A 125,926-nucleotide genomic window follows, 5' to 3' on the forward strand; every position below is an offset into this window, starting at 1 on the left:
ACACTATTAACATAACTGACATAAAAAGGCTGCCTTCTGGTTCTTGGTAACCATTTTCCTGTACCTATTCTGAATAAATTAATCCTCAATTTTATCATAAAACAATTGATCTGATTATATCTGATTTCATCTGAACAACACAGGTGATCAAATTACGACTCTCATAAAACCTCATAGTAATCTGGCCTTTTTTTTTGTTAATGTTCAATAGCCATTGATTCCTCCTGGTCTCCCAGGAGTTTTTGCTCCAGCCACGTCATTGTCATTCATCATCTCACTTTTTGTAGTGTAAACATCAAGTGTTAAGCCTGGTTTTGAGGTCCCTAAAGTCAAACTCTCAAATTGCTCAACCTTAAGGCACCCAACAGTTGAATAATTTGAATCTTCCCTGGGTATTCACGTATACATCTAAGTATCAGGAAGACAAATCTGTAATTCAGCAGAGTCTGACTGAATTTCTGCATTAATTTCAATTGGTACTAAGTCAGGGTTGATTTCACAAAATAAAATCAGCCAAGCATCTGGAGAATACTTATACTTTTTAGCAAGTACAGCCAAACCCCCTCATGGTAGGGGGACTGTATGTAGCATGGAAGATATCAGTGTCAGGGGTGTAGGTGACCGCTAAAAGGCTCTGACCAGCATCACCTGGGTCCTCACCACACCCACACCCTCTGCTCATTGGTCCAGAAGCCACATTTAAGCTCCTGCCAGGGCAGCCTGCCCTTCTCTAAACTATGCCAGAGGTATGCTTGTGCTCAGTCCTGTCTCCTGCTGGCCTGGATTGCTTGCTGGTCCTCCTGGATGAATTTAGACCTGTGCTGTAGGCAACTTGCCTCCTGTCCTGTTGCCTGATGGACCCTAGACTTGACTCAGTATCTTAACTTGCCTGGGACTGCTGATAGCGCCTGTCACTGTCACCAGCCTGGTAATGTTCAGATCCTGCAGGACTGCACCCTGGTCGGTGAGGACACTGCCCTTCCCTAAGCTGCCATCATTCCTGGCTCTTGCTGTTGCCTGACAGTCAGCTAGAAGACATGAAACTCCCACTTGTCTGGAGTTCATCTCAAGGGAAGACCTGAAATTGAAATGCAAAGTGTTAGTTGAATTAATGGAGTCTTATTAATTCAAATCAAGCTCTATCAATATCACATGACTTCCCTTTTCTCTCTAAAACCTGAACTTTTCCTTGAGGAGGTCACTTGTGTGGCAAAGCGCTTGGTCCAGGCTCTCTTGTAATGTAGAGAGGAGACTGACTGAGGACTGGGTTCTTGGAGGGGGCAGCACCATTGCTCCCCCGGAGGCTTTTTATTATCCTTCTTTCCATGAGCCAAGTCACATGTAGAAGTGCATAGGGCATGCATGTGTGTTATCCTGAGGTGAGATATCTACCCATCTTTCCCTCTGGAAAATTTGCAGGCTCATTTGTGCAGGTAACAGAATGACTGCTTGGGTCCCACTTTTTAAAAATAAAATGGTCTAAAATGCCAAAAGGAAATGCCCTCTGAAAAGAGTAGGAGACTGGTCTCTCAGAAACATTAAATTATGTGGAGTTTTTACCTCTCATAAAGGCAAGGTGTCCTGAGCCCAACTGAACTCCATTACCTCCCTGCTCTGGCTTTCCTGAGACCCCACCGAGGCTGATGGGTGAGGGCGGACCCCCGAAGTCTCCCCTCGACGTGGGGCCCAGCGCTGAGGGAAAACCAAGCCCCAGCGGAGAGACGCTGGGGTGCCGCCTTTAAGGTGAGCAACGCCGGGGGTGGCCAGCCCCACACGGCCCTCTCTCTCCCTCCCCCGCAGGGCGGGAAACGCTCCGCTCCCTCCCTCACCTCAGGGCGCGGGCGGCTCTCGCCGCTCCCCGCCTCGCGGCGGACCCCCGGGGCGGGGGGGACGCGGCGGCTCCCGCTCGACGCCTGCCCCGCTCTTCGCCGCTGCCAGCGCAGCCCCCTCGCCCGCCCGAGCTCCGCCCGCCCGCCGCCCCACCTCCCGCCCGGGTGCCGCCGGAGCCGACGCGCCGGGCAGCCCGGCGGGCGGGCGGGCGGCCGCCGCCGCACCATGAGCGCGGAGTGCAGCAGTTACCTCAACGCCGACAAGGTGCTGGTGAGCGGGTTCATCTGCCCGCGGACCGGCGGCGACGCCCGCGCCGTGTACTGCTGCGGCTTCCAGGACGTCAAGTACTGCTGCGATGACCCCCACAGCTTCTTCCCCTACGAGCATAGCTACATGTGGTGGCTCAGGTAGGGGAGCGGCGGCACCCACCCTGCCCCGGGCCCGGTCCCTCATGGCGGGCGGCGGGGTGGCTGCGGGCGGGCCAGGCTCGGCGGCCCCGCGGGGGCGGGAGATCCGAGTTCACCCGAGCTTGGTTCGTGTTTCTGAGGTACTTGTAGCCGGGCGCTCTCAGGCTGTCTCTGTCCCGCTGAGAGTACCGGTGGAGCTGCAGCTGCTGCCCTGAGGGACTTCTGCTTGCGCCAGGTTGGTTTCTGAAAGAAATAACTGGTGGTCTCTGTAAGGGAGCGCTGGGAAATGCTCGGTGCCTGTGTACAGAGCATCCAGAGCGTCCCTCCCTCCTCTCGGCGTGAGGGGAATGGCTGTTTTGGGGCCTGAGTAAGATCCTGCATGCATAAAGTTCCCAATGACTTCAGCCACTTTTCAGTGTGTCTAGTAAGACACTACGTAACTTTCCACTTGGAAGATGGTGGATGGACTTGGGCTCTCCTGGGTCAGCGCAGGGTTCACTTGGCTCCCACTGGATCTCCAGCAATGGCTCTTAGAGCTGCACACAGCCAGCAGGGCTGCTTTTTGTGCCCAGTTCCCCACAGGCTCTTCAGCATCCATGCCTGGCTCTGTCAGGGTGTTAGTACAGTTCTGCATCGTGCTTTCACCGTCTTTTTATGGACTTGTTATCCCTGATGTTGTCTAATCCCTTTCTGGACTTGCTTCTGCTCTCTGCTTCTGCACCCCTGGCGGCAGCAATCACTACCCGCTGTTTGATGATATATCCTTTTATCTGTTTTGTACTGTTTCCTACTAGTTTTCGGGAGTGCCCTCTAGTATTAGTATTGTGAGATTTGGTGAACAACAATTGTGTGTTCAGTTTATGCACAGTGTTTAAAATTTGGTAAGTGTTTGCATCAGTTCTCAGCTTTCACCACTCCAAATGGAACAGTCTTAGTCCTTTTGGATTGTCATTGAGGCAGAGGCTATTTCCCACTGATCATTTTAGTCGCACCTCATCTATACTGTTTTTCACTCCACAACGCTGCTTTTAGAGGTGCATAATCTGGAGCTGCGTGCTCAAGATGTGGGTACGGCAAGGTTTTACAATGGCAAAATGCTGCCTTCGGTCTTGCTCTCAAAAATCTGTCCTGTTGGTGGCCAATGTTTTGTTGATGTCTTTGGCTGCTGCTGCACATTGACTTTGTGATTTCAGTGAGCTGTCACTGATGACTCTCAAACTTTTCTTGAGTTCAGAACTGCCCAAGTTCGTTGTCATGTAAGCTTGGTTTTCTTTATTTATACATTACATTATGTATTATGTACACTGAAACTCATCTGCATCGCTTTTGCCTGCTCACTTATTTTTCTACAAATCTTCTGGCATTCTTTACCCTCGTAGTGTTGTATCACTTGTAGGGGCTTAGGATCATCAGAAACTCAGATTTCATTCTTCTCCAGGTTGTAGATGAAGACACTGAATAAAATCAGCATCAGCACTGATCTCTGTGCTATTTCCTTATATTGAAAAGGGACCACTCAGCTATATGCTTTGCTCTTTATTCTTTTAATCAGCCTTGAACTTATATCAGAATCTTTTCCCTAATCCTGTGTCAGTTCAGTCTTCCTAGTCCTACCTTCAGTGCGGGGCTTTGTCAAGGGCTTTTTGAAAAATCTGACTTTATCCACTGGGTTCCTTTATCCATCTGCTTATTGACACTTCATAGACTCCATCAGGTTAACAAGGCAGTATCTTCCCCTCCTAGTAATGCTGACTCTTTAATGAAAGATTTTATGTCAGGACGCAGCAAGTGCCAGCAGCTTCCTGAGGAGAGAGTGTGGTAATGAGGTGGATGGGGGTAGTGGCTTCACCATCAAAGGACCCGTCCCTCATATCCAGGTAAGGTGAGTGGAGCAAGCCTGGTCATCGTGGCTTGGGGATAATAGTCAGGGTCAGATGCAACCCAGACACACTCAGAGCCCTGACGTTGTGTTTAAACTACTGAAAAATTAAACTACTGAAAGATTAAGATAAAAAAGTTGTGCTCTTGCATCTGGATGAGATGTTGTAGTGAAGACGGTTAAAGCTTGATCTTTTCAGAAAGCACCTTAAAGAATTGAGTCCCATGAGAGGCTTTAATGAAGCACTCTGAAGGATCTTCCTTTACAGAGATTTTCTAGGGTCTGAAAAGTATGACTGCTTAGCCTCCACCTGGGTCAGATATTTGGGCCAAAACTTTGAAACTTCAGGATTTTTTCTTTTTTTTCTTTTTTTCACCCCCCTCCCCCCTTTGCGATGGCCCTAAGCTGCTAAAGGGATCCAAGTAAATTGCAACTTGTGGGATTTTGGTTGTGCTTAAATTCTGCCATAACTGTCTATACCCATCATAGATAAGAGATGAATAAATACACTTTACCTCTCTAAGCAAAGTTACTGAGTGGTTAGAATTGAAATTTTGGTTTTCCGAAGTGTTTTCTGGTTACAAATCAGACCACAATTTTTAGTTACTAACACACTGGAAACGCTACGGTATTGCAGCACTTTGTATATATTTGCACGTGATAGTTCCATTAGGAGTTTAAGGAAAACATAAAAATAACATTTTCTGGTCTCTCAGAATGTTTTTGTGATCACTGCCTTGCTTGTCTTTGTCTTGGACTGTCACTTTTATCAGTATGTAACAACCATATGTTAAAATAATCCTTCAAATGCTTCTTACAGCTTTTGAGGACACACTTTTAAGACTTGAAACCCTTAAGACTTAAAACTGTTTAAGAGTTAGCCAAACCAGCCAAGGTAAGTCAGGAGATCGAACGTACTGAGGAAGGGAAAGGAGTTGGAAGCTCCGATGGGGAAATTGTTGCAGGTTTTGCTTTACTCCAGAGCTTTAAGTTTCTCATCCTAAATCTTCGTTTGCTTGACTCCCCCGTTAATTTGATAGCGGTGACTGAATGCACTACCAAGTGGTTGGTGGTATGTCAGGATTTACTTCTGTTTGGTGACACACAAGGTAGAATTTCAGGAAGCTACTGCATATTTCTCCTGTGTTTTTCCTGCTGTGGGAGATGCGTTGCCAGACCACTTGGCAGTCAGCTCTGATGAAAGCAGTTCATAGAGAAACCAGCAGCCTAGGCAACCTGAAGCAATAGTCGCTTGCAGGCCTATGCTATTCTTTTTTTGCCAAATCACTACTGCCTGTACGATGTTTAGAGCTATACACTGGACTATCCCCTAGCAGCAGTATTTGAAAAGTGCATCCTAACACCTGCTGTACTGGGAGCTGCTGGACGATCATAAATAATTGACCATTGAACAACTCTGACACATTTCATACTTTGCCTTGAATTTATTATCTGTAATTAATATTATTTACTCGCTTATCCTTTTTTTTTTGCTGGTACTGAAAAATCAAATAGTATAGCATCTTTTTTTTTTTTTTGTTAGAGCAGCCTAGCTTCTTTTTCCACATTTCTTGTAAAACTGACCTCAGTAAAGAAGAGTGAGGGATGTGGGTTTTTTCTATCTTCTTACAGCAGTCAGGAGCCCACGGAACAAGAGAGAGAACATTAGTAAGAGGCAGGGGTGTACAAAATTCACCGGAAGGTTACGCAGCTTTTGAAACCACAAAACAAGATGCTATAAAACACCAGTGAGCAAAACATTGAACAGCTCACCCTTCAGAGACGTGTGCTGTGTGTGTACGTGCAGTCATCACGACATCTACTTTACCTCCAAAACTGAGTGGAAGGGGAGAAATGCTGACCGTGTAGTATTGGTAATGAACTGTGATGCAGTTAGGTTCAGTCAGCACTCTTTTGTTTTCTCGTTGTTTCAAAATATCTTTGAATTATTTTTGTCACTGTTCAATTAGGTTTTATTTTGCAAATTGAATGGCTTCTTTCAGTATCAAACAGAATTACAGTATCCATTCCAAATCCATTCCTTTTATAAGTTTCATGTAATATTACATTTTTGATTAAAACTCGGGCAGGCCAAGTATAGATTTTATTAAAAATGCTTTATTAACTAATACCCGTAGAACCATGCTGTAGCTAAGCTTTGCTTAGCTGTACAGATCTCTAGGAGTCTGTTTTGGCTTTCCAAAGTAGCAAGTCTTTTTTCTTGTATGCCCATTCTTCCAGTCTTCTGGGAATATTTATCTGTTTGCTTTGCAAATCCTACGTACAACACGTCACTGCAGCAATGGCATTAGGAACATTTGATTCACTCAGATGCAGATGACTCATGAGCTTCCTTTTAATTTATCGGTGGACATACTGCATCTGCTTAGCCAATATTTAAATTTTTCCTAGCTGTTGTTGGTGTGGACGGACTAATTTTATGGACTAAAAATAACTGTAGGTGGATGATGCTGAGCTTCCTCTGACAGAAATGTCGATGACCCACTAATCAGCTCTCTAGACAGCAGCATGGGGAGCCCTGGGGAGTCTGATGATGGAGCAGAGCCTCTCTGCTCTGTAGAGCCTGTGGCTGTGCAGAGATGTGTGGCAAGTGTGTATGTGTCACTTGGTGTAATAGCAGTAGGAGCATCAGTGAAATGGGTGGTATAGCTGTACCTTTACTGTATGTAGAAAGTAACTTGGGAGAGTTTTGCGTTGGTTTTTTTTTGGTCTGTGGTCTTTCTTCGCTATGAGGGTAGTGAGACACTGGAACAGGTTGCCCAGAGAAGCTGTGGATGCCCCATCCCTGGAGGTGTTCAAGGCCAGGCTGGATGGGGCCTTGAGCAACCTGGTCTAGTGGGATGCATCCCTGCCCAGAGCAGGGGGTTGGAACTAGATGATCTTTAAGGTCCCTTCCAACCCAAACCATTTCATGATCTTCTATCAAAGTTAGCATTGCTTGTGTTGCCTTTATTGCCGTTTTTATGCTAGATCATCATTTTGGGGGTGGGTAGGTTGTTAATGCAGAGGTTTTTGCTTAGTAATGAGGCCACAGCTGTGAGCAAGAGTGACTTTTATTTTGCCTGTTTAATATCTCTGCTGTCGGAAGACTGATCTTGAAGACACACCCTGAGGCCTGTAGACTTTAATGATAGCAGACGTGGACTTTAAACACCTAGTATTTCAGGTAAAGATAAGAAGATGGCAAAATGTTTTTAGCAACAGCTTTTCTAGATGGATATGCAGCACCACAGTAGTTGTTGTAGAATGTAGGGGACATGCTGAAGGGCTGTCTTTATTTTCAGAGGAGGTTGATCATTAAAATGATCAATGGTCATAGTTACTTTGGTGTTTTGCTTCTGATAACCATTTTCACTATAAAAAAAGAAAGAAAAGATTGTGCTCTGGTTAAGACACTTCAGAGTTCAGAGCTGTGGAAGGCATGCTAAATTCCTCTGAATTAATTCAATAAATTAAGAAACAACCCCCTACCCCCAAAATTTAACCCAAAATTAACTTTAAAGAAATTAATTTTACATTCCAAGAGGGTTGATGGCTTCAGCACATTGAGAAAAATCTGGTGTTGAAACATTATGTTTAAAAAGAGTATATACAAACAGAATCTTATTTTCTGATTGATTTAGGAAGTGCGATCCAGGGTTTGGTTTTCTGATGCTGATCTCCATGTTTTGGATGAGATCTTTTCATATGGCTGCTGGAGCATGAAAAGCATTTTTAGTGGCAATAACCTATAAGTTGTAGGAAATACTAGAGAGTTCCCTAGGAACTGCTTTTCTTACCTTTGCCATTTGTAACTCACAAAGCATCTCTCACAAGTTATGGGAATGAAGATGCATTGTGCTGTACAATACACAACTGTACTGTTAATGTCACATTCTACAACTCATGGAGGAGAGCTACAACCAAGAAGTAATATATAGCCAAATAGAAAAAAATATAGTCATTAATATGTACTTGATCTATTTAGTTTTAGGACAGCTGATTCTGCTTAATGTTTGGGTAATGGTGAGCAACCTCTTTTGTCCCGCACTGCAGACTGTTATTTAAAAGGAATCTTAAAATAGGGCTAATACTGTCATGACAAAAAAGCACAAATACCTTTTTCTGAAAAGCCTTTGGGTTTTTATTACATCCTCAAATAGATTCAGCTGTGGAGATCATTCTTAGCTTGATGGCTGCTGACCTCAGCCCCTGTAGTGTATTTCTTCTGTTTTGTTCATTTGGGTCAAGGTGTTCCAAGTGAAAATGCAAAAATGGTGCTAGAACCCAGATGAGACCTCTGACTGTAAGGACATAATCAAATTCCATATTAAGCAGAGTATTGCTTGCCTGTAAGTTTTGTTTGAGACAAAAAATAAGGACAAATTTGCTTAATACATGCATATACAAACAAACATATAAGGACACTCTAGTTCATGCAGATGATAAATACCATGAAAAATCTTCATCAGGGCAAAGCTATTCTTTCCAGAACCAATCATTTTGCTGATAACGAATTATTTTAGTTGTGTGTGTGACACTAAATGTTGCACAAACTTCATTAGTGGGTCTGAGTGGTAACTAATGAGAACTGCATCTTAAAGTCATACCGATATCTGCTGTTCTCATCTTGCTGATCTTAAGAGTTTCTCCCATAGACATGTCTGTCTACTGGTGTTATGGGAGCTTGTAGAGAAGCTTTGCAGTAGCTTGAATGTAAAATTCATAAAAACATCCCGAGGCACAATTCTTCTCATTTTTCTGCAAGGCCACAGTAGAAGTGACTTCTCACTGATAGCGGTGATACATAAAGGTATTTTTATCACTAGAGGATGGGTTTGTAGAATTTAAGATGTTCATCTCTCTTCTGTCCTTTCTACATCTGTCAAAACTGTAAATGCACCAGAGCAGTAATAGTAGGATTCTTGATCCTTGGACTCTCTTCATCTATGACCAAAAGGCCACTGTTTAATTTCACCAGAAGTCAGTGTCTTTGGCTTGGGCTGTAGAACAGAGGACTGGAACACTGAAGGCACCAAATGTCCCAGGAGAGGATAGCAAATGATAGCTAGACTGTATTGCAATCAGTTCTTTATTTCATCGTGACAATTTTGTATTAGGAAAAGACTTGAAAAGAAGGGCGGAAATAAGGAAACTACTAAAGAGGTTTCTGTGTATATACATACACTGTCTCACCAAATGTCTATGGAAGCAGTATAAAGTAGTATCTATCCTGCAGAAGTAGTTTCTTGATAAAATCTAAATAAACTGCTGTATGTTTGGCCTCCTGAAAATTCAGTGCCTCCTCCTATGATGCCTTTGATATTGTGTATAAATTAATTCATCTTTAGTTTTCCTTTTACCCTGAAAAAGATCATGGAAGAACGTCTCCAATCTTGATTAGAGATTTATTACATTAACACAAACCACAACAGCGATAGCAATACTCCACCCTGCTCTACAGAGCTGCTAACAGAATTGAATAACATGGCTTGCATGTTTTATAGCCCATTTTTTATGGGCATGTCATCCTTGGGGGAAGTCTGACAAACATACTTTTTTTCAGACTGAAAAATATAGCTTTAATAGTCGTGGTGTTTGAGGAAAAAGGAGTTTGCATGGGCTGCCTGGAGCTCTGGAATCCCTCTTTGTGTGTACATGTGATATTTATGTGATAGTAAGCTTATCTGGGAATATGTACTGCATTGGATCTCACTGATGCCAGTTACTGTGTGAAGTTATTTTTGATTTTCATAAACACAGTTTTAATCAGACTCAGGAGTAGTATGCATAGGTAACATGAAACGTCACCGAGGGCCAGATGTTCAGCTGCTGTGTGATGACATTGACCCTGCTGAGGGCAGTGAAATAATTCCAGTTTATGCAACTTAAGTATTGAGCTCTAAACTTTTGTGTACAGTAAAAATATACACTCACTCTCCTACCTGAGTACAGATAACCTCCGGACATCATCCTGACCATTGTTTTAATGGGCGTTCCAGGCTGTTTATACACTGAATTTCTTTGTTTTTCTCTCTTCCTAGCGTTGGAGCACTCGTGGGACTGTCGATAGCAGCAGTGGTCCTCTTTGCTTTTATCATCACTGTGTGTGTTCTCTGTTATTTGTTCATCAGCACGAAGCCACGCAGCAAACTGGATACTGGTTTAAGCTTACAGATGGCAGGTAAGACCAGTTGTTATTGACAAACATTATCTCCTGCAGAGGAAAAGCCTTATTCTGTCTTTAAATGGATGCGGAGGAATCCAACAGTGTGTATTTTCTTTCTGATGGGGACCTCAAGATATAGTCAAGCTATCTTGCTGTTTTACTTTCTGAATGAAATCTGTGCCAAACGAAAAAATTTAACACAAACTCAATATATTTATTTAGTAGTAGAAAAAGCGTAAAACTTCTCAATACTGAGTAATGGTGCAACAAAAAGTCCCTTTATCAAGAAGAGGCTTAATCAGTTAGTTGCTCTGGATTTCCTGTTAAGAGTACATAAACATATAGTAGTGATTTAATTCTAGGAATAAGAATATCAAAAGAGATTTTAAGTGTATTTTCTCGTGACAGGGAGAGGGCATTCTTTTTTTCTTTCTTCCTAACATAGGATCCAGTCTTTGAAATCTAAGACTCTGCTTCAGTCCCAGGAGTCCATACTTTCGTGCCCAAACTGTATCAGTGGATGCCTGCAGGAACAGTGCATGTAGCCAGCGCTAGCACACTGGCGTGGAAAAACCTGTGGCTGCTGCTCTATTTCACTACACTTGTGAAATCTGACTGCAAGTTTTGATGGTGGGATGGGGTGTGATAAATTTCGCCCTTTGTTTTGGACTTCATAAAATGTTTAAATGTGGCTTTAGTAGTTCATCAGTAAAGGTGCAGGAAGTTATTTAGGCCTTGGAAGTTCAGCAAGTTCAAAAAGGGGAATAATTCTCAGGAAAAAGTCCCCTCACCTGAAATTTTTTCTTTTTTTTTTTTTTTACTAGTTTTTAAAATGCTTCCATACCTGCATGGCAATAAATGACCAATGAGTTACTGTAATTATAGCCTATTATAAATCAGTACGCCCCCTCCTGAGTGTCTGGTTAACACAGTCCACTTCATATCAAACTTCCTATGTCTTGTTTTGTTCTACAGAGAATGCAGGTTTTGGTCTAAAAGCAGTTTATTGGGCTGTCAGGCAATGCAGACTCTCCTTTTGGAGCCACATGAGCGGAGCAAGCTGCTGAAGTGAAAGTCACACGTTCAGCAAACTGCTACTAATCTGCGAATTGAAAACTTCACACCTGTCCTGGAGAGAGGGAGTGGAAATAAGACCTGCTACCTAGAAAGGCCTAAATAAAATCTTGGGTGGGATTAACAAAATGCCTAGTGATCTTTTACAAGATGGTTGTGTTCTAATTATAAATTGGCATTATGCTTTTGAACGTGTTGCCATATAACTTCTTCCCTCAGGTTTTCCTGATACAGCATCAGCTCTTAATCCATTGCCAGGACAGCAGTGCTGGTTTTTTCTCATGCTTTGTATTTTTGTGCCAGACCTGTTTGGCATATGGGGAGCTGGGAAGGAGGCAGGTGCTGTTGCACCGCTGCTGCCAAGTGATTCCATCTTTCTCTGCAGACTCGAACCCTGCTGCAAAACCACATCCTGCTTTGGCATTAGAAATCTTTCCTCCCTTCCTATTGTAAGGTGAACAGCATCCCAAGATCCCCTACTGATGGCCCAGTGTTCACATAGGCATCCTGTCTCGCGATTCCAGGTCTTAAGATTCCAGGAAGCTGAGAGATCTTTGGTTTTTCCTAACCATCTCCTGTGCTGTTTTGAGCTTTATTCAGACTGCATTACTTTGTATTTAAACACTGTTTTGACTTTGCTTTCATCCTGTGTTTTTCACTTTTATTATTCTGCTTCTTAGGGTGCTTTGAATGACAATGATTTCACATCTAAATTCTGATAGCTTTAGCTGTTGATGAGGTGGACTGCCAGAAATTGAAAGCCAGTTACTTTGCCAAGGTTGAGATCTTTGAAAATGTTGGAGGATTTCATTGCCAAGCCTGAGTGCTTATCTTCATCGTACTAGGGTTTCTTTTGCATGGAAGTCATGCAAGGTGTGAGTATCTTATGAGATGGCTGGTTAGCTGCTTTCAGGCCTGAGGAACATTAAGAGCAGCCTCTCCTGCTTTTTCAGTTCTTCTGAGATTTGAGCATAATCATGTATAGGCAATAAAAATTAATTACAAAAAATTAAAACAGTTTTTAGAAGCTTCAGAAAATTTTAGGCCTGAGGACTGAGTTTTTACTGTGAACTCAGTTCAGCCCTGCTTTTTCTGAACTAGTGTAATCTTGTCTTGAGGTGAAGGCTGTGTCACACATTAGGTGGTGTGCAACGTCTGTACCCCTGGAGCATTCAGAGAGCACTCATTTATGAAAGCAATATTTTTTATTATATTCAGTTTCACCCGTGGTATATCAGCTCAGTTGGAGTTTTGTATTTCATTAAACATACAATTGATTATTGTATGCCTTTCCTCCCGCCTGTAATAGTCAAAGTTGGTCATTGTTCTGTGGGCTCATCCAAGATCTCCTAAATATAGAAGTGGAATTGTTGAATGTTTACAGAAATAATTGCAAGATCAATCAGAAATCTAACAATAAACTGGATGTGTGCCCTTTGTTAAAGTTTCTGATTCTGCAAAAGGCAGATCAGCTGGAATTTGCCTCTATTTAGCCTTGAAGAAATGGTCTGCGATAGCATCAATACAGATATTACATACGGGGTTCCTGAGTTAGTGAAGCCTGCTGTTAGCCCTTGCAAAAATTAACATTTTAATCTGAGAACTGAATTTTAGGAAAAATGAGCTCAGTCACTGATGTAGATCAGGAGTAACTACTTAAATGTTAATGGAATTATACCGATAGAAACTGTTGTTACTAATTCCTATTTGTAGTATCATATTGTAGAGTGCAGGGTAGATCCTTTATATGCAAGACAGTGTGTACCGCCAAAATAGTTTAGAGTCTAGTTTCTTATCAGATCTAATATTTCTCAATGAAAAGCAGCAATGTACTTTATTTACCTTTTTCAACGAAATCCTCCCCTTTGACAGCCAGAATCTCAGCTCTTTATACATTGCTTTCGTATTGTTTGCACTCTGCTTCAAAATGCAAGGTTCACCTAGGATTCGGAGTGTGGGTTAATGGTCTGCCTTACTGAAGCATCCAAGAGCTTCATAGTTTTTCCTCTATTTATCCTTACAGCTACCTTTCTGAAATAGGGGGATGCTATTAACCCCATCTTACAAGGAGCAGCACTGCAGGGAAGTGTCTTTTTTTTTTTTAATGCTTTGTGTGTCAGTCTAGACATTAATGTTCAGTGGAATTTTGAAAGGACATCACTCACCAGAAGACCTTTGTCCTTTTGCTTATGATGTCTCTAAAAACATGGCTCTAAGACTAGCTTGACACAGGAATTCTGTGGTACAGAGAACTGAACCATGCTTTTTGAGACTAAGGTGAGTATTCAGCTCATTGGAGCATACTTAGCATAGTGAACTTGCTTTTTGATCATACATGTTGCTCAGTAAGCTCTGTTTGAGAGAAAGGATTTTTCACTGAACTCATTGTAGGTGGTTCTGTTTCTCCCATGTGAAGGCTGGACACCTACAAAAGTGTTTCTTCTTGGTAAATGAAGGCCCCAAAGAAATCCAAGCCCCAAGAATACAAATGATACAGATTTTCCCAAGATGAAAGGGAATTTGGTCATATGCTTTGTTCTCCTTCTAACCATAAAACTTCTCTTTGTGCAAAAGCTTTGAGAACTTGCGGCCTTGCAAATTACTCAGAAGTGCTGGGGAAAATGTACTTTAATAGAAGAGATTAATTTTTTGTTCTTACAAAGCAGTGACAACTCAGCTTGAAAAATAGCCAGATGGCCTTCCTGTCCCTATTTCTCTCCTTAATTAAAGGTTCATCAAGGGACACTATTCAAATATACAAATTATTAGATATTTTTGATGAAAAAGCACCAAATGCTCACACTTTCTCCTCCTTAGCTCAGCAAAATTACCTGATTCTATTGGTTCTGAAACCAAATAGCTGCTGTCTGAATTCAGAGACACTGTGCTTGGTTGTTGGAGTATGCATTGATAGCTTTGCTTTCTAGGTTTATCCATAATTTCCACTATATGGTCTTTCTGCAACTAGCCTGTTATGCTACTTTTCCCCTGTTAGGCTACTTTTCTCTTTGGCAGCCATCTGCCTCAGATATTCATATATGGGAAAAATCATCCAAATGGGCTCAACTATATAAAAAAAAACCCACAGATTTTCCTTTTAGGAAATGAAGAAATTTCCTATTTTGGAGCTGGAAATTCAAATTTAGTGGAAAGGATAACATTAGCTCAAAGTTACATCACTAGGAAGGATTAAATTTGGAAATGTTTAAATTGGACTACTTCGCTTTTAAATTTCCCAGACTTTCTTGTAGCAGTGAGTTTTTTGACGTTCATTAAGAGTCACGTATTTTTACTGCAAAGATACTCATAGATGCTGTAAACTGTTTTAGATATGAAATCTAGACACCCTGGAAACAGGGTGCCTTCCTCTATAACTGATAAGGAATTTTTTTTTTTACTTTTGGAGTTTCTGAAATAGGGGGATGCTATTTTTTTGATCACAGCTAAAATAACTCACTGAAAAGACTTGATTTCAACTAAGATCTTAGCTTAAATATTATTGTACAGATATTTTGACATGACAAACTATCAAATCCCATTTTGATATTTTGAAACCAAACTGCAGGTTTTTCAATTCAAACAATAACATGCAACTTTCAAAACATTTCAAAACAAAAAAATTCCTTTGCCCAATTTGCTTTGTTTCAATTTTTGTAACTGAAAATGTTAGAATCTCGACTTTTCATTCCTATTGGATATAGGGAACCTTTTTTAATCCCTTCCCCACACACTTCCTTGGACAGAAGTATCCTGCCCAGTTATGCTTTGCTTTTTTTTTCTCTTTTTCTCTGTGTTGGCCCAAGCACTGGGAAGGTGGAAAAAGAGGTCTAGAGGCTAATGGGAAATACAGGGAAACTCGGTTTGGGAGGAAGACTGATGAGCTCCATAAGGTGTCTTAGGTGCGAAGATGGAGCAAGGAGATGTTTTAGAGCCAGTAGATAAAGGAGAAATCGCAACTGAAAAGGATCTGGGTGTGCCTAGGAGCATGTGGAAGAGGTAGGGGGCTAATGGGGTTGAGAGCAGCAGAGCAGGGAGGACACGATGCTGATGCCGGAGGGGATGGAGAAGCTCCTGAGAGGGCCAGGGAGTGGGACAATGGCCATGGGTGGGCTGGAGAGCAAAGGCGGGGTGCATGGGGAGAGATATGAAGAGGGAGCCTTGCAGATGGGAAGCATGCATAAGGTGGGAACAACCAGAGACTTAGGGCAGAGAAGAGAGATAGGAGGGACTCAAAGTAAGAACTGAGGTGGCTGTTTGTGGAGACGGGGACTAGCATGGGAAGCATAATAGCAGAAAATTATGACTGGAAACAATGAGGAAAGCAGGAAGGGAATGAAACCGTGACTATAAGGTAAGAAAGAAAAGAGAGGAAGTTGAAAGTGTGGTCAGAAAAGTCTTTCCTTCTAGAGCTTTGCTTTCTCTGCTGTCAGCAGGTATCAGTGAAGACCACTGGCAGAGTATTTCTCACTTCTTGACAGTGACCCACAGCAGACTGCTTTTGCTTTGGTTGTTCTGATCAGTTGGGCAAACTCAAGTTGTCTGCACTGAATCTAAAGATTCCAGCTCTTCTGCACCGAGCAGGTGTCTGTGTCAGTTACCTTGTGGAATTTTAATGAACTATGTATTTTAACTGCTCTGGAAAACAATATTCAAATACTACTAAGTTTCAAAACCAAGCACTCAAAAGATGGGAGATGCCAGAACTTAAGATTTTGTGGGCAACTGGTGAAATGCCTAACTAAAAATTGCTTTATTTGTTTCTGTCATCCCTTCAGTCTTTCTGAAAAACCAGGATGACACTTCTTTCATGCAAAGGAGTATTGCGAGCCTCCCCCCATGCAGCGCTTTGGAAAGTGCAGTGAAGGCAATAGTGACTGATCATGTTTGGAGAGGAGTGAAAGTTTGAAATTTCTGATCTCTATTCTTGAATATGGGATATTTTCTGCTGTTTCTTTTAGGAGACTCTCTGATTTCCTGCTATAAGTCCTACTTCTATCACAGTGCTGCTGCCTTAAACTGCTTTTCATCTTATGTTTATTCTTTCTTAACACAAGTTAATAATAGGCTCAGGAATGGAAAGTGGAATGGCTGTGGTCCATCCCATCTGCTAAAGGTTGTACAGGAAGATTCCAGGAACTGGTTTTTTTAGTGCAGCAGGCACATCTATGTATTACTACTTGCAACTAAAAGAAGAATAATGCTGTCAGTTTTACTAAAAATGCTTTTGTTTTACAGACAGTGAGACTAGAGGGAGTTCAGTATGTTGAAAAACAGAGGCACTGGATGGATTCTACCAATGCTGTAACAAAAACAGGTACAGTGAGAACACTTCTTTTTATCTTGCTCTGTTGCATTTGTGTACCCTCAGCTCTGTTTTATATCTGGTGATGCAGATATGATAAGCATTTTTCAAAATGCTATGATTCTTTTTGTGGGTTTTTAGCTTTCTGACAAGTACTAGTGAACTGTCTCTGTTTGATCTACTTAGGCGTTGCTCTGATGCTATCCTTGCACAGGGAAGTATCTGCAGAGACTTGAACAGAGTCCTTCCGCAGAGAAATCTCTTGATTTATTTGTACATGAATATTCCTTCATGGTTGTGTGCCAGAGAAGATTACATTCCCCTTATGCTGTCTTTGTCCTTTCCCTGATGCTGTCCAGGATAAACCAGAGCTTACTAAGGAGGCAGCCATTGTAATTACCGTTCAAAACAAATTCTTTAGCAATGAACTGCTAGAAAGGCTCCTGTGTGACAAAGGGCAGTGAAGTATCTGGTGGGTAGTTTAGTCATATTCTGCTTCTTGGGGATGCTACCTACGAGTGCTGAGTCAAGTGTGATAGAGAACTGAAGAAGGTTATCTTGCAAGAAGTGAAGTTTATATGCTGACTTGATTTTTATGCTGAAATTGTGTTTAAAGGTCAAACTGCCTATGGCACAGACCATGCAAAATAATATTTAAAATATATGCTGTTACAGATGCATTGTACTTCAGACTTAAGAGGAATTTATGAATAATGCAAAAGACTTCAGATGGCACGAAACATGCATTTTACTTTCTGCAGGGGGTGAAAGCTCATGGTTAAACAGCCACAGAATGTGAGAATAGCCATAGATCAGCAATGTCTGTCACAGGAAAAAAAAAAAAGTGGGGCTGTTGGCTCAGCAGTTCTTCTTAGAAGAGCAGGAAAGTAAACGTGTCAGAGTTCCCTGCTTCATGTATTTTCTCTTATACCCTTAAAAAAAAGCCATTGTGCATCATAAGAGCAAATGCGTCTGTCTCAGAACTTTGTATTATCAGCATAACAGGTTGGTTTGGGCTGCTTGTCCTCAAATACTTAAGCGTAACAAAACTCATTTTGAAACTCTTAACCACCTCCACACATTATTTTTTTTTCTGCTGTTGCAAATGAAGTGGCTTGTGGGAGAAAAACACCATGGGAAGACTAAAAAGGATCCCACAGTCAGAAAAGCCGTCTGTAGTGAGAAAATCCAAAAATATCTGTGGCAGGTGTTAAATACTGAGATGAGACCTCAGTATATGTCTGTGAATGTGGCGTTGCTTTCTGAAGGCCACGAATCTCATTTCCACGTGCTTCGGTTTGCCTGCTTTCCACCGGGTTATAGAGGCTAATGTTTATGGAGTGCCCTGAAGTGTAGCTGGCTAACCACTAAGCATTTTTTGTGGATGAATTATCCAATTTTTTTGTTGGCAAAATGAGGCTGGCATTATCATGAAGACTCAAAATACTTGAGACCTCTTTTTGGGCTAAAACCAGGAAACCTATAGCTTGTGAGCCTTTTTGCTTCCAGATGCAGAATGGAGCAGCTGGGAACTTTATGTGAAAATGGAAAGGGAGGGAGGCAAGGATCTTTTTTGAACTTCAACAGATAATCTCGTTAAGTGTTGGTAGAAATTCCAGGTCTCTAATTCTTTTTTGCCCTCTGCTTTTCATGCTGTCTACTTGTTGCAGATTTCATGCCCTCACCTGCTATGGGGAACCACTTTGCAGTACAGTTGGTAAGCCAGAGAGTCCATCAGTGGCTGTAAACCTTTCACTGCTGTGAGAAAGCTACACGTAGCAATTAGATTTGATTTAGTATGCATACTTCCTCTGCCAAATTCACTGGGTTTTAATTAGGAACAGGACCCCCTATGCCCTTGCAACTGATGTAGTTCAGCATACAATTCAAGCTTGTTTGCATGCTCTGTTTCAGCAAGAGGGCAAACACAACTCTTAGCATTAAAAAGGGAAAGGGGAGGACTTAGGCAGCTGGAGGCATTGCTTCTAATTATTAAACAATCAAGTTGCGCACAAGAGAAATCTGACACAAATTTCATGAAGACAAATCATGACAAGTCTAATTTCTCTCTTTGTCAAGGTAATTTTTCTTGTCAGATAAATAGGAACAAGTGGCTGTGACTTACAGGTCTTTATGAAAATGCAGTAGAAGCAAAGTTTTCAGTGTCTCATTCTCAAACACATTTTTGGAGGGAAGGATGTCTGGGTATTCTGTCCCAGTTGAGTAGTAAGAGCTTGGCTGGAGTAAAAAGTATATGTATAAAATTTATGGATGACACCACCCTGGGAAGGGTTGCAAAACTCTGGGGGATAAAACTGCCTTTCAGAATCATCTCAGTGCCCTGGAGAAATGGTCTGAAATCAAAAAGGTGAAATATGATAAAGATAAAAGCAAAGTACTGTACTTAAAAATGAGAAATAAATCCTCAAATATCCCTAAGGGAGGATAACAGACTAAGTGATGTGGGGAAAAACATATCTGGGGATTTACAGTATGCCATAAACAGACTATTGATGTTCTGGGCTCTTCTTTTAGTCTGACATACTAAAGAGGGGAACTGTATATAGGATGTAAGGTAATAATTTGCTCCAGTTAGTGCTGGCAGTACCTCTGTTTCAGTAATGCTTTTAGTTGGTGATACGCTGGAGAAAACTGAGAAAATTATGAAGATTTTGGAACGGCATGACAGGCTTAAGCTGGCGTAAGTCTAGAAAAGAGAAGATGAGTGACAGTGTTCAGTCATGTAAAATAGAGGACAGTGATTATTTTCCATGTCTGTGGCAGGCAGGGTAAGTAATGTGCTGAATTTCGCATTGAAGTAGATCCAGATTTAGTAATATCTTCCAAACTGTAAGGGTAGGAGCAGTACTGCACCAGGCAATAATGCAATTTATGGGGCTTTCTTCCAAGGGCATCTTGAACAGGTTAGACTCACGCTTGTCAAAAGTGTGATAGACGAAGGGTCTCTACAGCCTTAGCATGTTGGGGGTCTGCGTCTTAGCCCCAGGCATCCCTTAGGCCATGCCAGCAGCCCCTGTCATTGTCGCCAGTGGCACAGGATTATATTCTTAATTGATGGCTTCCTTCACATGAAATCAAACTGTTCAGCACCTAAGGCTAATATTGTGCCTTGTTAGAGTCCAGCCTTACTGTGTTGCCATCTATCCGTGCTCCTTCAAAGTGTAACTACAAAGTCGTGTTGTGTTTCATGGGTTTTGGTAGACTGTGCTCAGGTCTGGGAAGAAAAGTCTCAAATTGCTCTGAGTAGAGACAGTTTTGGGTGCTGTGCCTAGTCTGGAGAAAAAGTGATGGCCACAATAGGAACATCTGATCTCCTTTCTAATCTGGTATTTAATCAGAAATGCTGTGTGTGGGGATAGGATAGAATAGAACAGACTGTTTCAGTTGGAAGGGACCTACAACAATCATCTAGTCCAACTGCCTGATCAATTCAGGGCTGACCACAAGCTAAAGAAAACTATTAATGGTATTGTCCAAATGCCTCTTAAATATTGACAGACTTGGAGCATTGACTGCTTCTCTAGGAAGCCTGTTCCAGTGTTTGACCACCCTCTTGGTAAAGAAATGCTTCCTAATGTCCAGTCTAAACCTCCCTTTGTGCAGCTTTTATCCATTCCCACATGTCCTATCACTGGATGCCAGGGAGAAGAGATCAGCACCTCCCTCTCCACGTGCCCTCCTCAGGAAGCTGTAGAGAGCAACGAGGTCGCCCCTCAGCCTCCTTTTCTCCAAACTAAACAAGCCCAAAGTTCTTATCCGCTCCTCATAGGACATTCCTTCCAGCCCTTTCACCAGCTTTGTTGCCCTCTGGACACATTTCGGTATCTTAATATCCTTCTTAAATTGTGGGGCCCAGAACTGCACACAGTACTGAAGGTGAGGCCGCACCAAGGCTTAACAGGTTGCCCAGAGAAGCTGTGGCTGCCCCATCCCTGGAGGGGTTCAAGGCCAGGCTGGATGGGGCTTTGAGCAGCCTGGTCTGGTGGGAGGTGTCCCTGCTCATGGCAGGGGGATTGGAACTAGATGATCTTTAAGGTCCCTTCCAACCCGAACCATTCTGTGATGCTAAATACAGCAGGATAGTCGCCTCTCTTGACCAGCTGGTTATGCTGTATTTAATGCACCCCAGGATGCAATTTGCCCTCTTGGCTGCCAGGGCACACTGCTGACTCATAGTGAGCTGTTGTCAACCAGATGGCAGTACTGCGGGAGGGTACAAATCTAAGTTTGTATGTATGTCTCATATGTTTTGATTTAAGTTGGTCAGGAATATATAACCATCCTCAGAGCCTTACCAGAAGAAAATCTAGAATCTACAAAAATATCACTGATAACTCAGATACGCGTCATTCCTCTCAATGAACCAGAATTGAAGTGATGTTCTTTGCTGGTTAGGATGCTCTTTGCTGCTAGTTGCCATCTGCCATGAAATCCAAGATTTCATGCTTCAGAACTTCTGTCAGTAGCTGAATTAGCTTAGATTTTCTGTCCAGACTTCAGTACATGTCCATTGTTTTTTGCATATAGAGACAAACATCTGCTTCTAAACCCAGCTGTACTAACAACTGTTGTGCTTCACGTTAGAAGCAATCCTGTTTTAATGAGCAGTAGAGTAATTTCTTTGTATAGAAATACTTCAAGTGTAGTTTGAAATATATTTTGGTATCCTTTGGGATTAAAGGCACACATTGTGAGTGTGTCTATCATTAAAAAAAAATGAAACGTGCAGTTTTAATGTAGATATTAGTGGTGCATTTTCCAGGAGGTACTGCATAGAAGTGAATGATCTGTCTTTATCTGCTAAACCATTTTTGTTTTGTTTTAGCACCATTGTGCCTTGACCCTTTATCACGTCCAAGGTGAAATCCTCATTTGCACAGCAGAGCAACAGCAGATCTGCCCATCCACATACATCCCCAGAGGAGGCATTTAGTGTTTCATAGCTGTAGTGATGCCCTTCAGAGGTGTAATTCTTCACATGATAAAGATTAGGAATATAATGAGATGCTTGGAAAGAAGTAATCCCAGTGAAATGGATTGAGCTGTATGGTTTGCTCTGGATTTGTTTGTAGGATCTCCTTAACTCTGCTGTGCAGCAGAGGAAAAAAATATCTTCCCCTGTTCAGTCTAATCCTTAATTGTGTTTGGTATTTTGCAGATACAGAGCTGCATCCTTCACAAGCCCCCACCGAAACAAGCTGTTGACAAAGCCAAGTGGCTTCAACACATTTCCTGAGCCACAAGGATGAACTGTGACTGTGAGCCCCAAGAACCAGACTCACTCTTACAGAGGTGTTTCCTGGCTAATACAGACGCTGTTGATAACCAGAGGCCCATCTGAAGCTGTGCCAGTATTACGTATTTGTGTATGGTTACTGTATTGAGACGTAGAGTATTTTGAGTTGCACATACCGGCTACTGCTGCTCGTCATTTTTGTGCAAATTGTTGTCTTTACCCTGTGCAGTTCCAATGAGATAACACAGTTGTCAAGCAGAGCAGAATTTGGCACACCATGTTGACCGAGCTTTATTTTGAGCTTTCCCTGTGTGCCATCTAATGTTTTGTCTTCATGCCATGAATATGGTTGTCTTTAGCCAAATGTGATTGTTCAGTGCACAAACATGTGAATGCAGTACCTCAATAAAATCTGGCATTTGTGTTGTATTTTTCTTACTTTATCATTTCCCTCCATCTTTGTTTCCTCAGAAGATTCTCACAGATCTTAAAATTAATTTGATGGGAGAATTTTCCAACAAAGTGAAGTTAGTAAAAAGTGGATTTTTGTAGGGAAGTTTTGATTTCAATAGCTGTTTTCATAGGGAACAGTGAACACTGAAATTAATTGAAATAAACATCCACAAATGTTTTGCAGATTCTACATCAAAATATGTTGAAATATTTATTTTGAAGCAAACTTTAAAAATTTTCCAGTAGCATTCCAGGTTGGAGCACTAATTTGTGAGGTGTTGAACTTCCTTCAGGTAACTAAAGAGCCCTAATCTCATGTTTCATTTCCCCAAAAATCTTAGGAACAACCAACATAGTCTTAACTGTCATATTTCAGATTTCAAGTCTTTCAAGCTTTCAGGCTCCAAATTGGGAACATAAATGATAATGAATTTTTTTTTGTCTTTTGAGGGTTCTTTAAGATCAGTCATGAAAAGAATTTCTAAAATATTTAACCATGCTGTTTATGTGAAGGCAGTGGACAGATTATATTTCCCATTTGCACATAAAGCCTAAAATACTTCCCTACCATGTCAGTTTTGTCTCTGGTTATACTTCATCTTTTTAAGACCAGATCCTTGTCTGCTGTTTGGGAGTGACATCTTTCTGCATCATAGTACTTGAAATTCAAAACCCTCCAAGTGCTTCCAATCTAAGCTACTCTTAAGTCACATTACTTGTGTGAAATAATACACCAGTGCCTCTGAAAGAGAGAGTGAATGTGTAGAACTGTTTGCATATATTCTCTCGCTAAACTGGCGTTTGCTACTGTGGACTTGTAGAAAATTAAAACCACAGTGGATGCATGAAGAAAATATTTTCATAACAGTAGAGCATAAACCTGATCTTCCAGTCTCGTAACTTTCTTGATTGGAAGTGTCAAAGAGGTAAAAGGGAAAAAGATTTATGATTTTTGCCATCTGGTTTCCTTTGAGGATCCCAGCCCTGAGATGCACGTTCTGGAAGTGTATGCTTCATTTTAAACCACCGATAGGAGACTTAAAGAACATGGAAAAAAAAAGAGGATTTAAATTATTTCAACTTCATACAAACTTGAACCAGCACTTCTGTAATTTTTAAATTTTAAAGTAATAAAAGATATTCTATTCTATTTTGAATCTTGCAGATAAAAATATCTTTGGTTTTCCTCTCTTGGGCAATTTCTAAGTATTTGGTTCCTCAAGTGAGGAGGTTATTTTTCCCTCAGATATTGGACTTCTTATTTGTTTTGAGTATCTTAAGATGCCAAAGTAACAGAAGAGTAAAACCAGAATGCAAAAAAATGTTTCCAGTTCGCCTACATCCAGTGCCTGTTTATGTTTTCTGGTGCTGTGTTAGGAAAATCCATTTCTTTGCCCTTTTAACGAGTTATTTTGTAATTGAGGGTTTCTAAATGTCACAAAAGAGTACCTCCCACGCTGGTTTGATTAGGGGATTCAGTACGCTGCCCTTAACAGCTTTCAAACATAATGTGCAGTTGCAATAAGGGTGGCTCCCTGTGCTTAATAGACATAATAAGGTTTAATGTACTTGTTAGGCATAGCCCTAATTTTTGCCCTGGGAACATTTTAGGCCTAAGGTGTTTAAATGACCATAGTAAAGCAAACTCAGGGCTGTTCTGCTACCATCAGCCATACAGAAGCTAATAAAACTCCCAGGAAGTTGCTAAGAGCGTTTTTTATTGTTTTTCAAAGTTGAGGAATTTTTCTAATCGTAAGGGCAAAATAAAAATGGGAGAAGAATTGTGTAATTGTGTGCAATAGGCCTCACGGGCTGTGGGGTATGGAAAGTGAGCTTTGAGTCTGTACGTTTACAGATACCAGCAGAGCAGGACAAGCAGCAGCCCCTGCTGGTTTCACTGGGACCAGGCTGGCTGGGTCCCACTGGTAGTTCTGGGACTGACTGTGCCTTTCTTTGGAGTCACGTTGGCAGAAGTGGCAGCTCACCCCAAAGTGGCCTGCCTTTCTCATCCCTACCGTTCTCTAGATATTTCAGTATTAATAACTGGCTATTCACTTGTAATCTTTAATCTGACTCTGGGTCTAAGTAGAAAATAGCAAATGAATGGTCCCACAACATCAATCAAGTCCCTAATGACTTTCATAATTAATCACCTTATTTAAGTATAATTTCTGAAAGCTTTGGCCTTTGCAATTTCTAAATTATGGAAGAAAGACCAAAGAAAATTCACAGTTTTACTGAATGAAAATAATGTCTCTTAATTGTTTCCCTAACATGACAAATGCAAGAGATCCTCAAGATTGTTCCATCCTTCAAGTTTTGGAAAACACGAGTCAGGAAAAGCATAAAGATTCAGCTACTTCCTAGGAATACAAATGAGAAACTTTTAAGTTTTCATCCGTTAGCTTGAAGCTCACAGAAATCCTGTCTCTCTTAATTTGAGGTAAGAAATTTAATATTTTGATTAATAGATGTAGAAGTGATTATACCTATAAGGTCAGAGGAGTGGTCAATTAGTAGGTGTCTATGGAAGATCTGCTTTTTCTTTTCTTAGCCATGTGTTTAGAAGTTTATAAAGTTGAGAAAACAATACAAATAGACTTCACATTTTAACAGATATTGAATGGTTGGATAAAGATCCATTAATACACTGCATTAAAAGCAGAGGATGAGAGAATTCTGCAATGGACAAGTTTTTGGAAAGTCAGTTCCACAGCCATATGAAGTTATTTCTGGTTCAAAAAAGAGATCTCTGCTACACTGAGAAATTGAAAAAAATTGAAAACCTGATCTGAACAACTGTCAACACCAGGGTCTGTCTGAGTTCCCAACCACCATTTATTTCTGGAGTAGATCTTTGGAAACGGGGTGCTGGTTTCTAGTGGTCAACACGATTATTGCACTTAGCTTCCCTTTTCTGTCATTCTGTTGATCCTTTGTGACTGCAAGAGTCTGTGGTCTACAGGTAGAGATAATTGGTTCATATATATATGTGTGTGTGTCTGTATAGCACATTTGTATAAAACGCCTTTGTATGGGAAGAATCTATCCATGTATCTGTGAGTCCATAAGTCTCTGACCAATGTACTAAAATTTACATTTTAGTTACATTATACACTTGCTACTTAAAAACATTTTTAGTCTTCTCCATTATTCCCATTCCTTTTCCAATCCGCATCCTTTAGAAAAACTGTTGAAGAGCCTCGCTTTATATACAGAAGAGTACATTTCGATGGCAACAGCAACACAAAGTGTCGGAACTGATTAGTGGAAACAGCGTAAGTACAAAGAGCTGCATATAAGCACCTTTTTTGCAGCTGACGTTTCAGGATACTCTAGCTGAAGAGTATCTTATGAAAGCACAGCTTCCCTTTCCCCCTTGCTAAAAAGAAGCTGGTGGCAATAGGGTGCGTGTGACCACTTTTGATGTTAAGGACCATGATTTTTTCTCTGCTCCATCAACTGTTCTGAGCATTACACCAGCTGGGCCAAGCAGTGTCACTTAGAGGTTTGGGGAGAAAATGGGTGGTTCAGGCTTCTGTTGGCCGTGGATGGACTCCTGCACAGGGGCATGGAGGTGTTGATGGGTCATCCTCCTGAGCCCTCATTCAGGCAAAGTCTGTATCAATTCCATAAGGGTGTGCAGAAGCAAGAGCCAGGGTTTGCCCCTGGAATTAGAAGGAAGCGGCAGGGTAGAGCAGACAGCTGGCTGGTGAATATTATATGTTGTCAATTCTCATGTTTACTGTGATAATCCGGATTCCACAGATAACATTGTGCAGTGACGCAGTCCTTTGCAATTATCTCTGCCCCTGTCTTCTCCCTCTTCTTTCACACAGTGTGTAGCAGATGGAAACCCTTCCGATGTTCATGTAAGGTCAAGAGAGTACCAAAATGGCTCTACAGATGGCTTTCAAATAGCCATGGGACTGGACTCCATCTGAGAAACCTTGTGGAAACAAGGCCCTGGGTCAGAACTGTCACTGCCCAAAATTGTGACTTACCCCAGGGAGAAGAGCGAGATATTACTCTTGTTCCTGATGAATGACTACTTGGTTCTGCAAACAAATATAAGGTAAGTACCTTTCTCATAATGAATGCACTGCAAAATGGAATCAGTATTTTTTCCTAAATGCATCAACCACAGAAATTTCAGTAAATTGAGTCTGCTCTTTTTACAATGCTGAATCAAAATGTCAAACCAGCACAACTCAATTATAGGAGAGGAAATAAAGCAACATGCTGAATACCAGCAAGTTATTTATGAAATACTTCAAATTGCCGATGCCATAACTACCTGTGGAAAATGAGAACGGACAAGGGCATAGATTCAGCTGTGGGAAGATTGACTCAGAGCCTCTTGTTTGCAAAGTTTTAGAATTCAGTTTTTCACTCCATAGGAGCTTTATAGACTGGTTGCACCCTTCAGTCTGTTACTGGTTTTGCTAAAAAGATTTTTAGGGGCAAAGAAGTGAGAGGAAGAAAGAATCAGAATTAATGCATTTGGATTTTAAAAAAGGTAAAGGAACTTGTTATTTTGTCAATGCAATATTGATTTGCATTTTGCCATTCTTAAAAAAGATCAGTCACCCCAAAATCCTTTCTACAGAGGAGACAGTATTGCAGTTGAATAACTTTTCTTTGCATTTTTAAGCAGAGAGAAGATGCTGAGAGATAAGGTGCAGTGACTTTAATGTCACATGAGGTTGTACCTGAGTGCTTCATATTGAATTAAAAGCCAGATATTTCCAGTTAGATAAATAGCTTTGTTTATGACAAAGGCAACAAATTCAGAATCTCTCCACAACTAATGGGAGACATTAAGTAACTCCAAGACATAGATGTAGTATTCATGCAATACATTGTTTTTAAATGTAATAATAACAGTTTGAGCCACCGTTGGGAAATCAATGACTAGTTATTGGCTCTAATGACTACATGTACAGATCACCTCTGAGTAATATGATTCTTCTAAAGGTCAAGTTATTTGATCCTGTAATTTGTGAATATTTTTTATTTTCTCCATTGCCATGGGAAGGCAGGGGCTGGGAAAGCAAAGGTCATGAGGTCTGGTTAAATCTTTGGAAGAGCTGGGTAAAGTAGTACATGTGTCCTGCAGACGCTTACCTCTGCACCTGAGGTTGAACGTACTGAGGCTGAGCACAGACTGGTGGTAAAACCGGTACAACAATATTGTGGCAGGACTGTGATTTTAAAGATATATATACTATCATGATATATCCATATCATGATACTAATGTCATGCTCCATTTGGGGCTGTTGATGTGGTTTGCCTTGGTCTTGCTGCTTTGGCTTTCATTCTTTCCTCTTCTCTCCCCAGGGCTGTACTGGTGCCCCATATGGCACCTCCACCCCAGCAGGAGAAGGGCTGGAGGCAAACAACGCTTTCCTTCTCTTCCCCATCACATCTTCCCCCATCACATCACATCTGCAAAGCAGCAGAGCAGAATTGTCTGCCTCATCCACAGCTGTTGGGTCTCAGGAGAGATGTGCGCTCAAAAAGGGAATCCCGTATGCTAAAAAGTAGCTCTGCAAGACGGAGAAGGTCCCAGTAAGTGCAGTGTCCCCCTGTGATAAGCTTTGGCGTTTATCATGGGTGATCCCAGGCCTCCAGTGGGATTGGCTAGGAAGAAAGAAGCAAAATAAGAAAGAAATCTACAGTGCTCTGAATTTCTACTGACATCTTCTTCAAAAGGTGTAATAGTGCTGCAGAATGTGGGAGCAGTGTAACAGTTGTTTGATACCCGCATCAATGAAAAATTCAGCCCAGTCGACCTGTCCACCATTCTGAGTGTGACAACCACAGGCCATGGCTGTGTTGATGACAATGGTGTGAGTCTGGCGGATGCACAGATGGAAAGGAAATGCCTGGTTTTGCGCTAGAACTGAGGGGAATAGATGTAACCACTACCAGGAGTACCCAGTTCTTATCCCACAGGAGCCAGACCATGAACTCAGCCCCTGTCAAGATAAGACCCACCCAAACTACTTTCTGGCAGCTCTTGAGTTTCAGTCGTGTCCTGGCAACATTTTCTCATTTTGGTTATACAGAGGAAAAATGTCAGAATTCACTCAGTGTGATTTTATAGCAGACAGAGTTTGTAAAATATGGTCTCTAATGTGTTAAGTGATTTCACTTTTCATTGACTAGATGGAGACCTGAGAGCACTCAGCCCTTTCCAGGATGGAGATCTAAAGAGCAGTCAGCATGAAGTAGTATGCTACCTCCTGCATAGCATTGTCTGTACTTAAGCTGCATTCATGCTGAGAAAATGTGGAGGTAATGCACCTAAGCCAACACATTAGGGATGTTCATTTTCTGTAAGAGACAAAAATGGCATGCACAAATTTCATTTGTCATCTCATTTCTTTCCAGGTAAGAAATCTGAGAGTTCAGTCTGAGAATGTGAAAACTTAATTCCTAAACTCCCCACCATATTTAATTGTCTAACATGCGATTTATTTTATCTGATGCAGAGTAAGTGCTCTTAATGCAGACCGAAGCATGTCTGTCCCTTTCAATAGCTGCAAACCTGGGACTGGAATAAATTGTTACTGTACACCCAATCCACTCTCAAAGCTTAACCTTCCACCTATGAGTAGTTAAACTACCACTTCAGATACAGAAGCCTTTCCCTCTCAGATGTGGATATGAATCCCAAACCTGCAGCACAGCCCTACCTCCAGTGTTAAGGCAATAAGTAGAAAGGATGAGACTATGAGGAAAATAAGTAGCTATAAAACTTCAAGTGACCAGGAGTCTGAGTGGTGTGACCTAGTGTTTGGCCAACTCAGATACACATGCTGCCTTGGCAGACCTTGGAGCTTGGAAGAATGAAGATATTTGGAAATGCATCCAGCCAGGAATAGCTTATAGAGAGGGAAAATGCTGGTACCTTGTATGTGGTAGATGATCACGGACTATTTTCAGATGTATTAACTGCATTTTTTGAAGATGGAGTGATCAGATCACTTGGGAGGCGGAGGGAGTCTAGGTCACTAATGGGAAAGTAGTGTGAAAGTTTGGATTAATTACTGACAGCAGTTTGGCCTGGGTGGGGGGAGGGAGGTGAAAGGAAGGGGCTGGCATTCGGGGACTGCAGGGGAAATCTCTAATTCTTACACCCTCTTCCCCTCTCATGAGAAGTGATTCACCATTGTCTCTTACTGTTCTTTCTTCTGTGTAGGGATTTAAAGTACCCAGTCAGTATGGAAAATACCTCTTACATAGATGTTATCTGCTCTGTGGAGAAAACCCAAAAATATCATAAAGTTTCAGCAAGTCTATGTCAGCCTTAATGGTGAGTAACATGCAAGTTATTTCCTTCAAGTTTTCATGAGTTTTTGGGTTTGAATTTTTGGCTCCGACTCTTCACTTTGCTGCTGATTAGCGTGTTAATGGGTGGCAGTTGGAGTAAAGATCCCTCCAATATGTCACAACTGGAGAGCTTGTGCCACTTGAGGAAAATAATGTTCCTTGCAGGTTATATTTCATATTTATCAGCTTGGCAACAGTAAGTGGTATGAGGAGCTGAAGAGTCCTCAGTGGTAGCAGTGACATTTCAATAAAGTAATTTTCTAACTTATTCAGAAGACCACAATATCTTAAATAATAAAAAAAGAAGTGGTAAGGTGGCTGCACTGAGCAGTTGCTCTGTACTCCGTAGTGTTAGACAGGGGATGTGGAATAATACTTCAACTCACCAGATAACTGTTAATTATGAGCCAGCCAAAAATAAAACCGTCACAAAACATGATGCTTTCTGCAGCTTCTTGCGTGACTTTTTGGAATAGCATGAGGAAGCATAAAATATCCCAGGACAGAGTATAATGAAAGTGCAGAACTTTGTTTCAGTGATATAACGGGACTAAATTAAATCTGGAAGTTATGCTTGGGGAATTCAAACACCCATAGAGGGACTTCACTGGCAGATCATTGGGCTGTATGTGAACAGTGCTCAGCATCCATTGCTAATCCCACACAGTAACATAGGGGAAAAGGAGAAGGGAAACAGAGCAGCGGCAAGCATGCACAGTAGGAAAGGATGGAGTTAAAAGGACTCTTTCTACAGCATATATCAGATAATAGAAAGCCTGTGGAAGGCATTGGTCTGTCTGATCATTTACACCAGGGATAAAATCTGTAAAATTGTGTTGATATGTCCTGTCAAGGACACTGGTCAATAGACAGCCAGGTCCGGATTTATCATAATCTGCAAAAAATTCTGTGGTTCAGGCTCGTTTGGGACAAAGTTGTGAGGTGCAATGTCAGGGGTACACCATCTGTTTTCTTGCGCTATTTGAAGAGCACGTAAAGAAAGAGGAAAAAAAGGACTAGGTGAAACAAAAAGATTCTCCACCCAGGGCTTATTGATCCAGAGGGGATGCAGATGTGCCATCATAGCAAAAGAATTCAGTGCAGGTTGCTTTATGTTATCCTTCTGCATCTGCCAAAGCTCACGCTATCGTACTCAGCAATGCTTGCATGGCAGTCACCCTTGTGACTTGCTTTTCATGGCAGATCACACGACAGCATGACACATTGTCAAGTGTTCACATCCAAATGTTCACACACTTCTATACTTTTTCTAGTGTCTAACGTGGCAACAGAAATGCGAGAAAAAGATTTTTGGGAAAGTTATTTTCAGCCTTACAGATTTCAAATTCTTCCTTGTTTCTGCCTCAGGAGGGAATAGTGTTTGCGTAGATTTCAAGTCTCACAGCATAAAATGATTCAGGGAAAAGTACTTGGAGTTTTGGCTTCTGGCTCATACCTCTCCTAACATTTACACTTTTCCAATTTGTTCTTCTCTTTCAGGAACACTATGTTCAGTACCTAAAACTCTAGGGTTTAAGTGGAAAATGTTAGACTAATCCCTAGTAATTTTCAGAATCTAAGCTCTTCTGAGTTTTTTTAAGGTTTTTAAGGTGAAACCAGTTTGGAATGTGAATATTTTAATTTTAATTAATATTTTAACAAATTTTTGGGAAACACGTAGGCTTTCCAGTTTAATGATTAGGAAGAATATGATCTCACAGTATCAAAGACACACAACAGCCTTTTATAGAACAAGTTTTTAGGAGGCAGGAATGCTGCACGTGCTTAGGAAAGGAACTGGAAGGGAACACCCAGAAGCACACATTTCTCTGGCAGTTAAGGAAAAAACTTAAAATACTGTTTAGCATAAATAGAGCCTGAGAATTAGATGAGTGCTTATCCATTATTTTGTGCTAATGAGGAGTATAAGTTTAAAAAGAATAGTATCTCTTAATAAAGCAAAAGTATCATTACAGTCATTGTTTCTTATTTTAGCATAAGGAAATACAGTAGTTTCATGGTGCAACTATATTATTGGAAGTAATTTAAATGTTCTTTTTTCTCTATAGAACGTAATTAATACATGTCAAATATACCAAGAATGTTGTTGGATCCTGTACTAATTTCATTTTCAAAACAGAAGAACTTTTGACATAGAAACCTTGAAACCCTGAGTAGCCACTAGCTCCCAGTCTTAGCAGTTTTGCAGAATATTGCTTGTTTACATTGAAGTGATAACTTCTCATCTCATGGTTTCTGCTGTGACTGCAGTTCCCAGGAGCTCTGAACATCATATTCTAAAGCCTGAGAATGCCCTTAGACAGGCCTATAAGCCTTTCTTAGACTTCTGCTGTCTGTATTGATTCTGTGCCCTTTCCCACACTTCAAAATCCTTTGCTCCATAAGGAGATGCTGAGCTTCATGGCTAATGGAAGTGCACAAGCCTCTCAGTGTGGAAAAAGAGCCCCAGCAGCACATGGCAGCTTGATACAATAGCTGTGGATGGGTAGTAAAGAAGAAAAGTACCCACGAGATGCATGTAGCTGGTATGTAACCAGGAACTTGACTGGACAGAGGGTTAGAGATGGTACGATGTGGGATTCAGGTAAATTCAGACTTTTGTGATATTGCTATTACAGTAGAAGGCATCTGGCTTTTCCTGGGGATTGCTTCTGCTTACTGCTTTGAGCTGCTTTGAGGGGAGGCAATTGATCTTCAGCTGCCCATGGCCCATAGCTGCAGGTTCCACCTTGTGTCTGTTGACTCCCTTTCTGCAGCGTACCTGCATCCCTGGCAGATGGTGTTTGTGAAGCTGAACAACTGGGGAATGATCAATAAGCAGGTCACTAGTACCAGAGATCAGGCAAAGCGGTGTAGTCAGAGAGAGCTGCTTGTCCCCAGACAGCAGCAGCACGCTCCAGCCACCCACAGCTTTGCTGCCTAGTGCGACAAGTGGAGAATTGAACCCTCACTGAATACATTCAGGTATTTTTCTCTTCTGTGTGCTGGGGCTGAACAAAATATTTAAGGACTACCAGGCAAGCATCACATGCCCCAGCCAAATTAATTTCCTTCTTTTTCCACTGCATTTTTCAGCAGCAAAAAGTAATGAGAAATACTGCTGGTATTTTCGACTACATCTATTCAGTCTTCCAGAACCGAATGGTTTACCTGGATGCTAGAGTACCAGAGCAAAAGCCTCCTCAGCCGTTAGTGCCCTGCGACCACCTACATTGGACTTCTGCTTCCATTGGGAGCTCCTGTAATATCTGTCAAACATGTTTAGAGTCTGTGTTTAAACTCCTAGGAAAATACACACTTGACTCTCTCTTGGACGATGCTGCGTGGCCCTGAGCCTCCCACTCTTCATTTGTGATTCAAGAGGGCTTTTGTCAGGTCACAGCTGTAAGCAGAAGGGGCCTGATGCTGCCCTCATATGCACAGGTGTAAGCTGGCCTTGGTTCTTTCAGAGCCCCTGGTATGCATGGCTCTAAACAATGTCAAAATTAAGCCTTGAGTCTTAAATAAATATTGTGATCCTTCTGAATTAGTCATTTTTCTGTCTTCTATGCCTTATTTTCTCAAACAACTCTTAGTAAATATTTAATTATTTGCACCGTCGGGACAGAATGTCCACTCTGTTGTGCTTGGTGCTACATAGTATCTTGCCCCATACTCTTTTCCCCAGCCCTTCCAGCATGTTAAAAGAGTAGACAGAGGAAGAACTGGGGTTTTTTTTATAGATCCACTGAGTTTGGATTTGGGGGCGAGAGGGAAAAAGGAGTTATCTCAAGTACTTTTATACAAAGGAAAATATTTTTGTCACCAATGCTCGATGCATCTACCACTTTTGAAGTACCAGAGTCCCATAATTTACAGGAAATGTAGAATTGCAGTAGTAATCTTTTAATTCAGAACTTCCTATTCATCCAAGGACATCCTAAGTACCTACTTGAAACTCAAAAGTCCTTAGTGATACATGTGAACATACAGAAGGAGAGGTCCACTGGGACACCTGCAGTATGTAGGTGTTTCAGTGCAATTGACTTTGGTGACATTAGCACCTAGATGCCTTGAGACACTCTTAGATGTTTACCTGTGTCCTTTTTTCTCAAACGCTTCTTCAAAAACTCATCTCTCTCAGTGATGGGATGGTGGGAAATCAGGGCAAGATAAAGCTCCTCTAGTGGCTTGAAAAATGGGATATGAACACTTTTAAAAGGTACTTTGATTGTTCTTCTGTGCCCCAGTCTCCACATTTCTGAACAGGAGTGAGTGATCCTACATATGCTGTAGAGGTAATGCTTAGTAGTCAAGTACGGTCTGTTCCAAAGTGCTTTGCTCCTGAACCCAGTCATGGTTGCTAAGTGACAACAATCTAATTGTCTCTCATAAATTTGACTAAGCCAAGCATTTAAAAGCAAGAAAGTGAAGTGCTAAGGACAATGCAGCTCTCCTGCTGTCCACATAACAAACTAGGTTTGGTACTAATCTGTTTTCTAGAGCAGACAAAGGTATTTGTTTGCTGTTCTTCTCCAGTAACTTTATTATTCCCAAGAGTATTCTAGAGAATTACATTAATTGCTATGGTAATCATAACAGGAAGCAATTACTTTCAGCAAATAACAATTACTTCACCTTACCAAATTTGTTTGTGACCACACCTGGCCTTATCCCAGATTTATAACAAATATCTTTCTGGAAACTACAAAAGAACAGATATTGCTTGCTCTTTGGTGGGGAGGTCTTGCAAATCAGCATGCTATGGCCTTTTCCCCTGCCAAACCCCAAGGACATAAACAGGTACTTAAAAATCTCATCATTTTTGTAAACATCTCATTCTATTGTCAGGGGTGGCTTAGGACTGCTTTTTATTTGTGATTGGTAGCTTGGTGTAGACAAAAATGCAAAATACCAGGACCTGGGAAAAGGCTTGATTCCATGTAAAAACTGGGACTGGCTTGGTTTTGCTTGAGATAGTCCACTATGTTGCTGTTACATTCGTGTCTAAGGACTTTAAAGAAGGTACCTATGTGAATATAGATTTAGGAGAAAATCTTAGTAGAAAATATTACAGGGCAAAACTGCTGTGTTAATATATGATTCTTCCTGTGCAAATCGATCAAATACTGTGGCATTAACAGTACTAAAATGTTACAGAATGCCTCACAGAGACATGAAACGATGTCTAAAGATCAAATTTTTTAAGTTAATACCATGTATAATAGCTTTCCCCTGTGTTCCTTTTGTTTTTTAAGCAAGACTTGTATTTTATCCGGTACTGCTTGATAAACTGCCTTTTTTTAATCCACTATGCCTGACCTAGATTGAGAATTTTCCTTGATAAACAATTACAACCGTGTTTGGCTATTCACAGCGCTATTCCTCAGCATCTCTAATACTCATTACACCTGGCTGAATGAGAAATCCCCAAACTACTGATTGCTAAGGTGCTGTGCTGTTCACATAAGTAAACCAGAAAACATTTTGTCCTTGTTTTGTACTAGGGAAGATGGATGGCATTTTCTGCTCTGTTTGTGCTCTCCAGTGCAAGACCAGAACTGGAAAATACCCAGGGGTACCGCTAGCAAGGGATGCTGTCCTCTAGTCAGGATGAAGCTGTAGATGGAGGATCGATAAGAATTGATGCCCTGTTTCTCACCGAGCTTCCACGTTCGGAAGTGTTCTTCGGGGACTCCAGAGAAGTACAATCCATAGCTGGAGGATGGAGTCAGGGCAGCAGGCTAAGAGAAAATGACAGGGAGCTCCCACTGAGTTGGCTCACTAAAACCTTCCACATGTACTTGGTAGCCCAGGTTCGGTTTGCCATGACACAAGTACATCCCAGATTCAAAAGCTGTGTTTCATCCCTGTGGCAACTGTATTTTCTCTGGAGAAAGAGCTCTACAGTGTTAAATAATGTTGATGTTTTTCACTGCTACTTATGTCTAATACAATGATTTATGGTCCTGGGCCTGGTAGCCAGACCAAGTACATTCCCCGTGGGTTGCTGGCTGAGAACATTTGCTGAGCCCTGAACAGCACAAACAGAGTATTACGGCCAGATTTGCTTTTAATCTCTGCATTGCTCTACGTGCCAGCAATTTGGAGGAATAACTGACATTACCTTGATATCTAATGGTCTGCCTACACATTTTTTATAAGCAGACATGATCTCACTCTGTGCTTGCTGGGAAAGTACCATCTCCAAACAATGTGTTAGCAAAGCCCTGACTCTGTGCTGATATCTGCATTTGCGCAGCTTCAGGACTGTGCTATCACAGCCGTATGGCTCACAGCCTGCCTGAAACACAGGCTGGGAGACATGAAAAGAGAGCTAGAGAAGAGAAAAGAAAGATGGACGAGTCTTAACAAAGTCGAAGTGAGGTTTATGAAACAGCCTGTAGCCTACTTCTCCACCAAACCATGTGAATTAAGCACTTTGCTGCATCTCTAGATACACAAATGTAATTAAAATCTTGCTTAATGTGAATTAATGTGATTGGAGTCAGAATTCATCTTGCTAGGTGATTTCTTTAAATGAAATATAACCTGATTATACATACCAATTATCAGAGAAACTGTATCATAACTCTCTCAGCACAATTCCAGAATACGATCCTAATTGGTGTTTTGGACAGTACAATGCTGCAAGTTTGGGCACCATGTGATTTTTAAGTGATACAAAAAGCGTGTGAACTGCCATTGTACGCATGTTGTTTTCCAATACCCATTTTTCAAATAGCAGGTCAGTTTTCCAGTTTGGTTTATGTGGCTCAGAAGAGTAAAGGATGAAAATAAAACAGCTTTTCCAACAAAGCCATGTAATTAAAACCTGACACTCAGCCACTAGAGAATTCCCCAGTGGCCAAATGAAAACTGAAGAGTGTTGAGGGATATTAGTGATGTGCTAAGTCATATCCGGCTCCCAAATTAGATACAATCAGAATTAGTTGAGGAAAAGAAAAAATACTTCATTCCATTCAAATTTTAAAAGATACTGCATTATTAGAGTGAGGTAAATTCATGGGGAATGTGAAGGACAGCTGGGAATGTGAATTAATTAATAATGTAGATCATGAAAAACAAAGCGTTCAACAAAATTGTAGGAATGTGGGTTTTTTTCCCTCTTCCCAGACAATTAACAAACCAGATCATCTCTGCATTTTACCACTGCTAAAAAAAGCTGATGAAGTCCCACTCTGATATTGCAAGAGAAGGCTTCCAGGTGTAAAGCCTGGGTACTGTCACTGCCTCATGCACACTTGCTACTGGCGATGGCTCTCTGGATACCTCCCTGAATACAGCAGGCTACCGGTTCTTGGTACCTAAATTCTCTAGGTTCGCTGGGATTGCTGATCACCATTGTGGACTTCATCACCACAATGAAATAAAGAACCTGAAGCACAGATGACGGGTAAGATGCTGTACCTAGTATTGCAGGGTTAGTCAGGCAGAAGGCTACTTTATTCCTGAATGTGTAAAATTAGGTCTCATTAACAGGATTTTATGCATCTGCCAGAATATGTAAAGGACCATGTGCAGTCTTCCTACGGGACTGAACCAGCATCATCCAAAGATAAAGCCTGAGCTGTTGCAAGTTATGCTAAAAATGTGACCATCTTTAATGTTGGGCGTAAAATTCTAATCCTCTAGGGGAAAGGCACAAGAAAGCTTACAGTACTGGATGGCTGGTGAGTTACATCCACAGGGACTAGCATCTGTCTATGATCCTTTCAGATTACCCAGAATCTTACTATAAGGAGAAGAAAGCATATCATTTCAGTAGCCAAACAGTATAAACAATAATGAAGTAAACTATCCTTTGAACAAGCCACCGATCCTCAATGTGTATATGTACATTTTGGGAATACGGGAATTTTAAAAATGCTTACTAAGTGTATATTGAAACTCCACAAAAATTATTTCGTCTTTATTTTATGCAATAAAAATGTAATTCACTTTTGCTATTGATATTCCCTGTTCAAGTGAATAAAAAATCAGCTTAGACTTTTAAAAATGATAGTATTAGCAAGAAGAACAATAGGCATCTTTCTTTTGGCACCATGGGAAAGCTGCAATAACCATTGCTTTAAAGAAAAGACATAAATGCCATTAATCTAAATTACCAGGGAGCAGATGAGGAGGCTAGCCAACAAATCATTTATTGTTATAAAATAAATGCTTCCTTTTATGCGTATGAGCATCGGTGATACTGGGATAGCTGAGGTCACATTAAGAAGCTTAAGAACCAGGTTCATTATTCCAGTTTCTTTAGCATGATCTCTGTGACTTTTAACTATTTCATCACGTCCGTGCGGTAACTTCATTATACAATCCTGTTCCCAGACTCTTCGGGGAACCCCCCTCTTAGCACTTTGCATTTGATGCTAGGCTTGCACCAGTCGCAGTACTTAGGAGCATGTCCTCCCTCCCAGCGCAGCCCACTGGTTTCTAGCACCGCTTACCTGCTGTGCTCCTCCCTGGTCTCAAAGCACGTTTGACTGTTTTTCACGTTAGTAACGAGGTTGGGTAAGATTATTACTAAAGGCTTTGCCATGGTTTGTCTCCCAGGAGCTTGCACAGATCCCAAGAAGAGAATTCTCTCTACAAGTGCTACACTGACAGTCTCCTGCTCAACCATGTTTGTCCATAGACTTGTTAATTCATTTTTTTGTAATCATTTTCCCGAGTTGGCCTGCTGGAGCTGTCAGCTTCAGTGGTCTTTTAATTCCCTGTAGTTCCTCTTGGAATACTTTCTAAATCACTCTGTTCACCGGGGAGCCAGTAAAACACTTGAGCAGTTTTGGCTGTCACTTCTCTCCAGCAGAGAACAGCACGGGCACACACAGACTCTGTCCCCGTCCCGGTGTGCTCCCCAGCTCCTTTTGCCTGCCTTCAGCTAGAAAGAAGTAAATACAAGTGAGAAAATAAGGTGGATCATACAACATCCTAGGTTAAAAAAAAACCAAACACAAACACAAAAACCAAACTAGGCTAATTTTAAGTTTATATGAGCAAAAAAACCACTCAACCATGCCCACCAACCCAAACCCTGCTGTACAACCAAAATAGTTGCAATACAGCAAATATGTGTAAAAGGCAGTGTCTCTCCCAGCATCAGGTGTGGGCTATAACATACGGCTTTCCGTTATGGATTCCTCTGAGACTCCTGCAAATTAATTGCACTTAACAACCACTGCTACAATTAGTCTCTTATTTTTAAAAGACTAGGGGTTTCCTCCTTCCTTGCATAATTGGTAGCAATGATGTTAATTGATAGGGCCTCCTTTCAGCTTGCGATTCTAGTTAAGGACTGCTATGGATTGTCGCATAAATAGGAGTAGGGTTTTGCGTATGTTTCTCTTATTAAAAGCAAAAGCCAGTCAAGGGAAAACCAGCCCAACACAAGTTTTACGGTGGCTCCCTGCAGTGTGGGCTGGTGGAACAGAAGATGTTTTTTCAAGGGCAAGGAATAGGCAAACGTAAACTTTTCAGCAGTGTGCCTGTGCACGATTCAGGATTCATTTCAAACATCAGAATTGCTGGATTTCCATCTTGAACCCTTGCAAAGGTTCATTTCAATCCAGCAGCAACCTCAGAGTGACCACCACCACATGCTTTGCAGGAAGGAGGTCAAAAAAACCCAGTAGTAGATGGCCAGGGAAGAATAATGATGCGCCAATGGGGAAAGGAAGTTTCTTTCATCTTCCTGGTTTTGTCCTGAAAGCAAGAATCTTGCTTACGTTTTGTAAAACCAAGCAGATGTTTTAAAAGCAAAGCAAAACAGATACAGCTGCAAAGGGTAGATTTGTCTCACCTTGTTTTAACTATTTAAAAATTAGCTGGTCTCAGCTATTCTTCTCACTTTGTTTTAACTATCTAAAAATTAGCTGGTTTCAGATATTTGTCCACACTCCCCCGTAGCCAATGGAAATAATAGAGAGTAACCAGCACTTGGCAATTCATCTTGGCCCAGGAGAGGTATTTCACCCTGTAGCAACATGTGTTCCTGCCATTTGCTGTTGGAAGGGACCCAGGTGGCTGCCTCGGAGCAGAGGCCTGCCTTTCGGATCTTTATAGGCAAGTGAGATGAATCCCAAACGGCAAGACTGCAACGAGCTTCCCATTAACAATAGGTAAAACACTGAAAAGCAAAGAGATGCATAAAGATTTTGTCCATCTCTCACAGTTCCCACAAATGTTTATGTAAGATATCAAATGCAGATCAAGCCACACTTTTCGACAAATAAACTGCATTGATCCTACATCACTGAAATCTGCAGAAAAACAAACAAGGAAACATCTGTCGGTACTGACACGAGTAAGCAAGGATCCGAAACTGGCCATAACTTTGCCTCATGATGCTCTCCTTGCTCCTACTGCTCTCCAACAAAGCCACCAGAGATTTGCACAGCGCTGGTACCTGGGTGCACCTCTGAGAGCAGCTGCAGGGGGAGGGCATTTAACATTTAAACCACCAGCAGTGTGTGACATCCTACCAGAGCTGTGGGATGGCATCACTGCGTGTTAGACTGTAATGAAAATCTGTCGTATAAGGAGGTGCCTCAGGCTCAGAAAGGTTGGAACGTTCACACAAACTGTAGATGGCTCTTTTAGTGGAATATGATCCAGGCATTGCATTGATTAAATGTTTTTTGACAAGTCTGACTGGAAGAAATGCACTGAACTGTTTAATTCATTACTGAAACACATACTAAAAAAAAGAAAACTAGTTAACGTACTAGGAACGTGAAAAGTCAAGACAAACTTGCTTTTTAAGAGTTGCTATTATCCTTTACCTGTGAAGCGTCTCTCTTCTTATCTGTAAATGTTCTGAACACCTCAGAAGTTTAGGCTGCTTTAAGGAGCGGTTCTGAAATGCAAAGAGCGTATAAAAAGCAATGTAATGGTCTGCTCGAAGAAAGAACATTTTGTCTTCTGACAGATCCTGACCATGTTGCTCAGACCTACCCTGCTAAGACTGCCTTTCAGCAGAACCGGCCTGCTTCACTGAGTTTCTTTTTCTATCTCTTATCCATGGCAAATGGAGATTTCATTTTATAAATGCACATAACACTTACTCTTCCATGCCATCTGCAGTTTTCACTGCTTCTCATTGGTGATTATTCCTCTTGAAAGGCGAAAGATGAGGCAAATTAATGGTCAGCATTCACCACGAATCCTTCCTCCTTTTCCTTTAGGATATTCCTGAAATGCAAATGATGAGAACAAGAAACGGTTCAATATTCTTTTTGACAGCTGTCTGTGTCAGTGTTAATTAGATTCCATCAGGTAGCCAGATACTCCTAGAGAGAAAATCTTTGTTATTAATAAACACATCTGGCTTGGGTTTTGTAGCACACGGTCTGGTAATATGACAGAATAAAAGCCTGGTAGCTGACGTGGGCTTTCTTCCCAGCCAGATTTGACTCTTGCATGTAAAATGCATTAAGTGAGTTTGTCTTTTCTGAAGGCTGAATTCTGACTTGAAGCACAACCTGTGGGGCAGATTCCCTTAGGTCGGAGACTGGATTTGAATGAGAAGGGGGAGGTCAGCATCCGCTGTCTAAATAGAGTTTATGCACGCTTACCTAAACTCTCAATTTGCCTTCAGTAATTCAAAATTGGAAGCATGCAAATTATTTTCTAAAGCCCCAGAATGAAAATGGGTTGCGGTTTTAACATAAAGGCAGCACTTCATGAACAAGGGCCGTCGCGTTGCGATGAAGTCTGTGCTAATGGAACAGGTTATCGCAGTAAAACCTTATTGCTGTGAAGGGCGTGTCTGCTTCTGCTTTGCAGTCCAGCATCTCCTCCTCCCAGATGATGCAATTCCATCATAATCCTAAATCCTGGCGTTGTGTAACAGGACAATTGCACGCGGGAGGGAGCGTTGGTGGTGTCAGTTTGAGGCAGAGCGCGGTTGGTGTGGCATTGCCCAGGGGACTCAAGGACGAGCAGACCTGGGAAGGCAGCTTGGCTGTTCTCAGCCCTTCTCTTCATTGGGAGAGAAGAAGGTACGCTTTCCACGTAGGACAGGAGATAAAACAGAGATACGGAGAAAGGAATCATGTAAGACATCTGTAGCAGATGTGGGAAACAAAACCAAATTTCCTGACTGCAAATGTGAAAAGCCCGTATTTCCCTTGGCACATTTTAATACAATTTACACTCTGAAGGGTATTTTTCTTCCTCCAGGATTCCAATAACTTGCACTCTGCCTCTTAAGGCTACTTACCCGCTGGTGCTGGCCTGGGGCAGGCAGGTTCTCAGCAGTTTGACTGCTCACAGCTGCTACCTGGCAGCTCCAGGGAGCCTTCTGAGGGGAGACAAAGCCAAACTTCTCCAAACTTAACCTCATTACAGAGATTTTCATACAGCCATGGTGCTGTAGCAGAGAGCTTGCCATTATTTCTTCTCAGCGGGGATGCAGGAGTTGCTGTGCTCTCTGAGATCAGTGCTTCATACGCTCCAGAGGTCTGGCTCTGAAAGCAGGTGGGATTATCTCCATCTAACAGGACTAACACAGAGAAGACAGTCCTGGGAGACTCAGAGGAAGTTATTGCCTTTTGGGAACCGATCTATGCCAGGAAGCACAGTCTTTTGCATCCCTGTCATGTTTCCCTTACCTAAGGTAATGACCATTCTTATTATCCGTGACAATGGACAAAAGGGACTTTTTGCTAGAGAGTGCTGTGCATGAGAAACGGTATTATTTAAAGCCTTCCTGGAGAGCCGGTGTATGCATGAACAGACACATGGCATTTCAAGCATTCTCTTACCGACACATCCTTCCTTCACGTTAACCACGATGCATGAGCTGTCCCATCTTGGCATGCCCAACGGGCAAACGTTTTTTTGCAAGACAAGCTCTTCACTGAGTTTCTGCAGGACCCAGAACCACAGGTCCAAGGTGAGTGAGAAGGAATCTTAGGCATTACTACGGTAATAATTACAATACTGTCACTCCGTAAAACAAGGCTTCAGTTTGGCCAACTGGAAGGCCAAATCCCTAAATTCCAGATGCTGTGAGAACTTGTTTTTCTTCCACTGTTTTTATTCTTTCCCTGGTTGCAGGCTTTTAATCGGTTTGTTTGGGAGATGGTCCTTGACAAACAAAACACCACAGAACTGGCACATCTCAACATCCTTCAGTGACAAGGTTTGCCGTTTTGCAAGTCATCCACTGCGGATTCAACCTGGGAGGAAGCAGCTTTAGCTGGAGGTGGGAAGACCGGGACAGGAGGGTGTTGTGATGTAGAGGGATGCAGGGAAGAACTGCTTGTGCAGAGGGCTCATCCACTCCAGCCTGCAGCTGTGGGGGAGGGTTAGTCCCTTGAGTAACGCCACTCTTAAATGGCTGTGGCATTTCCGTGGAAGGGTGCATCAACTCCCTATCTGCATAGGCAGGAGTAAAACTCACCTCCCCTCAACTGAAGGCCATGTCCAGCAGAATACTATCACGAAGTTGTTATTTCTGGAAAAGAAAAGCAAATCAGGTTTCATAGCCTGGTTGTAGTCCCATATGTGTTTTTAATTTCCCAAACTAGGGATTTTGATTGCAGGAACCTCTGCACAAAGTTCTCTTTTTCCCCTTGCACCTTTGGTGACATACCCAGCTGGACGCTGATGCACGGTTGAGCAGACAGCGGCCGTGATTACTGCCCTGCAACACTTTGATAAGAGAAGTGCGGCAATTTTCTATGTCGGACTGTGATGCGGTATAAAAAGCCTATTTCTGTTAGACTATTTCAGCTTAAGTACTTGTGCGCTGTTCATGCCAGCCTCAGCTAGAAAATAACGCCGTGCTGCATCATGAAAAATTTCTAAGTGAAGGCAAGCTGTTCCAAAAGCAAAACCCAGGGTATTCAGGGCAGATGTAAAAACACGGCCACCAGCTGTGCTTTGAGATGGACCAAAAGAAAAGACTTTGAGATGAACAAATGAGAAGTCCCAATGATATTGGGACTCATCTAAATTCCTGCACCGAAAAACCTGTGGAAATGGGGATTAGTCACTAAAGTAGTTGCAAAGATGGAGCCGGTTGCAAACCACAGGGCTGTGCAGCTCCTGCCCCAGCTGCAACGTGCTCCAGTTTAGCTCGAGCAGGGTGCACGGCTCTTCCTCGGCTGCTGCAGGGAGCAGGGGCTTCTGCTTGTGAATCGGACTGGGAGTTTTGCAGCTCAGAACAAAACTCCTCCAAGACAGAGCATGTGTTTAAGCTGACACAGATACTTCGCACTGCATCACCTTTGTGTGCTCCAATGTAAAACATTGCCAGTTTAGGATGCTGCATGTTACAGGTCCACGGTGAAGATGCAAATAATCACATGGTGGGCAGAACTTGGGGCAATGAAGGGTTATTTTTGTTGGTAATGAAAAAAACGGGAGGGAGGGAGTCAGCATTTAGGTGAAGGTGGGATAGAGAGAGCAGAGAGTGTTTTTTCCAGTGCAGGGGTCTCCCAGGCCTCCCCCTTTTGCGGGGAGCCATGGGGTGACGGGAGCCACGTGCAATGGGTGCTGTGAACTGTGGGGGCTGGTGTGGGCCTGGGACGTGGAGGGCTCACCCGACCGAACAGGGTCTGCCGCACCTCACCTCTGCTCCTCCATCCACAGCCACGATGCAATCCGCTGGGCGTCTTTTCTGGAATTTGTCTTTGTCCTGATTTTAATTTTTCTTTCTGTTTTTCCTCTTCCAGTGCGGGGTGTTCCCCAGCGCAGAGCTCTGGAGCAGAGCTGTCCCTCTGCTTCTCCATGGCTGTCTCCTCCCACAGCGGCTGCTCCTTAAACAGGAATCCAGCTGAGGCAGCAAGTAAGTTTTGCATTCTAAAATCTGAAAACCTCCTCAGTGATTCTTGGCAGATCTCATTTATTGCCTGGGTTTATTACTATATGTGTGGTTTCCAAAGCACAACTCGCATGGAAACATGCAGCATATTTAATTTGGACACATTCTCAGAGCTTCTTTGCTGCAAACAGAACTTGCTCAAATGAGTAAAGAAATACATTTAATTCTTTAAAACTTAGTGAGTTGTTTTGCCAGACACAGACATTACCCACAGCAAACATTTTTAATTAGCGGCTCTCTAGCAGTTATGTTGCCTTCCTCACTTGCCTTTCATTGAGGGCAGTTAATTTCTGTGATTATCTGGTCTACTTGGGATGTACATGATGTGCTAATGAAGACGGAGAGAACAATAATGATGCTTAGCACTTATACAGCACTTATTCCATTTTGCTGCATAAATATTAACTGATGAATCTTCACAAGGGCCCCAAGGAATAGATTAATACTATTATCTTTCTATTTAGGGAAATAGAAACAGAGAGGTGAAAGAAAATATGAAAAGGAAGCAGAAGTGCACAGATGCACTTTTCTAAGCTCTTTTTGTAGCATATGAAAGAGGTCTGTAGATGTTGTTTATAATTCTGCTTACAGTTTACATTTAGATGTAACAGGAATATTAAATCTTGCCTTCATCTGGCTTTACTGGGAACTTGACAGTTGAGAAGCAGAAACATCCTTAAAATCTAACTGAAAGGTGAGAAAGTTAAACCGTCAGGGAGGATTTTTCTTCCTAATGTTTTACTTCAATAGGCATTAGAGATAGTAAAGACTTGGAAACAGAATGAATAAAAATCACTTATCTCAGTTGGGCACCGCTTCCTTGCCATTCTGTTTTCTTCAGAAGTAATCATCCTGCTCCTCCATGCACAGCCGTGCTTCGGCACTGTCTGGGCTGCTTTTGTGTCTGGTGCAGGTCCCCACACCACATTCCCTGGATCTGTATTTTAAACCCAAACTGAGCAAGAAGAAAGGGACCTGGGTTTGGACAGATGGTAAGCGCTGGCTCTTCTATCATCCTCCCTTTGAAAAACGCTCCAGTACTTCTTTAGTGACGTTGAATGTATTTTGTCCCAAAGAGCAGAAATTAATCCCTTCAAAAATTAAGATACTTCATTCTCTGATAGCATTATTATCCTTGAAGAAACACAATACATTACATAAATGAAATTTTTTGCTTGTATTCCCTGAAAGATGCATTTGTCCTTTCAAAACAGAGACATTATGTTCTTAAAATCCATTTTTAATTGTGTCCTGGTTTGAGGTAAAACAGAACCAATTTTCTGATTTGTAATTTTACTTTTTAGCTGGGCCTCTTCCAACTGACTAAAGTCTGAAATTAACAGCATATTGTTCAGACACTGTTCACTCTCAGAGTGATAAGACCTGATTATACCAAGGAATGGTGCGCACAGAGGCTCTTGCTTAGACTTATTGCTATAACATCCAAGGTCAGCTCACTTCGCTGTTTGCCCCGTTAGAGGGTCGGAAGCGGAGAAGCGTAGAGGGGTCCCACCTGCAGGGAGGAGCAGACGGGACAGGTGACCCAAAACTGACCAACAGGGTATTCCAGTCCATCTGCTTCACACTCAGTATAAAAGCTGAGGGATCAAAGGGACAAGGCTGCTCTGGCTCGCCTTTTCTTCAGTGGCCGATGTCTGAGGAGGACCCTGTCTGTTCATCTGCCTTTGATCCTGATCTGAGCACTCCTGACTCTAGTTCCGGAATTCAGCTCCTGTTCCCTCGCTGACTCCAGTCTGGGACTTTCCCTGTGTCTGCTGGTGACGCGATCGTCATCCTGGGAGCTGGATACGGTTTTGTAGGTATTGTATACTTTTTAAAATTTTATTATTATTTCTTATTTCCTTATTTATTATTATTTTCATTAAAGTAGTTTAGTTTTTTTTTCTAAACTCGTAAATCTCCTTATCTCTTCCTCTCCTCTCTGAGGAGAGAGCCGGGGGAGGGCCATCTGTCGTTCTGATTGGCCAATCCGGCCAAAACCGCCACAAATTGAAAAGCCTTCCACTGCCTCCCTACAGGTGTGGATGTTTTCTGATTACAAAACTTTAGAGTGGCTATGTTTCCTGTTCAAGGGACAGCGAGATAAACTCACAGTAATGAAAGGGCTGAAGCAACGTTAGTCTCGGGGATTAAAACAGATGGGCTTATCTGGACTTCCATTGAGTTTGCAGAGAGTGAGCAAAAATTGACTTTAGATAGAGCATGTTCACTTAGATGCAGTGTTTTTATATACAGAGTATATAATGAAAAATGTGTTTCTATACTAGCGATGTCTACTCTGCAAATTGAGGTATGACTGTAACCATGTCAATTTGCCTCCTCTCTGTATGGAGAGTGGTGCTGCAGCATCTTGCAGATAGCACAGCTGCACTTGGGGACAGACATGCAGCAAAGATGTCACCAAAGCGGGTTTGCCAAGACAGCAACTACTGGTGGGTGAAAGGAGAGACGCTGCTAAGAGTTTTGAGGCAGTAATGCTAAAACTGGAAGTGCTTCAGGAGGGCAATGGAGGTAGGTAAGTTCTCAGAAGTACAAGTCCTCCCTCCTGGGCAGCTGCTTGCCGTGAGTGTCCCCATGTTGACACCACACGTGCCCCTGCTCTCAGGGACTGCCTGGAGCATGCCAAGCAGGAGAAACTTTGTGAGTCTTGGCCTTGCACAACAAGCCAGAGCTCGCCTCGCCGTTCTCCAGCTGCTTTGTCAGCACACTGGCGTAAGGGTGAGTCAAAGTACAGGGTTAAAAATTTCGTTGGTGTATAGGAACCAAAGCTAAAGACAGATTAAAGAAAACAAAGCACATCAGCTGTAGTTAGTTATCCCTGGTTTTAACAAGTTTTTCAGGATTTTCTTCCAAAGTACCACAAGCTATAAGGTAACTTGGAGTTGAGGGCAGATTCTAGTAACCATTTCCAAAGCTGGATGCGGTGCTGAGGACCCTGCCCTCTGCTGTGATCATCAGTCCGTGTTTGTACTCCGGGTTCATTGGAGTAGCTACCTGAGTGCAGAAGATTTTCCTCCCCAGAGTCTTTTCTCTGAGATATTAGCAAATGTACAAATATTATTTTGACATTGTAGGTAGACCTCCCTTCTTCAAGTCTTCCCTTGCATCCCTTAGTTAACACATTTCTTATCTTTTCTGGGCTGCCGTGATACTTTAGAGATCACGTATTATGAGAAACAGCGGTTGTGCTTACACCTTTGTAGAGTTGTGGCTTCCAGCTCATTGTGAACTTGAGAGCGAGCCTCTGCTGGCGATTTTGCTGCCTGAATTAGGTAAGTGCTTTTTCGCAGCTGATGTTCCTTTCTCCCCCACACTTCCTATTAGTCCTGTAGTCCTGCCGCCATTCAGGGTGCAAAATGCAATGTATGATCAGAGCCACTTTGGGAGTTCCTCCTACAGTAAGAAAATGTACCATTTTCTCATGTAGCTGTTGCAGATAAAGTTGCAGTTCACTTCTTTTAGTGGATTTTGCCATAGAAAAAGGCTCTATAATGAGCAGCAGTTTTGGGCGAGATGGCGACCATGCAAATCTGTGCTCACTGGCCTCCCAGAGCCAGGGTAGCGTGTGCCGGTTGTGGACTCCTGCGATGTCTGCTGGCTTCTTTGGTGGAGTTTTTGCTCACAACAGTTTAATGCTTTGTATTTTTTGGTTCCAGAAGGAAAACGGTGAAATTACTTGCAGTGACGTCCCAATAAATTTTCATTTCAGTAAGATAAATTGCCAGTGATCACAAGACAAAGAAGCTGTTAATGACTCACGCTATTTCTTTTGGGGTTTTTTGGGTTTTTTTGTGCAGGACACCTGCACAAAGTACTGCACTTAAAATTGTTCATTTGATCTGAACTGGCCCCATTCAGTCTCCTGGCAATCAGGGGAACCACAAACCCCATCGATGTAATTTTATTTTCTTAAGTGAGCAAATACAAGCACGTATGGTGTCAGTATGGTCAGATTGAGCCTCACTGCACCTTCTAGTCACCCTCAGCCACTCACAGGCAAAAGTCTTTCTAAATCTTTCTCTTCCTTGCAGCTCTCCCAGGTAGTTCTGGGGAAGGTGCCTCCCCAGCAGGGTCTGGTAATTGCCTGTAGGTTTCCAGGGGTCAGTAAAGGCGGGTGGTTGGGGCTGATCGGTTGGGGCTGATCTCTTGTATGAGCCCATCAGCTTTTGAGAGAGACGCTTAAGGCAGAGACTAAAACATGTTAAAAGCCAGCAAGTTGTCTCATCCCTTTGTTTTTTAATGGAGATTGCTCCCTCTAATATATACAAAGGTATTGATTTCTCTTTTGAGTCAATGACAAAATGCGTTTCTGCAGCTTTTCTTTTCTTTAGGCTGCGTTTGTTACTTGCATCAATAAATCATGATGTTGAGCTAAATGGAAACTATGGTCTGTTCCCCCTGGTGCTCCGACTGGGACCACCAGTTTGTTACATCCGAGGAGAGCAGCCGGGGGTGGGAGATGCTCCCTGGGAGCGTGGCTTTGCCTAGGAGGCCCAAAGCAAGGAGGTTAGGAGCCACAGAGATTCTGGCCATCCTTCCTAGTGCTTGCTGGGGCTACCAAGCTAGCGCTTGGGATTTTAAATTGGGATCCCTGAGACATGATGGATGAAGTGAATATTAATACAGTTATGCGTATGACCGGAGCCCTTCTGGGGAGGGTGATAAGGCAGCGCTGACCTGACACGGACAGCTCAAGAGTTTGAATGCAAAGAGGAAACGGCAGGGTGTGCAAATGGGATCTGGTGTTTTATCCCTTTGAAATCTAAGAGAACCGTGTCAGTGGAAGGGGTTTGAGGCCTTTTGCTGAATGAGGTGCTTGAAAGGAAATGGGCTGAGTCTTGGGTCAGACCAAGAGCCTTTCTACTGAGCTGGGGGGGTGGGTGAGTTCTCTTTTCACAAGGTCGTCACTGGGCTTCCTCTGATTTCTTTTGTCTGAAATGGGAGGTTTTCGGCTGAAAAAAAATATATATTAAGCTGTCTGGGCAGAGGACAATGTATTTTTCCCTATTCCATCTCATCAAACAAACCTTTAGAGGCACATTTACCAGATTAGGGCTGGAAAACCATCTCAGGCTGCTTAGTCAGATCAACAGCTTTGGCCTCTCGGCTGTGCTTCCCAGGGAGGTGACAGAGCAGGGCTGCCTGCGCCAGCAATGGGCGCTGCCACGGGCCCTCTCTTCTGCGGAACTGAACCACAGCCATTGGAGAGCATTCATTTTCAAATAAAAGTATTTTAAATAAAATCAGAATGTAGTGCACTTTATAGCACCTCTCCTAGGACAGAAACTGGGAGCAGCAAGCTTACACTATTTGCCTTTCCTCTAATTCCAGATATCAGTCAGCTGGCTGGGATTTCTGATGCAATCTTTGTACTGGCGTGAAAATAGCAGCGTATCGCATTGGTAAATCTCTTACCAATAAATAAATAAAGCAGTTAATTTCTAGCATGTTATTGCAATGATAGCACTAACAATAAAAATGAAGAGCAGTTACAGTTGAAAAATAAATCTGGGCCAATCCTTATCACTATTGTAAGAGGCTACTCTCATTTATTCTGTCTCTCTCTTTCATTGCAATGAATTGCATTTTTACTTTGACCCTTTGCTAGTTATCTTTGATGCTGAGGGATCATATCTTGTCTGCACTTCCCAGCGAGCTGAACGGACTGTTGTTCTTCACCTGGCTGGTACACAATGCCTTACTGTAGTCAACTTGAATTAAATAAACGCTTGAACCAAGTAGGACGTCCCTTGGACTGGCAGGACTTCTGCGTCTGTGCTGCTGGGTTGTTCTTGCTTGCTTGCATATTGTCCTTTTACTGCATTCATTCATTGTATTCGTGGTGCTTGAGGAAATCATGAGCTTTCTGCTGGAAATATCAGTAAACACAGGAAAAAATTGCCTGCAGCGATTTTGAAGCCTCCAGTAGAGGTTAGGCAGGAAAGATAGCTGTCAGATATGATAAAAACAGATGAATCTGCTTTGGGACAGAGAAATAGACTGCATAACTGCAGGGCCCCTTCTAGCTTAGTGTGCCCAGGTTTCTATATAGCACGTATGTTATTAATATGCATATTAGCGTCCCAGTGTGGTGCATTTTAATATCACTCATACTGCAATAAAATTTGATTTCCCCGGGAGAACATTCATACAAAATTACCTTGTGCCAGCTTCCAGAATGAAAAGAGCATGACTTTGGCATCTGAATACAGTGATGTTTTCATGACAGAAAACTGGAGAGCAGTGGCTGGTGTGGTGGGGAGCAGTGCCTGGTGCCAGCGTGCACTGCTGTGCCCTGAACAAGGCTGGGGCACGCTTGGAAGTGGTGCCTCCTGAGCAAACCGGGAAAAGCAGAGCCCCGGGTCGTGGGGTAATCAGAAAGGATTGGACCACTGGGAAACAGCTACATTTGCAAAACAGAGAGACGCTTTGCAGAAGTAAAATGGAGAGTTCAATTTGTTTAATAGGAAGATATGAGCTGCCACAATCTGGGCTGGTTGTCTCTTGATGGATCCACTCACTGGAACCCCCCAGCACTTCCATGCTCTTGGATTCAGGGCAGTTCTTTGGTTACGGCTCCTGGATGCCAAAGTGAAGAACTCTAACACTTCTTGTGCAGCGAGACCCTACAGGTTAACCTCTTTGGCCTCTGAAAAGAGAGGTTTCATCCCTCAAATCTTCCCAACAAGAAATGTAAAGAAGGTCCCGTGGGCTCAGCAAACCAACCTGCTAATCACCTTCCCTCTTGAACTAGGCGGGAATGGCACAAAGTTCTAGAAAATAGCTAGACCCTGAATGCAGCTCCTGCACCTATCCCTCCCATGTTCGTCCTCCCCAAGCTGCCTTCTCCATCCTCTGAGCCCTTCTGGCAGGCAAAGCCAGCAGCCCTGCTTACAAAGATGGGATTGTTCAGCGTGTGGACCAGGCATGTCCCTGAATTATCAGATGTGCTCATATTGTCATCTGGTACAGCCACAACAGAAAACAGGGGAAAACAAATATAAAAGCTGTATAGCCTTTCTGTATTTGTGACTTTTCCTCTTTTTCTCCCAATACAGATTAGTGGTGTTGGTATTTGCCTTCGCTGTGCCACACGATTTGGTGATTACAATAAACACAAGTCCTTACCAGGTTCCCAGCTACCTAGCATACAACTCTTCATCCACTCACCACATTTATTGCCTCGTTTTCTCAACTTTTGTCTGAGATCCGATGGTTTCTGTTCATCTGATGGACCGGTGTTCTTGCTTCCTCATCTGCCCTGTCATTAGACTGGTCTCCAGTTCCCATAGAGACTGCAAGCCTCACCTTGCCCTCTGAATCAGAGTCCCTTTGTTGCTTTTCATGACTGAAGAAGGACATTAGTTTGCTCCAGGCACCTAAGTGGAGAAACAGATGTATTCGATTCCCTCAGCACAACAGTAATTTAAATGAGAGTAGCCTCAGACTACGGAGGGACTACAGAGACCAGGTTGTTGTGCGAAGGTCACTGTGTGGCGGCTTTAATGAAACAGAATCTCATGGAGCACTTGATGGCAAATGAAGGCGGGACCTTGAGGTCTCGAGAGGAGACAAGGCTATTCGCATTCCTCTAATGCAAAAGCAGCAATGTCCTTAATACAGAAAGCCAGGAAGATTAAGAGACACTGATTATCGCTCCCAGGCATTAGCTGCGTCTGCTCTGACCTGCCCCTCCTGTTAGCGTGAGGCTGGCTGTGCATGTTACGCCTCATGGTCTGCTGCTGCTGCTGCATGTGGCTAAAAAATACCTCTGGCTGGAGCAGCCGAAGGTAGCACGTGCTACCTCCTGTGCAGGAGGGCAGAGAAACGAGCCCCAAACCTCACCCCCCGTTAGCACTTCTCTGACAAGGCAGTGGCCAGCAGAAATACAGAGATCTACTGGAGCAGCAGCCGGAAGGGAAGGGTGCAGCGGGGCAAAATCACGATGCAGTGGTTTCACCTGGAGCTGTTGCCTACCAGAAGCCTGTCCAGTTGTGTTCCCTGCGCCCCTGCAGGAACGAAAGAAAAACGGTGTTTTCATCCTGTTAGCTCTGAGTGCCCAAATGCCAACCATTAGAGGCCAGCGCTGGTAGCCAAGGGAACAGTCCTCCCACAGGAAAATAAGAAGAACAAAGCCGAACAGCATGCGGAGAGGACAGCACACAAAAGGCTCATCAGATCATGAGAACATCTGGGTTTTGTTGCGGGGTTAGGTTGGGATTTTTTTTAAATATAGATGTCTAAGCGCTCTAATCTTTTATCCATTCCGAGCGCTTAGACCACCTGCAATCTAAAGTGCTGGGGCACTCTGCAGCCATTAATGAGTTCTGGGAATGCTTCAAACAGCTATTGCAATCCCATTGAATAAATGCATAGCTGGGCCTGAACTAAAAAACTTGCTCAGTTTCCAAAAATCAGACCTCTGTGTGTGTGTGCGCGCACCAACCCGCTGGTTCAGCCCTGGCTACAGATAGAAAGTGAAGAAGCCTGTGAGGCAAGACCACCTTTCTGCCCCAGCCCTCACCTCCTCTGCCCCACAGGGGTTTAAACTCTGTGCAGGCCCTTATTTGATAAAGGCACATTAACAGCCATGTGTTGGTGCCGTAGGGGCGTATCGCTGCTGGGAGTTTCAACCCCTATGGATTGTAGAGGAATTAAGAGAGGAGATCTTGAACTTGTTTTTCTGTTTCAGGTTGTCCAGACACTTTGCAGATACCTGAGAGCTAATTTGATCTGATTTGGGATCAGACCTGATCTGAATGTGCCATGATCTGGATCTGGTTCCTTTGTTAAATTAGCAAAATAGGCTTTGGATTGCGATGATTTCCTTTAGGAACACACACACATGGGACCAAGCTCTGGAAGTCATCATCTGCTTAATTCCAGAGCTAATCAAGGTAGTCCAGCATCTATAAGGCGCCCTAGCAAGCTTTCTGTTACACAAAGTGTTACAGTAGTTCTTGCCGCACTCTGGAGACATCAGGGAAGAAAGCAGCTTGATGTGCTGCTTTCCTGCAATCAGGAGATGCTTCAAGGGCCAAATTGAACTACTTGCCTTTTTCTTTTACTGATTGAGCAATGAGAAAAAATAGAATTTGCTTTGAATTAATTAATCAGTTGAGCTCATTTTGTATAAGGACAGGTAAATTCTAGCTAGAAATAATTCCTCTGCTACGCAATTTATTCTGTCTCATTTTTGCTGTGAAGCCACCCTGCTTTTCAGACTCTCTAGTGTTTTGATCCTGCTTTTTCTTGAACAGCTCTGCTATCTTCATGGAGTGTTTGGGCCAAGATAAGTTACGCTCCAGCAAGTCCTTTAAAACAACCTCCCAGGTCCCAGCTGAGGGAAGCTGATGCTTCACGTTGCAGCAGAAAGTGCGCAGAGTCCCTTTGGTTTTAACCATATTCATAGGCTGAGCAGCATTGCACACAGCAATTTCTAGCAAGAAACAGCATTTATGTTTGTCACTTCTTAGTTTGAGCCTCCAAGCACAGAGTACTCAATCAATTCCTCTCCACACGTTCATCTGATCAATTTGCAGTGTCATGACAAAAGCAGAGAAGAAATATCCCATACCCCAGATTGCACAAGGACCTTTCTGAAAGAAAATTTTCCAGTATTAAGGTTCAATGCAATTAGTTTTCAAGGTTATATCTTGCTTCCCAGTCTCACAATATTTCTGATTCAGCCTAGCGAACAGGAACCGAATCAAAAAACTTTTGTTCTTTCATATTTAAACATCAAAAGATGTTACTAACTTTCTTTCTGCCACCTTATGGATGTCCCCAGGCAACGTTAATGCCTTTCAAGAGCACTAAGCGAAGCGTGAGCAGCCTCAGGCTTGCTGCTCTTCAGCAGTGTTAGCCGTAGGCTCCTGAGCAGCAGGCGTCTCCCCTTGCCTCTGTGTGCCGCTTCCCCAGGCTGTGTGCAGGACGCTGGCATCGCACGCTGGCAAAGGACCTCACCTTTGGCTCCCCAGAGGGCCACGTTTCCGCTGCTGCTTCTAAGTCATAAAACTTGTCCATAGTTTGGCTTGAAAGTTCTCACAGATTGTTGCAACTTACCCGTTTGTGGGATGACAGCAAGTATTCTGGCTCGGTACTAAAACATGCTGAGGGAAAATATTAATTGAAATCAAGCGGAGGTTATTTATTTATTCAAATCATAGATCAACAGCCTTGCTTGAAATTGTTCCCCAAAGATTATAATGGGGAAAATAGTATATATAAAATGTTCGCAGGATTCTGCTGTGGTATAAATATAGCCTTAGGTGGCAGATTGTAACTGTACAGTATCTAAGGCAAAGTCATCCTGCGTTTGAAAGGATGCTTTACATTCTTACCTAGAGATCCCCAGGGACGCATACAGGTACTGCATAAGAAAATACATTCTGACCATAGGCTTTAGTTTAACAAACATATAAGGATGGCGTTAGATAAGAAAGTTCATAGAGAATTACAATTGATCCGTAGGGATAACCTAGCTCCTACCATTTGTAGGACTATATTAAGTAGCTTTTAACTTGTGTTGCAGTTTAAACCATCAATGGATCAGCACTGTCACTATGGTGTGACAGCGTGATCTGGAAATGTCCACAGCCCGTTGTGGGAGCAATAAACAGAACAGTCGGCAAACATCACACTTATCACAGTTTCATGCTGTAATACACAGAAAACAGAAATTACAAAGCCAAGTACACTGCAGAGACATTTTGGCTAACTGTTAAATCGTGTGGGAAGTTTTTACTGTTTGCTATAACAAAACCTTTGTGCTGCTCCTCAAGAAACCATCCCTTGTATTGAATTAGTTCACACGTTCTGTGGCTTCTGTAACTATGTCAGTGCCTGGCATCCTCCGGTATCAGCCCCTGGGTTCTGAGGAACGTGTAAAACTCACAAAACCCAGCAGAATTTAGAATAAGCTTGGAGTTTCAAAAAGATCTAAAGCTTTTTTACCTCAATTTATACATAATCTCTCTGAGGGCCAGTGTCTGTCCATCATAAATACCATGGTGTGTGAGCTGCCCGTCTGAGGCAGGTTTGGGTCCCTGTGACAGCCAATGTCGCTCTGTCTCAGCCTACCTGACAAATAAGATATTACATATTTCATTGTACCAACTGCAGGACAAATAAGCCAAACAATGCCGTAGAGAAAACATTCCACTTAAAGCGGCACACAGAATAACTCCCCTGAAGGTAACACAGCAAGACTTCTTGCAGTCTTGACAGTGTCACAGCTTCTTGTTTTCTCTTCAGCAGTTATTAACAACACTTGTGATGAGGTGGCTATTGCATCTTTCTGGAATAACACTCCACAAATATTATCAGAATAACATTCAAAGGCCAGTTTCCCGTCGTCGCGTTTCTTGGCTTGTAAAGAATTGACAAGTCCTTGCCATGATAAACATTGTTTGGAGAGTAATCAGTTTGCGCCCTTACTGACATCGTGTGACCTGAAATAAGTCACTAGCCGTCAGTGCCTCATCCTCCTTTCCTGTACTGTAGAGATAACGCAGGTTTCCCTCTCAGGAGTTTGCAGGAAAGGTTGTTGCAAAGCAATGAGAGTTTCCTGGGCAGGAAGCTCTATAGGAACATGGCGGGCTTCCAGGCACAGGAGAGCTGGAAGGAAACCAGATCACTTCTTTTCAGTGTCTTTTGTGAGACAATGAAATGCTCAGACCAGGCCATTAAGCATCAAACGAGGATTGACAGAATAAGGAACTTCTAACATAAATTCAGGTTAGCCTCGTCTTCAAGTTACGAAATTACATCATGGCGAGTAAATTAACATTTTTCTTCAATGGCTTTCTTACCCAACTCCGTATGTAATGGCTCTATGAGCTGAAAAGCAACGCTCTTTTTCTGGTGATTCACGGGGTGAAGGGCGCTAGAATGCCGTGAGTGACAACTGCTGTATAAACATGACGGGTCTCATCTTCTTTCTTTCTTCTATTTTACCAGAAGCTTCTCAGTTGCTAAGAAAAACTCTCCAGGGTATGTTCAAAGCACCGTATTCCAGTTTTGCATAGGCAGAATGAGATCTTCTAGAGAACTCCTACTGTACTCATGAATTGGAGTGTGTGTGTGCATTACGATTATGCTGTTCACAAATCCCCATCTGAAATCACCGCTCCAAAGTGGCCTTAACTTTATAATTCCATATCACACAGATTTCTTACTAGTTGATCTAGGGGAAAAAAGGATTACAAATAAGGCTATATTACAAAACCATATTACCATATTTCAAACAAGACTGTAAAACAAAGTGTGTATGTAAGAAGTATAAAACACCATATTTGTAACAAGTGTACCATTGTTAATTGTAACTAGTATTAGAGTGGAGGCACTAACAACAAATTAGAAATATGTGATATAGCCTGAAATTAGCGTAATTAGTGGTTATTGTGTTTGCTTCAAGTACATATACTGAAAAATGAAAGAACTGGGAGGCTGCAGATATGGCATACAAAATTAGACGTTGAAAATTTGGCACAGAATTGATCGCTGAAGTCTTAAGAGTCTTGGAGAAATCTGTTTTGTGAGGATTCTGGGCCATGTTGTTGCTACAGCATCTGGAAAATCAGAGCAGGACAGTAGTGCTTGATACTGAAGTATGTACTAGGGACTTTGTACAAACCTGAATCTTAGATTGGGGGTGTCTGGCTTGGGCGTGTCGTTATGGGTGCACGCGAATGGCCTAATATCAGGACCTGAATTGAATCCTTGGGTGTTACCCCAGAACAAATTACTGCAATAATACAACTGGATATATTGCTTATTTTCTATTTGGTTTCTCGCTGTGCCATGGCTCCTTTTCCTCCCTCTGCCTTCTTGCTTCACCCCCAAAAATGGCCCAGCCCTGAGCAGAACTGTCTCAGCCTGACGTCTAGTGGATGAGATGCTGGGAAGTGCAAGGGAAGGAGGAATTCTTCCTTCTCCATCTTCCAAAGGAGGAGAAAAGCTACCTGGGAGGGTTGTTCTCTCTCCCATGATGAAGTGAAAAATTGCCAACAGAGTGAATTTCTTTCCATACTGACTAAGAAGTTTGTACTGTAAGAAGGAACACAGTATTATTTTGCTTTCTTGGTGTGGTGATTACACACACACAGTCTCCCAGACCATCCATCTGGGTGGGTTGAGTACACCTATAAGAACTACCTTCACACATACGTTGCAGAGAGGAGTTGTTACTGACAGCTGAATAAAAGGTAAGCAAGCTGCAAAACTGCTTTTATTACAATATAACACTGAAACAGAACCACCAGAACAAGTCTGTTTTTCTGTTTCTACAATGTCATGCGGCTTCTTTACCCGACAGCATCTTTTGTCCAGAATTAATCCAAACGACACTTAACAACACAACATGATGTGGCGCCAGTGATTTTACATCTCGGTACAAAGCCAGCACTCCACTGGCGACCTTCTCACAGCTGCAGGAAGCATCCTGCAGTGAATGCGTCATTTAAAGCCATGTATTCATAAGTCTAATTAATTACTTAAGAGTTGGCCACCATTCCTTCTGAAGTGTACTGCTACTTTCTTAAAGCAGGTCAGCTGTATGCTTAGATCAATACAAACAAATGAAAGAGAAAGCGGAGAGTGATTCAGGAGCTGTGAAGCTGAGATAAATTCCTTTATTTCTTAGACAATCCACTGATCCTGAAGAGATCAACAGGTCTCCCATATTTCCAAGTAGGCTATTATGAGCACATACCTATCACTTTTTATGACCTCGGAGGGTTTGGAGGAACAATTTTCTTCCCAAGAGGACATAAAATTTAGCCTTTGTAACACCAGGTAAAAAGAAAGAGCAGGAAGATACCGGCCTTTTGGTAATACCTTCATAATATCAGGGCAAGATGGTTATAAGCCAAGATTTGCAGTACAATTTTCACCTCTTAACAGATTTTGATTATGTCTCCTGAACATAATCTCTAGGTTGAGAATAGACTGCTACTAGGAGGGTCTGTAGTCTCCGCTATAGACTGCATTAACCACATATAATTTATAATATACTGAAATAAGACTGGCTGATCTTCATTTTTTTGATGCTTTGTCACTTTGTAGGGAAAATAGTCAAATAGGAGATGGCCTTACCCATCTAATGCATCTGTTCCAGCATCACCGGTATCTGGGTAAAAAGATGTAGGTGTGTCCAGAACAGGCAGCAAACTGTTCGGAGACAGTCTGAAAACACTTTAAGCTGTTTTTGATGGTGTTTTAGTGTAACAGAAGACCTTGCCTTAATTTGGGTTTGCCTTTTCAACCGCTGGTACAAAATTGGATGATACTTCATAAACTTATCAGTACTGACAGTTTTTATGAAAATACTTCATTTTATAATATTTAAACTCTGCGAGTCTCTGAGTTCTCAAGTGCTATGAAAAAAAGTCCCCGCAACATGCACTTTATATGTGGCTTGAATTATCTGCAATGTGTGTCACTGTTATTGAGGATGTTCCCGGGTGCCTGTTTGCTGTGTTGACTGGAAGTTCCCCGGGGGGATCACTGACAGTCATTAGTCCTGGTGGAATAAAGCCCGCTGTTGTGTGGCAGGTTCGTTTGGAACTGAGGATCTGAACAAGCCACTCGGAGGCAGTGAGCATTACAAACTCAAAAAAAAAATAAAAAAAAATCAGGGCTTAAAATGTCACCCAATTCTCCAATGCCTTGAGCCACCTGTAATTGCTTACTCTGTACACACGGCTTCCAAACTGTTTTATTACTAGACTGTTACACTCCGCAGAGGTAGCATTTACTTACCTTTCCCAAGTGAAGCAAATGCCCAGAATGCTACCTTGCAAAGAATCGGGCCAAGTGTGTTCCTCTAAAAGAGCTTTAATTTCTTGAACTGCCATAAAACATTAACTCTGTTAACAGAAAAATTAATCTTGCTTTTGTCACCGCTATTTTTTTTTTTCCAGGCTGCTGAAAACAAGAGCCATAGGCCTGACACCCACGGTATGCAGGAACGTTGTTCGTGTACTGCCATCTGCTGTTACAGTACAGCCCATTTCATCACTACGCTATTCTTCTGGGGTTTCCATTCCAGCAGCAAGCGTATCCCTTCCAAGAAGTCTGTTAAAAGCGCAATTAAGTTGGAAGAACTGCTTTAATTCATACATGCTCTGCCTGAGACAGCACGCAATGAGATTCTAAAAATTCTGCTTTCAATTGTGGCAATAGCCACATTTGTGTGGGTTTTAGTGTTGTTTTTTCTCCCACTTAATTTACTTCAATAGCAAGTTTGTATCTTTATTCAGATCATAGCCACAGCATTCACATTCTAAATCAGCAGTAAAATTACGGCAAAACACACACACATATCACAAGCTTCACACATATTTATACACACCAAAATTATCAAAGATCATGCGAGTGCATGAATACATTTACCTATACTGCCCTACTTATTTAGGCTGCTGTTTCAGAATATGTATGTTTAGTTACAGTTTGCATATGTAAGCACTATGGATTTGAGACCGAAATCTAAACAGTTAGGACCTTGTTCCCTACATCTGTATTATAAAAAACAAAACATAGCGTTTCAGAAGCTGGCAGGAAAGTAAACCAATTTGTGTGTAATTGAATAAGGGGTGATCACTGTGCGTGGGAGAGCAATCCTAAAGCAGTCAGGCACACGGGGCACTCAGATGCAAACTCAGTGACAAACCAGTTGGCGAGATGCTAAACAACATTCAGGCTAAAGGTATTTAAAACCTGCGTGCCTACCTTTCCTGAAAGGGAATCTCCCGTCTTGGATACTTACCTGTAATTCAGTGGATCTCGGGCAATTCCTAGCTCTCCTACTTATTTTCTCTATAAATCTGGGGCAGCTTTCTCAAGTGCTGCCCCTGTATCTCCTCTGCCCAACAGAGCTAATTAAGTTCCTTCCTCTCCTGCCCGTTTCAATTGCAAGATCTATAGGCAGAGATGTCTCTAGGTACACAACAGGCTCATTACTGTTTTGGGCTTGGCATCATCTGAACACGACTTAAATGTTTCTAGATCTCAGCTGACCAGGGAAGAGCTTCGTGCTTTCATGGCCTAAAGCAGCAGCATCCCCTGGACCTGGAAACATCACAGACAGCAAGAAGCACTGTGCACACGCAGCCAGAATGAACTTCTCACAGTTAACAAAGTTGACAGTACAAGCAAAGGACAATATTTCTGTGGCCAAAGAGAGCAAAATAAGCATGGTTTTAAAGTGGTAGTGGTGAGACTTAAACATCATGTGAAAGCAGATCAAAATCTGTGCTTGTTCCAGCAGGAAGTTAGCTCAGAAAATATGTGGGATTCACGACAGTCTCTGAAGAGACGTGACAGCAAGCTATGCAGTCTGAGCCCAGTACAGAATTACAGCTCCTGGCTACAAACATTTGCAGTGGAGAAAAAAAAAAGAAAAAAGGATGTTATGGACTAATTTCATACTTGAAACCACAGGAACAAAATTCCAAAAGGACAGTGTTGTTGTGTTCCTTAAAGAAGAGGAGGGATCTAAGCAATACACTTAAGAACTTGTGTATTTAAAACTATAGAAAGGCACAGCAGAGTTGGTCATGTTTGTTGCATCCACAGAAATACGTTTATTTGCATATGCATATTGCATACAGGATATTTATTTATTATGACTGAAAACTGTATGCTCACAATTTAAACAACAAGTTCACTTGCCATTTAAAACCGCAGTCTTAATAACTGCAACTGACAGTTTTACTCCCCAAACGTTAAAGAACTTGAGGCTTCTTTCTGTTCTTTATGCAGCTGTTTTGCCCTGTTTTTCAAATCCTCTGCCTTAGCATCATTCTTCTCAATGCCATCTCCCAGTTTGTACATTCGACTGGCATTGGCACAAGCCCATATGTGACCCAGCTCACACCCTTTCAGCGAGTACTTCAATGCGCGGTTCATGTCCTTAGGGACCCCAGGTGCTCCTTGGAGGTATATTACACTGAGGTTGAAGCAGCTTGGAGCAAAATTGCCATCACAGGCTTTTGTGTAATAGTCTCTAGCAACCACAGGGTCAGGTTTATCATCGTTTACTCTCCCATCGTGGGCCAACAGCCCAACGTTATGACACGCATTTACTGACTTCTTCCCACCTTTCTCACACGACTTCAAAAAAGATTTGTAGGCAGCTTTCAAGTCTGGGTCGAGTCCACCTGCCGGCCAAGAAACCAAAATATTACTGTAACGACATGGTTAACCAGGTGGGAGCTCTCTGCTTTGCAGCACGCTTCCCAGTGCTCTTTGGGAAACACAGCAGCCGTCACTTTAGAAGCTACAGTCAAAATTTAGGACTTCAGAGACACCGAATTGTCTCATTTACGAAGGTCTGGCTAATGTCTTCTAGTTAGGAAACTCTCCTACACCCTCCAGTAATCACAACTTATGCAGACCAGAAAAAAACCAACCAAACCAAAACCGCAAAACATTCTTTCCACTAATACATCTATGGATTTCTTAATAGCTTTCACTAGGCAAAGTATTCTTTTGTCAGTATTCCTATAGGTACACTAAGATTGTTCCTAGTTTTGAACTACAGTGAAAATATACTCCTTCCTAGCAATGTTATTTGGCAGAAAACTTGCTAGTTTAACTGCTTGCCGTTACTGTACCAGCACATAAATGTTGGGCAGACTTGGGGCCTACTTATGTGTCTGTAAGCAGTGCTACCAGTCTGTAAATTTATCTCTTCCTTACTTCCTCTAGAAAAATTAAACCCAAATTTTAAGAACAGGCCACACCGCAGCATTCAGCACTGGATATACTTACCATTTATACAGACATAACTATAAGGATAATACACGTGGTTAACCTAAAGTTGATTCTTCATAAGGAAGCAATTTAAGGTTTTCCACCCTTCCCCAGCTTTTATTATGCGACCATAAAAGGGACAGGTAGTTCCTCCTCCAAGGTCAGGAGGAAATGTCGGTGCTTGGCACCTTTGCAGAAGCAGGAGCTGTGTTTCACAGAATCACAGAATGGTTCGGGTTGGAAGGGACCTTAAAGACCGTCTCGTTCCACCCCCCTGCCACGGGCAGAGACACCTCCCACTGGACCAGGCTGCTCAAAGCTCCGTCCAACCTGGCCCTGAACCCCTCCAGGGTGGAAGTTTCCCCGCAGGCATGGCCGCCCTCCCTGCACACAGAGGAGTTGCCGGCAGGGCCCCCCCAGAGCGGCGTCCCCTGTGCTGCGGGGGCAGAGCCCCAGACACCCACCACGGGCGGGAGGGCTTCAGAGGAAACTGAGGGCACGGCGGCTGGACTGCCCACCCCGGCCCACCTTTGCCGATGGCCTGGTAGGCCCCCAGCTTGTAGCAGCTCTCGCCGTGCCCGTGTCCCTCGCAGTTGTCGCGCAGCACCCGCGCCGCCGCCACGAAGTCCTTCCTCACGGCGTCCAGGTAGTCGGCGAGGCGCTGGCAGCCTGCGAGCACCGGGGAAAGGGATGAGGCTCCTGCCGGGGAAGCTGACCCCTCAGCTCCCAGGGGGTCGCGGCGGGGCCGCTTACCGTCCGGGTCCTTCTCCTTGAAGCACTGGTAGCTATACTCGACGTGCAGGTTCTCCAGATAACTCCTCACCTCCTCCTCATCCTCGAAGTTGATGAGACCGGCCATGCCGGAGCTGACGGGGCCGCCGCGCAGCGCCGAGCGATCGATACGGCGCCTTCCGGGAGCGCCGAGCCATCGATGCCGGGACGCCATTTCCCGGTTCGCCGCCCCCTTCCCCCGGCGCCGCCGGCCTTTCCTCCGGCTCCAGTGCCCCCTTTCCCGGCACCACCGACCCTTCCTTCCCCCGGCTCCGCCACCGGCGCTGGGACCGGGCGGCAGAGGGGGCTCCGCGCTCGCCTGCGCTGCCTCATCGCTCCCTCTCAGGACCGCCAGAGACTGACAATTCACAAGTTTTAAGCAATAGTTCATTTTTAGTACTTTCCGGGTTTCGAGCCATTTCTGAGGTTCAGGACAATGAAATCCACAAGTTGCGGCGTTACGGCATGTGTGAATACAGTGTGCGTGGCCTAGCAGCCAGGGCGGCTTCACCAACTCCCCAAGTTGCTGCCTGCGTGTTTCTGTCGGGGGTTAACAGCTAAATAATTCTCGACTCAATTTTAGAAGGGGGGAGTTGCTGCTAGTGACTGTTGCCACCAATCGTCCCTTTTTGTGGTGCAACAAAAGATTTTGGAGGTGCTTCTTGAAGAGATGGAACCCTGCAAGTCCCCACAGGCAGTGACAGGGTTGTTGAAGACTGGCAAGCAATTAACACCGGACAGCAAACCCTATTTCTTGAGTTATGAATGAATTTAAGCCAGACGTGATATTAGGATACTTATACAAAATACGGCACACTATTCAATTCTAGCGGTTTTGAGCACAGGCTGAATTTCTTCTGAGAGCACAGCAGCGCATGAGAAATTTACATAACAAGTTGCTTAGAGTTAAAATGAATTTTGAAGAATACTTAAAGTAAAAATTAATTTCAAAGAATATTTGAGATTGCTTTGTCCCAAATTATTTCACCAACATAACGCTGGCTTTTTCAGCTTTTGGGATAAACAAAATCCAGCTAAAACCTGTGCATGGACTCCCATAGGAAGAAACCTGGTTGTGTATTAAATGGGTGGAGCTAACGGTGAGATCCGCTGCTGGTTGGACTGATGGCAGCACGTGCTGGACGTGCTGCCAAAATGCCAGTTATAATTTCTGTTAAAATATTTCCTTAAAACTTTTCAGACTTTTCAGTATTTGGGTTGGAGTTAACACACGTTGTCCACATGAAGCTAGAATCTTGTTTTCAAAATGTTATCAACCAAAAGCACTGACATGTCTGTAAGAAAGCAGGGAAGAAGATAAAGGTAGTTTGGCCCCTGCTGACTGCTATCTGAGAATTTTTGTGTCGAGTCCTCTGTTCTGGAGAAGGCCTTTGGGAGATTAACTGCTTTCCTACCAGCAATATTGTTTCTCTGAAAATCCAGCTTTGAAAAATTTCAGTTTGCACAGGCTCCATGGAAACTCTTTGTCAGTTTAAATCCCCAAAGAGCCTGTTGTTGCTGTGATTTTGTCTTCGCAGTCTGACACCGACGTTGAGTCAGTGACAACCCTACGGCCCCCTCCACACCAGGAGAGAAGGTTTCCTCCCTGCTGTGGGTCTGGAGTGCAGCGGGGCTGGCCAAGAACACGCACCCAGGGCAGGGGATCTGTCTGTCGCTTCAGAGCTTTCACCGTCTGTGCCCAGACAGGAGGAAGGAAGAGAGTTCCCATCATAAACCTGGATGGAATGAGGAAAAAGAAGGCAAAGACAAGACATCTGGTGATCTCAGATTGGAGTGAGTTTGTTAATAGGTATGGAAATATCTTAATAAAAATATGGAAATTTGTTAATAGGTATTGGGAGCCTGGAAGCTCCCAAAGACATTAGGAGGTGGAAGAAATGTGTAATGGGCTAAGAAGTACTAGCCCCTCACTAATCTAAGCTAATGTCTGTGTCCATAATTATGTAATACAAAATATAAATTATTTCTTCTAAACAGATTAGATTTTTAAGTGGTTAAATTCAGAACACGAGGACTTTGGATTCTGTTCTTGTCAGATCCTGAGCACGTCATTTATTTTCCCTATATCAACATCCTCATCTAAAGAATTGGGACTATAACTGACCTTTGTTATGTAGTCCCTAAACAGGCAAAACTGTGTTTGATAATATTTGTAGAATATTTTGTCATCTCGCAATGACAGAAACATAAATTATTTTAGCAATTGTTCCTTAATGTTTATTTATGTGTTTTGCAGGTTTGCAAACAACTATTATTCAAAGCTGCTGTATGTAGAACTGTCAATTCTTTAAAAGGTTTAACAGTAAGCTCTTTATAGTTTCGTTTTACTTGGACAAAGTAATTGTATCATTCTTTCCTTTGTATCCTGAAACAAAAAATAACCATGTCCTCTTTACCAACAATACATTATAGCACGTATTTGTTGGGAGACAGGTTTTCATCGCTACTGCTGTATTATTTTGTATAAAAGCTTATGGCAAAGCTCCTCCCCAACGTCGAAGCAGGTGGCAAAGCCTATTGTACCGGAGATTATTATTTGTATTACCAGAATAAACTCGTTTGGGCAGGAAACATTTAAAGTTCAGGGGTTGATCTGTGAGCGACAAGCATAAAGCTGACGTTGAACTCCTGCTTTTGAGAGATTACCCAAAGACAAGGAGCTGCCACAGAGCTGCTGCAGTCCTCAGCGGCCTTCGCGGGCTCCCAAATGAAAGCAAAGTAGGCGTCAGGGAAGGTCTCGCACACCTTGTTGAGTCACAGACCCTTCTCCAGACGCTTTACGTCCTTAAACCTGGATTTTAAGATTCCCACTCACCCGGGGAGCCGGCAGCCTGTGCCTGGCGCGGCGCCTTTTAGAGGGAGGCGGGCCCGGCGGCGCTTCCCGGCCGGCTGAGGCAGATTCACTTCCAGGTCAGGGGTTAAAAAACTGAGGGAAGGAAAAAAAAAAAAGAAAAGGAGCTAAGCTGCGGGACCCGGCTGGCTGGGCGCTCGCCTCCGGCAGCCAGCGCCGCGATGGTGAGTGAGCGCCGCGGGCCGGGGAGGCGCTGAAGGGGACGGGTGGGGGTGCGTGTGCGGGCTGCCCCCGCGGGCTGCCCCCGCCGCGGGGTGCGGGAGCCCGGCGGGGGGGAGCTGAGGTGAACCGCCGCCGCCCCGGGGGAAGGGGCCGTTATGGCGGCTGCCGCGCGTCCGGGCAGGTGAGGCCGTTGGGCGCGAGACGGGCGCTGGGCGCGCGCATCTCCCCCCACCCTCAGGCAGCCGCTGAGAGGCAAAGCCGGGAGCGCCCCGGCGGGGCGGCGGTGGCGGGTCTGTCCCCTCACGTACCCCCGAGGCGGCCCGGCAGCCCTCGCTGTTGTGTAACCGCTCCCCGTGATAGAAAAAGGCGATGGAGACCCGGCTGAGGGGAGGTTCAAGCTAGGGTCGGGTTGGGGGGGGGGGGCAGCGGCAGCCCTGCCCGGTGCGCCCCCGCATCTCCACAGCGCTGCGAGGGTGATGGCCGGCCTGCCCTCGCCGCCGCTGTCCGGCTCCTCTCACGGCAGCTTGTGGGGCCGGGGACCGTCTTCCTGCCGCAGGGGAGCGGGGGGCAGCCCGGCGGGCAGAGCTCCTCCACCGGCCGGCGTGAAGGGCAGGGCTGGACGGGACAGCCGTCCCTGCCTCCCCTCCTCGCCCCAGCCTGGGTGCAGTCCAAGCCTCAAACAGCACTTTTCCCACTGGGGCTTGTGTCCAGGGGCTGTCTGGAAAAAAGCCGTGCCACCAAAAGCACGGGTTGTGTGGTATGCGCGGTACGTGGGCCTTGCTGATGTGTGCAATGTGGAGCAGCGTGCTCTTAGGGCACCCAGCCGGCCAAAAGTGGCGGCGGAGAAACAGCCTTGCCCTGCTTAAAAGACAGGCCTGAGAGCACAACACATGGGTGCTGTTTTGATTGCTCCTCTGAGAGATGAGTGTGCATATTTGCCTTTACAGCATTTGCAGGAACTTCCTGGGTTATCTAGTCTCATCCCTTGTTATTAAAAGCCTAATTTTATTTAACCCCCTAATCAGTTTTTTTTATCTTTATTTTAAAAGTAGGAACTTTTTGCGCCTGCTGTTCTATTCAGTGGACTAGGGTAGAACGTAATTGTTTGATGTTTTGGAGATATGTACTGACATCTAAATTTATGGCAAAAATTCTAATTCATGGCATTTCTGTGCACATTTGTTGCTGTGCTGGCACTGTTCTTCAACTTAATAGCTTTTTTCCTTGTATAGTTTTTATTCACTGTGCTGTATTTATAGGCAGCGTTCATATCTCTCACCTTTTGATTGGCTAGGCTAAGAAAAGCTGGTTTTGTTTCCTATTCCCAATGTGCTTTTTGCCCCAGAGCATTCTAGTAGCTGTTAATGTTCAAGCTGAAGTGGTACAGGTACCTCTTAACATAAATAGCCCCATGAGATCTCCGAGTGTCTTGAAAATTACATAATACTTCCTTATTTTTGCTTGATGCTTCTCCCGATACCTTCTTTGGCTGCCTCACGTTGTTTTCTTGTGGTTAAGCAAACCATTCAGGTTCTTCTCTCCAGTCATTTCTAATTGATGAACTCATATCTGAAGTTCTTGGTATTAATCTTGAAATACATGGCCTCACTATGTCATTTTAATGTGGCGCTATTTAATTTTAGACCTCTCGTGATCTCTGCCAACCTTGTATCGCTTTAATCAGTATGTTCCGACTTGTTGTGCCAGAATAGTTAATGTTAAATTTGAGTTTTGAACATAATGTTTCCTTGAGTCTGGTTAATAAATTGCCTACATCTGTTTTATTTCATTTAATTTAAGCAGGATAATCATAAAGTTTCTTAATAATGTATATCACAGAACTGTTTATTTCTTACTGCCTTTCCTTTATTGGTGTTCAGAAGAATTTTGATGACCATTACTTGAGTTGCTATTTCTTGATGGTTTTAAGAATGTTTGTTTTAAGAAAGTAAGTAAAGTTTTGGGGCTGTGGAGAGGTAGAAAACAATTAGAAACACGGTATGTCCAACACCAAAGACCAAGGCTCTAAATTATCCCTTATTTCCTGCTAACTTTTTGAGAGAAATAGCTGCCACAACTGGAAAAGTCCCTTATCCTGTACCCCATCTCCTCCTTTGAGACTTTAGAGAGGAAAAAAAGCAGATGGGCCTGGCACAGAGAGACCTTACGCATTTGGATTTTGTCATACTGAGTCTGCAATAGGGTATAAAAATTAGGGAGAACATCAGAGAAGTGATTCTGTTAGAGCTGAAATTGGTATTTGACTTCCAATGTTTTATACTGGTTTATTGAGAGAGGAGGGGGAACCCCAAAAAGGTTTGATGGAAAAAAAGGTTTGATTTTTAAGGAATCTGGGACACACAGCCAGAAGGAACTGTATCTTTCAGGCTGGAGTTGGTAGTATCACAATACCTATAGTGAAAAAGACCCACACAGCAGTGAAATTTATTTTTTGTGCAAAGTTACGTTGCAGTTACTGATAGAAAACATTAGTTAAACCTGTGTCTTTTTTTAGTTATTGTTGTATAAGCAGGTGGTTGCATGGTGATGCTTCCCCAAAGGAAGAGGATTTTGTTTTGATGCTCAACACTCAGCCAGTTAATCTAGGCATAGTGTCGCGTTTAAGATTATCTAATTTATTCCAGGTACTTTAATACGTCCCCTGGTCTTGAGTCTGGCTGAGATGGAGTTAATTTTCCTCATAGCAGCCCTCATAGTGCTGTGCTCTGTATTGGTAGCTAGAAAGGTGTCGGCAACACACCAGTGTTTGGCTTCTGCTGAGCAGTGCAGCATCAAGGCTGGCCCTCCAACATTGCCCCCTTACCAGCAGGCTGGGAGGTGGGCACGATCTCAGGAGGGGACATAGCCAGGACAGCTGAACCAAACTGACCAAAGGGATGTTCCATACCATATGATGTCTGATCAGTAAAAGCTAAGAGAAAAGCGGAGGAGGCATTATTACATCTTTAGTATGGCGTTTGTCTTCTTGGAGCAACCACTACGCGTGCTGTAGCCCTACTTCTCGGGAAGTGGCTGGATGTTTCCTGATGATGGGAAGTAGAGAACAAATCTTTTGTTTTCTTTTGCTTCCATGCACAGCTTTTGCTTTATGAATTGCCTTTATCTTGACCCATGGGGTTTTTTTCCATCTTTTCTCCCCCCTCCCCCCTTCCCCCCTCCTGCTGAGGAGGTGAGTGATAGACCAGCTCGGTGGGCACCTGGTGTCCAGCCAAGGTCAACCCACTACATCCCCTAAGCTCTTTTTTCTTTTTAACTGCATTTTGAAATATAGGTTAAACATATTCTAGCAATACTTAAAGTTGAATCAAGGTGTTCTTAAAATAAAATGTGGAGGATAGTTTTCTTTGTGAGAACCTTTCCAACTGCACTGGTGTGTGAGCTATAAGCGGAACTGGGTAACATCATGTTGAAGCAGGTATTGCATTTCAGTCCACTGGTGTATTGGATTACTGTTAGATGTCAGTAGCCATGCAGTTTATTCCCCCCTCACCCTCCCGGACACTTTTTTTGTTTGTTTGCCTTGGTAATATTAAGCACTTATAAAGTTATCTTTTTAAAAAGAATTAATGGAAACAAGCCTTGAAAAGGCCATCTAAATTAAATTATTCTACATTTGTTACTATTCCATAAGCTAGTTGATTTTAATGTGTCACATTACTCTTATATTAATATGTGTTTTAGCTAATGAAGACACCCAGACTTGCGTCATGTAATACATAATTCAGTGTTTGGGGGAATTTATTTTCTGGCCACTGAATGAATTTGACAGAATGAAAGAAACCATGAGGTTACATGGAAATATCAGATAGTTAAGATGGCTATGAAAGTCAAATATATGTAATGAAAGTTCTACTGAAATATTGCTGAATGATCTTTATTAAATAAAAAAAAAAAAAAATCCCATGCTGTGGTTGACACACATTTACAGCATCTCAATAGAATATTACAGCCAGAAATTGAAATGAGCTGAAAACAAATGCCAGGTTTATTTTCAAGTTGACATTCAAAAGCATAGCTAGAGAGAGGAACCACTTAAATCGTAGCCTTGTAAGAGCTTAAATACAACCGAAGACTTTTACTATGAGGTCTTTAACTAGGCAGTATTCTCCTTAAGTAAAGATAAGTTGAGAAAAGGAATGCCGCTGGCTCACATAAAAGGTTTACAGGCTGTATTCAAGCTGTTCTATTTCAGTAGCAGACAGTCTAGGAAATTGTTTTTATGATGCTTGTCTAGGGACTTTATTAGATGTAGATAAAAATGTTTCACCTATCTGCCCAGGTTACCTCAGGAGCTTTCGTTAGGTGTGTTTCTTCAGCCTCGCAGCAAGTTGAAGAAACATTAAAAATGTCTCCTATAACTGGTATAAGTGGAGTTAATAAAAACGATATGGTGTTTTCCGCAAGTGTAATTGATCACTGCATGTAGATTTTGTTCCTTTATTGTATGGGGATGTCCTGTATGGACTTCTAAAGTGATTATTTAATACAAAAATTAAAACACTATCTCCAAATTGTAGATTGGGCAGTTAGAGGTACTGGTTGAAAAAATAGTTTTCTGAATCATATGCTAGCAGCCAATCTGCAAAGCTAAAAATTCTCATTGGAGTTTGTTCACTGACACATAAAAGTGTTTTAGCTTTTCTGGCAGAAATTATGGAACAGTGCCAGAAGGAGCGAAGACAGCCAGTGTTCCGTTTTCGTCACATTTAAGCATTGAACTAGAAGCACAAGATCTAATGGGAGATGAGGATGTCTTTGCTTCAGTGGGAATAATTTTCATATGCCTTTGAGTAAGGATTCTGATTTTTATTTGAATTGGCAGCTGTCATATAAGTCCTGTGCATGTGTAGTCGTTTCAGGTTAAAAAGAAAATTTTCCCCTTTCTTTCAAAAAATGTACTATTTTAAAATAATGAGTTGTTTTTATTCTCTTTAGAAGTATTTCAGGCATTGTTGCACACTATAAAGAAACAAAAGACGTTAACAGTTCCAAATTCTGTCCTTCCTTTTCATATCAGCTTAAGACTGAAAGCAGCCAAAATTGCTGTTTTCTGGTAATGTGAGCATGTCACATCACAAAATAACTCCTGCTTCTTCAACAATAAAATGTAGTAATCAAGCTTTAAAAAAAAAAATAATATATATATAATAAAATTAAGCACCTAGAGAAATCAAGTCAAAGGAGTTGAAAGTTACATGTCAAAAGCTGCTGAAAGAGCTTGTATTTGAATAATTTGGAGCCTCTTGTTCCCAAACCTGTACTTAAGTCTTCAAGAGCTATTAAACTGCAGTCTCTCATGGTTGTCAATACATGATTCATTAAAGATAAGCTCCATTCCATCTTTGCCCTAATGTGGTACCTCCCAATCTTCAAACATATGCACCTTATTTCGGAAGACTTATTTCTGTCACTTTCTTTATATTTCTTCTACATAACCTTTTATATGTTTCTGTACTTCTGTGATGAGCGTATTAGGCAAATGAAGCAACAGAAGAGACGTTAAATGAGCTAGGTAAGAAAGGTGAAATTATCCAGAACTTTCAGTATAAAAGGCAAGCTACAGTTTTTCCCTACAGATGAGATCTGGCAACAGTTGATGCTGTTATTTTCAAAGTTGTCTGGGGGAGTATGTACCAGTCACTCAGCCTTCTTTTGTGTAGGGCTGGGGATGATTCACAGTGCTGCAAGTCATTCTTTATGTTGATTAATCTGTGTGACTGAAAACAGTAGGCTATTATTAGATGTGGAATAAAAAAACCTTTGAGATTTTCGTATATCAATGTGCAGTCTCAGAACTCTGAAGGAAAAGTTCAGGTTTATTTTCTGCCTTGTCCTTTGGACCTAGGATTTCCAGGTGCTTAGCGTAAAAAGGAGAAAATTGGTATCTATAATCAGAAGGAATACTGTAATAGTTGTTACTTTATTGCTGCACAAAATTTGGAATTAAAATAGTTCTTTTTCAGTTTCCTTTTTTGATCTGAAGCTCTATCTGCCCTTTTCAGCGTCAAAAATTGCTCCTAACAACATGTGAAATTTAGCTGTTTCTAATGCAAGTTGGTAGTAGACTTCTAATGTGGGTTGACTTAAATGAAGGATTAAAAGAAATAGTTTAAATCAAGAAGCAAAATTTGATTTAAAAATCTTCTTTCAGTCTGTCTTGATTGATTAATTCTCAGTAGACTCCATAAATTCAAATGATCGTATTGGCAATTACTTTTCTTCCTCTGTGAACACAAGCAGACAACAACAGACCAGACTGGATGTGGTTCTGGGGGAGGAGGCTGCCCATTGCCAGTCATTGATTGTGTGACCTGACTCTGCATGGCTCTAAGGGAGACGTCTCCTTTTGTAATATTAGCCTGTTCCAATGAGAATCAAACTAAAAAAAAAAAAAGAATGATTTGCCTAAAACCAACATTATAGAGTAATGGAAGATTCATAGTCAGAGAATGATTTGACTAAATCTCCTTTATTTCATTGTGTTTTGCTTATGACAGGAGGAAGCTTCTCCTTATTCTTTACTTGATATATGTTTGAATTTCCTGACTGCCAACCTAGAGAAGTTTTGCACAGAAAGGCAAGATGGAACACTATGCTTGCAGGAGCCAGGAATGTTTCCTCAAGAAGTGGCGGATCGATTGCTGCAGACGATGGCATTTCATGGTAAAAACAATTATTTGTAGGACACCAGTGAAAATATTTTACTGGAATGTGACACTGCAGTTCTGGTGTATTTTCTAGTAGAATCTGCTGTTGCAGCTGTTAAAACTGTGTCCTTATTTTCTTAATAGAGAATTCCTGTTATTTTTGCTTTTCCACAGCTTCAGCTGAATGTTGCATTGCCCTATAGATAGTTCTAAGTAGAAAGTCTTGGGTTTACGATTTTAATTTGCTGGTCCTTTAAGTGAACATTCTTTAATAGATCTTCTTTTGATCACTTAAATAAAAAAAGATTTATTTGATTCTACTACTTCTAGCAGCACTCAAATATTTCAGTATCTCTTGCAGATCAGTTGATTTAATTTTCTTTACTGTGTGTTCTTGTGATTAAATTAGGAAGTAATCTTGTGATTTTAATTATAATAGTTTCTCATATCTTTTAGCACTTTTCTTGAAGTGGAATTATTCGCTCGAAAGCGGTCACTTTCAAGAGTGGTATAAACATCTGTGGAAACCACATTGTGGTGTTATGTTTTACATATTGGTCTATCATGTCTGCTGTCAGCACATCTTTGAGGAGAGGGCTGCCCTCTGGTTTGCTTGCATTAAGCATGACAAAGGAAAATGTTGTGTCAATAAAAGGTTCTTAGTATGAAAAGAGTGAATATATGGATTACCCTAGAGAAGAGGCAGGAGACCCATTCATGGAGATCCTGGAGACTTAAGAGATGAGACATGACACTAGAAAAATAACTATAAACAGACCAAGTGCCCAAGGTGCGGATTTGATTGGGTCTTACTGTGCAAATACTGGTGCTCTAGTTTTCTCAAGTTCTAGTCTTCTCCAGTTGTTCTAGTCAGATATAACAGAAGGAATGCTTCTAAAAAAAGGCAAACTCAAAAAAACTTTTCATCTTCAACATACATTACTTTCTAATAAGTAATTATTTAGAGTAATACCAAGAAATCAGATTCAATGAAACTGACCGGATACTTATTACCAGTGCTAGTAGTGATGAAGGCAGTTCCAGGCGCCGAAACATCACAAACACTGTGTTGGTGTGCAGGACGAAAGTGCATGCCAGATAAACAGGGTGTGGCTAAGGTAGGCCAGTGAGAGAGCCTGACTCGATCCTTAAATGGAAAGATGAGGAAAAATCAAGTAGTAATTTAGCAGTGCTTTAACCAAATTATCATTATTTATTGCATTTGGTTTTTCTGCTGAGTGCCAATTGTTTCACCCCATATTTTTGCGTTCCCTGCAAAAGAGGAATGCCCTGACTACTTGGTCAGAAATGCCTAAACTCTTTGCTCTTTAGAAAGCTCTGCAGATCTTAATATTAATTTGACTTCATCACAGAAGCAATTACTAGCTCGTGACTTAAATTCAAACTGTAGGGGCAGTGATGTTTTTATTCAAATATATTACATTTTCAGTTTCTTTTCTATGTTCAGTATGCTTGAAGAAAGGAGATAAAAAACAGGAGCGTTGAGATTTATAACCCTCTAGAGTGAAACTGGAAGGGCATGTTCTTCCTACTCCTGTTGTGTGCGTGCTTGTGCCACCATACCCTTCTCATATGGCATTCTATAAAGCAGTAATGCTTCTGTTGATAAGATACAAATAAGACATCTTGGTGTTTTCAGTGCATTTTGGATAATCCTGTGCCTGGAACTAAATGTATTATTTCAGTTAGGGTGTTGCCAGTATGCTGCAAGAAAAGACTACTTATGCAGTCTTCTTGCTACAGAGATAAAAGATAATAATCTCAGACATGATTGTTGTATTTCCTTTTTTCATTGCTGTCTTTCTTGCCTTCCCACCCTTTCCTTGTCCTCCTCTTTCTCCTCTTTGAATCACTTCTTAGGTTTCTTTCTCACATTCAGCTTGTTTCTGAGCAACACTTCTACCCTCTTCATGAGGGATATATAGAAGAACTTAATTAGCTTAGTTCAGTGTATTGATCCTAGGTATGAATTCAATCAAATGCTAAATTTTTCAATTGAGTTAAAGCAAGATGAGAATTGGTCATTGATTGCTGGTGCTATCTTGAAGTTAATGGAACTGTGACGGTGGAAGAGTAACTTCCAGAAACTTTGAAGTTCTGTTTTTAGCACAGTTCTAACCAGTTCAGTGAGAAAATGCAGACAGCAGTCTGAATGTTTCTGAATCATATCCATGTTTTATTTATTGCATGCTCCATGTTCTGAACCAAATAGGTAATGTGCATATACTACATCTTAATTTATCTGTCCTATTATTAAACCTGTAATTTTCCAAAAGTGAGATTGTAATCTTAAAAGTGGAATCTCAAATATAAAATTTTGGGATCAGTGACATAATGATCCAAGACAAATTACTTGGCAATTAATTATCTTTGTTAACACTTTGTACCCTTTGGATTACTGGAGTCAAACACTAATGCTGTTTTCCAACAGGGCTTCTGAATGATGGAACTGTGGGCATTTTCCGAGGAAACCAGATGCGTTTGAAACGAGCTTGTATCCGGAAAGCGAAAATCTCTGCTGTGGCTTTCCGGAAAGCATTCTGCCATCACAAGCTGGTAGAACTGGATGCTACTGGGGTGAATGCAGATATAACAATCACAGACATTATAAGTGGACTTGGCAGCAATAAATGGATCCAACAAAATCTGCAATGCCTTGTGCTGAACTCGTTAACTCTTTCTTTGGAAGACCCGTATGAGAGGTGCTTCAGCCAGTTGTCTGGGCTTCGTGCATTGAGTATTACCAATGTTCTGTTCTACAACGAGGACTTGGCAGATGTTGCTTCACTTCCCAGATTAGAAAGTCTGGATATATCAAACACCTCTGTCACTGACATAACAGCACTCCTCACTTGCAAAGACCGACTCAAGTCTTTGACCATGCACCACCTGAAATGCTTGAAAATGACCACAACCCAGATTCTGGATGTTATAAGAGAACTAAAATATCTAAATCACCTTGATATTTCAGATGACAAACAGTTCACATCAGACATTGCACTTCGTTTACTGGAACAGAAGGATATCTTGCCTAACCTTGTGTCTCTAGACATTTCTGGAAGAAAACATGTTACGGATAAAGCTGTAGAAGCGTTTATTCAGCAGCGGCCCACGATGCAGTTTGTAGGACTGCTAGCTACTGATGCCGGCTACTCGGAATTCCTAACAGGAGAAGGAAACCTAAAGGTTAAGTGGGGGAATTAATTTTACTGAAAAATTACAGTGTGCAGGGAAAATATAACTAATCATTTGTAACAAATGTATGCGGGTGTTTCAGAAGGAGGCTGTAGGTTCATTTTTTTAATGGTTAATTGTAATTACTGACTTTATGTCAAATTCGTACTTAATTCTGGCACAGAACCTGTGAAATTTACATAATGCCATTGTAAGAAGCATCTATTTTCTCTGCCTTTTCAGTGAGCCTTAGATCCTGATTTAACGTATCAGATCTAATAGTGTTGAACTTTGTCTAGTCTGCAGTCATTTACTAGAGTAATATTCTCTGCTTTCCAGCACAGTATCTAGTGTAAGGCAACAACATCTAAGAGGTGGAGGTACAATTTGCATAAGCTTTGAGCAATTCATGATAACACAGCAGATACAATAAAACTTAGTAGCTGAGCTGCAGTTGTATTCCATCACCACTTCTACTTTCTATTACAATATTTCTACCCACCTTGCAATGTCTGGTTGTCATGAACATGTAATGTAAATTACTTAGCTCCTTAGGATGAGAAGATGTTCGCTGCAGTGCATTTATTTATCTTTTAGTGCCAGACAGCAAGACATCGTTCCATGTTCTGTAGAATATGCATGCACTAACTGGAGAATGAGCCTATCCTGTCCCTGCTGCGAAGGGGTCAGAATTAAAGAAGAAAAAGAGATGTTTTAGACATGTCAGTTTCAGTGGTATATCATCTTTGACTCTTTGAGTTTTGTTTTCTACTGTGCCATGAGGATGATGGAAACTGCAGAGGGAATGAGGAAGAGTTTGCATAATGTGTCCAGAGTTTGCATAATGTTTCCATCGTTTAGTCTGCCTCCTGTGCAAATTGAGTTTTGCATTTCAGTTTTAAAATTATAGGCAAGTGAGGTAACACAGCTACACAATTTTATAATTTTTTTTTTTCCTGGAACTTTTGACAGTTGTTAATGGCCGAATCTCTTGAGTACTTAGTTGTCACAACTAATAGTGATGCGTATGAATGTTGAAATGCATTGTTGGAGAAACCAAATTCCTGTTTGATGTATGGCATCAGGAAATTATACCTCATGATTGGTATAAAATAATTCAATATAAATGTTGCTATTTAGAATACATGCTTTATACAAGTGCCTGTGCTATGAAAAGGCAGGAAGGAAGAAGGTTCTAGTAATGTGAAAATTGTGAAAATCATGATGGACTTGCAGCAGTGTAATTAGTAAAAAGCAGTTTGCATTTCTTTCTTTTTTTTTTTTTTTAAAAGATATAGCTGTCAAGAAGAGACTGTAGACAGCAATTGGGTTTTTTTGGCTCCCCTCCTACCCACCCTTTTTTTTTTTTTTTTGGTGACCTGAAATTCATTATTGGCTATACTGAAATATTCAGCTGCGTAGTCTAGATACTGCTAAATAATAAACAGGACACAGCACTCGTGGAGACAGTAGAAGTCTCTCCATATTGCAGTCCTGTGAAATTTGATTATAGAAATTCTTGAAAGATTAAACACTAGGCAGACATTATAGTTGAGAACTTGAAGCCAAGTGGAAATTCTTCATAGAGTGTATAATTGTCTGCAAAATATGTCAGTAAATATGATTGCACTGTTCTAATCAGTAGAGAATATAAAACAAAATCCAAGATGGTATCAGTTCTCTCAAGGCTCTAATATATTCCTGATCTAGAAAATTTCAAATAATTTGGTTCTATACAGTACAGGATGCCCAGAATGTGACACTTCAATCTAGGAACATTTGCTTTCCCTTATGTGACACATTAAGTAGAACAAGTTCTGCATGCTTTTCTAAGAATTTTAAAAAACGGTGATTGCAGCGATGATTCATTAAATAGCAGGACTGAGGAACAAACCATCTACAGTTATACAATTTACAGTTTTAAAGTAGATAAAATATTTAAATGGAAAATATAGCAGATTGGAAAGTAGAAAGATTTGCAGCTAGTTTCTGATTTAATATTCTGAACTTAAGCTCGTATTAGTCAACAGCTTGTAGTTTCTAATGTAGTCTTCACCTAACTCATTGTTTAGTTTTAACATGTATTTAAAGTCTGGTTTTAAGAATTACTTTGCAGAGAGCATGAGTTAGTCCTTTAATATGGTGCTGGAGAGCTATTGCTTTCCCATAGTTTATAGGAAATGTGATATAGACAAAGAATAGAAATCTTTTTTTATTGCCAGAGCTAGAACCCAAAGCCAAAAAATAACAGCCAAAATGCATCTTTATCAGTTTATCAGCTGCATTTGACAGAGCATTCAGTTACAAATAGTGCTTTTAGGCATTTGATGCATCATAAGCAGCTTTTGTTCGTTATGAAGTGCTACTTTTACTTAGTGGTTTCATACAGTTCTACTTAAAGACATGACTGAAGCCTAATTTTGGCTTATAATGTGGATTATTCTATATGAAGAATGTTTGAAGATTGTGTAGTTCTGGATTAATATGGTCAGATAAAGTAATCATTTGCTTACTGAAGGATTTGGCTAAAAGTATTACCACCTTTGAAACTGCAGCTTTGCACTTCTTAAGAACAAAATTTTTAAAGTAAAATGATGACATCTTGAACTAAAGCTTATTTCTTTATTCATAGGTGTCAGGAGAAGCAAATGAAACTCAGATTTCTGAAGCACTGAAGCGTTACAGTGAACGGGCCTTCTTTGTGAGAGAAGCACTCTTTCATTTATTTAGCCTGACACATGTAATGGAAAAAACAAAGCCTGAAATCTTAAAGGTAAAATAGTATAGTTTTGATGGCTGTCATGCATTGTTCCTTAAACTGAGCCCATCCCCTGAACCCTGGTATAAATTATTTTGTCAGCTTTTACATTTTTTGGTTGTGATTTTTAAGATTTAAATTTTAATGTTGGAGGAAAAAATTAACAACTATTTAAAGAATAGTGATGTAGAAGATGCCCTGTAGCATTTGATGTTAGGAAAAATGGATCTGGACTGACTTATAGTATCTAAATTTCGTAGCATCTAAATTAGTTTTTTCATGTAGTTTTGAGTATGTTATGAAATGTTCTTCAGATGCTGAATTCTGTCATTAGAACATATCTGTACTAGGTCAAATCAAATGTCTGTCTATTCCCCAAGTACAACAGTCCCTTCTGCTGATGCTAACAAAATAGTAATAGTAAGGAAGGCATTTGGTGATGTTTCTCTCCACGGTCACTTTCCAGTATGATAGCAAGTGATTAAATATCATCTGTGTTCTATATTGGGCTTTAACTTGGAAAATCCTAGAAACTTCCATCAGAAATTCATTCTAGGCATTGGCTTTCCATGTCTAGAACACCAGGAATGGTTTAATTTTTACTGTGATCATAAAAAGAGGCATCAGTAGGATAGATGATTTTTGTTTTTCCTATCCTCTTTGAAGTTAAACAAAGAACCTTTATTTTGTTGGCTTTAATATCAAAAAAACCTTGGCAATCGATAATCAACAAGAAAAACATTTTCTTGGGTGAGATCACAGTCAACGTACATAGTCAAAAACATAATTCAGGAAGAAGGTGTAAAAAGTATATCCTGACCTAGCAGTTTAGGATGACATCTGAAATGACTAGTCGCCAAATAACAAGCCACTACATTACCATTATACTGCAGAAACTCTGTCCTACGTAATTAATCTCTGAAAGAGTTTGGTAATTTTTATCCCAGTGTGTAGTGCAAACCTTAAATCACTCTAGGATTCTCTTGCATTCCACGTAGCATCTCCTTTGAAAGGCTGCTGCAACCAGTGCAAAAGGACTTGGAAAAATACAAAGCTTGTCAGCTTTGAATCACTGAGCAGAAGGAAATGTTCTTCCTAAGAATTAAAATCACACTAGATGGATTTTTCACTTAAGTAAAAGGGAGGCAGAAATTGGGTGCTGTGAGTCATTGTTGTGGCCTCAAGCAACAGTGGATTACTCTTGGGGTGTGTGCACAAACATGTAACGTACTAATGTGGGCAAAACTCTTGCATTTCAGCTTGTGGTTATTGGAATGAGAAATCACCCCCTGAACTTGCCCGTGCAGTTAGCAGCAAGTGCATGTGTCTTTAACCTAACCAAGCAAGATTTAGCAGCGGGTATGCCAGTGCGGCTTCTGGCCGATGTCACTCACTTGCTCCTGAAGGCCATGGAACACTTCCCAAATCATCAACAGGTAAGACAAAATTTCTTTATTTTTTTGGAGGATTCCCTGGCTTGTGGATTTTACAAAAAGTTTCTCCACATCTCATGACCTCATGGAAATATGTTTAATGATTCATGGCAAGAAAGTATTCTGAAATATATATATATATGTCTGATGAAGTAATTCTTTTTTATTTCTCATAGCTGCAAAAGAATTGCCTTCTTTCACTATGTAGTGACAGAATCCTTCAGGATGTTCCATTTAACAGGCAAGTTTTGGATGTCTGTTAAAATGAGTTGTAGCATTGCAGAATATTTTTCTTTGTCTGTTCTTTCAGAAGGTTTGTTTCTGGTCTCAGTTTTGGTCAGTTTAAATCGTTCCAGTGTGCTGAATTTGTCTGGCCTGTGTTATTTTGGGCCTGTAATTCACAGTTGAATATAGGTCTGGAAAAAATCTTTGGTATACAGGTATTTTTTACTTCACCTGGATGGGCCTAGCACTAATTGCATATAACGGAAGTCAGGATTTCTCTGTGGAACTGTGGGATTGCTTTTTGCAGAGGTTTCTGTACTTAAATGTTTTGCCCAAATGCTTTGAATTGTATTGGTCTGACGTTTCAGAAGATCGTGCCAAACTTTTCTTCCTTCTTTGGAAGCAATTCCTGTGCACTTTGATATATAATTAGAATTAAGAGACCCTAAGCAAACAGCTCAAAGCTGACTGAAGCTCATGAAATACCTGTAGTTTCACTGTGTATTTCTACTTTTTTTTGGTACGAGGCATACTTCTTCCAGTTTCTTTTGTCTTGCATGCATTTCTGTCTGTGTACGTTTTTATTTTAATAAGACTTATGGGACTTCTGAAAATGAGATTTATTTTTAACTTCCAGGTTTGAAGCAGCCAAACTTGTTATGCAGTGGCTGTGTAATCATGAAGATCAAAACATGCAAAGGATGGCTGTAGCCATAATTTCCATTCTTGCTGCAAAGGTACAAAATTTAAGCTTGGAGATGATAGGCTAATATTTCTAAAGTCTAAAAAAATGTTGATATGGTTTTATTTGTTTACAGCTTTCAACAGAGCAAACAGCTCAACTTGGTGCAGAGCTCTTCATTGTTAGGGTAAGTCACTTTCCTGATGGTCAAAAATACCACCCTCTTCAGTTACTTGTGCTAACAGTATTCCTTAAAGATATAAAATAAACATAAGTAGATAGAATTCTAAGAACACATTAGCCTGTATTCATTTGAAAGTTCTTTAGAAGCAAAAAGCCTAGAGAATTTGTCAGAGATAATAATCAGAGACAGTTGCAATGGGATATATTATAGAATCATAGAATTGTTAGGGTTCGAAGGGGCCTTAAAGATCATCTAGTTCCAACCCCCTGCCATGGGCAGGGACACCTCCCACTAGATCAGGTTGCTCAAAGCCCCATCCAGCCTGGCCTTAAAAACTTCCAGGGATGGGGCATCCACCACCCCTCTGGGCAACCTGTTCCAGTGTCTCACCACCCTCACAGTGAAGAACGTCTTCCTAACGTCCAGTCTGAATCGCCCCATCTCTAGTTTTAATCCATTCCCTCTAGTCCTACCGTTACCCGACATCCTAAAAAGTCCCTCACCAGCTTTCTTGTAGGCCCCCTTAAGATACTGGTAGGCCACTATAAGGTCTCCTTGGAGCCTTCTTTTCTCCAGACTGAACAACCCCAACTCTCTCAGTCTGCCCTCATAGGAGAGGTGCTCCAGCCCTCTGACCATCCTCGTGGCCCTTCTCTGGACACGTTCCAGCACGTCCATATCCTTCTTGTAGTAGGGGCTCCAGAACTGGGCGCGGTACTCCAGGTGGGGTCTCAGGAGAGTGGAGTAGAGGGGGAGAATCACCTCCCTCGACCTGCTGGCCACGCTTCTCCCGATGCAGCCCAGGATACGATCGGCTTTCTGGGCTGCAAGTGCACGCTGACGGCTCGTGTTGAGCCTCTCGTCCACCAGCACCCCCAAGTCCTTTTCTTTAGGGTTGCTCTCAAGCTAGTCACTGCCCAGCCTATATCGGTGCTTGGGATTGCCCCGACCCAGATGGAGGACCTTGTGCTTGGTCTTGTTGAACTTCATGAGGTTGGCATGGGCTCACCTCTCCAGCCTGTCAAGGTTCCTCTGGATGGCATCTCTTCCCTCTAGCGTGTCAGCCACCCCACACAGCTTGGTGTTGTCGGCAAACTTGCTGAGGGTGCACTCATATTATTACATTAGTATAGATGAAAAGAAGCCAAAGTCAAAAAACCTGACACAATTAATACAAAGTAAAATAGCAAGACATCTCTTGATTTGAAATCCATTGTATGACGTGAAAGATGCTGAAAAAGAGAATATTTGAAGTAAATGGTTAGTGCTATCAATGCTCACGTGGCGTCCAGATTTCTGCAGGTGGCTTTGTGCTATCTGTTGTAACACTACATGTGTAATTACGGTGAAAACAAAGGAATTCCTCTAGCAGGCAACCATGTTCAAAGGGGAGGCAAAAAGTTTAATAGCCATTTTATCTTGTATAGTTTGACCCTCAACATGTAGATCTTTGCGTATAAGTGATAGCTATGCATTACCCTAGTTGGTGCAGAAAGAAGCAGAGGAGCTAATACTTTTTTTTTATATATATATGCAATCACAACTGGGATTTTTTGATTCCTTTTTTCCAGCAACTTCTACAAATCGTTAAACAGAAAACAAATCAGAATCTTGTAGATACTACCCTCAAGTTCACATTGAGTGCACTTTGGAACCTCACTGATGAATCTCCAACAACGTGTCGGCACTTCATTGAAAATCAAGGGCTAGAACTTTTCATGAGAGTCTTAGAGGTGAGGAATACAGTTTTGGTCGTGGATTATCATCGTAGGTTAATAATTAACATCGTTTCAATAGCAAGCATAAATGGTTACCTATACTTTGTTTCTCTTTTCCACAGTCTTTTCCATCTGAATCATCCATCCAACAGAAGGTTCTTGGACTTCTGGTAAGATTAACAAAAAAGAAAAAAAGCCTGACATGTATACTTTTAAAAATTGATTTATTTTTTACCCCGTGTTAATCTGAAAACATGCCTAATAATCTTTATAGTATGCATTATTCACAATTGACATTGTTTTGCACTGTTTTACCAGTTCTCCAAAAGCACTAGTTATATTGAAATTGATAATTACAGTAAACAAAAAGAGCTTTTAAGAAAGGGCAGTCAGTGAGGCTTCAGATGAGTCCAAATGCAAAAAGTTGGTTGAAAATTGACAGGTGCATTGCTGAAGTTTACTGAAATTGAGTGTGTTTGAGAATGTTAAAACTAGCCTTTAATTTAGTGTAATCTGCATGCTAATGGCCTAAAATTACTTATGAGAAAACCTGTTTGTTTTGAGGCAAATTGCTGCATTAGACTGAAAAACTTTTCAAAAGCAGAAGTAGTATTTTGGCATCTGATGGTCAACTGGATATGTGAAGATCTCATCCTGGTGTTTATATATGTTTATTTGCAAAATGTAGTTCAAGTTTATATATTTATCTCCCTCATACTGTATTCTTTCTGTTGACATTTTCTCTTTTCCTTTTTTCCCCTTCTGCAGAATAACATAGCTGAAGTTAAAGAACTCCATTCTGAATTAATGTGGAAGGACTTTATAGACCACATCAGTAAATTACTGCACAGCGTGGAGGTGGAAGTTAGCTACTTTGCAGCAGGGATTATTGCTCATTTGATATCTCGAGGAGAGCAGGCCTGGACGTTAAGTCGCAGCCAGAGGACATCTCTCCTTGAACAGCTGGTACAGAAATGATGGTGAATTTTATCATACTCTTTTATATTTTTTCAATGTTTGTATTTAACAATGAGTGTTCTTGGTTCTGTATTTTGCAGCATTCTGCCATTTTGAATTGGCCAACCCCAGAATGTGAGATGGTGGCTTACAGGTAACCATTGTCTTGATTTAGACTTTGGAAAATAAACTGAACTAGATCTAAAACTTGTTCCCAAAGTGGAGTGAGCTGCTAAGTCAGACATAGTTTTGCCCAGTGGAAAATAATTTATTGGTTTAAAATATACAGCATGTTAATTTTTCTCTCTATGACCAAAGAAGGTTAGGGACTCCTGTGAAAGAAAAATGTAATGTTGTTCTGCCTGTTTTTCTATTAAAGGTATTCAGCTGCATGTTTAAAAGACGTGGGCACAAAGGTTAACCAGTAAGGTTATATTAGCTAGCACTAGGTTAGTACTATCTGTCCTAGATAAAGCAGCTTGAGGCCAAAAAGTACAATTGGATAATTACTGTCCATCTAATCCTTATAATTTTGACTGCCTACTCCTGTTTTTAAACAGTAGGAGGCATCCAAATGCTATGGTAAAAGCATACCACACAACCCCCGATATATATGATTTTTGCTAGTAATTGTCTTAAACATTAAAAGGCTCACCTACTGCATCTAAAACTCTAGCTTATCAAATGTCTCTCCTAGTTAAACCTGTAGCTGAATAAGTCGACAACACGTGATCTCTGAAGTAGTAATATCTTGTAGCAAAGTGAGTTGCTGATCATCTCCTCTTTTTTTTTTTTTAATAGGTCTTTCAATCCATTTTTTCCTCTACTTGGCTGTTTCATGACACCTGGTGTCCAATTATGGGCAGTGTGGGCCATGCAACATGTCTGCAGCAAAAACCGTATGTATTAAGATAAAATTACCTTTAAAATTTTTCTTTAGCATATTATTCACTAGCATGAAGCAGGACAATAAGAATTCCTAGAGTACGCGCTCCTAATCCTGTAGAGGAACTACATTTAGGCTTTGACTAAGTCGGTCGGGAAAACGGAGTAATAAAAGTTCTTTATATCCTTTTTATTTACTGGAATTTTACTGTTAAATGCACAGTATTCATTCCAAATGTGGCCATGTGTTAAGAACAACTACATTTTTGGCTTGCACCGGTGTTTTTATTCAGATATTTAAATATTAATAATGGGCAACATATTTCTTTTAAACTAAGAACAATGATTTTAGCAGGTAGTTCTCTTACTATCAGAACAGAAGTTTTAGGTAATCCTCATCTCTAGTTGCCTTTCTGCAATAACTTGCTGTGATGTGGAGGTCAGTTTCTTAATCTGTCTTTCCTATCTGCAAAATGAGAACACCAACATCTTGTTTATAAAATGATTTGAGAGCATGTGATGAAATGCACAGGTGTTGGGAAAGGAAATAAATCCCCTGAGCATGCCTAAATGTAAGACTGGGCAAACCTTCCTGGCTTTTATTGCTTGCTTCTCTTTTTTTTTTTTTGACATATATTTGTGTGATGTGAATCTGTGTATTGTCATTAACTTCTACCAGATATAAAGCAGCTTTACTCTAAAGTATTAAAAGTATTTTCTGTGCCATTTTTTTCATCTTCTTGACAGCAGTATGCGCTTGTTTATCCTTGTCCTGTTTTCACTGTTTCTACAGTGAAAAGACACCTATTCAGGACCAAACAATGACATGGCATAATATATAATTGTACATAAAGTACTGTTTTCATGTTCTTTATAGAGTTTGTAACTGTAATGAGACACTGTTCCCAGGGTACACTGTCAGAACAGCCCTACTTCAACATGGGAAAGTCCTCAGAGTTGTTTTACTGGTCAGAATCTGGATAACAGCTTTTGATTAAGACCCTGTAATTCTGTGTTAATGAAATTAAAGCAAGCTCTCTCCCCCTCTTTGTGCCTCAGCCCTGTTAACTTAGTATAGTCCTATTTGTTCTATTTATTTTTAGTGTGTATTTTGTGCTGCCCTAACCTCTGGGCTTTCAACGTGCCACAGAGGTTTGTATTGACAGTGAGTAACTGCTCTGTAGAATAGAGAGGCTGGAAATACTTGGATGGTGTACTTGTGATTTGAGATCAAGACAGTATTCCTGAAGTTTAGTTCTCATGGTAGTTAGTGCCAGAAGCTTCTGGACAAAGTTGCAGAGAAACCAAATGTCTGGTAGCAAATGTAATAACCTACTCTGAGGGGAAAAATGTTTTTAATTCTGAAATATGGAGATTTATTTTGGGGGAAAAGCTAAAGCTTTTGATGCTTGGCGCTAAGAAGGCCTTTTGTCTTGGAGAGGAGATGCATTTTGACCTCCTCTTTTAGATGAGGGTGAAAAGTAGTCTGGAATTAATGGGATTGATTTTTCTTGGTGGTTTTTTTTTTTTCCTCCTTTTGCTGTTTCTCTATATCATATCCACTCAATGAGCTCACAACTAAAATATTAGTAGCAGTGCAGTAAAGGTGATCCCCAGTGAAATGCTCGGTGTCAGCATTTAAACAACTGGTGTTGCTTCACTGCAATGAATGGTGAAATTGGGCACATCTGAGGTAATGCCCTCAGCATTGCATTACAGTCATCCTGACCTTTTTGTAACAACTTCTGAAGCTTGCGTGTCACATTAAACATAGGGCTCTCTTTATAAATGGTCCCTGCACATAACAACACTAGAGCTGATGTAGGTGTGCTTTCAACTCTTTAAAATTGATAATAAAATTATACTTTTCTTTCCACTTTTATCCCTGAAAAGGCATTCATACTGACTTAAAATTGACAGTGGCCTTTAACTAGTTGTATTTGGCAAACTGTTTTCAAAGCAACTAGTTCCTATTCACTCTACAAGCCTGTACAAATGATGTGATACATCTGATACCATTTTTGGTATGTGTTGTGTACTGAGGTTTTTGGTAAAGGTGATATTTTTACGTGAGTGCTCATAGATACTATAGCACTTTTGATTCCCATTTCTTAAAACTTATATATGTACACTTAACATGCATAGAGGAAGCGGGGGGAGAGAGAGAATACTGTGCATATTACAAGGCACTTTTCAGTCAGCTAAGACAGACATGAAAACAGACCTGATGACAACTGGAGTCCTGTCCAAACAACTCTGTTGTTCTGTTGTCACTTGTTTAAGTACAAATGTCTACAATGTAGACACCTTGCGGAGTGTCCTAAATGCTGCCTGGTCTAGGAGACGAAAGTGAGTTTGAATCAGTGTTTACAGTATCTGCTATGTTTACCCTAGATACAGGGGTTTTTTTTGTTGTTTTTTTAATTCCCTTTTTTAATCTTATTACAGCTGCCAGGTACTGCAGCATGTTAATTGAAGAAGGTGGTTTACAGCACTTATACAACATCAAGGAAAACGTCCAGACTGATCCACATGTCCAAAGGATTGCTATTGCCATCCTAGATAGTTTGGAAAAACATATTATGCGTCATGGGAGACCACCTCCATGTAGAAAACAGCAGCAAAGTAAACCAAACTGAAAGCTTCAGGTATAGGAATGTAAAATATTGTCTCTGTAATAATCCTTTCTGATGTGTGTGTAGTTGGAGTAACTTGTAATACAGTGGTCACCATTAAAGTGATTTGCCGATAATTGTGGTACCCAGAACCATGTACGGTAACCTTTGGTGAATGTCAACTTTAATGGCAACCGCATATGCAACTTGTAAAGGGTCAGTGCTTGCGCTGGTCATACCTGTAGGATTGTTGCTGGCTACAGAGAGATGGGACTTGTACAGATCAATATGCACATCTGAGGAAAAAAAAAAAAAAGACTACTTGTTTTGTGACTTCTGGGACAAAGTTATTACATACCTATGATTGCTGTTCATGACACTGTTTACCAGTTTGGTGTTTGAATAGAACTGTGTGTGGTTGTGAGATTCAACACTTTTACAGATTAAAACAAAAGTACATGCATGCAGGTTACAATGAGACTTGTAACTAAGGCGACCAAAAGGTCCGTTGTCTCATAACCCTTCTAAACACAAACGGGGTCTTCTGCTTCCTTTTCCTTTTGCCTACAAGCTGGGTTCTTTTGTTTTCCTTACTGCTAGAACAATGCCTTTTTGCAGTTCAGCTCTCCTGAGACCTCCCTACCCTCAGTAAGGTGGGGATCAGCATTGCGTCAGGGGAAGGGGAAACCTGCTCAAGTAAAGCAATAGAAACACGATTAAAAGGAGACACAATACTAAAAGGATGAACTAAGCTTGAGATTTTTAAACTTGATAACAAGAAGGGGGTTTTGTTGTTGTTTGACTGCTTTTGGTTGTGTGTGATATCTTTCTCTTGATCTTAGAATACTGATGGAGAAAGGAAAAGGCTCATTAGAGCAAAATACTGACTTGTCTTCATCATGAAGGGGATCGCATGTCTCAATAGGAGGCCCAGGATATTTGGTCACCTTATTTATAAGAGACTAATGATTGCTCTGTTGTTTTCTGTAAATATTCTGTCAGTATTGTGCAGTGAATTCTATTTCCAAATCATCACAGTGCAAAATATCACCCAATGTTCTATGTAAGCCCTGTGTCAATTGCATTGTTTTGTGGAGTGTGAAATTTTACATAAAGATGCGAACTGTAACAACTTCTTTCTTTCTTGGTTACCTGTGGGTTTCAAATGATATGTTGACTGAAACATATTGCACAGCATACAGATACCTGATAAAAATACAAGTGATGGAAGCAAACTGCATGTCTATTCAAATTCTGTTTAATTTCAGGTATTGTTTTTGTTTATCTGGTTAGGTGCCACATTTCCATGGCAACTGATTGATATTCAGAGGCTCTTCTGTAAATATATTGGTAACTAAGTTTAAAAAGAAAACTTATGTTTGGTAGCTTACTAGCAGGGATGGCTTCATGACTACCATATTTTACTATTTTTAACTCCTTCCCTCTCCCAACTCCCATCCTTTGAATAAAAACATCACCTCTAATCTTCAGTAATCTAGTTATTGTATATTTCAGCAACTTCAAAAGGTACTGATCACATAATTTAATCAATGTTGTGTAATTGCTTTTCGTACAAAGGTATAATTTGGCTGGCATCATTTTCATGTGTGTATCTGGCTATATACAGTTTTCTTGATTCGGAAAGAAATTTAAATTGGTTGTAGCTTTGAATTATTAAGGTGGTTTAAAAAATGGAAAATGGCCTGCAAGCCTTTACCCACCACCTTTCTGAGATGTCTGCTATGGGACTTCTGCTTCCTGTTACATGAAACGGAACACAAAACTTGTCACAATTGGTGTTAACAGAATGAATATAAATCAATTGCTACAAGACTTTAAAATAAAGATGACAACTCTCCTTACAGTACTGGTTTTTCCTAATAACAGGAGCACTTACTGAAACGGGGGGGGGGGGGGGTGATAAATCTGCTACTCCTTGCAGCACAAAATGAATGTGATACTGGCATCAGTCCAGGTGGTGAGTATGTCACTTCATGAAGTTCTGCAACCAGCAGAGAGATTGTAAATGATTTTCCATACCCTTCTTGTTTTGTTCCCACATGCTTCAGGCAAACAAACAGTGAGCGGAATTCTTTTAAGCTGAAAAGTATGAATACCTACAAGCTATAAATCTACTGAACTTACTTGCATGTGCTGGTTACAGAAAGGTTCTCTTCACATTCCTGTGCAGCTTCAGGAGTTCCTGCCAGGGTAGAGTAATTCTGGAAGCAACTCTTAAAGTTGTATTTCACCTGTGGCATTTGGCATCTCTTTTGTGAAGGCTGAAGATCCTGACTCAGCTTTACCTTTGCAGATCTTTACATAGGAAACTTGTATATGTATAAATCTGGAAAGGTTACCTCACCCATGGAATTGCTGGGTTAACTTTTGGCACAAGTGAAACTGGAGTTTGCTTTCAGGCTATTGGAGCATAAAGTGACACCCAGTTCCAATGTGGTAAGCTGCATTTTGCAACTGTATTTTGATAAAGTATTTACTAAAAATATATTTCTCTAACTATGTTAATTCACTTTTGCTTGAAAGCCCCAGTCTAGGGAAGTAAGAAGATGCAGAGCTAAATTGTGTGGCACATCTTAGTGCTGGAGAACCTCTAAGCAGAGGGAGGAAGAACCTTCAAATTCACCAGGCAACAGAGGAAAACAGGCGATGGGAGAGAGGTAACGTGCCTGAGGCATCTGGCAAAGACTGATACAGTGACCATACATATGTGCACATACAGGCCCTGCGTTTTCTCAAGCACGGATTACAAAGCAATGTAAGTTCAGGTGGCTGGAGTGATACCTCAGTGTTTTGCACCACTGACAACAGATCTGGGGTGAAACGCCATTGCTCTGTGTTAATAGTGCTCATTCTGCCTGATCAGTTGGAAGAGCACTGATAACAGGAAGCAAGGTTAGGAAGGTTTTCTTCCTTTGTAAGTTGACTTTTTCTTCAGAGTGATTTTTTTTTTTTATTTATTTCCTATCAATGTTTAGATGCAGCATGTTTTCTGCCTTTTTTTTTAATTTGCATATCATGAGCCAGAGCTTCTCCACACTCTGTTACTTGACATCTGTTTGAGAGGCACAACCACTGACTTAAGATGTAAGCACTTTAAAAAGATCATCTGCACAAAGTTAAATCTTTATTTGGGAATTCTTATAGCAAAATGATCCAGTGGAATATTCAGAAATGCAGTCCAAGGCAAGGAGCTAAGTCCTTGCAGTCATAGGAGCTAAGAATGCAGTCATAAAAATAATCCCAAGAAATCGGTGGGTACTCTTCAGTCCTCTACCTTCCAAAACTCAAGGGGAAGCTAGGAAGCATTATTTGCCGACAAACTGAGGTGGTCTTTTCTCCCTGAAGGCAGCCATCCCTTCCTGACGGTCTCTTGTGGGAATGTTCTATGTTTTTAAAAAAAAAAAAGGAATATTTTTCATTGACAAGTCTGATGTGTTTTTAAGTACTAATTTGGCAGTAGTGGTCTAAGACTAAGATTGCTTTTCTTTCAGTGATACACTACGTCTCACCTTCCACGTTTTGCAGTTCGGAAAATAAGGAGACTGGGTTGCAGTGTAAATCACAAGCAAAGCTTCTAAGACAAAGACCATAGACTGGAGAACTACACAGGAAAACAGTTTTCCATAAATTTAATATTTTACCATCTTAAAACACCCTGAGAGGCACCGCAGTTACGTTGTTCTGTTAGCTGAGAAAGGGACACACTCTCAAAACTCGTCAGAAAGACTGACTACAGGAGGCATCTGTTTTGTAATTTAACTTGTACTATAATTAACATGTTGTTGAAACTAAGAAATTACAATTCCTTCAGACAGAAAGGTATTTAAGGAAGGACTTTAGTCTCGGGCAGGTTATGGAGAGGCAACTATGCATGACACAACAGTTAATATTCCAAAACAGATACCTGGAACTGCACTCAAGTATCTTCTCAAAGCTTTGGATTTAGCTATTAAAGTGTTCCCTTACAGAGAGGAAAATACAAGAGGACACTGAATATCTGGCTTTAGAAAATATACAGTTGTTTCTTTCAGGAATGTATTCTGAAGGTAACCTACCTGGGCATAACACATCCCCTCAATCGCCATCCCCGACGCGATGTCAACCTGGGGATGAGAGGGAAGACGTGAGATTGTCTGAAGCGTAGCCCTCAAATCAATGAACATTCACTCGCAGTGAGTGACCTTCACTCTGGTATTAGAACTAGTGTTAGCATCTGTAGAAAAAAAATCCTGCCGCATTAATTTTGTCTTTAAAGAAAACCTTTAAATGGTTTTAAATGCCTTGTCTAAACAAGGATTATAACTTATCTGTTCTGAGCACTTTTACTGTAGTAATTTGTAAGAGCTGCCTGTCTGCTTCTTTTATCTCATTATTTAAAAAAAAAAAATAAAATTACCTCTATTCCTCTGTTTATCGCCAGTTTTCCCATTTTCACAGCAAATGGAGCCTTTATTAAAAAAACAAACAACAAACCCAATTCACAATAAACATTTAAAAATAATTAAAGTGACATTGGTTCATAATGGTGTAGTTATATCACTATCCTAGCTCCACATGACCTTTTAGTCTATAGAAATTTGCAGTAAGTTAGTATTTTTAAAAAAATTTGGTGTTATCTACGCCAAACAGATATATGTGATAGATATACATCTACATGAATAGATGTACACAGTGCAAGGTTTCAATGTGTCCTGCTGGTCTGCATAACCGCAGCTGGGAAGTAAAACTCTCCTCTGGGTTATGCAGCTGGACGTTAATGTCTGTTCCTTACAGAAATTGCATTCACAAAAGGGACAGAGTTAAGAGACTTAAACATCAGGAACCAAGACTTTAATATTTCATAGAAAGGAATTTCAATTGTTTGCTCTCTCTTAAGGGAAGCAGAAATGCCTTCTCTATGTCAACCACATGAATACTACACTTACCTGAGGAAGGATTTCTTTAGCCAAAGCTAATGCTCTCTGGTAAGCTGCATCCCCGTCGCTGTTTTGTGGCACTGCGTGATTTACTAATCCCATTAAGGCAGCTTGTTGTCCGTCAACCTGTCTACCCGTGAAAATGAGTTCCTTGGCCAGACCTATTCCAACACATCTGGGCAGGCGCTGGGTTCCACCTTACAACAACAGCAAAACCACCATTTTCAATTTCTGAGAAATGCCCAAAAAACCAGTAATATTTTGTCTCTTTATACAGCAAGAAGATTTGAAAACTACAGCGATTCACGTGTTTCTTTAATAACTACTAGCTGAATGTGTCAAGACTTTGCGAGGCATCTGAAAGGCTTCAGCATCCTTTTGAGTATTTTGATGAACAGCAAAAGGTGTAACGGTACTTTCCTCAATTCATAGCAAATCCGAGACAGGGCTTGGAACAGAAGTCTTGAGTCATAGATCTCTCGGGTCACTGTAAGATGCTACTTCTAATTTACATTCAATACACTTCAAGGGCTCTAATGGCAAAATGTTTACTGTACAGCTGAGAGAGTAAGAGACTGAAGATTTAATGATGGTTACCTGCTCCAGGAAGAAGCCCTCTTGTGGTCTCAATAAGGCCCATTTTAGCTGATGAAGCTATTTAAAAAAATAAATACAGGGTTTAGCTACTTCTCGATTTGTGTAACTACAAATTTTCCATACTGAACAGATTAAGAAAACAATAAGCTTTCAATACTCCCACTTCTCCAGGTGGCTAGAAAGTCTGAATACGACAGTGCTTAACCAATATCCATCTCAAGTCAGATGGGGGAAGTGTAGTACGGCTGCTTACCCCGAATGTAGCAATTTCATCTAGAAAAATGAACCTTGGCTCCACACTAGATGAAATGTAACAGATGGAATAACTGAAGAAGGAAGTCTTCAAGTCCAAACTGATTTAAGTAGGGAAGGTCCAATATTACATGATAATAACTATTTAATTCTACCAATAAATAGTTTTCTGAAGGAATCCTCATCTTGTCTAAAAACAGGCTTTACTTCTTAAGTAAGGAAACTGCTTTCCCAATAGTAACTAAATGTCACAATTTCTGGACAAATGCCTACTCATTTCCTGAACTGTGTTAGTTCCTCTCTTAACCTACTGGATTCCATTAACAGTCAGCTATCATGTGTGTAATTTCTCTTTAAAATATAGTCACCAATCACAAGAAGAATCCTATATTAAGCAACACACAAACCTGCTACTCGAAGGTCACAAGCTAATGCCAGTTCCAGTCCACCACCCAACGCGTAGCCATCTATTGCAGCAATTGTGGGTACAGGCAGGGCAGCTAGAGAAGAAAACACATTACATGGTTTTGTTGCAGAATTTCTGTTCCACTCACTTCTGGAATTTAAATGCTTAAATTCTAAAGCTTTTAGTAGTTCTCAAATTCAAAATTGCTCAATAAATCAGTTTCTTCTGCCACAAACTTTCTGACTGTCTCTAAGCAGTAGAAACTGACTTTTTCCACTTCTCCCTTTTGTGTGAACACTAAATATTCTTACACGCAAAGCAGCACTCAAATACAAAGCACTGTAACCCAAAACAGGAAGAATTGTCTCCTTGCAAGTTTACGATACGAATATTCAGCTGTTGCAGTTAAACAAACAAAACACAGACACTATTTCTAGTCACTGTTACAGGGATTAGCTTTTCTGGTGCTTTTGTTAGCCAAGGCTCCTGAACTTGGTCAACGCTGTTATCACCTCATAGTTGAGGAACCTGAAGTACCTGGAGATGAGCCGCTTGATAAGACACCTTTTTAAATACTGAGGGAGCTGGAAGCAGACTTCAGACGTGCGTTAGTTCTGTGCCATAACTACCCACCCCCAGACTGCTTCTGTGGTTTCTGGGAGAGGGTCATTCTCTTTACGCAGTTGTTTGTTCGTTTTTTAATTACAGCAATTCTGATTGGTATTTTAGTCAGATTTCACTTTGGTATTCCTCTCTAGCGAGAGCAGAATAATTCATAAATAGGCGAAGAAAATAAATTGCAGAAATCCATATTCCTTTTGCAAAAAAAAAAAAATAAAAATGGGGTGAGGGATTTGGAGGTACAAACCCTCTGACATTCCACAAATCCATTTAGCAAATCCATTCAGAGATCCAAATCCATGTTCTTGGGTCACTGACACATCACAAGTGCTTCCGAGCATGTATTGAAAGGCGGAGAACCACCGCAGCTCACTTTGTCTAGCATTGTCTCCCAGGGGTTATACAGAACTGTACACGGAATGCTTTGTTCCAGCAGGCACTTCTTATATGCGTGTGTGTGTGTGTGCGCTGCGCTTTGTCATGGAAAAGGCAGTCCTGAACTGCATCTTGTCCTTGGAGCAGCAGCAGGATCGTTGGTATTTCATTCTGATCAGATCTTTGTTTCAGGCATAAGCTGGAGCCATTTGGGCAGCTACTCCTAAATGGATAACCCACCAGCGCTAGCGTCCTTCCCCTCCTGCAGCATTTCTAAATGTCTCAGTACAGGCAGCCTACGACAAATTTCCCGACTGAGATAATCATTTACCTATCTCATCCATAAGATTCCTCAGCCTTTTAACAAAGTGTCCAACTTCTGCATCGTCCATCTTGGCACGTTCCTTTAAGTCTGCACCTAAACAGAGAAAAAGATTAGAATCCAGGAAAAGGGAAAAGGTATCCGAACTGTTTTCCCTCCTGTCCCTCTCAGAGGACAGACCATTTCAGAAGTCTTGAAAACAGTGTTCTGGGTAAATAAGGTCAGTGGCAGTTGGAGTGTGGACATTTGGGCTGGAGCAGTGGCTCAGGTGCTCCTCTGGGCCCTTCGAACAGATTTCACAGAGGAGCACAAATCACTGTATGTAAGGATGATAATCCATAAAACTGGAAAGCAAAGACTCCAATACCAGAGGTAGCTGTGCTTGAAGATGGTTATAAATGAACAACAAATAGTAGCACCACGCAGCCTCCATCACACACATCTCCATCGATGAAGCTGAGAGGCAGACAGGCAAATGACAAAACAATGTGTTTGTTATTTGCTACACAAAAGCCAGCCTGTTTTTCTTTTAGGAGGCATTTCCAACTGCTTTTCTGCACGATTTGCCCTAAGAGCCATCAAAATTTTTAACAATAGTTTGCAAGCCTTTGTTACTTACCAGCACAAAACACACCTTTCACCTCACTCTTGAACACCACCACACGAACCTTCTCATCAAAGCGGAGTTGTTCCAGAGCGCTGAACAGCTACGAGGGAGGCAATACAAACAAGAGAAGGAAAACTTGAAGCACATGGGTGTATGTATCTAAATTCTAGCAAGCTCCTAATCTATGATTAAAGTTTCTTTTTTTTTTTTCCCCTGCAGGTTCCAAAAGTTTCCTGAAAATCATATATGTGGAGCCAGCAGGATCCATCCATGGCAGCCTCTGAATGACACGTCTCCCCATCTCTTGTGTTCTGCCGTTCAGAGACGAACCTTTGCCGTACCTTAAACTCCCCCTTCCTGTCCAGGCACAAGCCAGACTTTCTCTACAACGTATCAACCTTGAAGAGATCATCTGCTAAGGTCTGACAGTAAGTATGCTTTTGTTGACATTACGCAATAAGGACATGAACCTGCATGTGAGTTAGCTAACTTCAGGAACTCCAGTATCTCTGTCCAGTCCGTGTCTGAACTTGCCGCAGTACAGACACATCACGATCTCTTTTTCTCCAGGCTAACCTGCTTGCCCCAATGCAGTCTCCCACTGACCTTCAGCAAGAGATTAAGTTTTCGTTTCAGATTCCCCGCAGCTATTCTTATTGCATTTAGTTATCGATCATGATTCCAAACACGTTTACAGGCCAGGCCCATACTCACTTCATTTACAAATACTTTTCCCAATGAATTTCTCGCGTGGGGTCGGTTCATTAGGATTTCAGCAATACCTTAGTAATAGGAGACAATTTCAGTTATACTTCATTTAATTCTCTGACACAGTAATTCAACTGGGAACAATATCTGCGTATGCTGCATCTTCTCTTTCCTGAAAATGCATCTAAGACAATCAGTTATTTTAAAAGTGGACGTGGTCGACCATGTCTATGAAACCCAGCTATGCAGGGCAACTGTAAAATCGAGTAGCACTGCAAATAATATAAATAAGCAGACTTTTAGAAAACGAACACGACATCCAAGAACGTATGTCTTAGAGTCACCGCAGAAATGGAAAAAAAAAACCCAAACCCCAAATGATCCACCTGTTTCAAACATTACTTCAGTTTTTATTATACAGTCTTACTGTGTTTGAGCATATTCCTTAATGAAGAAAACCATCCTCTTGGGACTGCTGTTTGCATGAGAATAGCACAGACCGGTCGCACCCAGCTCATGTCCCAGAACCGTTTTGAAATTGCAGCCCCATTCAATTTAAAGTTAATAAGCTCACCAGTGGAAAGGACTTCACTTAAAAGTTCCTAGGTCCAAGCAGAAAAACAAGACCGCAATGTCTACCTAGTTCTCCTTTGCACTTGTGTTTTGTAAATTATTATCCAATGGTTTCTGTATGTTTTGGAGAGGAAAAATCTCTCTCCTGTTTCCTTGGCTGGATTTCTGCTCAATTCCCCAGGCCTAAATATTGTAAGATGCTGCTGCTGCAGGTGCACAGACGCGCCGTGCCCCCGTCACACGTGGTGCCCCTGCCCTGCGAGGAGGTCTCTGGGTGTTCCTCTGCCAGTGAGCAGGCAGTAAAGAAGAGCTGTGTAACCAAGGAACAGAGACACAGGTAACAGCTGGCACCAGCAAACAACGGAAATTCACAATTCTGGTTACTACATTCACATACAGGTGAAGAGCAAAACTACCAGGAACTGTTTATAAGCTCTGGCGATCGTTACCTTTCCGCTGGCAACCAGCCAAAACTCAAATCACTTGGCGGCCCTTGTGCATAAACACGCACAGAGGTGCCCTGGGCCTGTCCTACCTGGAGACCAGAAAAATCTACCTTCTGCAAACCACGACGTCTCGCGTCGAGATCTCCTGCGTGCATAACTTTTTTTTTTTTTTAAATAAAAAGCAAGCCCCCATGCCATTTATTTGGCAGCTGTGTTCTTGGGGCCGGGGGGGGGGGGGAAGTATCAAGGCAAAACTTAAAGCAGAGAGACTGTAAGGAACCCGCCCCCTCCGGACTCTGCGGGGTCGCCCCTCACCCTTCAGGCCAGGAGGGCCCCGGGGGGGGTCCGGCGGGGACGGGGCGGTGCTGCGGGCACAGTCCAGGGCCGGCGGGGCCCGGCGGGGGCAAGGCGGGGGAGGGAACACCCCGGGCCCCGCTCACGCCAGGTCGGGACCTGCTGCGTTTTCACCAGGAATCGGTAAAACTCAGTAGATCAACATGCAGCACCCCAAAACCGGCTCTGACACCCGCTGGGCTCCGCGGACCCTTCGGGAACGAGCGCCGGGGCCTCACCCCCGTCCCCCCCGCCCCGGACCGAGGCGGGCCCCGCCGCACTCACCGCCGCTGTCCCCGCCGGCCGCGCCCACCAGCACCTCCGCGCCCCGCCGCGGGACGGCCGCTGGGGGCCCGCCGCCCCCCCAGCCCAGCAGCTGGCGGCCCGCCCGCCCCAACCGGATCATGGCGCCGCTCCCCGCCTGCCGCCGCCGCCGGGGACAGGCCTCCGGGGCCGGGCCTCCGGGGGGGAACGGTGCGGCGCTGCGCCTTTAAGAAAGAGGGGCGGTGCCGCGCCTCCCGCGCGCTCGCCCCGCCCCTTCGCTCCCCTGCCGCGCGCGCGCGACTGGGGGTCTTCGGCGTCGTCTCGGCCGGCGAGAAGCAGCGCGAGGAGGACGAGGGGGCACGCGCTCGCCCGCCATCATCATCATCATTATGCAGCGCCGGGTGTTCGTGGTGGGCGTCGGTATGACCAAGGTACGGGGCTCTCCGCCGCCGGCCCGCGCCCTCCCCGGCACTGCCGGCGCGCTGAGGCCGTACGAAACTCGTCGCCCCCGTGGGTCGAGGCTTCCCCTGGGGGTGCCTCTGAGGGGGGCGGCCTTGTGGGGGCCGTGCGCCTCCTCCCCGGCCGCTGTCTGAGGAGAGGCGTGCGGGGCCAGCCGGGCCCGCGGGTCAGGCCTGGGCGGCAGCGCCTCCGCGCAAAGTTCACCTTCCTTCGGTGTGTCGGGGGGAGTGGAGCCGCTCGCCAAGTCAAACGCTTTGGAGCTGCGTTGGGCAGGTCGATATAACAGAGTTGTAACGGCCAGAGCCGTTCTCCGAGTCACGGCCGCCTCTGGTCAAGGGCTCGTCCCCTCGCTGTGGGGGCCCAGGGAGAACGGGCGGCAGCAGAGCAGGTGCCCTGCAGAAACTCCCCCGGTGCCGTTCTGTACCTGGTCATTTGCTTGTCGACAGAGTTCCCGCAGCATGGAACAGTGTCAAAGAGGAGCAAAAGCTAGAGGAACGTTTTTTCATCCGGGTGGATGAAGCTTAAGATGACTTTGATGTTTGCCAGAGTAGTCAGAACAAAACCCCCGCTTTTTGAATAACTTTTTTTTTTTTTATGTTGCTGCGTGAGTATTTTTCTGGCATGTGATGATATTGGAGAGAAAATAAAAGGTAGAAGACTTCATTTTGTTAATTGTTTTTATTTTTGGTGATTTTTGGAAGAAGGTGATTTTTGGAAGTTATTGGACCTCACCTTATGCTCCTTTGCGATGTGCTGAAGGAACGAACAGTAGCGTGGAAGAAACGACTAAAGCTTGTCAGTTACCAGAGTGTGTCTTAAGCATTTTATTATGAAGTCTTTTAGGATTATATCCTTTCTCTTTTTTTAATCATAATGATGTAATGTCTGCTAAAAACTGGTATACCCTCTCAAAATAACAGTCCATGTTTCCAATGTGTGTAATTGTCAGTTCCACAGACCATACCTTTCTTTTTCAGAAGTTCAGTGTGATTGAGAAATTATCAATACTCTCTTTCCCTCTTTGTTAGCCCAAGTGACGTCAGTCACTCTGGCAGACTTTTACAATGATCAAATCACTGACTAATTTCTCTTAATACCTTCAGTATGAAGGTTCTCTCTCTAAATTACGGAGAGGAAGCACTACAGAAAGTACAGCTAAGTGTTGCGAAAGACTGGAGTTGGGGAGGTGAGCATAAGGAGGTAGCAAATTAGCTTTTGTATGCTAACAGTGAATGTCAAATAATTACTAGAACTGTAAGTAGTTAGTGTGAGGGTTTTTTATCAGTGACACTCTTGCATTTTTACATCATTAACGAAACCACGTGTATTTGTTGGTAGACTCTAATGAGTCATACTACAAAGGAAATAGAAATACCACCTCCACTCCAACGGTGAGGGGTAAGGCACAATATGATGTGTAACAAAGTGGAATAAGGCTTGGGAATAGGAGGCTTATGTACAACTAAGTTCCGTACAAAGAACAAGCATTTTCTTGTTACAAATAAGAGTATAACAAAATAAAGTGGAAGGAAAGTATTTGTCAAAGCCTTAGTGAAGGTTATGTCATGTATTGTTATGAATCAGTGAAGGTGGTAGTTATTCTCTGTCTCACCCACAGCCTTTGGACAGGGTTATTGTCCATTTCTATACAAGTCATGAATCTTCTTTAAGGCTGAGCATAAATGGTCTTCAGCTTCCATAAAACTGCACTATTTCCTGTTTTTAGACATTGTGGGGTCTGTCAGTAGCACTTGGGAACTGTTGAGATTTTGTGCATGCACTTTCTGGTCAATTGCATTGTTTGCATTATTTAAAACTGATCATTCACAACCTGTTTCTAAGTTAAATACACGCTTTTAAATATACCAATTTGAGCAAAAGAGGTATTATATCTCTGATTTGTTCTTGTGGTTTTGGTTTTTTTTCCTTTTCTTTTTTTCTTGTCAGTTTGCAAAGCCTAGTGAGAAGAGCATTGATTATCCTGACATGGCTAAGGAGGCAGGTAATTTAATAATAAAGATATTTATTATGTATATTATTTATATATTGTATATATTTTATATTTAATAATAAAGCATTTAGTTTGCTGAAACTTATTTTAATCTTTTTATTAAGTTATATAAGTATAATCTATTTATACAGTTAATCTTTTTATTATACATATGAAGGAACAGCTACTGTTCAGTAAATAGATACAGATAAAAAGCAAATCAGAAGCTGATAAAAAAGAATACTTTCAGAAAATCCATAACTGACCTGTTCAACTCACTGCCTTCTAGTACTGAAGTCAAGAAGATAGCTTAAAATTGAACCAGACACTTAAATAATTGCATACCTACCTGTATTATTCCAACATACTTTCATTGGGACAAACAACCTTTGTGCATGAGCACAGAATTGATTAGATGAATTTTTCGTGTTCAGAACTCAAAATACCGCAAAATTGTCCTTATGAGAATTAAGATGCAGGACTATATTAACCATTCACATCATGTAATAAGGAATTTGTATAGCACTCTCTCTTGTTTGTGAATGCATGAATCGTACATACTGCTCTAGGTTTGCTTGTTATGGGTGTGAGAGCTGGATGGTGGATTTTTTTTTTCCTTCAACTATTAAATTTTTTTTCAACTTTTAAACTTTTTTTAGGCCAGAAGGCTTTAGCTGATGCTGGGATTCCTTATTCAGCAGTGCAGCAGGCATGTGTGGGTTATGTTTATGGTAAGTAATGTCATTTGATTGGGATGTGACATATGTGATGTGCAGACATCTGTGTGGATAAAGTATGGGGATCCCATCAATTTCAAGTTAAAATATTTAATCGTGTCAGTTTGTAGAACTGTCTCAAGCTTTTAAAAAAATTACTAGTTTTAGTGATCCTAGATCTATGTGTGTTGCGCGGAGTTCCTGGGCACCAAAGCCAGCTCAGGTCAGGTCAGTGCTGCACTTGCAGGGCTTCTTGTAAGGCTCATCCTCCATTGGTTCAGGTGATTCCTGCTATAGTAATGCGCATAAAATGCAACTCAAATCATGGGTTACAACAGTTTAAAGGTATTGCCATTATAATGTCCACCCCTGGTCTCTTTGAGACAGGTTATAGGGTTTAACATTGCAATGAACTCCTCCCCTTGCTCCGAGCCTGGCTAGCAACAAGGGACTCCTGCTATAGTAATTCCCATAATATGCAACTCAAATCCTGGGTTACAACAATTTAAAGATATTGCCATTATAATCTCCACGCCTGGTCCCTTTGGGCCAGGTTATAGGGTTTAACATTGCAATGAACTCCTCCCCTTGCCCCTGCTCCAGCTTGGACTTATCCACAGACAACTGCAGTCCCCCTCTGTTGCAAGCGGAGCCTTATTTACGCGCCACAGTCTTTTCAGGGGTGTACCTGCTGCGGCACAGGCTCATCCACAGCCACAGTTGCTTTGAGGCGCACCTCTTCCAGCGTGGCCTTGTCCATGGGCCACAATGCCTTCAGAGGTGTACCTGCATTGGAAGAGTAGAAATGAGAAAATTTGTGGGTTGAGATAAAGGCAGTTGAGTAGGTAATTCATGGCAGTAACGGTTACTTGGGAAGGCAAATGGCATAACTCTAAACATTCCCTCCCCCTGCCCATCCCCCCCCCATCTTCCCCCAGATTTATAAACTGAGCATGATGTCGTATGGTATGGAATATCCCTTAGATCAGTTGGGGTCAGCTGTCCCGGCTGTGTCTCCTTCCAACTTCTTCTGCACACCCAGCGGACTCGCTGGTGGGGTGGGGTGAAAAGTAGAAAAGGCCTTGATGCTGCGTAAGCCCTGCTCGGCAATAACTAAAACATCCCTGTGTTATCAACACTGTTCAGCGCAAATCTGAAACATCGCCCCATATTAGCTGCTGTGAAGAAAATTAACTCTATCCCAGCCAAAATCAGCACAACCCTCAAGTGGATTTCTAGTTGACACCCTCAGGAGAAGCTTTTAACTTGCAGTCACTACTTATTGTAGTGAGAGGAGATGTGTTAAGTGACTGGTTTGAACCTTTTCCTGGCACTCCAATTCACAGATGCCTGGTGTATTTCCCAAAGCAGTCAAAATCAGATTTCTATTATGGGGAAATCTGTTTCCATTCCAAAGAGAGTTTTCCATCTGCTTTCTTCCTGTTTCTCGATTGATGACTGTATTATGGCAACTGATGGAGGGTCAGTCAGCTGTGATACCGGTAGCAGCTTCCAAGCCACGCCATTCCAAGATGTTTCTGTCCTGTCCAGTTACTTTCTGTGGATTCATGGCCTGTTATCACAGAAGCAGGATAAAATTCTGTTTCTAAAATCTGATGATTTTCATCTTTTTTCTAAGGTTCTTGTACAGTGGATACTTGAGAGGCATACTCAAGATGACAGTTCAAAAGTTCAAGTCTACAGTTTAAGTGGTATCATTGCACATACTTGGTGGCATTTCTTTTTGCTAGTAAAGTTTGAGATGTACCTTATTTTAATGTTGTGTCTCTGTATAAAGGTGACTCGACCTGTGGACAACGGGCTATCTATCATGGTTTGGGTTTAACTGGCATTCCTATTATTAACGTTAACAACAACTGTGCAACTGGATCAACTGCTTTGTTCATGGCCAGACAATTAGTAGAAGGAGGTGAGTTGTTGCGCTCTGGGACTGGGTGATACATATTCTCTATTTCTATAAATATAACTTGATTGAAGAATGGAACTAGTGAATGTGAGCACTCTGTGTTGAAAATGTCCTGTCCTCATAGGCAAAATTGTGTTTTTTGCCTCACTCAGCTGAAGAGATTGGTCAGTTGTATATACAAATGGAAGACCAAGCACGTAAAAGAGTAAGACTATCACTTTGAACTAGAGCACTATGTGTGCACCTAAGAGACTATGTCTGTGTTGCAGAAGATGGTGCATATGGATATAAATGTCCTTTTCTGTGTCATAAGCTGTATGAACATAGTAAGTAATAAGCCAGTTAATTCTTTTTTTCTGGAAGAATTGTTCAGAGCAGTGCAGAGCATGTTGCATTGTAGTAATGCAAGACACTAGACTCTGCAGGATGAAAAGGAGAGAAGAATCTGCTAAAAAACATAGGTTTGTTTTTTTTTTTTTAACTTGAAGTGAACACAAGTGTTCGACTAACGCACTTTTGGAAGGGAGGGGAAGAGAGCAACACCTTGTGACAGACTGTGTTTTGAACTGACGGAAGAGTGTTTCCGTAGTTCCTTTGTGGACTTCGATACTTTCTTGCACTTAAATGTTGTGTTTTTATAATGAAAACTGTAGTCACATTCTGTATGATTATTCTAGTATTTCTAGCAGAGAAATAAGTGCTTGGTTGTCTAAGATGATTGCTGCCAATCAGTTTAAAAATAAACCCAAACCCTGTAGTGATTTCCCAATTCTTCAGTATCAGTATGTTCGTGTCAGTACCATTCTCACCCCAATTTGACTCTCTTTCAAAAATGAAGAAGGGAGGAAGAGCAGGAGGTAGGTGTTACGTATATTTCTTGTAACTGAGTGGTTGTTAGTATATAATGTTATTTATAATTACGTTGCATTTTAAATAGCTACAAATTTTCTTTTAAGGTTTGGCGGACTGTGTTTTGGCACTTGGCTTTGAGAGGATGGCAAAAGGATCCCTTGCTTCAGGTGTAAGTGTCTGAAACACTTCCTATGTTTCATTGTATTCGTAGATGAAATACACCTCCTCGTTCTCTGAGTCATATTCTTGTAAACACCAGTTGCTTTAAGATGTTGCTGTAGATGATGACAAAATAAACCATTATTTTGAACCATGAAAACTTCTAATTAGTTACATGATTCTGATTGGAGCTATGATGTACAAATTTTGTATAGAATGTTTTAGAATTTATGTAGTATGTCATGCTTTTATTAATTTGCCAGTAATACGTTAAAGGCAGGATTAATAGGGAATAATGGAAATACCAGATAGAATATAGGAGCATTGAGCAATTGCAGTGTCTTTCCCAAAGTGACACAGCAAAGTGAAGAAAGAATCTGGGTCTTCTGGCTTTTGGTGCTTACGCAGTTGACCAGTTAACGCACTTTCCCAACAATTAAAGACTTTGGTAAACTTTTCTTTCTTGTCTCTTCTTTGTTTTTACTGGAGAAGTGTGGGGGTTTTTGTTTTGTATTTTGCCTTATGGCAAGTAATATTAGAGCCCATATGTGGTTTAACTACAGAACTGCCAAATTTGATAATATATGCAGAGATTTGTGTGAGAAACGTTAAATTTAGCAACTGATCGAAAAGAGTAGGAGTTATGTTTAACATGCTTTATGATATTGCATTTAAGCTTCATTGAAAATACTACTACAGTATTAATTTTATAACTTTGAACGATATTAACTGTAGGATTTTAAGATGACATAAAAAATACCTGAAGTCTTCTACTGAAAATACTAAATGTGATAGAATCACGTAGGAGTGATCCTCGCCATGAATCAGTGGAGTGATTATAATGTTAAGCATTTTCTGCTTATTTACTGTTCCTTACAGTTGAGAAGTTATGAATGCTTTGAAACGTCACTGAAGTGCAACGTACTGTCCAGTGGAACTGTTAAAATATCAGGAAACCCTCTATTTTGCTTGAAATCCATGGCACTTTCGTGATGACGTTGTGTTGAAAAAAAAAAAAAAAATTATAACTTTTTCTCTTCTTTTTAGTTTTCAGACAGAACTAATCCAATGGACAAACATTTGGAAATTATGATAAATAAATATGGTTTAGCAAGTGCTCCAGTAGCACCTCAGATGTTTGCAAATGCTGGCAAAGAACACATGGAGAAATATGGTATGTTAAAATACATTTTTTCATTGTCCTCTTTTACTGAAGTGATTTAAAAGATAGGATTTCATTTTGGAAAATTCAGTGGCCTTTCTTTTACTTAAGTACTACAACTGCAGCATCTACAGCTAACACATACAGGAATATATTTGGATAAAGAGCTATCTACAGAAAAGTTGGCGATGCGTAGGTAAACAAAACCATCAGGAGACATAATTAAGGCTGTGATACAGAGTGTCTGGTAATCATGCTAATAATACGGTTTGTGCCTCTGTAAGGTCTGGGCCATAACATTGCAAAACCTCCTGCATTTTTTCCTTGTGTCTTAGGATGGGTAGATGGGCTTCGGACTGAATTGTTTGACAAAAGCCTTCGGGTATTTGATTCAATATATAGTACTAGGCTGCTGCCACTGCTGTTTCCTACCCCCTCGCCAGATAAGGGAACTGGCTACCAAAAAAGGTAACAGGTTGGCCTGTTGAGCGTCTTTTATTTGCATGTAGTTTTAGACTAGTATATGGAAGACTTAGACTCCAGTATTTCATTACAGCTGTTTTGCACTGATAGGAAAATGAGAGTTCAAGTTCCAGTAATTTAATAATACCTCAAATAAAATGGACTTATTTTCGTTTCTTTTATGTTAGTAAGTGTTAAATATCCAGGTAGGATGTTCAACCTAAGTTGAGTCCTAAAGAAAGCCTTGATAACAATGAGTCTCTTGTAAAGATGCTTGTAAAGGTCAAATTCTTATGACACAATATTCAAAATGCTATGTTAGCACTGTTTGGGTAAACAAAGTATTTCAACACAGCTTTCTTTCCCCTTCCAGGGACAAATCCAGAATACTTTGCAAAAATTGCGTGGAAGAATCATAGCCATTCAACTAACAACCCGTGAGTAATGTACTCTACCTCTATATTGAATATACGTTGCTGTTACAAAATTCGTGCAAAACTGAGTATTATTTTTAGAAATACTTTGCAGAGTATGTTCCTTATTATGGAATGAGAATTATACCCAGCGTAAATTCTATATCCAGTTCCTTATGCTTTGTAAAAACAGCTCTGTAGCTGTCTAATAGTGTGATACTAGTAAGTCTGCTAAAGGTTGTGCTAAAACTAAGATCGCATCTGTGTATTTTTTGTAGGTATTCCCAGTTCCAAAAGGAGTACACATTAGATGAAGTTCTGCATTCTCGCAAAATTTTTGATTTCTTGACTGTCTTACAGTGTTGGTAAGGAGAGGACTTAGCATTGTGAAATAAATCTTGATGTTAAGACAAATATGGTAGGACATCTATTTAAATAAAGGTCTGTTTGCATGTAAATTAAAATTTACTGATTATTTTAAGTAAAACTTATAATAAATGAAACAGATGTGGAATATCTGTCTTGACCAAACGCTATCTAGATACGTGTTCACAGCATAATGCAGTAAGGTGAAATACGTTTTGTACTTTGGAGCTTTCACATCATTGTATTTCTCTTACCAATGTTCATCCATTGCTGTTAAGTGTTAATTCATCTCTTCAGCTTTTCTTATACGCTCCTGAAAGGCTTGTTATTAACAACACTTCTAGCCAAGTAGAAGCTTTGATTTTTTCCTAAATTGAAAAACTGTAATGCTATGTTTCTATTTTGATATCATAGTTTTCAAATGTCTGTTATAAATATTACTGAAAGTGTCCAGCAAACACTGATAGAGTTTAGTTTCAGTGGCATCAGCCGAAGAAAGTAGTTTTTTGTTTGTCCTTTTTTTTTTTTTTTTGGTTTGTATTAGAAGATAGTTCTATTGAAGATTGACCTTACTAATTCAGAATGATGACATCATTATTTTTCTTTCAATCAGTCCAACATCAAATGGTGCCGCAGCTGCAATTTTGGCTAGTGAGGCATTTGTGAAAAGGCATAAGTTGCAGCCAAAAGCTGTGGAAATTCTAGCCCAGGTGATGGCTACTGATTATCCAAGCACATTTGAAGAAAACAGTTGTATGAAGATGGTAGGTTTACAATTCTCTATTCCTTAAGGTTTTTTTTTTTAGTACCTGAAAGTCCTCATGATACTCTAGACACTTCCATGTCAGTAAGCCAGCAAATTATAGTTTGGGGTAAATGTAAAAGTAATTTCATTTGGGCAGGTGGAGTATGGTTGTAGAATAGAGTATGGTTGTAGAATAACGGTAAGAAATTTATAAACAGGCTATCAAAGACCTACTTTTTAATAAATTACTTAAAGGCTGCTTTTTAAACAACTTGAACAGCAAGGAAAAGATTTCTTTAATTTTTCTGTTTCTAAGAGTAAGGAAACAATTTAAACAATTTTACTTATTTCTGTGTAATACTGAAGCTGAAATAGCCTGTTGGGTATAATCTGGTAATTGCTTAAGTAGAATGAAGGGAGAGACCCGAACTACAAAATTTGGATCCTACTGCAAATTGACTAAAGCAATTGAATGTAAGTCAAACCATTAGAATACCCAAAAGTTTCTACTGTTCTATTTGGGTTTCAAATACAATTCTATTTAGATGGCTGATACAAAAATGTAGCAAGACGGTTTGAGGATTTGTTTCAAGGGTGTTGGTCTGAGTCATGCAAAGGAGCAATTTGGCTTGTGAGCAAGGTTGAGAAAATAGAGGATATTCCCCAGAAAAGTTTCCACGTGCCAAGAATGAGACTTAGAATATGTTCTTTCTTTCTATACAATTCATACTGTGTGAATATTAAACTCTGTGGTATGTGATGCATTAAAATAAATTAGAATGCTACCTCACTTACAGGATATATAGAAGCACATTTAAAATTAAGTGTAGAAATTAAATTGCTAGTTCTGTTTCTTTAATGATATTTTAACATACAGTTTCTTCTTGTTGCAGGTTGGCTATGATATGACTAAAAAAGCTGCTGAAAAATGTTTTGAAAAAGCAGGCCTAAAACCTACAGATGTTGATGTGATCGAACTTCATGACTGTTTCTCAGTTAATGAGTTCATTACCTATGAAGCTCTGGGACTCTGTCCAGAAGGTAATAGCGTCATTGGAGATCGTTGTTTTATTGAAGTGGAAAGCATTAAAAATATCTTTTTATCTGTTCATATAATTAGAACTTTGAGCTGTCTACTGGACAGATATTTGAAAATCCTATTAGCTAACCTCGTAAGAGGGAAAAGCAAGTTACCACTGTAGTAACATAAGTAAGACCTGTAAACTCTAGTATTAGCTTAACAAAAGAGTGTGCTACTGTGATTTATGAAGAAATAGAGAAGGCAAATTAAAGTGTTGGACAGCTACGTGAAATCATACAGCTAGCTTGTGCAGGGATGGTTCTTTTAAGTGAACAGAGCAAGGAAATCAAGGACTCTTCTGATCTTTTTCAGTATTACGCCCCTTTTTCAGGGCTACATACTGAACTACCCCAAGATTTCCCTCCATCTTTGTATTTCCTTGTAAGGAAATAAAAATCAGACAAGAATTGCCTATAGAGGGCTTTACCATGTTACTTATCTTTGATGGGACTTTTTTAAAATCTTGAAACATTGTTGTCTTTGAAGACACAGAGTTGTTGGCAAATTGTCAACATGCCACCTGGATAACAATGCACAATCTGTCCAGATTAGTTTAATTTCATCGAAGTGAGTGGATTTACAACAAGTTAAGTGGCAATGGAGTTTCGTTCTGCATATGTAAATCAAACTATTAAAATTTTCTACTGAAGTTTTTTGTTTGATTTCACATAAATAATGCATTGAACTGCTACTTCAGTATTTGATACATTTTAAACTCTAAATGTATTCTTGCTTTGCATAAATAATCATCTGATGTAATCTTTCTCTAATTTGTTTTTAACTAATTTTGAGAAAATACCATACTCTATCACTAGATGGTGTATTGTATTAAGTCTAAGCTTTCTCACTGAAACAGAGAAGTTCACAGATCTTTAGGAAGACTTTTTATGTGTTTGTAGGTCTTCAGATGCTTGCTTTTTACTGTCTTCTTTGCTGTGTTTTTATGCTATCTGCTAAAAATGGTAAATGTTTGACATTATTTAAGTAGGTACATTAACCTTTTTAGCTTCATTCCTTTAATTGAAGATACAGAAGAATCCTGATGGTACTTGTCTACTTGACCAATAAGTCTTGTGTATGTTAATTTAATAGTGCAATTCTCACCACCTTGCAGTCAGTCTGACCTTAGTAGTATGTGAAACCTATCTTGGAATGGTAGACTAATTAGACACAGAGATTAGTGAAACAGCATAAACCACATTGTGGATTTAGATGTGCAAGACTAAGCTGGTATTCTTATTTAATGGCAGAAGTAAGTTAAAAATACAGGAAATGTGGCAGATCTCTTTTAGACTTTAGTGTTAATAACATAGGCTGAAGGAGCTGGTACAAGAATCAAGGAGTAAGGGACCGGTCAAAAGGGAAAACTGTCTGCTAAAGGCATGGGAACTAATAGTCTGGAAAGCTAAGCAATCCCAAGCATTAGTCTTACGAGTGGTTTTATTTACTATCTTAATGTCTTAATGCAGCCCAGGGTACCTTTAGCCCTCTTTGTGGCAAGGGCTCCTGTTCAACTTGGTGTTCACCAGGACCTCCATGTCCTGGGGGTCACAAGTTATGACTAGCTCCTCTTTTACAAAAAGCATGATTATCACTGCAGTTTCATTAATAAAATAACGAACAGCTTCATTATATTGATTATATCATAATACTGTATATCAACAAAATAGTTCAACAGCAAATTTAAAAAAACTTTCGTATCAAACACTAGCCCTTCTACTTCTTTTCTGTGTTATGCTTTCTCCAGTGGTATAAGCAAGTCTCATTAATGTAGTTTGGCTAATTTCATTCTGCTCTTTGTAAAATTTGTGGTGTAGTATTTCCTAGGTTTTGACTGACATGCAGCATCTTCAGTAAGTGACAGTAGAATTGAAAAATCACTTAAAACCAAAAAAGGAACATTTTTCTTTTATAAATACTGTTTTACAGGAAGAGCATGTGACCTAATTGACAGAGGAGACAATACTTATGGAGGAAAATGGGTTATTAATCCTAGTGGTGGCTTGATTTCAAAGGGACATCCACTTGGTGCTACAGGTATGCAAAACCATTTCATTTAGTTGTGTGGGTTAGATAAGAGATACAGCTCTTGAGCAGGCAGATGCTTCCCACTTAACTTTGTCCATACAAAACATGAGGGCTTCATAAGATTAGAAGGAAGCTCTGGAGTTGATTCTGACTTCCAGCTCATGCAAGCATTAACGGTGTAGCATTGCTCAAACCAAAAGGCCTGGAGTGTGAATTTGATCATTAGCACTTATTTAATTTTATGGTGCTTTTTTTTTTTTCTGTTGTTATTAAAGCCATCTGCAAAACAGCTTAACTTTTTTTAAGTAATTGCTCAATAGTACAAGTTCTGCTGAATGTAGTTTGAATAACTATTTTCATATGTTGTCATCCTTTAAAATTCAGGTTTAGGAGATTTTTACAGCATCTGAATAGCATGTACCCTTGTTAGCTGGGTCAAAAGCTATTTCTGCTAAGCCTTAGATGTCAAAATATTCATCTGATGTTTACAACAGAAGCTCAGTTAGTCACTGTTTCCCAGCAACATAGGTTTTCCTTTTCTTTCTGTTTTGTTCTCTTTTTTGTTTGTTTGTTTTCTTTAAACTGCTACACTTACTTCCAAAATGACCTGGCTCTTTGATAAAATGTGTTTGGATTTGTGAAGATAATTCACCTTCCTTGTTTGGAAATGTGAGGTTGTCAGAAAACTGAGGAAACCTTGTAAAACAACAAACCTTAATCTAAACAGCTGTACCAGCTGGATAATCTGCATTTAGTGTAGGGGGGGAAGTATTAGGAAACTTTGGAGGAAACACATTGCAGGTAAATGAGACTGTGGGTTTCTGTAACAGGATGAGTATTATATTGCTAGGCTTGTGTTAAATTTTTGTCAGTTAGAGAGTGATAAATGTAGAGGCAATTACTGGTATTCGTGCCTCTCTCTATTGCCATGGGATGGGGGGAAGAATCATTAAATTGCAGAAAATGACAACAGACTGTCAGCTTAATTTCACTATAAAACAGTCTTGAGGCTAGCTGTGTGCTCATCGGAGGTCATGTAAGTCGTCTTAAATTTCCAAACCGTTCTAGGGCAGGTTGTGCCACGGTATGTGTTCTCTCCTTGGGGCTGGGAGAGTGTGAATGAAATCTGTTAATTCTCATCTGTGTCTGGGATTATAAAACTTCTTAATCATCCTCTTTGTGATGTTTCAATTGGCAGTGCATAAAATTCGGTCCATAAAATTCAGTACATAAAATGCAGATTCCTCCTCTGACTTGCCTGAAGTCCTGCATGGTTGTCAAGGGGAAGGGAGAGGAAGGGGTGGAGGTCTGTGGGTGGTGGAGGGAGGAGGAACTGTGTGTGTGTATGGTGGGAATGGGTCACAATTGCAGAAACAGGGGGAGACCAAGGGTAAGTGTGATCTGAAAACCAGGGCTGTAATGAAAAGGAATTCACTTTTCCTGGAGGCGAAGGACCTGGGGTGTTGGTTGACAGCCGGCTGAATATGAGCCAGCAGTGTGCCCAGGTGGCCAAGAAGGCCATCAGCAGCCTGGCCTGTGTCAGGAACAGTGTGGCCAGCAGGACTGGGGCAGTGATCATCCCCCCTCGGCACTGGTGAGGCCGCACCTTGAATATTGTGTCCAGTTTTGGGCCCCTCACTGCAAGAAAGACATTGAGGTGCTGGAGCGGGTCCAGAGAAGGGCAACGGAGCTGGTGAGGGGTCTGGAGCACAAGCCTTGTGAGGAGCGGCTGAGGGAGCTGGGGGTGTTCAGCCTGGAGAGAAGGGGGCTGAGGGGAGACCTTCTCGCTCTGTACAACTGCCCGAGAGGGGGGTGTAGAGAGGTGGGGGTCGGTCTCTTCTCCCAGGTAGTAACTGATAGGCCAAGAGGAAACGGCCTCAAGTTGGGCCAGGGGAAGTTTAGATTGGATATTAGGAAAAATTTCTTCACTGAAAGGGTTGTCAAGCGTTGGAACAGCCTGCCCAGGGAAGTGGTTTAGTCGCCATCCCTGGAGGTATATAAAAGCCATGTAGACGTGGTGCTGAGGGACACGGTTTAGTGGTGGCCAGTGTGAACGGTTGGATTCGATGATCTTTAAAGGTCTTTTCCAACCTAAACGATTCTATGATTCGTTTTGGGCCTCCCAAGAAAATACACTTCGGGATATCTCAGCTGTCAGTAATTAACTTTCTCAAATCCTGTTGCATGGATTCACTTAACATCTTCCCGGGGAAGGAGGTTTACGGAATGCGCCTGTCGGACGCGCCTTCTTTGCTTTCCCCAGCTGAGCTCTGTGCTCGATTTTTCAGGCCTGGCGCAGTGCGCCGAACTCTGCTGGCAGCTGCGCGGTCTGGCCGGGCGGAGGCAGGTCCCCGGGGCAAAGGTCGCGCTGCAGCACAACCTGGGCCTCGGCGGGGCCGTGGTGGTGACCCTCTACGGCATGGGCTTCCCCGGAGCCGCCAGGTGAGCGCCCCGCGGGGCCGGGGCCGCCCGCAGCGCCGGGGACAGGCGAGGCGGGCCCGTTCCGCTGCGTAATGAAGTGGTGGGGCAGCGGAGGGCCTGCCCTCTGCGTGCAGCTGGCCTCTTGAGGAGGAAGACACCGCTGCCCGCGCTGAAAGACCTTAGAAAATCGTCGCCTCGCAGACTGTCTCTCTGAAGGGCAAGAAATTGCACTGCTGAATGACAACGCGCGTTCAGCATTCGCATACAGCTCTTGGTTATACTGTCTTTGGAAACTTTCCCTGTGGGTTCAGTAGTGGTGTAAGCTAAGCTCACTTTGTGTTGACTGTGCTCCCATATCTTTGTCTTTCAAAATTTGGTTTTTTTTTTTAGAATTATTCTTTGCCTCTGAGCAAGGAAGACATTGCGCTGTAAACTAAAACTTGCTCAGCAGTTGGAACTGTTGTGTACCTACAGCACTGCAGGTGTATACAGAGATTATAGCTTAATCCTGATAAACAATATGTGCTGTGTGTTACAAGTTATTGAAAGGAGCAAACTGGTCCATAAAAATAGCTCGCATGATTTCCTGTAAGGAAAAGTCTAATGTTTGGAGGGAAAAAACCCAACAAAACAAAAACCCCCTTCCAAGAACAAAACATGGCACATTAAAATGAATTGAAACTGGGGACTCGCCAAAAACAGCAAGACATCCATGGGAATAGAGATACCCACTGCTTGCACTGCTAAAATTGTTACTTGGTTGGTTTCATGCAGAATTGCTTTCAGCTGTGTGTGTTACATGTGGTATTCTAAATACTCATTAGAATTCAGGGATGTCGCTCATCCAGTCCTGGCTAAAGAATTTGCACTTGAAATTGTAGTGTCCTTCAGAGTAAGAGGATAACCCTGTTATGAAGCTGACTTGCAATCTATGCTAGGAAGGACAGGAATTGAGAGAAAATACTTAAAATTTGCAAATACACCAGAATTTCAGGAGAGACTTTTTTAATACACAGTTCCCTTTGTATTTTCGCTTTCAACTTTTCTCAGAAACATTGAGCTACTCTTTGTGGGTATTATGGTTTTGGTTTTAAAGCTCGATGCCAGTGCTTTATATGTGCTCTAATAACCTGTGAACAGTAAAATTCATTATGTACTGGAATTACAGAAAAAATATTCTCCTCCCAAGTCATACTTCTAATGTCTGTTTTTGCTAGACCTGTTCTGTTCCTGGGAGGTGACAGTATAATCTGTGGAAGAGATAATGAGAGAAGCAATTGAACTTTGAAGGGTTGCAACAGTAACTTTTTGTAGTACAGTGTCAGAGGTGATAATCCTATCACTTCTGTAATCTGTAAGAGGTTAGACCATATGAGAAAATAGGTGTTATACAGGAAAAAATCATGTGTCTTCATGGATTGTCTTCAAACATGCTCGCAAAACTTGGTGGTGGGTGTTGGTACGCAGTTTTAAATTGGAGAGGAAAGACTGTTACAGGGAATATACTATTTTCCATTGCTTTGAACTTTGTCTTTAAAAATATTGTGATTTTATGTAACAGGGACTCTGTTGCTATTTTGTATACTGTTAACCTTGAGGTACTGCTAGAAGTAGTGCCTTTCTGTCAGGAAAAGCTTTACATGTATAGATGATATTTCTCCTGAAGAAAGAAGTCTGATTTACTACAGCTCACTTCACCTTCATTGGTATTGAGAATTTTTAAAATTCTTTTTTAGGTACAACTCAGACCAGAGAAGTCTTAGCAATACCAGTTACATCTTACCTTAGAGAAGCTTAAAAGCCTTTAGTTCTCCCAAAGGCTTTGTGTGCAAGAGGTACCTGACACAAGGAGTTGCACCAATGTATATCAGACTTTGGAATGAAACAGTGCGGCTAATCTGTTCAGACACCGCTTATGTAATTGAATGATGTTGTGTGTTGTGCAATTAAGGCAAAGGTGGTAGTGTTTCATGCTTGTGAAGATACTTCATGCCATTTTTTCTGCAGCAATGCATGTAGACTTAATCATTGGATTCAGATCTAGCCTGTAATTAGTGGCTTTCATAAGAGCTGCCAAGAATGTACATCAAGGTAAATGACAGCAGGACTTGATCCATTTTGGATTAGTCTTTGAAACAGTCTTGCTTTTTTTTTTTTTTTTTTTTGGCACTTACAAGTTTACATCTTGTTAGTACAGCCTTGGTTTATTAGCAAAATTGATGTGTCCTCTTCAGATGAGATAGTCCTTACTGTTGCTACCCTGGCATACATCTGTAGGGTAGTGTTAGTACCACACAAGTAGGTTCTAGCAACATTTCTTAAGCGATTCTGTCACTTCAACAATATCAAACCTGACCACAGTTTTGAACTCTGCTGCCAAGAGATGGTAATAATTGTAAACTTGTTTTTCCTGATGCTTGAATTGCCATTTCTTTGGACATCTCTATACTTACTTTGGCTCTGGGTGCCTCTGCAGAAACGAAGAATAAGGTTTCATGCTGCTGTCACACCATGCGGGGTGACATCTCTAGAGAATCAGGAATAATGCTTAGTACTTCTTGGGACAGTTAAGAGACCTGCATGAATTGGGAGGGAAAAGGGGATTTGTTTTGCCAAAAGAAAAAGGGTGGTATTTCTCTGAGATGGTGCATGTGCTGCTCTCTGTCTTCCCACAAGGTGTGGCAACAGTGTTTGCTGATTTATCTTAACAAGATTAGTGATTTACTTTCATTATAAAATTAGCGTCCTGTCCATACATGCAAAAACATCTAGATACTTGAAGTGATTGTAATTCATGCTGTCATGCCCATGAGAGAGTAAGCTTCACTTCACTATCATATAGTTGTCGGTATTGCTAAAGTGTTTCAGTGTGGCTGTTCTCGCTGGGGTTAGGTCTATTCATGATAATTTTAAGATGCTGAAAATGTGATTAAAGGTATGTAAATAAATGGGTTTTTCATTTCAGTACCGGCCGTATTGCGGCTGTGCCTCTCAGCGCAGCTGTTGATGGATTTAAGTCACATTTGGTCTTCAAGGAGATTGAAAAGAAGCTCCAAGAGGTATTTGACTACTACTTTTACCTACGACAGGATTTTAATTTATGACAGAATATGTGTGAAACCTGATGGGAATATAGTAGCATCAGTCACTTCCTCACTACCTCTCATTGAAACAGATGTTACAGCTTGGAATTTTGCTGTGTCAGAGATCTTTCTATGCTGGGCCATGATTTTAAATTACTTTTTTTCAGGCAGTTGCTACCTGCATAAGGGTATTTCAGTAAAGGCAAGTTTATATTGTATGTGAGGAGCTTGCTAACTAACACAAGAAACTTTAAGTTTGTGTTTGTTTCTTGTTTTGTAAGTGTGATTAGAAGAAGAAATCACATTTTATCATCTTGACTTACTTGATTTACATCAAGACAAGACTATTAAGAGAGTGGTAATTTTTCTTAGTTCATAGATTTTAATATAGATAGTCATATTTGTGGGTTTTGTTTTTTTTCTAAATGGTTGTTTAAATGAAGCCTAATAGGGGGAAACAGATATTTCTATGTTAGTAGAAAGGGTAAAGGTTTTTAAATTACTTTCTGTTTAACTCAAAATATTTTAAAATTATTTTGAAGTAAATGAATAATTTGCATATTACATGGTCATTACAGGACGGCGAGCAATTTGTCAAGAAAATTGGCGGAGTCTTTGCCTTCAAAATAAAAGATGGTCCTGGTGGGAAAGAAGCAACTTGGATAGTAGATGTGAAAAATGGTAAAGGCTCTGTGGCAGTTAATTCAGGTCAGTGCTATTTTATTATGTCATTGCAGAAAACACATAAAACTAATGAAAAGAATATAAATTCATATTCTGTTTAAGCTGTAGTGACCTGAGCAGAAGTGGTGTAGAGCTACCTTAATTTTAAACTTCCTATTACTGACACTTTTAATCCACGATGTTTTGGACCAAGAATGAAACATCTTCTACTCTGAATTCTGTCTAGGTAATTGCATGTTTGCTTAGAGACTCCAGACAGATCTGTCATATGACTCTTACAGGAATCAGAATTTTTAAAAAATAAAATAAAAAAAATTAAAACCTCAGGGGTTTTGTTGTTCTCACCTCTTAAAATTTGGGCCAGAAATGTAATTTGTAGCTGTTTCTTCAGTTGCTTTCTTGGAGACACTGGTAGGTGGAAAGCTGGTCTATCTTGTTAAGTTACTTCTCCTCTGCAGCTAATTAAGCAATAAAACTTGGCTAATTTCAATACTGCACCAGCTGACATCAAGTTCCATTTTAAAAAAGGCAGACCTAAATAAGACACAGATGGGGTGGTGGTGGGGAACCCCACAAAAGTATTGGAAACAAAGAATTTTTACCCTTGCCGTGAAAATATCTTGTCTCATATCTGAAGTCATGCATCCTAGTAATGTAAACAAAAACCCAAAGACAACAGTCTGTTCTCAGAATCTTGAATATTCATGAACCTGCATCATAAAGTGTTTAATTAAAAACGTGCCAGGGGAATTGATTTGGAATTCAAATTCCATTCATCTAAGTTAATACAAAAATAAAAGCACTGTTTTCTGTTTTATGGACAACATTTTATCAAAGAGTTAAGCTTAATAATAAGGTGAGTGTGGGAAAAGATGTGTGCAGTTTTTAGCCCTTTGTTATATATGTTAATATTTTTGTTAGAGCTTATTAAAATAATTTTTCAGTTTATTTCTGGTAAGAGGATCCGGAAAATGTCTGTATTTGAATGAATTCAAATGAGTGTTTTTAGAATGCACATGTTGTTCCCATTGAAGGAGAGGGCAGGAAATGCCTGAAATTTCAGTGATGAGTATCTTCAGAGTGTGTCACAGGGGAAAACACTTATTCTGAGTTGATCTCAATACTAGCGAATTTAACCTTGATAAAACTTAAGATGATAGTCAATGTTTGCAGTTAACATTCTGTCTGATTACAAGTAGATGATTATTTCTTTTCAAGGAATGAATTTGCTTCGCACCTTTCAGAAAGTTCCATCTTTCTTCACTGTTGGGGTGGTCTGTGCTACGAGGTGGCACAGATGGCTGTTGGGTGATCTCTTGCTGATATTTTTATAATGGCCCTTATTTGTACGTACTTCATGTACCCTTTTGCTAACCTGTACTATCAACAGACTCTTGACAGAATTGCAGCTTCTACTACTGTTTCATCTCATTTGGAATCTTCATAGTCAACTCTTATCTTACAGATAAGAAGGCAGATTGTACAATCACAATGGCTGACGCTGATCTGTTAGCTCTCATGACTGGCAAAATGAATCCTCAGACAGTAAGTATAGCAAAGATGAGATGATAAGAGGACTGACTCATTTGTTTTGAGTGTGTATAAGTTGAAATCATTTAAATAAACGCCCTCCACCAAAACTGCCATGGCTGATCTGAAAAATGACAATTCTTGACTTTCTCTGAACAAATTGGCCAAAGTAAGATTAATCAAGAAAAGACAGTTTCTGTTCTTCTGAAGTACGTATTATCTCAGACATCCTGTAGGTAATCCGAAAGGGGATATAATAGTGCTTGGTTTGCAGAGAAGAGGGGGAAACTAGTGTTTGTAGCATGACTTAAGAAAGGAGGAGTGTTGGCCCTCTGTTTGGAGGGCTTTACGCTCGCAGATGGCATTAGTGTAAGGAGTAATCTTGATGCTAAAAAAGAGAAATAGAGGTGAGCATCCACTGAATGCCTATGATAGGTTTTTTTTTTATTCCTCAGTGTGTCAAAAGCAGCGATAGTGTACAAGTAAACCAGACGTTTAAGTTAATTTTAAGTTGCTGTTCCATACTTCTAAATTTGAAATGCTCTGGGTAACGTTCTTTTAATTTTTTTAGTCTGGTGGTCACAGGGTAAATAAGAATTTTCAGAAGCTAAAGCGTGTCTAGGAGAAGTTTGAAGGTAAAGCACATTATAGAAATGTTGTAATGTACATGTAGGAAATTCAGAAGCAATTACAACTTTACACCTACAATTTGGATATTTTAGTGCATGCAGTTCATCCTTTTTACAAGGTCTGGAGGAAAAAACCCAAACCTTTAGCATGTCTGCTTCACAAACTAGACTTGTAAAATTGAATTTGTCAGTAACAAAGCCAGTCATAGCTGGGGAGAATTTGAGTAAGAAATCAGTTGCGGCATCTACTGTACACTGTTGCTTTATCATCTTCAATTGAAATAGTGAACTCTTATCCTGTGAGCTGGCATCACCAAACCATTGTGTGTTCTGCCCTGCCCCAGATCTGTCGTTACGATAATCCAAGAAAACAAGCAATACCAAGTTTATTCTCTTTAGGTATCACAAATATAATAAGCATGCAACTTCCTCAGATTACTGTTCTACCTTCCAGTGTCAGAAAATACTTTTGTTGATGAATGTAAGGTGTCTGCAAGAACTGTTGTAATTATAAAACTGCAGGCCAGGACCTGCACATACATAATAGCCCATAACTTTTGGGAGGGGTGCATTTGGGGTAATATATTGTATTGCATTTCATGTAATTTCTCTTTCTTTTTAGGCATTCTTTCAAGGCAAATTGAAGGTTTCTGGGAACATGGGCATGGCAATGAAACTTCAGAATCTACAACTTCAGCCAGGCAAAGCTAAACTTTGAGCTCATTAGAATAAACTGTCAGTACTTGATATTCTTGACAAAAAAGTAGAATGAAACTAGACATTATCCATAGTATGGCACAGGCTGGGTTTGATTGTACCTCTCTCACCTAAATTCTGTGGTTAGAGACCGTAATTCTCTTAATAAATTCCAGCAGTTTGTCTATGGCAAAGGTTTTCAGGCTAAGCTTGAGTCACTGACTCTTAAAAATGGTGTATGGTGGGTATTTGTGACAATTTTTGTTTTAATATCAAAAATTTTATAAAACTTTGAGTTGAGTGAGGCTGCTTACTGTTGTTCAGGTTAGCTGGGAAGAGAGTGAGGAAGGTTATAAATAGTTTGACGTATCAATTAAATGAGTTGCATCTTTTAAAAGCTGTAATATCAGGTCATACAAATGCTTTCAGACTTCCATTCTAACATTTGCTGCTGCTTAAATTAAAATGGTCTTGTAAAGGGGATCTCTAACACTTTTTTAGAACAGGCTTTAGGAATTTGCTATAAAATACTTTTCTTATTACTACTTTGGAATTAAAAAATAAAACATCCAGAAGTAGGAACTGGAACTTTGCTTTGAGATTCACAGGATTTGATAGTACTTCACCTTGGAAAAAAAATTAGGTTTGCCAGGGGAGCAGAGAGGGAGTATAACCAACATTTAACCTGTTTTCTCCTGAGAAAATCTGGTGTTGATCATTATGAAATTCTTATCAGTAATGTAAGAGCTTTAACTTCTGTTTTGGGAAAATGTATTCTGGTTGGAAGTTTAATAGAAAATTAAATATACTTTTCCTGTTCCTCTGTGTGTCGCTTCCTCAGATTTGTAAATGTGGATTTCATGTTAATGCACTGAATTGACTATTTTATACAGATTGTCATGAAGGGTTCCTGCAGTCCTTCATTTTTTTTCTCCTTAGTCATTGTCGTAGATACTCCATAAACTACATCTCAGTCCAGTACATACACCTCACATCCTCGCACGTGGGCCATGACTGAGGAACTTACCCATAAAATTTCACTTCCCTGTTTTAACTGAAATCATAATAAAAATAAGCTAATTCATTCTGCTGATCTTGTGTGAATGGTTAGCAAATTGCTGAGCAGTAAGAAGAGCTGTACTGAATCTGACCAAAAATCGATCTAGCCTGCTGTATTTTCTGAGCGTTCATACCCGTGGAGGAATATTAAGATGTCCCAAACATCTGTTTACCCAGAATAATTTCCTAACTGCCAGTGATTTTAATTTTTTTTTTCCAGCTTACAAATTTGAGCCAGAAGTGGTGTATCTGTATTTGAAGTCTTTGGTGGATAGTCTTTCATGAGCTTGTGCAGTCCCATTTTGAATCCTTGGCTGCTTTGTAGCTTGGGTCAAGAGTTTCTGTAGTTTACCTTCACGTCATGTGGAATTAAATGTCTTCCTTTTTATCTTACACATTGCAGTTTTATTTCATACCTCTTAGTACCTTTTTTGGGTTTTTGTGGGGTTTTTTGTTGTTGTTGGGGTTTTTTTGTGGGGTGTGTGTGTTTTGAGTTTTTTGCTGGAAGAAACAGTGAACAGCTTTGAAGCACTCCTGCTTTCTATAGTCTTGCCCTATCACCTTCAGAATTCACAGCTTAAAGATGACCTGCTATTTAATGGAGAGGCACTGGTCCTTTTGGCCCTCTGTGATCCTTCCTGTGTGCTGCATTCTGATTGTCCTATCTTAAAAAGTTTTCAAGATACAAAAGCATTTTCTGCTTTTATTTTTCTTTCCTTAGTTGCTTTTCTGATCACTGCTAGTTTTGAGCTGATGTTTTCTTAGATCTCTTAAAACTGAGTCGTCGTTTCTTTCATATTCTTTCATAAGTCAGTGCTTATTTCTGCACTGTGAAGCTGAAACTTTTTTAATTATTGCATATGCATTGCTTTACTTATACTGAATTTCAACTGTCTGTTTTACTGTCCAGGCAGTCAGTGTTCAGACCTGCCTGCAGCTTTTGTCCTCAGCCCTCATTTTTTAATATCTGAATGAATCAACTTTTAGCAGCCCACAGTTTGTCGTCTTTTCCAAGGCTTTAGTTTGGTATTGAATAGGACAGGTATGCCTTGCTCCACTGAAAACTTCTTAAAACACAACCTACTACATAACGAATCGTGTTTCCTCTTGTGTACTTGTTTATTGACTTACCCAAAGGATTGTAGTAGATAGGAGTCGTGCATCTCAAACGAAAGCAGTACTAGCTCTCTACAAAATAACATTTGCTAATGCAGCCACTGCTTTTTTTCCTAAATTCTTGCCATTTGGCTTGTGGGTTTAAAATAAAGGGGAATTACAGGATTGCAGCAGTAATTCTGTACTGAAAACAATTTGTTCCTCTAAACAGAGTTGCACATACACCCTTTCATTAGCAAGCTTTTTCCTCCTTTTGAATCACTGATGCCACCAGAAAAGCTTTGCATAGATGTCTCTTATGCAAGCTAAGAACCTGCCTTTTCCAAGAATTTTGAGCACAGATACAACATATTTTGGCCACTGTTGAATTAAAAAAGCAAACTAATTTGGAAGTGTGAACAAGCTAATGTGGATCATAGTAGTCCTTACCAGTGAACATTTAAGTAAGATGTGCTCGCCTGCACATTGAGATTGTTTTTGAGGGGGGGTAAACGGCACAGGAATATTAAACAAAAACAGTGCAAAATTAACTTTGGAGCTTGTTTGCAACCAAGAGAAAGAATATCCAAATCTGAGACTCTGAGCCTTCAGGGAAATCTCTAGGTTTGTACAGGCTCAGGACTTTCAGGTTTGGGCACTTGCAGATACAATGTCATTATAACAGAAAAATCCCAGGTTAAATGTAGGTGTTTAGTTCACTTATCAATTTTAGGTAGAGGGAGTAATGCAGAGGTTAGCACAGCCTACTTTCTCTGCTTGGAAGTAAGAGAATAGTCAATTTTCTGTTTCTCCTGCAGTATTTAAGAAGATGGAGTAAAGTACGAAGTTGTATATTTACCCCATCTAACAGACAGCATCTTATTTAGACATCTGTCTTGTGTTACTCCTTCACTTTCAGCACCTTCTTGCTGTCATAACTTGGCTGAGAATTTTTTAGATACGATATAATACTTTTTCTGATTTTCCTTTTTCTGTGAGTGAGGTGTGTGTGTGGGGGTCTCTTCTAAAAATCCTAGATACCTCATTTACATTCTGCATTCTTGGAATCTGATAACTTTGAATTAGACAGAATTAATTTGCCCTGTTCATGATGAGGAAGTAGGCAAAGCTCTGTGATACAGAGCAAATTTTGATGTTAAGTTTTGTTACTTATTTTTTGCATAACTCCCAGTTCACGTGAGAGGCAATTTCAGCTTTAGACGTTAAAATCCTCATGAGATGTTCTTCATGGACTCTGGTGAGTACCCTTTGCAGCTCTTAGTTGTTTGTGTTGGTTTTTTTTTTATTTTACCAGCTGTGATAAATGTTTTAATCATTTGACAGCTGGAGATCTGTCAGGTTGGCAGGTATAGCTTAGCTTTACTTTCCTTTGTAAAATTCATGTAATTCTTTCAGATATGAAGTTTATAATAAAGAAAAAAGTAAAACATATTTCATTGCTATAAAAGAAGCAAATAGATTTGCCAGAATTGGAGGCAGTGAGCAGAGCGATGCCTGACTCAGCAGATCTGGCTTGCAGGAATTTGAGGGAATGCTTTGGTTTTGGAGCGCAGATTTTCTTTTTAAACTTTTACTTGAGTTTTGTGTTTCAGTCTTGCTGCCTTGGCTAGTTAGAAATAGGTACAATGCAGTACGTTACACACTTTATACCATGATGCATTTTCAAAAAAGTGCTGCTTTTCTTATAATTAATTTGAGTCATTAGAAGAAAAGCTGATGGTCATAACATGTCTCCTTTCCTTGAGAACAGAGCCATGCTACATCAAGAAATCTCAGTTCCTATGTTGATCAGGATAACAAAGAGGAATTTGTTACAAAATTCTGAGTTTGGGATATTTGCAAGAGATCTGTCTGTGGCTAAGCGAGGGCACATCCATGTGCAGATGAGGCAGCCTAGGGGGAAGGCAGTTACTGCAGCTGTAAGTTGTTGGATGGAGCTGACCTTATCTCTTGAATAACTTCATGGGGGTGTGTGACACAGAGTGCCTAGTACAGGTGGTTGTAACTGCGAGTGTTAGAAGGGGAAACAGAGAATTTGGCAGGTGGCTCATCATGGCTTTATTTGTGTAAAGCAAGTCCTCCTAGTAGGAGGTAATCTGGGATCTCTTTGGTAAGCAGCAGAGAAAGATCGGTTTGCTCAGGTGGGGAGGCTGTGAACAGCTGGTTTGTGGCAGCTGGGTTAAGGGGCTATTCTTTTGGGTGACAGATCATTTCAGGATGCAGGAGGATGGGACAAAGGGACTTTTCTACAACTTTCCTCTCACAACAGAAAAAAAAGTCAAATAATCACGTGGCTGGATTTGTCCATTTTCCATATGTCAAATTCATCTGAGGTCAGTTTAAACTGTTACCTCCTTGGAACAGGAACTACATCGCTTCCTGTTTTACAGAGCGCTGAGCTGGATGTCAGCTCTCGTTAAACAGAAAAGAATAAGAATGCAATTAGCCTGGTGGATAAAAGGCAGGAAAAAGTCTCTTAGCTATGAAAAATCAACACTTGAGGAAGCAAACCACATGTGGAGAACAAATGCTGGAATAAAACCCAAATGTTTGGAACAAATTCCTTTATTACTTAAGTAAACATCAGTGTAATTTGTTGGAGTGACAGTGTGAGCTGTTCTGTACCCTGTATCTGTAAGAAGAATTCATTGCTAACTTAGAAGCAGATGGCTTTATGTGGCCCTGGGTGAGTTCTCTGGGAAATGTTAGTTATATACTGTGAGATAGGAACAGAAATATCCTCATAATGCTGCAGCAGGCTAAAAGGAACATGGATAGTATAAAACAAGTACAAAATATGCTATGTCTGTATCCCATATTTCAGGTAGATTAAAAGCAGTCATGGATTTTTATTTTTTTTTTAAACAGTACATGTCCTCTGGGAGAACAGACATCTTAAAGTTCATTCAGATCAAGACACAGATGCCAATAGGCTCATGGCCAGCCTCTGTTGCGCATACTTAGCTTTGAAAAATACTTCCTGCGTTGGAGACAAAATCCCCTTTTATTCTTTGTGTTTTGATTATTCATTTTTTGAAGCAAACGATGGCAAGTTACTTAAAAGAATTTTAATAGGATTTTTTCTCTCCTTTCAAATAAAGGCACAGTATCAGCACATAGCAGTGGATACTTCAGGAATGCCAATATTTCTGTAGAGTCTTATTTAAATCAGATAAATAAAGGTGAGAGTAAAGAACGTTTTATTACCTTTTAAGATACAGCTAAAACTTAAATCTCCTGAATGCCTCATGCCTCGCTCGATGCTGATCACAAGTGAGCTGATGCCTGTACAACCACTGGTCTTGGAGCTGATCCTTCAATAGATCTGCTTATACCTTTTGGTCTCTGCCGTGTTGTTGCTTGACTGGGGTGTCTGTTATCTGAGTTTATCATATCACATCTAAATTTAGCCTATAATCTCTTTGGGACTGTGATAATAGTTGCAAAGTTAGAGCTGAGCAGGTCTCATGGGTTTGAGCTATCTCTGCGCTGTCCTTATCCTCCATGGTTGCACGAGGCAAGTGCAGCCTTGCTGTAATTGATCTAAGTTGGCTGGCTTTCTCAGTTCTACTAGTGGAATATGGCATACTGCATACTGTAGCTTGGCCCTGGATGTGTCCTTACGCTGAGGTCTGTGAGAGTATCTTTGTAAAACAGGAGCTCAAGTTAGCAAAGTCTGTCCTCAACTACCACCGGGGCTTTTTTCTGCTGGAGACAGCGCAGAAGGTTGCGTCTTGCACAGTGCGCTGTGTGCCAGGCCCATTGCAAAAGCACAACGGCGTGCTGTGGCACATGCTGTCTGTCACAGCTGCCAGTCGATCAGTGAAGTACCCTGGCAGTTGTTTGCCCAAGGACCTGTTTCTCTGCCATCTATGTTTTGGTACCATCACTACATAGTGATGGTACCAAAGTTTAAACTGAGTCTTCAGCTTCAGTTTTTGAACCTGAAAATGTTTCTTCGTTTAGGCTGCAGGCACCACTCACACCCACCAGCAGGGAACATGCAAAAGTACAGACTCAAGTTTGACTGGAAATGTTTTATGCAATTAATTTTATGTCGTGAGTCTTGCAGTGGAAGTTCTTTCCTCTGAAAGCACCAGAAAGCTGTCGTGAACAGAAGTGGTGGTTGCCTGGGGCCATGTACCATGCTAGGGCATAGTGGTGGGTCTAAACGCCTTTAGGTAGGGGCGTTTGGGAATTTGGGAATTTGTGTGGGTTCTGATGATGGGAGTGCAGCACTGGGCTTGGAGATAGGAGATTGCGAGTTTGGGACATGTTGATGTAGGAGCATGAGATGTGGAAGAAGTGAAAGCCTGGAAAAAACCAGCCTATATAGGTAATTTGCAGCACAGGGTAAGGACATAAGTGTTACCTTTGCACTGGGGTATCTGGTTTCTCGTACTGGCTCTATCCTGCTGGATAATCTCAGGCTGCCCCTGTTTC

The 125,926-nt window shown here is 41.3% G+C and overlaps 5 protein-coding genes across 15 annotated transcripts; 3 read left to right on the forward strand and 2 right to left on the reverse strand.

Annotated features, from left to right (window-relative positions):
- Positions 1-1,838: 1,838 nt before the first annotated feature.
- On the forward strand, positions 1,839-61,261 carry SHISAL2A (shisa like 2A). 7 transcript variants are annotated; one of them, XR_012588599.1, is made up of 14 exons: positions 1,932-2,237; positions 10,161-10,300; positions 16,595-16,673; positions 21,841-21,940; positions 24,660-24,814; positions 25,557-25,649; positions 26,211-26,446; positions 27,713-27,943; positions 29,580-29,693; positions 42,791-42,938; positions 44,413-44,525; positions 45,475-45,553; positions 46,278-46,381; positions 59,507-60,972. XR_012588599.1 is itself a non-coding variant. In XM_074596728.1 (4 exons), exons 1-3 carry the CDS (start codon positions 2,056-2,058, stop codon positions 16,624-16,626), a joined length of 354 nt encoding a protein of 117 aa, XP_074452829.1. In that variant the 5' UTR covers positions 1,839-2,055; the 3' UTR covers positions 16,627-16,673; positions 21,841-22,347. The 7 variants fall into 7 exon arrangements, 1 of the variants encoding a protein (XP_074452829.1); XR_012588596.1 differs by lacking the exon at positions 24,660-24,814 and having other exon boundaries at positions 1,933-2,237; positions 21,841-22,048; positions 45,432-45,553; positions 59,507-59,543; positions 60,591-61,261; XR_012588595.1 differs by lacking the exon at positions 24,660-24,814 and adding an exon at positions 28,544-28,672 and having other exon boundaries at positions 1,933-2,237; positions 21,841-22,048.
- COA7 (cytochrome c oxidase assembly factor 7) lies at positions 61,140-66,798 on the reverse strand. 2 transcript variants are annotated; one of them, XM_074596725.1, is made up of 5 exons: positions 66,453-66,798; positions 65,947-66,057; positions 63,093-64,846; positions 62,868-63,008; positions 61,140-61,744 (listed from the first exon to the last, which is right to left on the reverse strand). In XM_074596725.1, exons 3-5 carry the CDS (start codon positions 63,499-63,501, stop codon positions 61,296-61,298), a joined length of 999 nt encoding a protein of 332 aa, XP_074452826.1. In that variant the 5' UTR covers positions 63,502-64,846; positions 65,947-66,057; positions 66,453-66,798; the 3' UTR covers positions 61,140-61,295. The 2 variants fall into 2 exon arrangements, with proteins under 2 accessions (XP_074452826.1, XP_074452827.1); XM_074596726.1 differs by lacking the exon at positions 66,453-66,798 and having other exon boundaries at positions 65,947-66,238.
- LOC141747091 (protein zyg-11 homolog B) lies at positions 64,808-89,331 on the forward strand. Of its 3 annotated transcripts, none has more exons than XM_074596722.1 (14): positions 64,808-64,920; positions 72,663-72,828; positions 75,265-76,019; positions 78,640-78,780; positions 80,025-80,201; positions 80,375-80,439; positions 81,061-81,160; positions 81,242-81,292; positions 82,861-83,022; positions 83,130-83,177; positions 83,776-83,973; positions 84,066-84,118; positions 84,766-84,863; positions 87,298-89,331. In XM_074596722.1, the coding sequence occupies exons 2-14, from the start codon at positions 72,777-72,779 to the stop codon at positions 87,486-87,488; spliced, it is 2,091 nt and encodes a 696-aa protein (XP_074452823.1). In that variant the 5' UTR covers positions 64,808-64,920; positions 72,663-72,776; the 3' UTR covers positions 87,489-89,331. The 3 variants fall into 3 exon arrangements, with proteins under 3 accessions (XP_074452823.1, XP_074452821.1, XP_074452822.1); XM_074596720.1 differs by lacking the exon at positions 64,808-64,920 and adding an exon at positions 65,762-66,146; XM_074596721.1 differs by lacking the exon at positions 64,808-64,920 and adding an exon at positions 66,200-66,325.
- A 1,259-nt stretch (positions 89,332-90,590) lies between these two features.
- Positions 90,591-98,132, reverse strand: ECHDC2 (enoyl-CoA hydratase domain containing 2). Its single transcript, XM_074596727.1, has 10 exons — positions 97,927-98,132; positions 96,296-96,363; positions 95,594-95,681; positions 94,984-95,070; positions 93,658-93,750; positions 92,999-93,055; positions 92,411-92,598; positions 91,882-91,932; positions 91,541-91,588; positions 90,591-90,868 (listed from the first exon to the last, which is right to left on the reverse strand). The coding sequence occupies exons 1-10, from the start codon at positions 98,045-98,047 to the stop codon at positions 90,791-90,793; spliced, it is 879 nt and encodes a 292-aa protein (XP_074452828.1). The 5' UTR covers positions 98,048-98,132; the 3' UTR covers positions 90,591-90,790.
- Positions 98,068-120,128, forward strand: SCP2 (sterol carrier protein 2). Of its 2 annotated transcripts, none has more exons than XM_074596723.1 (16): positions 98,068-98,336; positions 100,312-100,366; positions 101,014-101,085; positions 102,869-103,000; positions 103,954-104,018; positions 105,056-105,182; positions 106,006-106,069; positions 106,324-106,410; positions 107,025-107,175; positions 108,050-108,197; positions 110,167-110,274; positions 112,554-112,707; positions 115,652-115,745; positions 116,348-116,477; positions 117,919-117,998; positions 119,235-120,128. In XM_074596723.1, exons 1-16 carry the CDS (start codon positions 98,295-98,297, stop codon positions 119,328-119,330), a joined length of 1,605 nt encoding a protein of 534 aa, XP_074452824.1. In that variant the 5' UTR covers positions 98,068-98,294; the 3' UTR covers positions 119,331-120,128. The 2 variants fall into 2 exon arrangements, 1 of the variants encoding a protein (XP_074452824.1); XR_012588593.1 differs by having other exon boundaries at positions 98,170-98,336; positions 112,554-112,987.
- The last annotated feature ends 5,798 nt before the right edge of the window (positions 120,129-125,926 follow it).

This window comes from Larus michahellis, chromosome 8, assembly GCF_964199755.1.
Source record: "Larus michahellis chromosome 8, bLarMic1.1, whole genome shotgun sequence".
In the NCBI taxonomy this organism is placed as follows: Eukaryota; Metazoa; Chordata; class Aves; order Charadriiformes; family Laridae; genus Larus; species Larus michahellis.

Coding starts and splice junctions, on each gene's coding strand:
- SHISAL2A (XM_074596728.1), top strand. CDS start 2,056: ATGAGCGCGGAGTGCAGCAGTTACCTCAACGCCGACAAGGTGCTGGTG. Junction 2,238..10,160: donor AGCTACATGTGGTGGCTCAG/GTAGGGGAGCGG, acceptor CTCTCTTCCTAG/CGTTGGAGCACTCGTGGGAC. Junction 10,301..16,594: donor TTTAAGCTTACAGATGGCAG/GTAAGACCAGTT, acceptor TTTGTTTTACAG/ACAGTGAGACTAGAGGGAGT.
- COA7 (XM_074596725.1), bottom strand. CDS start 63,501: ATGAACTATTGCTTAAAACTTGTGAATTGTCAGTCTCTGGCGGTCCTG. Junction 63,009..63,092: donor CAAGGAGAAGGACCCGGACG/GTAAGCGGCCCC, acceptor CGGTGCTCGCAG/GCTGCCAGCGCCTCGCCGAC. Junction 61,745..62,867: donor CTACCAGGCCATCGGCAAAG/GTGGGCCGGGGT, acceptor CTTGGCCGGCAG/GTGGACTCGACCCAGACTTG.
- LOC141747091 (XM_074596720.1), top strand. Junction 80,202..80,374: donor ACTTCCCAAATCATCAACAG/GTAAGACAAAAT, acceptor TATTTCTCATAG/CTGCAAAAGAATTGCCTTCT. Junction 84,119..84,765: donor TGTGAGATGGTGGCTTACAG/GTAACCATTGTC, acceptor TTTTTTTAATAG/GTCTTTCAATCCATTTTTTC.
- ECHDC2 (XM_074596727.1), bottom strand. CDS start 98,047: ATGATCCGGTTGGGGCGGGCGGGCCGCCAGCTGCTGGGCTGGGGGGGC. Junction 92,599..92,998: donor AGGGCTTCTTCCTGGAGCAG/GTAACCATCATT, acceptor TGTTGTTGTAAG/GTGGAACCCAGCGCCTGCCC. Junction 91,589..91,881: donor CGATAAACAGAGGAATAGAG/GTAATTTTATTT, acceptor TCTCATCCCCAG/GTTGACATCGCGTCGGGGAT.
- SCP2 (XM_074596723.1), top strand. CDS start 98,295: ATGCAGCGCCGGGTGTTCGTGGTGGGCGTCGGTATGACCAAG. Junction 101,086..102,868: donor ATGTGTGGGTTATGTTTATG/GTAAGTAATGTC, acceptor CTCTGTATAAAG/GTGACTCGACCTGTGGACAA. Junction 116,478..117,918: donor CTCTGTGGCAGTTAATTCAG/GTCAGTGCTATT, acceptor CTTATCTTACAG/ATAAGAAGGCAGATTGTACA.